The sequence below is a fragment of the Acinonyx jubatus genome, chromosome B3 (assembly GCF_027475565.1).
Source record: "Acinonyx jubatus isolate Ajub_Pintada_27869175 chromosome B3, VMU_Ajub_asm_v1.0, whole genome shotgun sequence".
In the NCBI taxonomy this organism is placed as follows: domain Eukaryota; kingdom Metazoa; phylum Chordata; class Mammalia; order Carnivora; family Felidae; genus Acinonyx; species Acinonyx jubatus.
Window position 1 is genome coordinate 68890032 of NC_069386.1, and position 144179 is coordinate 69034210.

Genomic DNA, 144179 nt, shown 5'->3' on the forward strand with positions numbered 1-144179 from the left:
GTGCAGCCTACAACAGCCTGAACAAACTTGGGGACTCTTCTTAGTGGTCTCAGGAGTCTCCATTCTTGACCTTTGTGTTCTGTATCCTTTGACTTATTGGTAAATTTTGATAGCAGATAATGTTTTTGATTGTCCAACTTTGTTATTTTGGCCAAAAAAAAAAAAAAAGGTGTTTCTTCTTTCTCTCTTCTCAAGAGAACGTTATATAAAAAATATTTCTTTTTTCTTTTTAAAATTTTTATTTTAAATTTCTGTTTTCTTTCTTAAGTGTTTTGAGTATTCACCAGGGAAGCCTACTTTAGGCCTGCACTTTTCTTTGTGAAATGCTGTATCAGTCAGGGATCAGCCATCAAAAAGGACGCACACATGATTTGAACAGAGTTTAATATAAAAATTAACCAGGTACAAAGTTGTTAACTAGGTATCTGAAAGTATATAAAGATAGCTCTCTGCTTTCATGGAGGTAACAGTTGTAAGAAGCAGCTTCTACTCCTAAGGGTGAGGGAGCAGAGACAAGAAATTGGAATTACTGAAATGTAGTTCTTTAGAATAGAGTCCTGTGGAGCTGATGAAAATCCCTTTTTGGAGGGAGTGTATCTTGGCTATTGCTTGTTTCTCTGAACTCAGAAGAGAGGCATGATAAGCCCGGGACCCGGATTTTTTGGAGATAGAGTAGCAGCATGCTAGTGTTATCTCTAAGAAAGCCCAATGAGGCTAGTTCACAAACTGTTGGAGAGACCGCACCCTGGATTCACCTGCTGCCATAGCAAAGAAACATCACTGCAGTAGCTGTGGTGATAATGCTCACACAGGCACAGCAGGCAGAGGGGGGACCCATAAGAAGCAAAGAGGAAGGAATCCCTTCCCCTGTCTCTACCTTTCCAACCTCCCCCTGGCATGGTCTATCACCAGAACATAAAATATAGACAGATGGCAGTACAAGAATGTGGTTTGTAGAGTCCCCATATCAGAAAGCACAATACAAAAGGGTGGGTTTTGAGCTGAGAGATAATCATACAGTTTCAATATGTTTAATAAACATAGGTATATAAGGATATTTTTACTTTAGGAGGTAGTTTCTTATAGGAATTTTCCTATTTTCTGTAAAACTTTAAATTTAGAGGTGTAAGATTGGACATAATATCATCTTATAATATTTTTAAGGATTGCAGCATCTATATTTTTCATACTGGTTATTTGTGCCTTTTTCCCCCTTCTTGATCAGTCTTGCCAATGTATCGTCAATTTTGTTGATCTTCTGAAATAACCAACTTTGGTTTTGTTAAGTGTTGAATGTAACATTTTTTTTAATTTTGATTAATTTTTGGTCTTATTATTTTCCTCCTCTAGTTTCCTTAGGTGAATTATCTTTAGATGGGCACTTAGATCACCTGTATGCGTCATTTCTCTTTTAAAAATATGTGCATATAGAAAAGTGCTTGCAAATGCGGCTATAGCTGCATTCCATATGTGCTTATGTATGTATTGTTTTTTTATTAGTATTTAGTTAAAAATTTTCTTAATTTCCATTGTGTTTCTTTTTGAAATATGGATTACTTAGAGGTGAATTGTGTTGACTTACTAATGAGTTAAATGAAGTTCATATGCTTAGAAAATAGATGGACAGTAGGATCTCATGTTATAGTCTGTCAATTAGAATATTAATTATATTGTCTAGCAAGAACTCAATCCTGATCCAATGTTGTTTTATTCCTCCAGTACAGAGTTGTGAGAAAACGTTATATATAGCCTTCAAATCACTTATGAATAAATGGTGGTTCCTAAAACTAAAGACTTCTATTACTGAGTACAGCTGAGATAATTGCATCTTAAAAATATTCCAAGAAACCATCATATGTCCCCATGAATATCTGAAGGCTGATCTAAGTATTGCTTCCATGATTATTTGGTTTGGGGAAATACAACTTTCTGCAAACATCTCTTTTTTAAAATTTTATTTTTGATGTTTACTTATGTTTAAGAGAGAGAGACAGTGAGGGACAGAGTACGAGCAGGGAAGGGGTAGAGAGAGAAGGAGACACAAAATCTGAAGCAGGCTCCACGCTCTGAGCTGTCAGCCTAGAGTCTGATGCGGGGCTCAACTCACGGACTGTGAGATCATGACTTGAGCCGAAATCGGACACTCAACTGACAGAGCCACCCAGCCGCCCCAAACATCTCTTGATATAGTTGGCACTTCTCTTTTTAAAAATATTTCAGGAAATTAAAAATTCTAACTACCATTATTTATATAGTTTCATTAGATCAGCTATGTCATCATCACTTTATTTTAACGGTATAGAGATTGAGATGTCATTATTAACAGTTTAGGTCTTGGTATACAGATAGTACACAAGAAGTCATGGCTTTCTTCTTTTGTTCATGGGAGTAAACTAGAAATCACAATATTATAAAGGTGTGTCAGTATAATTTTATTTAGCAAATGGCCTGTATCACTCAGTGCTATAATATATGCTCTATTACAATGGCAGTTTCATTCAAAAAGATCATAAGATGTTGACATGACTGTTTTGCCCAATCCAAGACTACTAACACTAACACCCAACTGCTCACATTTTCTTTCTCTATGTTTTACTATTTATGCATGCCATATCATACATTTTGGGGGCTTTCTGTTGCGGGCTTCCCTCGAAAGGAGAAATTGGTTAGGTATATAGCCCAAAAGAACATGGCCTATCTGAAACTTGTAGAAAGAAAGGTTGTGTGGTATGTGGAATTTTGTGGTGGTGGTGGTGTTGTTAGAAGACCAAAAAGAAAGCCTTTCCTTCATTATTTTTTTTTTAATTTGCAATATATAACACGTGAAATACACAAAGCAATATAAGTAGGTCAAAGAAGAGCATGCAAATGAACGATGGGATGGTGGTAGATAGAACATACCAATACCATCTTAGTTGCCTCGGCTCCTTCTGGAGTCCCTCTGTTTCCTGGAGGGAGCATTAGCTCTGCTCCTCTCAATGTGTAGCTTTCATTACTGACTCCAAAGCATCTGCTCCAGTTGTGTGCCAGCCACCAGGACAGAGGAAAGAGAAAATGGAGCTGATGTCTTTAAAGAGATGGCTGAAGTTTCACAAATTGCTTCTCATGTTCTGCTGCCAGAAGTCACTCATATGGCCACATCCGTCTGCAGAGACTAGGAAATGTGCGCTGCAGCTGGGTGGTCATGTGTCCAGCTGAATCTTGAGGGTGTTGTGTTAGTCATGGGAAGAATAGGCATATGGACCCTTAGCAGCCAGGCACTGACTTACGGTGTATTCCCATGTTTGGTTTTACAAGGCAACACAAGATTGTTTTTCAGGATGGTTAAGTCAACTTTCACCCACCATCAGGCTATAAAATTTCCATTAATACACAGCAATACATATTGTCAACAATAACTGTTACTGACAGATGTTTTTCTTTAACATGTATGTCATTATGATCTAAAGTTACATTTTTGTGATTACTAATGAGGTTGAGTGTCTAGTGTCCAGTGGTATTTCTTTTCAGAAATAAACACCTGGTCTAAATTTTTCCCACTGTCCCCCCTTTGGATTATTTCTTTTTTATTAATTTCTAGGAAGTTTTTAGATTTTTGAATAAAATTATTGTGTTGTATGCATTGATGGTTTCATTTTGGCTTTCTTCTCTTTGCTGTAAATTTTTTGCTTCAAAGGAACACATTCTTCCCGTCTACTAGCAATCCTTTCTTATTGCTTTAACATCAGGTAAAATTAGAATCATGAAATTCATTTATTCACATAAGAAAATAAGTAATGTTTCAAGAAGTTGTGAATACTTTTCCTGTTGTATTTAGCAAAAAAATATGTGAAGAGAAATTCAATGTTTGAATCAACATTTAAGACTTGAAAACTTGGGGCTCCTGGGTGGCTCACTCACTTAAGCATCCGACTTTGGCTCTGGTCATGATCTCGCTGTTCGTGGGTTCGAGCTACGCGTTGGGCTCCGTGCTGACAGCTCAGAGCCTGGAGCCTGCTTCGGATTCTGTGTCTCCCCTCTCTCTCTGCCCCTCCTCCGCTTATGCTCTCTCTCTGTCTCTCAAAAACTGAATAAATGTTAAAGACTGAAAAAAAAGACTTGAAAATTTGAACTATAAGGGTTATGCTGTGGAGTACAAGGGCAATAACATTATAATTTGATTCATTTTTTTTCTAGGTAGATGTAGATCACTCAAATATCTTTATTATCCTCTCTAGCTAAGTTAGAATTAAAGTAAGTAAATCATGTATTATTAGAAATGAGAATAATGGTAATTAACTCTGGTTTTGTAACATATGTAAACTAGGTAAAATGCTTAGCATGGTGTAGGGATTATTGGTAAACTAATGGTAGTATTTATTACTCTTATCATTATCATTATCAATGTTGTCATCTGGAAATATTTGAATAAATATAAAGGAATATTTATACAAATTATTATTTTCAATTCTTATCCTCTCCAAGTGGTAAGAATATAAGTGTTGGAGTTTTGAACACATTTTCATAATGGAATAAACACAAACCATACATCTGGGAATACTTAAAGCTATCGGTATGATGAACAGGTCATGTTTCCAGTTCAGTTTATAGGTAAAAATGTGGCCAAATTTGGATGCAAAGGGTGCAATTTCTGATTTAATGAGAAAACTAGAAATTATCCTTTGAATCCATATGCTGACTTATCAGTCTCTTTATGGCATTCCTAATGTCTTTATTTCTCAGTGTGTAAATGGCTGGATTCAGGAGAGGTGTGATTACTGTGTAAAACACAGCAAGAAACTTGTCCACCCAAGTGATGCTAAGTGGCCACAGATAGATGAAGATGCAGGGTCCAAAGAACAGCAGCACCACTGTGATGTGGGCAGTACAGGTAGACAGTGCCTTTGATGCTCCATTCTTAGAGTGAAGGCGCACTGTTACTAGGATATAGGTGTAGGAGATGAGTAGGATAATGAAGCAAGTTGTTGCCAAGACCCCGCTGTCAGCATTTATCAATATTCCCAGAGTATGTGTATCCATGCAGGCCAATTTGATCACCAAAGGGATATCACAGAAAAAACTGTCCACTGTTCTGGGTCCACAGAAGGGCAGATCTAAAATCATAGCTAGTTGGCTCATGGCATGCACAAAGCCAATGGCCCATGATATCAAAACCAGCCAGATGCACTTTTGTCTGTCCATGATGCTGGAATAATGGAGTGGCTTGCAGATGGCCACATAACGGTCATAGGCCATTGTCACGAGTAGCACCATCTCACCCCCTCCAAAAAAATGCACACAGAGGATCTGGCTCATGCAGCCATCGAAGGAGATGGTCTTATTTTCCTTTAGGAAGTCTATGATCAGTTTAGGGGTAGTTACTGAGGAAAGGCAGAAGTCCACAAATGAGAGATTGGCTAAGAGGAAGTACATCGGGGAATGGAGATGAGGGTCCGTGATGAATAAGAACACGACAAGGAGGTTGCCCACAACCGTCATCAGGTAAAGCATGGAAAATGGCAGTAAGAGGAAGTTCTGGACCTCTCTTGAATTACAAAGTCCACGAAAAATAAACTCAGACACCACAGACTGGTTAGCTTCCTCCATTTAGTACGTTGTGTTCTCATGTGACCTAAAGGAAGAACTAAGAACTTCTAGAATGGAAAGAAAAATGTAATTAATGCTCAGGTACTAGAGAGCAGATAAGTAGTACTCATGTCAAAAATTCAAATCATACCATTGTACAAAAGCTCAAAATGGAAAATAAAGTTTTTGTGATTTTATAAGTAGGCACAGTCTGATGGCCCAGAAGGAGAGCTAAGCATAGAAGGGTAGGTCAAAAGCCTTACCTAGCTTAAGTATAGTTGTTATGGGAATAAAAAATGAATATATTCTGGGTAAAAATTTCAGTAGTAATATATTGGGTAAATAATTTCTCCAAGGCTTGAATGTGCCTCTTCTGCAGGAAAATGAGTAGCTTTAAATATATTCAGAAGTTATTTCCCAGAATCCAGGAAATAATCAAATGCTACATTTCTGACACAAAACTTGCTTCCCAGAAAAAAATATTGCTTTGTGAAAATGTGTTAGTAGACTGAACCAATTATTTCACTGACTCTGGGAAAAACCATTCATCAAATGACTTGAGAAAAGATAGTTGTGTTTCCAAAGAGACCCCAGTTACTGACTGTGCGTTCCCAGTATCCAGTATTTCCTGGCATTTGGAATCTCCTCGTGGAAGAATATGACCACAAACTCCTGTTTCCCTTGGCCTGAGTAACATTAACATGCCTTGATGGTCCCCAGTTCTGGGTTCTCATTGGTAACAGAGATTTCTTTTTTGAGGCTGCCCTAAATGAAGGATATATGAAAGCTACTTTTACTCCTGATTGTTCTTCAGGAGAAAATATAAATTCTAAGTTCATTTGTATGTAAACTCTTCATTTCTATTGTTTAACTTGAGCTCTGTGGAAATACATATGTTTACTATTTTCTGTAAGCCAGGAGGCCAAGGTCTTTTTTCATTTTTCCTTCTCTTTTTCCATTTCTTCTTTGGTCTCTCTTCATATCTCCATCTTTCTCATAACCTAATTTTTTTTAAAGTTCAGATTATAAAAGGGATTAATTACCTCTAATTATATAGCACATCTATGTTAAGCACCTTGAAAACAGTTATCTGTCTTCTTTATTCATGTGTTTGTAATCCTTCTGCCGGGCTTAAAGCATTTTGCATTTCCACCAGCAATGTATGAATTACCTGTGTTTTCACAGGCTGTCCAGTGCGATGTTATTGTCATATGATGATGAGAATTGGGAAGTGTATGTGGTTTTAATTTCTTATTGTGATTTTATGCATTTTCTCCATTTTGAAGGATTGACGTTCTTTTTACTCCTTTTTTTTTTTTTTTTTTTACTTTTTCCTATTAGGTTTTGTTCTTTCTCCTTCTAAGTATTTTTCCACAAAAAGTAAGACTTTATTAGAAAAATCAACATGTGCTTATGATGTCCTTGTTAATATCATCTCACTATTGAATTCTAATTATTTATTTTAATTTAATGTCCTTTAATATATTTTTTGGTTAGAATACTTCATATAACCTCACAAACTATATACATACATACCCAAATTATCTATTTTCCAAGTTGTAAATTAAAAAGTAAAAAAAACTAGAATATAAACAGGTCTTTGTGACTCCAAAGCTTCCAATATAATTTTCCTGCTAGAAATGGCACCTGGTTGAAACCTTGATATTGACAGGACTAACAAAATAAATTAAATTTCTTAAAATTTTTTTTTAAGAAAATAAGACAGGGGAGCCTGGTTGGCTCAGTCGGTTAAGTATCCAATTTTAGCTCAGGTCATGATCTCGTGGTCTGGTCCATGGGTTTGAGCCCCACATGGGGCTCTGTGCTGACACCTCAGAGCTTGGAGGCTCCTTCAGATTCTGTGTCTCCCTCTCTCTCTGCCCTCTCTCTCTCTCTCTCAAAAATAAACATAAAAGTCTTCTGAGGTAAGACTTTTTGTTCTATGAAGAGGTAACAGAGACACAAATAAATGTAAATGGCTAGTAACGATAGGAGTGAGATACACAGGTTCACATTAAAATCTATTCAGTTTCATTGTTTTGAATTTTAGGTACTTTGCCCTACAGTTTTTGACTGAAACATTTCTCCATTTGCTGCTTTGATCAGGGGTAAAACAAGTAAAATCCAAATGGAATTAGAAAATGTCAGGATAAGTTGGAGGGTTTTTGAGAACCCATCTTCCCCAACCTGGGCATCTGGCAGCATTTAAGGTCATAGAAAGGCAATGCTGTTGTTAGTATTTGAAATGCTGTTAGGAATTCGGAAGTCCCAGGGATTTGTTGCGAGAGAAAACCCATAATCTTTCCCAGAAGACATGAACCAAATAACACATTCAGAACTCTAAGCTCTATAGATAGGTATGGAAAAAAATGCTTTAGGAAAAACAAAAGAATTTAGTCTTAACCTGTGGGGAAGACATTAAAAGTGTGAGTTCAAACATCAATTATCTGGGATATACTTACACTACACAGATCACCTCTGACACCGGTTTCTTCGCTGCTTACTGAGAGGGCTTACTCCAGAGTCTGCTTTAGGTGAAATGAATTCCAGGTAATTTTCTGCCATGAGCATTATTGGAGGGACTGTGTCCTCCTCGGTGTGCCAAGTGTGCACTATGAAGAGTAGCCTGTGAGCTTGGAGGCTTTCCATCTCTATCTCTGTGTTTTAAGTAGAGCCACGTATTTGGAAAGGTTTTCCCTGTCATGCTCTTGGGGATCCTTAGCTTCCAAGGTTCCCTGAGGAAAAGCTGGGCGTTGAGGGCATCATGCAATAAAAATCCACCCTTTTCAAAGTAGATTCAAGTTAGTCTAGTTAAATACAAGTGAAAGTGTAAGAAAAAGGTGTTTCAAGCCTTTTATTTCTTTGTGTATTTTGAGGATATAACTTTATTTCTTTTGCCCTGTATCTACCATGTTATAAAGGGAACTAAGATATTGGTACCAATCCCAGCAGAAGTTAGATGATTTACATAGATGGGCAGGTGACAGCTAGCTCGTCTTTGGCATGTTGCAACTAGGCTTATGATTTAAGGGCCTACTTGAACCTCGCTTCTTGGATTTCAGAGAAATGTTAGGTCTCAACCTTCATGGTACTTCCTTATGCAGGGTCCTGTATATTAGTAGTTTGAGTGTAAACCATATTATAGGCATTTCTCTAAGTGTTGAAAAGATAAAGAAAGGATAGTTCTTAATTCACTCTTTTATTAAAGAAATAATATAAAAATGCATGTTAAGTTACTAGGATTTAAACTATTAACATTAGATTTATTTAGATCAAATTTTGAAGTATCTCTTCATCTGTCCTTTCCAATGTCATCCAGTCTTGCAGGTAACAGCTACCAATCCTACAGGGCATCCTTGTTACTGTTCCCATCAGTAAAGATGAGTATACCTATCAACTTAATGTCTTTAGAGAATTTAGCACTTTATCTGTCTTTTGTGTTTGTTTGCAATGTTGATTTTAAAGAAATTAGATGTGAAAGGCTATTGATAAAAATTTTTCATTTCTTTCTTCTCTTATCCCTTATTGGCTCTGCTTTTGCTTGTCTTCTTGCTGTCTCATTGTCTCCCTCTAAGATATCATCTGTTTCATGTCTAGATCTCAAAGCCTTTAATATATTTGCTCCATGATCCATTTTATACCCTGAGGCCTAGAATCTAGAACCTCTCAGTCTGAGAACAGAAGGATTCAATGCCTATTCACTTGCTTGTGTGCGATGACTCACTTTCCAGACAGCATCTCGTATCATCATGATAAAACATAGGTCCATTTTTACAGAGGAGAAAACAGGCAAAAAGAGGCTAAGTGACTTTCCCAAGCCTTACAGCTGTGACGTGAAAGACCAACAAGAGATGCCCTCTGAGTAAGGATGCTGGTTCAGAGGTGAGTTTGAGGAAGTACACAATCACCGTGAAACTTAAAAAAAAGTAAAAACACTTGTAATGCAATAAAGTATTTCATTTTATAAATGTTTTTGTAATTTATAGTTTTCACACAAACACAGTTTACATATAGCAAAATTAAATCTTTTAAGTATTCAGTTCTGTAGTTACACATACATGTATATTTTTGAAGTTTTTATTTAAATTCCAGTTATTTAACATACAGTGTAATGCTAGTTTCAGTTGTACAACATACTGATTCAACACTTTCATACAACACTTGGTGGTCTTCGTGACCAGTGCCCTCCTTAATGCCTATCACGTATGTAACCCTTCCCCTCACCCTCCTCCCCTCCAGCAACCCTCACTTTGTTCTCTGTATTTAAGAATCCCTTATATCCTTAGGGATAAAGTTAGGGATAGGATTGGTACAGCAATAAATATGGATATCTATGGTGCTAGTGATTGTGAGAGTTTTTCAATGAATAGCTTCAGAGCATCTGTGATAGATTATAGTAGGTCATGGGGGCCAGTGGTGTTTAGTTCTTTATGAAGTCGTATATAGGTTAATACTTTTCACTTGATTAGTGTGAGGAATGTTTCAGGAAGGAGCATAGGTATAATTAGGCAGAATATTAATTATGAATGTGGTTTAGGAAGAGGAATTAAATCTCTGGTAATAAAGTTTCATTAAATTTTTTTTTTAATGTTTATTTATTTATTTATGTTGAGAGAGAGAAAGCACGAGTTTGGGAGGGCCAGAGAGAGAGAGAGTCCCAAACAGGCTGCACACTATCAGAGCAGAGTCTGATGCAAGGCTCAATTTCACCAACAGTGACATCATAACCTGAACTGAAATGAGTTCGATGCTCAACTGACTATGCCACACAGGCACCCCACGTTTAAGTTTTACACAGTTACTGGGCCATGTTCTTTGGTAGGGATAGGTATAAATTAATTAGATTAATATTATCTCATTTATTAATGTGAAGGCACTTTTGTAATGCAGTCCTTATTTCTCTTGTCTTTTTCTACTGGGGGTAATGTAGAACAGATAGACAGTGACCTGGATTACTCATATCTGAACTCAGATCACATAGAACTTTAATTGTTGAACAAACCAACCATTAATAATGGTTACAGCATTAGGGTGTCCTGACCCAACCTTGAGGTCATAAACCTTATGAAGCTTTGAATAAGATAGTGCTGTTATCCCTAGGTTAAGTTGTTCTGTTGATCAGTGTTTTGCATCAATAAGTGATAAACTGTTTGACTGGTTGGTCTAGATTTTAATTACTTGAAGGTTATTTTTTTTATCCGAGGTCATGTCAAACAAAATTATTAGTCCATTTACAGTTTAATTATCTTTTATTTGGTTAAATTTTTTGTTCATTTTTGGACTGATTAATTAAAGCTCCATAGGGTCTTCTTTTCTTATGTCATTCTTGCCTTTTCACAGGAAAGTCATTTTCATTGATTAAGAGTAAGAGTAAGTAAACCCTTATATGGTCACTCATACGAGTTCCTTTTTTCTGGAACAAAAGATTATGTTGCCTTTACACAGTGAGGATACTGTAGCCATTAAATAGATGTCACTGGGCAAGCAGTGCCTCTAATACTAGAAATGCCAGAGGTAATGTTTTTTCTAAACAAGTGAGGTTTGTGTTTGCTGAGTTTCTTTGACTTTTAAAAATCTTTCCTTAAATGCATACCTGTGTTGGGTTAACAATTAATTTAATAAGTAATGAATTACTGGGTTAAATTTATTTTGTTAACTATCAGTGATTGTCCATTCTAATATAAGCTTATGCAAGGAGAAATAACTCATGTTACTCAAGTGAGTGTTATTGCTTCTATTAATTAATAGATTAATCCAGTATTAGGTTAGTAGTTGGTCCTTAGTGTTGGAATTTTGATAAATATATTGTTGACCTTGGATACTTTAATTGGTGACCACTTCTAGGCCAATTAAGGTGTTGTTCATTCTTACTATCCAAGGAAGGTTGTATCCTATATCTAAAGATTGTACCTTTTAGTTAATTAATTTATTTTTATTTATTTTTTAAAGCTTATGTATTTATTTTGAGGGAGGGAGAGAATGATAATGTATTTATTTTGAGGGGAGGGGCAAGTGGGAGAAGGAGAAAGAGAATCCCAAGCATAGTCTAGATTGTCAGCTCAGAGCCTGATGTGGGGCTTGATCTCATGTAATGTGAGATCATGACTTGAGTAGAAATCAGGAGTCAGATGTTTAACTAACTGAGCCACCCAGGTGCCTGTAGGCTGTACCTGTTTAGAAAAGTATTTAAATTTATGTTGAAATTATTATTTTTTAAGATAAGTTTAAAAATGAACTAAAATTCTGTTCTGGATGACCAGCTATCACTAGACGTGATAGGCTTTTCACCTCTACCTGTAAATCTTCTCACTCTTTGGCTACATAGGTGACTTTGTTCTTTATAATTGTTTATGGGTAGCTTGTCTGGTTTCAGGGTAGTTAAGTTCTTTTTAATTGTTCTAAGTAAATAATTAGGCAAAAATAAAAGTGTAAACTTTGCTATTTAGTGCTTTTAATATTTCTTTTATCATTCTTTAATGGTACCTTTTCTATAGCACCAATTAGAAATTTCATCTCCTATACTCATAATTTAATTTAATTTTTAGATGTCTATTTATTTTTTGAGGAGAGAGAGAGAGTGGGGGAGGGGCAGAGGAATTGGGAGATAGAGAATCTTTAGCAGGCTCCATGGCCTGCTCTCACAAGTGTGAGATCATGACCTGAGCCTAAATCAAGAGATGCTTAACCAACTGAGACACCCAGGTGCCCCAAATATTTTTAATTTTAAATAAGTGTTTTGTTTAATTCATTTATAATTATTGAGTTTGGTAACTTTGGGCTAGCTTTAGTTCAAGTGCTCATATTAAATAAAATCTCCTGGGTGTAAACCAGGTGCTTTATTCAAGGTACACTTTGATCTGTCTAAACACACTTTCCAGGATGTTTACCTTATTACCTCCTCTTATATATATAATAATTATTAATAAGTTATATGTAAGTTTTTATATTTGAGGAAGGTGGTATGTGTTTGCCTCATGACCTATTTAATTAAGCTCTTTCATCATAAGTTTTTACTCAATTCTCCTTTAGTTTTTAATTTTATAAAGACTTCAGTATAAAATTTAATGTTTTTAGAATAGAGGTATAGCCCATTTCTTTCTCTTTTTTTAGAATATAATTTATTGTCAAATTGGCTTCCATACAACACTCATTGCTCAACCCAACAAGTGCCCTCTTCAGTGCCCATCACCCACTTTCCCCTCTCTCCCACCCCTCATCAATCCTCAGTGTTTTCTCTGTATTTAACAGTCTCATGGTTTGCCTCCCTCCCTCTGTTTGTAACTTTTTTTTCCTCCTTCCCTTCCCCCATGTTCTACTGTTAAGTTTCTCAAGATCCACCTATGAGTGAAAACATATGGTATCTGTCTTTCTCTGACTGACTTATTTCATTTAGCATAACACTCTCCAGTTCCATCCATGTTGCTGCAAATGACATGATTTCATTCTTTCTCATTGCCAAGTAGTATTCCATTGTATATATAAACCACATCTTTATCCATTAATCAGTTGATGGACATTTAGGCTCTTTCCATGATTTGGCTATTGATGAAAGTGCTGCTATAAACTTTGGGGGTACATGTGCCCCTATGCATCAGCACTCCTGTATCCCTTGGGTAAATTCCTAGCAGTGCTATTGTTGAGTCATAGGGTAGTTCTATTTTTAATTTTTTGAAGAACTTCCACACTGTTTTCCAGAGTGGCTGTACCAGTTTGCATTCCTGCCAACAAAGCAATATTGAAGAAGACCAAAGCGGGAGGCATCACAATCCCAGACTTTAGCCTCTACTACAAAGCTGTAATCATCAAGACAGGATGGTATTGGCACAAAAACAAACACATAGACCCATGGAATAGAATAGAGAACCCAGAATTGGACCCACAAATGTATGGCCAACTAATCTTTGACAAAGCAGGGAAGAGTATCCAATGGGAAAAAGATGGTCTCTTTAACAAATGGTGCTGGGAGAACTGGACAGCAACATGCAGAAGAATAAAACTAGACCACTTTCTTATACCATATACAAAAATAAAAATGGATGAAATACCTGAATGTGAGACAGGAAACCATCAAAATCGTAGAGGAGAAAGTAGGCAACAATCTCTTTGACCACAGCTGCAGCAATTTTTGCTCGACACATCTCCAAAGGCAAGGGAATTAAAAGCAAAAATGAACTATTGGGACCTCATCAAGATAAAAAGCTTCTGCACTGCAAAGGAGACAGTCAACAAAACTAAAAGGCAACCAACATAATGGGAAAAGATATTTGCAAATGATATATTGGGTAAAGGACTAGTATCCAAAGTCTATAAAGAACTCACCAAACTCCACCCCTCAAAAACATAATCCAATGAAGAAATGGGCAGAGGACATGAATAGACATTTTTAAGAGAAGACCTCCAGAAGGCCAATAGACACATGAAATGACGCTCAGCTTCACTCATCATCAGGGAAATATAAATCATAGCCCATTTCTTTCTGTCCCATAAGCTACAACTTGACCTAAAGTTTTAATGTTTATGCTTATTATAGTTTTAGGGTTTGCTGAAGGTGGTGGTATATAGACTGTATTTGCAAGAGTTGGCAAACTCTTAATGGGTTTATCAATTGTAGAACAGGCTCTTCTGAAGAGATAGAAAGCCCTGCCAAGTCCTTTGACTTTTAGGCTCTTGCTTGTAGTATTTTGGTGAACATTTTTTTTTATAATAATTATTTCAGCTTGGGGCTAATCATAGTGGGGTATTCATTCCCAGTTTGGGTCTTAGCTATCGTTTAGTCAAGAATATTAAAGTCACTGTTGTAGTTTATTTTTATGTTAGCTGTACCTTTTTGTGTCCTAATTAAAATTTAACTTTATTGTGAAAATAGCTTTAATATACTTTATAATGAAATTACATCAGTTTGGGTTAATTGTATGACCATGGTGGCTGGGACAGAATCTACCATCCCTGGTTAATATAACTTTGTCAAATTTTCATTTATGGCTTTTTTTTTTTATCACTGCTATTTCCTGTGGGTATGTGGTAAAGCAAGGCATTGTGAGCTACATTTTAGTGTGCTTGTTTGTCAGCATACAAAAAGGCAGTTGGAAGGATCTCATTTTCTCTAGTAAAGTCAAAAGGATTTATTGACCATGTTCATAGAGCGTAGCCTACTTACTTCTGGACACTTCAGATGAAAGAGATCCTGACTGCTACAGATTACACCAAAGCCCATGCCTGGTTTCTCCCCTTATCACTTTCCTTGAAATGTGTTACTAGTGTTTTGTGCTGATTTAAAAATCACAGGGTGGTGATAATATTATAAAATTAATTTATGTTAATAGCCAGATAAAGAATACTGTGGTAATAAAATTTAAAAACACAGGATGTTTAAGGTGTAGAAGTTTATCTTTAGGTTCCTAGAGTCTATATTTTTATCTTAAAATAGTCAAGATAGAACTTTCATTAAAGAGGGGGTAAACATGTGGAGATCAAAAAAAAGATCAGGAAAAGAGAACCTGAATACAGTTAACATGCTAGGAGCTTGCATTCACATTGTAATACCTAATCTCTATCCATACCTAATGAAATGGATTTTATGTTGAAAAATTACATCTCAGCATTATTTTAATTGAAGTCACAGTGTTGGGAAACAGCGTGATTTGGGTACCATATTAGGTCCTGTGACCTCTACTTCTAAGGTGCCATTCTGATTCTGTTACATTCTAAAAGCTTAATTTTATTTCCATGGAAAATAACTGTTTTCATAGCATTTTGGAGGCTTCCTTCCCTATGATTCATTCAGGTTCTTCCTGACATAAACTTTTAGCAATGAATACCATTAGCAACCAATTTTTTGTTTGGAAATTTCTGGTAACTGACATTCTGTCAGAGCCATCTCTTAATATAGGTGAATTGTGAATCATGAAGTTAGAATATTCCCTCAATATATAGGAAGCTCTCAGACTATACAGAAGGCATCCCTTTGGTACAGGAAGGTCTTTGCTTTAGAGTCCAGATGTTCCAGGAATTACCTGAGAAGAAACCCTTGATATTTCTGGAAACTTTACAAAACTTCCAAAACTGATGGTATATATGGTGGTTGGTTTTGAAGTACTGTTTTAAATGTGAGGGAAGAAGAGAAGTAAGAGAGAAGAGTTTATTATAGAGTATAAGATATATTACATTTGGAACCGTCATTATCTGTGATCGTATTTTTCTTCATGGATATAGAGCTGATTCCAAAATCTAACCAGGGCCTAAATACAGTCAAAACATGATAAAACAAACAATACACTTTGTTTGGGCAAGTTTTATTAGATAGTGTTATCCTCCCAAGGTAGATGTATTTATCATATAAAGTAACTTCTAGAGTAGGAAATGTTAGAGATCTGTGTTGTGGGTAGAGAAAGGCTTATAGACTGATTATCCATGCTATGTTTCTTGGAATGTCTTAATTACTGAGTTTCCCTAAATTGAGAGCATCATCTGATAATGTGCCTTTTCTGAAATTTGGAGCCAAAAATTCAAAGTGAATTTAATTACTGTATAACAGTCCTAGTAAACTGGACTTAAAGTAAGTAAACTTTCAGTTTAAGTTTCTGTAGGTGTGAGAAAAATTTTATTTTCATCAATGTCTACAGTTTTTGTGTGGAACCAAGATTTCACTTCCCATTCTTGAGGAAGTCGGAAGTCTTTTGTGGGTAGCAGATGATGGCCAGTTGTGGGACCTGATCCCATAGGCTGGTCATGACTTGCAAAACCATGCTCCTGGATTCTGAATGGCCCACTTTGAACTGCTGGTTTGATGAGGCACATTGAAAGCAGAGAACTGTTTTCTATCACAGAATTCTCTGTGCTCACTTACCAGTTTGGCTCTGTTAGAGTAAAATGTTTAATTAGCACTTCTTTCAGTTACAAAGCAGTATTAGGAGGCTGCTTTTAGTTTACTTTTTTTTAATGTTAATTTATTTTTGAGAGAGAAAGAGAGTGAGAGAGAGAGAGAGACAGAGTGTGTTGGGGAGGGGCAGAGAGAGAAGGAGACACAGAATCTGAAGCAGGCTCCAGGCTTCGAGCTGACAGCACAGAGCCCCACGTGGGACTTGAACTCATGAGCCATGAGATCATGACCTGAGCCGAAGTCAGACGCTCAACCAATTGAGTCACCCAGGTGCCCCTAGTGTACTTTTATTGCAGACGGTTCTTTACTATCAGCACCAGAAAGGCTATCTCATTGCTTATCTTTTGTTTCTTAAAATAGATGTTCAGTATTTATGGTGGGAAAGACTGGACAGGCCAAGGAGTTAATGCACCTAATACAAATGAAGAAATACTTCGAATACCTTGCCCTTCAATTGGGACAATTCTAAATCACAGAATCTCTACAGTCTCCTGGAGGAATACATTTGGCTTGCACTCCGGTTATAGCAACATAAGCATCTTTCCTTTCTTAGTACCGCTTCCCTGTTCCCTTACTAATGAATCCTAAATTCAGCTTCCAAATAAACTACATGCAATACAATTTTGTCTTAGGGTCTTCTAAGGGAAACCAATCTAAGTAACTATGTAGAGCTACTACTCCTACATATATAACCCTTCAATGTAATGGTTCCTGACATTCCCCAGAGCTGGGTTATACTTTGTTTTCAAACCTTATGGGAAGCAGAAGGGATTTTCTTATATTACTTATTGTCAAAATAATCACAGTTTCAATCATAAAATATTATTTAGTAGATACTACTGCTGTCTGCTAAAATAATAAAATAATACCCTTATATAGTAGATTCACATCTCCCATGCTAACCAAAGTAATGAATAAATGCTCTACAGAGGAGTAGAATTTTGATCAGTGAGGTAGAAAATATATTAAGTTTATGTCTGTTTTAAATGTCAGATGCCTAGGTAGAAATATATAAAAGACAGATGGATGTATAGGTTGAGAGCTCCAATGATAGAACCAGTTAGCAGAGTCTGACATAATGTCCTTATTTGCTCAATCTTTTTATGGCTACCTTTATGTCTTTATTTCTTAACGTATATATGATGGGATTTAAGATGGGTGTGATAGCAAAGTCAGCAATGAACAGGTATTTATCAACTGACGATGTGGGGAAAGGCCATACATAGAGAAACATGCATGGAGTGAAAAATAGAACCACCACAGTGATGTGAGCTGACAGAGTGACAAATGCTTTGGATAAGTCTCCTGAAGAACGTTTCCAGACAGTGACCAAAATGAAGATATAGGAAAGGATTAGCAGGAAGAAGGTGCCCATGCTCATGAAGCCACTGTTGGCAGCAATAATAAACTCAAACTTGGCTCCATCTGTGCATGCAAGTTTTATGATTCTGGGAAAGTCACAGTAAAAGCTGTCTATTTTATTAGGACCGCAAAAGGGCAAGTTTATAATGAAAGCAAACTGGGACATAGCATGGATCACCCCAATGACCCAGCCAGCAATTACAAATGAAACACATATTTTAGGATTCATGATGTTCAGGTAGCGAAGAGGCTTACAGATTGCTGTGTACCTGTCAAATGCCATGGCGATGAGTAACACCATCTCCACTCCTCCCATGATGTGGATGAAGCATATCTGTGTCATACAACTTTGGAAAGAAATTATCTTGTGTTCATTTAAAAGGTCTCTAATCATTTTGGGGACTGTGGTAGAGGCAACCCCCACGTCAATGAAGGACAGATTGGCCAGTAGGAAGTACATAGGAGAATGTAAATGAGAATCAAAAATTACCAAAAAGACAATGAAGAGATTTCCCAGGATGATTCCTAAATAGATCAAGGAAAATATTAATGTAAGAAAAACTTTAGTTTCCCAAGAACTAGAGAGTCCAAGCAACACAAACTCAGAAACCATAGAATTATTTAATCCATCCATTGACTTGGGCAGAAGAGCTGATTTTCAAATCACCTGAGAATAGAAAATGATTAAAAGTCAGAATCAGTGGTACAAGTGTAAATTTCCTATTTCTTGCTAGTTTTTTCTTTGGGGTACATATCCCCAATTAGAAATCCTTTAATTGGATAAGAAAAAAATTAAGGATATGAAAACATTATGGTGATCAAGAGAATGATTACATAAAAAGGGAAGAAAATTATTAATATTTTCGATGGAGGTAAATGGTGTTAATTCCCTTCTATTACATTTTCAGATCCTTTTATTTTACCTCTCAAGGAATTCTAGACCTTTCCCTGATCACTTACTTACGTGTTCTCCCATCTGAATAATCTCGGCTACTACTGTCAGCTTCACATTAATATTCTCACACTAAACTTGCTAATTTTCCTTAACTGAATTTATTTCAGTGGTCAAATAGAGACCTTTAGGCCAAAATTGTTTAATGCCTTTCACCTTGTTTCACCTTGTATATGTATTTTGGTTTTGTTTTTAAATTTGTGTGTGTGTGTAATTTTCCATGGAAATCAGGCGCTCAGATTGTGATTCATAATTTTGATTCATAACTATTATCGTGGGTATATGCCTCTATATTCAATGAAAATGTTAGATACAAAGACTGAATGCTTAGTAAGTAAAAAATGTTAATTAAACAATTATAATATTAATAGATGACATGTTTTTGATGTATCCTCCATGCAAAGCTTTGTACCAAGTACATTATCTCATTTAAACCCCACAGAATTCAATTTGGAAAACTTTTTTTAGACTCATTTTACTAAAGAAGAAACTGAGTCTTAGAGGGATCAAGTGTCAGAGCCAGGACTTTTACCCAGAGCTGTAGGACAATATGATCCATACTTCTGACCATGGCTCTGTGCTCTTGAAGGTTGGCTCTTTCCCATATACCATGGATCTTCCCTAAGGATTGATCAATTAAACTTTCTTCAACTTTTTGCTTCCTTTTACCTATTTACATAGTTAGTTCTTTTTTAAAAAATCAAGTTTCTGAATCTGTGTCTCCTAATTCTCTTTCTCTTCCTAACTCCTCATTGGCGGTCCTCACTTTTTGTTCTCCAGTAGGCCAAAACAATTCAGTTTCCAAAATTCCTTGTTCATAGGAAGAACCCCTGGAATCAGAATACATCATACAGTAATCAATTTTTAGCATCATTTTCCTTGATCTCTCTGCAGGATGTGATAATATGTATCATGCCCTTTATTCTGTAACTCCCTTTGCTCTTGGCTCCTTGGCTTTTTTTTTAATTCTTTTTTTTAAAGTAATGTTTATTATTTATTATTTTTGAGGGTGGGAGGGGCAAAGAGAGAGGGAGACACAGAATCTGAAGCGGGCTCCAGGCTCTGAGCTGTCAGCACAGAACCTGATGTGGGGCTCGAACTCCCAAACCATGAGATCATGACCTGAGCCAAAGTCGGACGCTGAACCCACTGAGCCACCCAGGTGCCCCTCATTGGCTTTTCTAAAGCCAATCTTCTTCCCACTTCTTGCCAACAGAAATTTCATTTTTTTCTGATAGTTGGCTTAAATCTCTAGATTATAGAAGACATTAGCTCTATCTCCAGTTGAGAGCATGATTTTTATACATGATCTATACGTGATTTTTATAAACCACTTGCTATAAACCCATTTTCCTTGGCCATGAATTAATCTAATATAGGGCATGTGACCCAGAACTATTCAATGGTAAACTAATGTTGTCTGAAGAACTTTCCTTTCAAATGAAAAGACAAATCTTCATGTAGAGAAGGTTCTTTTCATGGTCTTGGTTTTGTTTTGTTGTTGTTTTTTGTTTTTGTGGGGTTTTTTTTGCATTTAATGCTAATGATATGTTTAAAGGTGCAGAAACCACAAAGTTGCAAAGCCCATATAATAAAATAATACAGTAAAAATTCAGAGAGGGCCTAGAAACCAAAGACATGTTGAATCATTTAACTCAAGCCTGCAATAATGTCCCTTCAGATTTATTCTTATAATGTGAGAAAAATAAGCTGTAATTTCTTTGATCCACTATAAACCAGGTTTTCTGTTAATTTGTTGAATGCAATTAGATCATTTTTATAACAGCCCTTCCCTAATTATTCCTCTGCCTTTCTGACCTCTCTATACCTTTCACTAACACAGCAATCATTTTTACTCTCCTTCACCTTAATTTCTGGTGTGACTCAGAGTCTGTGTTAAGTATTTTATTTTTAAGTGTGTTGACAACACCTCTTTTAACCATTCTCTCAGGAAAGTCATCTATGCCTGTTTACCTTGGTCTGGTAATAGGGAGGACTTAAAAATGCAAATTCTTCATCACATACCTCTGCCTGTATCTTTTTAAAACCTTCATAAAGATTCTCATTGCTCTGAGGGAAAAAAGATTTTATTCAATACTAGTTTACTTATTTTCACTAGTACCTACATGTTGAATTCTGAATCTGTAGCTTTATCCCTTGCTCCAGAGTAATATATCCAAAGCAGTCTGTGGTATACACAAATGCAAGTTCCATCTCCATCATCAAGTAGATATGTCAGAACTGAAATTATAATATTTTAATTTATTCCAGTGCTTTGATAAATATCACTACCATTCTCTCCAGTGCCTGGTGTAGATACCTGGGTAGCACTCTATTCTTTCATTTCTAGCTCCAGTCGTATAACTTTATTCTCAACTATTTCTCATTTCATTTCCTTCTTCACTTCTATTGTCATTTTGTCCTTTACATCTGGTCTACATATCTTCCCATCTTGAAAAGGCTCCCAATTGAAAAGGCTCATGAATGATCTCTGTTCCATTTTTTCCATGTCCAGTCTGTTCTACAGTCTGTTTCCATATCTGTCTATCCACAGATCAAATGATCACGTGGTTTTCCTATGTGGGTCTATCAAGAGAAAATTTTTGATCCCACAGCATATCACATAAAGACCATGAGAAGAGATGAACAATACTTGATTTCAGAGGCTATTTCCATAAAGATTATAGGGAATGAAGGTACTAAACAATCACTGGATAAATTTCAAAGCTGATCCCTGATAAAAAGTCTTAGTAAAATAGGAAGGATTAAGAAATATTTTAATATGATATTTTAAATATAATTTTTAAACCAGTAGTCAATGTCTGATTATAGATGAAACATTAAAATCAAGAACATGAATAAGGAAGCTTGCAGAATTATGTTTCAATAATTTACTATAGCAGAAAGAGCAAATCAAGTAATGTTCTTGAAAGGATGATATCAAAAATATAATTATTCACAAATCATGTAATTGTCCATCTCAATAACTTGTAATTAAATGAAAAAAATAAATCAGGATTATTTTAATAAACATAATAAATAATAAATAGTAAATAATAACTTAATAAAATAAAACAATTTAGAAAGGTCTCCTTTATAAGTGAAATAATTGTGCAACATATACATTCTATTGAAAAAACAAACTTTTCTGAAACATTTGAAATGCAGATTGAAATGGGAAATGAAACCATGTAAATAGGGAAAAAAGATTCAAAGTTGTAAAAATAGCCATTCTCACTGAACTATTCTGAGCAATAATTGCAGTTCCCATGTTTTCACTCTTATGTGGTTCCTGAGAAACTTAACAGAAGACCATGGGGGAGGGGAAGAAAAAAAAAAGAGGTTAGAGAGGGAGGGAGCCAAAACATAAGAGACTCTTAAAAACTGAGAACAGACTGAGGGTTGATGGGGGGTGGGAGGGAGGGGGAGGGGGAGGGTGGGTAAGGGTGGGTGATGGGCATTGAGGAGGGCACCTGTTGGGATGAGTACTGGGTGTTGTATGGAAGCCAATTTGACAAGAAATTTCATATTAAAAAAAGTAAACAAATGAAAAAAAAAAATAAAATAAAAGCCAAGTGGAAGGGCACCTGAGTGGCTGAGTCGGTTAAGCATCAGACTCTAGGTTTCAGCTCAGGTCATGATCTCACAGTTTCGTGAGTTTGAGCCCAGCGTCAGGCTCAGCACTCTCTCACCCTCTCTCTCTATCCTCCCCCTCACTTGCTCTGTCTCTCCCAAAATAAATAAATAACCTTTTAAAAAAAAAAGCCAAGCAGAAATATTGTGGAGCATTACAGAGTGATCCAAATGTCCATTTCAAAGTCCAGAGATATTGTGAAAAGGAAATGAAGTGGGTGCTAGGGGGTAGATAAGAGAACACTTTCTGTAAAGGAGATTGGGATATATCATAAACCCATACTAATTAAACAATGATTGTTTTAACTGAAGTTGAACAGGTAAATATAACGAAACCCAGTTAAGAATGTGGTACAAATTAGGAAACTTAGTATATGATAAATAAGGCATTGCAATTAAATAGGATAATGGAAGGCTATATACTAAAATTAGAGTATTCGATAGTTATTAAATATGAAGCTCAACATTGGAAACATAAACTTGTAAGTATCTTACCATTCTTCTTACAGCAAAGTAGCTTCCAGATGCTTAGAAGGCTTAAGTGTAAAAATAAAATTGTAAAGTTTTAATAAAATGGGTACGAGTTAATATCTAAAACTGGAGATTGAAGAGGTCTTTCTATGTTTACTTCAAATTCAGAAAGCAGATTCCATTTTTTAAAATTTTCTCCTCAACAGAATAGATAAACCTGTTGCTGCTTTAGGTTTGGGGAAGCAGTGCTTCTCATTCTCAGCTGATGGGAGATGTGAAGTGGTACAGTCATCCCAGAAGGCAGTTGAGTCATAAGAGTAAAAAATATTTTAACTGTAATTCAGAATCCTATGTCTTGGAATTAATTGAAAGAAAATAGACAAAATGCATAATGTTATTTTACTTTAGCATTTCTTATAATAGGAAATGTTTGTTAATAAGGGACTGATTATGTGGATATATCCAGTTTTTTTTTTTTATTTTTTTTCAACGTTTATTTATTTTTGGGACAGAGAGAGACAGAGCATGAACGGGGGAGGGGCAGAGAGAGAAGGAGACACAGAATCGGAAACAGGCTCCAGGCTCTGAGCCATCAGCCCAGAGCCTGACGCGGGGCTCGAACTCCCGGACCGCGAGATCTTGACCTGGCTGAAGTCGGACGCTTAACCGACTGCGCCACCCAGGCTGGATATATCCAGTTTTAAAAGAGTTATTAGGTATCTACATTAGCTAGCATGGGAAGATATCAGTAAGTCCAGAAAACTATAGAGGAAAAAAAATATTTTTACTGGGGGAGGGGAGTACAAATGACATTTGCATGAACGGATGTTTAGAATTTTTCCCCAAATTCTACTTTAATTTGAATATAGTTACCACACAATGTTACATTAGTTTCAGCTGTGCAGCGTAGAGATTCAACATCTCTATAGGTTATGCTATGTTCACCCCAAGTATAGCTACCATCTGTGGCCATATAGGTGGTGGGATTTTAACTAATTTTATGCTTGTTTCTTTATCCCCAACTTGACTTCCTATACTTTTACAGGTAGTATTTTTTAAAATTTAAAATCAAATGTATCAAAATTAGTTGAGAGAATCAGAACACTTATATAGGAGCCATTTCCAATATACAGCATAAGCTCCAACACAGGGGCCAAACTATTTGTGTTTCTAGATGCTCCACTTACCTGCTGTGATTTCTGTGTGAGTTACCAGACTGCCTTATGGGTCAATTTCTTCCTCTGTTAAAGGTAGACACTAAGAGTCGGTACTTCTTATGATTGTTTTGAGGACTAAATGAGTTGAAACAAGAAAACATGAGAAATGCTATGGTATATAATAAGTGCTAGCAAAGCACTTATTTGCTATATAATAAGTGCTAAATAATTTTGATGATTTTCAGGAAACCATGGGAACAGTGGTTTAATTCCTCTGGCAAAGATAAAGCTAGCATGCTTTTCATATTGAATAGTAGGAATAGAATAGTAAAGACATAGATGTTACCTTTTATTTTGTGATACTAATATTTAGGGAGAAAGTAGATGAAAAGGTCAAAGTACTTCACATACCACTTTAACAAAGACCAAGGCATTCTGAAGAAATACATCTTATAATACAATTTTAATTGTGAGAATAAGACCAGAAGGAAATAACCAATGTGAGTGAAAATCAGTCAAATCAGGTGAGTTAACAAAGGAAATGGCAACTGAAAGAGAAGTAAATAGTGGAGAACATAGAAAGAGGAGGTAATTTATGGAACCAGATGCTGGAGAATTAAAGATGGGATTTCCATGTACCTGCGCAGGCTCTCTTTTCATCCTCAGCAGCTTCAAGGGATTGAGAAACACAGAGAGATTCAGTCTGTTTTGGGTTCATCATCATTGCTCTAGACAAATAGTTATAGATTGTACCGTTAGAAATGAAACCAATTAGCCTGACTGAGAATTAATGACTCATAAATGTTCCATATATTCACTGGCCCTTCCCCCTCACTGGCAAGAGGAATTTCCTTTTTGAGATTATCTTATATGACAGACTTCTGAAGGTTCCTGACTCTCCTCGATGGGAGAATATGTAAACTCAGTTCATTTGTTCTTAAACTATTTATCTATATTATATATATTGATTTCAATGGAAATTTTTTTCTTTTAATCCTTCCTTCCTTTCTACCTTTCTTCTTCCTCTCATTCTTTTTTTGCTTTGTCTCTCTTAATTTCTCCATCTTTCTTTTTTTTTTTTTACCTTTTTCAGGCTAGAAACTAGAAGATTAAAAAATTGACTACCTAGTGCTTATTAAGTACCAGTTGCTGTGCTAATACGCACTTTATAAGTATTATCTATTTCAATAATCACAGCACTTATTGCCATTTACTTGATTTTTTTCAAGGTCATAAGTTAGAAAGTTAACAGAACTGGAATATAAACTGAGGTCTTTCTGATTCCCAAACCACCAACATAACTTCCCTCCTAGAGATGCCTTCTGATTTTGACAAGACTATAAAAATAGAAAAGGTTTTTATAAAATAAGACCTTTTATTCTATGAAGAGGTAACCCAGACACAAACATATGTAAGAGTCCAAAAACAATGTTCATATTTATTTTAAAATCATTTTAACTTCATTGTCTGTTTTCATAGGACAGTACTTAGGCCTATTAATGTTAATTACTAAGAGGACTGTTAATGTTAATGACTAAGATTTTTCTGCATTTACCACTACTTACTTACTTACTTATTTAAATTTAAGATTATTAACATGCAGTGTAGTATTGGTTTCAGAAATAGAACACAGTGATTCATCTCTTACATATAAGACCCAGTGCTCATACCAACAAGTGCCCTCCTTAATGCCCATCACCCATTTAGTTTCCCACCCACCTCCCCTCTAGCAACCCTCAGTTTGTTCTCTATATTTAAGAGATATGGTTTGCCTCCATTTCTGTTTTTATCTTATTTTTCCTTCCCTTCCCCTATGTTCATATGTTTTGTATATCAAATGGTGGAATAAGCTAAATCCAGAAAACATCAGGATAAGAAAACATCTTCCCCAACCAGGGCATTCCAGAACCTCTAAGATTGTAGAAAGTCAGTGCTTTTTGTTAGTGTGTCTAATGCTGTTAGGAATTCAGAAGTCCCAGGAATTAGCTGGGAGAGAAAAACCCATAAACTTTCCTGTAAGCATTTAACCAATAAAACATTCAGAACTCTAAGCTCCATAGATAGGTATAAAAAATCTGCAAAATAGTTTTAAAATAGGGGGGAACCAGGGCCCCTGGGTGGGGTGGCTCATTCTGACAGTGCAGAGTGTGCTTGGAATTCTCTTTCACTCCTTCTCACTGCCCTCACCTCTCTCAAAACAAATAGACTTTAAAAAAAAAATAGGGGGGACACATTAAAAGTAACAGTTCAAAGAAAAATAATCTCTTATCTGGGATATACTTACCCTACACTGATCACCTCTGAAACCAGTTCCTTCACTGCTTAATGAGAGGGCTTACCTCCAGAGTCTGCTTTAGGTGAAATGAATTCCAGGTACCGTGAGCAATATTGGAGGGATTGTGTCCTCAGTGTGCCAGGTGTGTGCTGTAAAGAGTAGCCTCTGAGCTTGGAGGCTTTCCATCTCTATCTCTGTGTTTTAAGTGGGTCAAGTATTTGGAAAGGTTTTCCCTATCATGCTCTTGGGGGATCCTTAGCTTCCACCTTTCCCTGAGGAAAAGTTGGGCATTAAGGGCATCATGCAATAATCTACTCTTTTGAAAGCCAGATTCAAGTTAGTCATTTTTTTTTATTAAAATTTTTTTAAATGTTTATTTATTTTTGAGACAGAGACAGAGACAGAGAGAGCATGAGTGGGGGAGAGGCAGAGAGAGAGGGAGACATAGAATCTGAAGCAAGTTCCGGGCACTGAGCTGTCAATGCTTGAGCCCACAAGCTGTGAGATCATGACCTGATCTGAAGTCAGACACTTAACTGACTGAGCCATCCAGGCATCCCTCAAGTTAGTCCTTTTAAATACAAGTGGAAGTATAAAAGAAAGGAGTTTCAAATGTTATATTTCTTTTTTATTAGGAGGATGTAACTTTCTTTCTTTTGCTCTGTATCTACCATGTCATAAAGGGAAGCAAGATGTTGATACCAGTCCCAGCAGAAGTTAGATCATATATGGACAGGTGACAGCTCGTCTTTGGAATGTTGCAACTATTGAACTTTGTTTCCTTGGATTTCAGGGGAATATTAGGTCTCATCCTTCACAGTACTTCCTTGAGCAGGGTCCTGTATATTAATAGTTTGAGTGTAAATCATATTAGAGGCGTTTCTCTAAATGATGAAAAGAGAATGAAAGGATAGTTTCTTAATTCACATATATATATATGTATATATATGTATGTATATATATACATATATATATATACATATATATACATATATATATATTTAAGTTTATTTATTTTGAGAGAGAGCGAGAGAGCATACCTGTGTGCATGCATGCAGGTATGCAAGTTGGGGAGGGGTAGAGAGAATGAGGGAGAGAATCCCAAGCAGGCTCCATGATGTCAGCACTCACAAGGCTCAGTCTCATGAATGCAATATCATGACTTGAGCAAAAATCAAGAGACATGATTAACAAACTAAGCCACCAGGTGCCATTTACTCCTTTATTAAAGAAATAATGATATGAATGCCATATAACTTAATAAGATTTAAACTATTAATAATAGATTTATCTGGAGCAAATATTGGTGACCCCCTTCATCTATCCTCTCCCAATCTTATCTCTTCTTGGAGGTAATCACTACCGTTTTCAATCTTGTGGTACAGACTTCTATTATTGATCCTATCAATAGGGATAAGTGTACATATCAACATATATCATTGTAAATTTTTTTCTTAACTATTTGTTTGCAGTTTTGATTTTAAAAAAATTATATATGAAAGTCTATTAATTTTTTTTATGTTTTATTTATTTTTGTGGCCAAGAGAGACAGAGCATGAGTAAATGGGGAAGGGGCAGAGTGAGAGGGAGACACAGAATCCGAAGCAGGCTCCAGGCTCTAAGCTGTCAGCACAGAGCCCAAGGGGGCTCAAACTTATGAACCACGAGATCATGACCTGAGATGAAATCAGATGCTTAACTGACTGAGCCACCCAGCTGCCCCTGAAAGTCTATTTTTATTAAATCTCTGTTTTCTTTCTTTCATCTTATCCCTTATGGGCCCTGCCCCTTTCCTTCCTCTTTACTATTTCATTTTTCCTTTCTTGGAGTTTCCTTTATTCCTTTCATTTCTAGATCTCAAAACATTTATTTGCTCCATGAACCATTTTGTGCCCTGAGGTCTAGAATCCATACATAGAGATTCAATGCTTATTTACTTGCTTGAATGCTGTAACACACTTCCCAGGCACTATCTTGTATAATCATGATAACATATAGATCCTTTTATAGAGAGGAAAATAGGCAAAAAGAGGCTAAGTGACTTTTCTAAGCCTTACAGCTGTTAAATGAAAGACCAATGAGAGGTACCCTTTGGGGAAGGATGCTGGTTTAGAGAAGAGTTTGAGGAACTATATGCTTACCATGAAACTTGAAAAAATAAAAGCCTTTGTAATACAATAAAGTACTCCTGGAGAGCTCTTGTTGTTCTATATCTTTTCCTGGCTGTTTGCTTGACTGTTTTCATTTTTGGAAACTCATATATAGCTGTGTACTTATGATTTCCTTAGCTTCCTGCTTTTCCAACTCTGCCCTGTCCATTATTTCTAATACTCTTTGGCTTACATATGATGGGCACATTCATGGATGAATAGCAATCAGAAGTGAGCCAATTTGAGACTTATTAAGAACTACAAGCTCAGAAAACAAAAGGAAGTAGTTATCTTGTAATCAGTCATCAGACATGTTTTAAAAGTACAACAGAAACAAAGCATAGGAGACTTCTGGTTTTCCTCTGACAGGTAAAGAGCTTGCAAGTTGTCAGTTGAATTTTTACAAGGGAAAGCTGGATGATGAAAATCATTAACATTTTTTGTACCCGTAAGATAACTGAGGTCATAAGGCAAACTGCCACTTTGGAATCTGGAAAGAGAAGCATATTCAGAAAGACTCAAATGAAGTCTACCTAACTGGAGAGGAATCCGCTGGAACTATGAAGTTGTAGGGACACTTGATTGATAAATTTGGTGATTTGTTGTAGGCTTGAGTGTGGACTAGTGTGAGAACTTTTTGGGTGGCACATTTTTGGGGTCCTTTACATCCAAGAACCCTTCCAGGTTCTCACTGTAACATTTGAGAAGGATCTTTTCCTCATGGTTATGGCTGGGGAAGAACAAAGTAAACATTGTGAACTAAGAGCCTTTCCTACAACAAGGGACAGGTGAAATGACCTTGTCAGAATACAATTTTAAAATCCTTCCCAGCTGGGTAAGGAAATTTTTCCCAGGCTGACTTTGTTTTTTTTTTTCTTTTAAGTCTTCCTGGATCCACCAACATAGTCAAAGAGGTAAGGGCTTCAAGAAAATACATTAAAAATGTTGCATTGAAGAAAGGAAGTAAGAGGCAGAAGAATTAAACAAGCTACATCACTGGAGATACAACCCTAAAACACAGACCCACTAAAGAATGGAAATCTAATCTTAGAAGATTATAGAAGTTCTCCTTCCTCCACAATGTACCACAATATGATCAGGGCTGCAGTATGATAACAAGAGATTACAAGAGACAGAATTGCATGTCACAGACTCTTTTCAAGGAGGAATACTTAGGGAAGCCCAAAGTCAAGAGATGAGGATAAAACAAATGCACTAGAGAGTTTTGGCCTCTATAGAGCCAAGGAAGGAAGTGATAAAGTTGATGATGCCCAAATTAAAATGCGAAAAGAAAGAGAAAGACAAAGAAAGGAGAAGAGAATAGCCAAAAATTGTGGGACAATAAAAAGAGGCTTATTGTATGTTTTGGTGGGTTACCAGGGAGAGAAGGAGAAAAAGAAAAAAAAAACAGCAGAAAAAATATTTGAAGTAACAATGAGTGAGAACAGTCAAAAAATGAGAGAACTGTAGATCGAGGGAGCCAAGAGAAGATCAAAAATGATAAATACAAAGCAAAACAAAATCCTCACATGTAAGCATATCCAATACAAACAGCAGAAATGAAGAGACAAACAGAAAAATCTAGAAAGAAACCAAAGGTGGAAAGGACATCTTACCTGTAGAGGAACAGGGTAAGACGTTACAGTGAGCTCCTTATTAGAGCCATGCAAGCAAAAACAGTGGAGTGAAATATGTAATGAATTAAGAGAAAAAAACCAAACAAACATCAACATAGGCTTCTATGTCTAGTGAAATTTTCCTTCAAAAGTGAAGGAGAGATAACAAGTTTCGCAGACAAAAATTGGAGGATTCCATTATCAGAAAACCTATCGTGCAATAAATGTTTAAAAAAATTCTTCAGGCAGCAAGAAAATGACATAGGCCAGCAACTTGGATTTACATAAAGAAATGAAGGGCACTGGAGAAGGAATAAATGTTAGAGTAAATGTTTTTCCTTAACACAAAGGAACAAAGGAAGGTATTGTGTTATAAGGTACCTGCAAGTACATGTGAAGCAGTATAGTGTTATTTGAAAGTGCATTTAGGTTAGGCAAAAATGTATTTTAAGTTTAGGGCAACTACTAAAGATTTTTTAAAGTATAATTTATATGGTAAGAGGAGATGAAATTCAATCAATAACAAAACCAATATATATTTTTACAACTTTTAATCAAGTAAAATGCAGCTAAAATTTTTAAGTAATCTGTAGAGTAATAATGATAACAGTAGTCATTAGAACCTTTAGATTGTGGGTAAAATCTTGCTCAGAGAAAATTTTATAGCTCTTCAACTTTTAACACAATCAAATAAGAATGAATAAAATATTGTAATTGTTTTTCAACTTTTGAATGTAAGTGATGGCTAATATAGTAAACCCAACTAACATGGCAGGGTATAATATATTGAAAAGTAAATATTAATGGATGTTCACAGTAGGATCAATGAACAAAGCCAAAATAATTTATTTGAAGAAAATATTGTAATTGAAATATTAGATAATGGTTTTAAATAATGAAAATAATTTCATAGTATTTTAATTGAGGATAAAGAAATCACAGGCACAGAAAAAATATAAAAATAATTTTATATTTATTTTTAAAAAATGAACTTGAAATACAAAAATTAAATCGATCAATTTCAAGGTAATGTTTATTCTCAAAATGACCTCTAGAAATTGTTTACAAAGAAGATGAAGCAGATCAGTTATACTAGGAAAAAACATAAGCAAACCAATTCTAAAATAAGCACAACTTCTCTCCAAAGTCAAGACATTTCTATAGTATATTTTTATTTTATTTAATTAATTCATTTATTATTATTTTTAAAAGTTTATTTATTTATTTTGAAAGAGAAAGAGATTGAGCAGGTGAGGAGAAGATAGAATCCCAAGCATGCTCCACGCTGTTAGCACAGAGCCTGATGTGGGGCTTGAACTCACAGACTGTGACATCATGACCTGAGCCAAAATCAAGAGTCAGATGCTTAACCTACTGAACTACCCAGGTGCCCCCAAAGTCAAGACATTTCTATTTTTAATTTTTTATTTTTTTAATATGTATGTATGTATGTATGTATGTATGTATGTATGTATTTATTGTCAAGTTAGCTAACATACAGTGTAGTCTTGAAGTCTTGGAAGACTACTAATCCAAGGCAAACAGTGTGCTTCTTTGATACCGGGGACTAGAGTGAAAGTCTTATGAAAAGATAGATACAGTATAGCTGTATTTCTGTCTTTGATAATTCATATTGCTGCCTTTCCAAGTTTATAGCTGGATTATTAGCAATATTTTTCTCATGCCTTCTACCTCTATTACTATATGGCTACTTAGAATGCTCTTTACTTGGGCTTTAATCTTTCCTCTGCAGTCTTTACATGAAAAATTATTTATATCCATACCACAGTTCCCACTTGATTTGGAGGTCCATCAAACATGCAGTATTTCATGTCATGTTTTGTAGGAATTTTAGAGATTAATGTCTTACTTCCCTGGTTTCCCAATATACAAGGCTTAGCTCTTAGAAAAATTCTTAAAATAATACCACAAAATATATAGTGTGATTCCTCTTGTATGTAAAAATGGGATATAATGTATATGAATAGAAAACTTTTCAAGAGATGCATAAGAACATATTTAACAGTGATTACTTCTGGGAAACTGGGGAAGGTGAGGGGAATTTAACACTCTTACTTTTTGAAAAAATTTTTTTTACCATGTTTTCATTAATATTGAATAAACTGGACATATATATAAAAATATTTCAAAGTAACATATTTGCATTTTAATATGGATTCTGGACATAATGTAAGGAAGCCATTTTTACAATAGACATTTCAGGCATCTTTTCAGTTCAATAGGCAATAGAATTTTGAGTAAGCACAATTGTGAAGACCTTGAATCATGAAAGCACAGGTTTGGCTTCCATGGAGAGTATTCTACACTCAGTATGAGATGTACAACGTGCAAAAACATTTTGTTCTTATGAACAAGCAGAAGATAGTCAATAAACATCAGTGACTAAAAGGCTGCACCCATGTTGCCCCACTCCCACATTGGTCATGTTTAGTTGTAATCATTCCTTTGATATTTCTCACTCTAAAAAGCATAGGCGAGCATGGAGCGTTGTGTAGGGCTGTTTTCACAATCCAACACCAACTACTTCATTTAGTCAAAACATCTGTTTAATATCATGGACATCAAATAATTGGTTTATTGACTAGGTTTTCTACTTTTCCTTTGTTGTCGTATCGAATGAATGGATTATGACTGCATTTAGTTAATCTGATAAAGTAATATTTAAATCAGTGATTATTGAAATGTATTTTCCCAGCTCAGCAATAATGAATAATGAGTAAACTATTTTACTTTCCAACCACTGTTTTACTATCAAATGTATATTACTAATTAGACTTTAAAAGGAGAAGTTATATTAAGGACTCATAAATCCTTCTGTATGAGAAGGCTTTAGAAATTATCTGGTATAATTTTACCCTATGGCAATTCTGTCAGATGATTATTCATTGATGCTGGAATTCTTCCGGTGGCAGAAATCTCACTTCCTAACCATAATAATAATAATCTCATGGAAGCGGATATATGTACACTCAGTTCTTTCATTCATCACAAAGTAATTAATTAATTATTTAATTAAAAATTGTAAATGGATTTCAGTAATTCTTCAGGGACTAGCTTCTATTAATTACTCATCTAGTCATTTACTTTGGATAAGTGTGATTGTAAAAATCATATTCGACTTTATGTCCTGTCTGTGCCTGTGAGATGTTTAAACAATGCACAAAATTTTTCATCTATTTTTAAGCTCCCCCAGGTTAGGCTTTATGAGGAACTTGGTGTAATATTTAATAAACAGAAAAGGATTAATAGCAATTTCATTGACAACAATTAAATTTACGTATTTCAGCTGAAATCGTGTGTTTAAAATTAATTCTTCTACTAACTTTAAATTCCCATGATTAAGATGTGTGAGACTAAATTTTATATTTGTTTAGATTTCTTTTCTGAACAACATTCCAGGCATTTAGTGTGGCTGATGTTAGGGCAGAATCCCAGAGTTATGTGAGTTCTCTGCTACCAGCCTTAAGTGAATGATGTGCTCTAAATTCTTATTTTTAATTTATTAAGTCAAAAGAATATGTGATGAGATATTTGTCATATTGATTACAAAATTCAAAAGGTACCTAAACCTATGAACCCCTGTTGATATGCTATAACAATGACATAAAAGGGAAACGGTACAGTGTAGTGGTTAATTCCTCTATCTCTGATTTGAGTATCAGTTACACAAAATCAGCAGGGTAACCTTGGTCAACTTATTTTGCCTGAAACTTAACTTCATTAAAATGGGAATGCATGTGCAGACTTTCTCACTTAAACCTTTTCATTATGAATATGCTTCACAATAAATTTTGAAGTGTGCTTATTGAATGTGTTAATAGCTATTTCCTGTTCACTGAGATAAGTTTCACAGGTGTCTTGTAACATTCTACTGCCTGGAAATGTTGATTCTCCTTTAAAGGGTTCCCCAGGTGTGTTTGGTTGCACAAATGTTTGTTTTCCTTTAACTTAATTTTACTCTGTACCAAACTTCTATATTCCACCTTTCTTCAGACCATGGGGATTCTAAGGCAGAATTCCCGAGATGAATGGACTGAGGACTATTAGGTCACCAAAGTATAGTTTTGTCATTGAGAGCTGATGTTCCTGCTAGAGCAGCTCTAACTTAGTCTAGTGACATCGCAATAATAACCACAGGACATCACAGTGGAAAGATTTTAAAAATGACACAGGCGTATCTGAAGATATTGCTTTCTAATATCCTTTTCTTATCTTCATTTTTTTTGGGGGGGGTCAGGTAAGTGAGTAAAATAAAATTAAAGTTGGTAGTCTGCTGAAATTCCTGAATCATAAGGATTTTCTCTCTCTTTTTCAATTCAACAAACATTTATTGAATACCTCCTGGGTGCTAACTTTTAGCAGGGGGAAATGAAAACTTTTGTTTCAGGGTGCATATGTTGTTCTATATGTCTGGATTATACCCTGATTTATAGGAAGATATTTTTGTGCCTCTATCATAGCCTATTCCAGGGGGGCCTAGAATGACTTGGACAGTGATTATTAGGTACAGTGCTTTGGACTGTGCCTTGAAGGTTTTTGAAAACTCACTAAGAATAGACCATACTTTTGGGACAGGTAAATTCTGCTGATTGTTTCTATTTATTCAAACTTACTTATTCATACACAGAACTGAATTTTCTACTCCAGGCTTGATGTTATCCTTGAAGCTATAGGGAAATCTAAGTGTCACCAGAGAGGTATTCCAGGTTTCATGCTTGTGATGAGCATGCGTCGGTAGGAGTGGGGAAAGAATGAAGATGGGTAATGTTTTATTGGCCATGTCATGTTTAGCAAACACACCTCTGGAAATGAAAATGTGTTATGTGTGTGAGTCTCACTTGAGAAGACTATACTTTTTAGATGAATTAGTTATAGTTCAGTACCTTAGAAAATTCAAGTGTAGAGAAAGCCATTTGAAGTTTACAAATCATTGGATTCAAAATAATTAGGAGCATATCTACACTTTCACAGAAGGATTGGTTTGTAGAAGGCATCATAACTTGTCTGGTAGGTCACAGAATCTTAGAAGACACAAGTCCGGGCCAGTGAGAAGAGTCAGTTAGGAGGATGCAGAGAAAACAGAAATGAGAGAGGCTTTCGGTGATTCTGCCTTCCCACAGCCAGAATCACACTGTGTTCCTTTGTAATATTATACTTTATTCCTTCCCACAAAATTAATGGGGGAATGCACAGAAGCTTTGTTTCCTCCTGTCAAAAATATAAATTCAATATACAAATTTACTATGTGATTTTCAAGGTTTGATATGTTTTGCACTGGACAGACATTACAAAAATATTTATTTCATACTTGTAACTTCTTCAAGGGCATGAACGAGATATTTGGAGATTATTGCATAGCTCATAGACTTCTCAGTGATAGGGAATGTATTCAAAGGAAATCTCTTTACAAAGACTTCTATAAACATACAAATACTGTCACCAGATAAAATTCCCTAAGAATATATTCTATAATGACTTCAAAGTTTCCAGAAGTGAGGGGGAGATATAGAATAATATAGTAAACCAACATTGAAAAAATAATTTTCCAAGAGACAGTTTCTTTTTTTTAAGTTTTTATTTATATTCCAGTTAGTTAACATACAGTGTGATATTAGTTTCAGGTGTACAATATAGTGATTCAACACTTTATACAATACCAAGTGCTCATCATAAGTGCACTGCTCAATCCCCATCACCTATTTCACCCATCCTCCCACGCTCCTTCCCATTTGGTCAGATTTCATGAGTATCAGTATAAGCATGTCAAAGTTAGTTTTAGAAATTTGGAATTCCTTAGGAATCTAAAGAAATTAGGGTGAAGAATTGAAAAATATCATAAGTGTTTCACTTATTTCTAACCTGTTAAAAAGATGAAGAAGTAATAAAGGGAAGACTCACTTGAGGAATTAGAAGACAAAGTTTGCATATACTCTCATAAACATTTTGATCATTGAACTAATCAAGATGAGTAGGAAAAAAAGGGAGGAATAGTATAACAGCTAGATAGTGGTAATTTTCTATTTACTTTTTGACTATTTTTTTTATTGGGGAGAGGAAATTTTCACATGGCGAAATAGCCAATGATCTAAAGAATTGACAGAAGTGTGCACTGAGATAACTGTAGATGTCAATAGAAGGACATGCAAGATAAATCCACATTTCAGGCTAGAGATAGTTTAAAAAAGGAAGGAAAGTATTTATGTTGATGATGACTGAGGAACATCACCAGGTCATTGTTTGTACATTGCCAACAACACTCATAGCTTCATCTGCCACTGCCGTTTCTAGCTCTTGCTTCATTTAATAGCAATCAAAAGATTCATTAGAAGCAAGAAACTAGCTCTGAGCTACAGTGAGGAGTGCTTTAAGATGTCAGGTTGGGGAATGCCCTGAACTGACAGGATTCAGAGATGAATGGAAAGACAGGAATTAAAGTTGTTAATGGAGAAATCTGAAACTTAATGTTTCATGGAGGGAATGTCAATCAACAACAGTGTTCAGGACCCAGTCTTGCTGCCTGTGCATCCTAAACTCTCAAAGACATGGAGTTAGACAGTGGACCCTGAGGGCAGCCTCCGTAGGATGGCAGGTTTCAACAGGATGGCACCCTTGTTAGGTCTCTTTAGCTTTTCTAAATTATGACTCATGTTATTCTGTGGGAAATGGTGTTAGCTGGACTCTCTCCTGTCAATTCTTTTTGTTAAAATTAAAATAAGATATACATGTGTGCTTCAAAAGTCAATTCGGGATTCACATTACCCTTTGAATGACCCTCCCCTAACTTGTTGGATTCATTTTCTTGGCTTGTGATACAGTGGCAGGCAGGTTATGGGGTTTGTCGATGTGATTAGCCATATTATGGACAGGATCAAAAATATATAAGTAGTATATAATAAGAAACTATTATCAGGTCATCCATCCATTCATCTATGCACACAAACATTTACTGAACACTTGTTAATGGACCAGAATTTGTTACTAACATACTGTGTCTCTTTAGGGAACTCATAGATGTGGTAGGAGTGACATACAGTATAGCCAAAGTAGTATCATAAACATTATGCTTGCACAGCATGGCCTGAGAACATAAAGGAATAAGGTCAGTTGCAGCTGGAAGAGGAAACTGTCCTCTGGAGGCGTTGTATGAATTGTATTCACGTATGAGAAGCAGTCAGCAGAAGTACAGGGTGCACATAGCAGTTCAGCCATAACAGGCAAGCAAGCAAGCAAGCAAACAAACATTAACAAAAACAGGATTATTCAAGTAGTTCAAGAAAATTGGAGAGTATTTTGTGGGAATAGGGGAGAATCAAGATGTGAGTCTGGGAATAGACAGAGGATACCTGGCCTCATATGAAGGAGTCCAAGTGAAGGAATAGAAGTCGCTAAAGGAGTTTAAGCAGGACTATAACCAATCAGAGGACTCTCCCAGAAGCCATCTTCTTTCTTTTCTCTTACTCTCTCAATTGCTTACTTCTATTTCTCTTTTCTCCTCTTCTTCTATCTCTGTAAATTCGCTCCCTTTACCTCTCTTTTTAAAATCATCTCCATACTTAATCAAGAAATGTATCCATTCTCTCTCTCTCTTTCTCATATACATATCTCCAGCAAAAGATAGTATTAAAAATATAAGTATATAAAGGTTGCACCTCAAGATGGACCCCTTGCTGAGAATTTTTGCTATATTGATAGTTTTGATTGTTGATGAGAAAAGAGTTGATCACTTACTAGTGAAGTTTCATGCCATTTTTTTCACTTTGTGTTCTATGTTTCCTTTTAACATACTGTGCATCTTGAATTTTCAGTTTTGTACTTTTTTATTCTAAAATTTTAAAATTTTAACCTACTGTTATACTTGTTTCAGGTGTACAATATAGTGACTCGACAATTCTGTATACTGCTCACTGCTCATCAAGTTAAGTGTCTCCTTAATCCCCATTGCCTCTTTTACCTTCCCCCCACCCCGCCCCACACCACTTTCCTCTGGCAACCAGTCTATTCTCTGTATTTGAGTCTATTTTTCCATTTCTTTCTCTGTTGTTTGTTTTGTTTCTTAAATTCCACATATGAGTGAAATCATATGGTATTTATTTTTCTTTGACTGACTTGTTTCACATAGCACAATACCCTCTAGGTCCATCCATGTTGTTGCAAATGGCAAGGCCTCATTCTTTTTTTATGATTAATATCCCATTGTAAATATATATACACCACATCTTTATTATCTACCTATGATGGACACTTGGGTTGCTTTCCCGATCTTATCTACCTATGATGGACACTTGGGTTGCTTTCCCGATCTTGGCTATTATAAATAATGCTCCAATAAATATAGGGGTGCATGCATGTTTACAAATTAATGTTTTCATTTTCTTTGGGTAAATACCCGGAAATGGAATTATTCCTATGTATTAAAAAAGTCAGCTACATCACCTGGTCTCGAAAGTAGTTGCTTTATGAAGAAGAGATATTGGAGTGCCTTATAACGTAATGCCCCCTATTCACCAGACCCTGTGCTTCATGGGTGTCTCCTATGTGTGTTATATGTGCCCTAGTGTTTTGAGATGAGTAGATAAATCTCCTTCAGTATATTCCAGGGGCACTTTTCAAACTGCTGCTTCTCTGCAGATTTTTGTTATATGCTGGCTCTTTCAGGGCAGGCACTCAGTTTCCTACAGACCTCATGCTCTCCCAGAGCTAAACCATCTGATTTTTAATATACCTGGAGTTAAGTCCCATTGATTGTAAAAACTGGAGAAGGTGAGCTCCACTGGTTTTCACAGCCAACTGTTATGGGGAGTCATCATCTCAGGGCAGGTCCCGCATGCCTAGTGTCTCTGGCAAGGAGTCTGATCCTCCTACATCTCTCTGTGTGTGGTGTCTTCTGTTTGTGGTGAGTCTCCCAGGAGTTTGATTCCAGACCATGTTTCTGCCCCTCATACCCTTTTCCATATGACCTCCTTTCTATGATTAACTGTGGTAAGTCCGTTCTGCCAATCTTTGGATTATTTTCCGTTAGTTGTATTAATGTGGCTGTTATCTTGGTGTGTACATGGGACAAGGAGAGCTCAGGATCTACTCCATCTTCCCAGAGCTCCCCTGATCTAACCTTCACTTTTGTATTTTCAAAAATCAATGTTTTTTTAATCAAATGCCAATTCTTTGTAAAAGGCATCTAAATGGCAGAAATAAGGATTTTAGAAAGTTAAAGTCATGTCTAGTCAATCACATTTTACTATATTAATAATTCTAAAAAGTTAGGCATTTATTTATGTGCATATACACACAAAGATACTATTGATTCTATTATGCAAAAAGTTTCACCTCTGGTAGATCTATACCACTGTGGTTTTTTTTTTTAAGTTTATTTTATTTATTTTGAGAGAGAGGGAAAGCACATGTGAGGAAAGGCAGAGAGAGGGAGAGAGAGAATCCCAAGCAGGCTCCATGCTGCCTCCACACAGAGCCTGACACAGGACTCAGTCCCATAAGCCATGAGATTTTGACCTGAGCCAAAATCAAGAGTTGGATGCTTAACTGACTGAGCCACCTAGGTGCCCCTACATGGTCAACATATAAAAATGCCTGGCAGTCCTTGTATGTCACATCCATTGCCATTTACTTCTGTGATTGTTCCACATCTCTGTTTATTTCTGCTCTATTTTTCTTAGTTATTGGCCATGTTCTCCATAAAGAGCCCTTGTGAGAAGGCCTTTAGCATCACCGCAGTAGTATTTCCTCTTGGCTCCAATACCCATCCCATGCCATGACCCTCAGGATGCCCATTTCTGTCTGACCTGGCAACTCTCAAGACTATTCTTAGCTATATAGTGTCCATGGTGATCCCATCTGCATACACAGTGCAGGGCTGTGCCAGGCTATACCCTGAGCATAATGTGAAGTGGCATAGGAAGAAGTCATGACAAGAGAAAGAATGGTTGTCAGTGATGTGGGGCCTGGAAGAAAGCTTGGTGGTAGCAGTGCAGGTGGGTGGGGAACCTGTGGAAATCAATTCACATGTGGAATAAGCATCAATATGTTTGGTTGTGAAAAGGGAAAGTAGTTTAGAAAATCTTATAAGAGAAAAAATTAATATAATAGTTGGATTCCTGTGAAAGTGATATTTCAGTATTTTTTGATCGATCAAAATACCAATTTTATATGGTTCAAACTTTATATATATATATATATATATATATATATATATATATATAAATACAAATATATATATACACATACACACACATACACACGGAGCTCAACAATCTGTTGTTTTTTTATTTCTATTTTTCTAGGCATAATTAAAAATGTTTTCAATACATTCAATTCAATACAATTCAGTTTCCTTTTGTAAACTGTTCTTTTAAAATAAAGGTTTATTATTAACATTTTCATATTTTTGTACATTTAAGGTTGAATGCCTTTCCCATTTGGGTATACTATTCATAATTTAATTCCTCATTTGAATTTAGGCTATTTTCATTTTTTTTCCTTTTTTCAATAATTGTATGACATTTGCCCAATAGGTACATTTTTTGGCTCATCTGTTCTTATTACCTTAAACAAAATTTCCTGTTTAGGGAATCTTAGTCATAAGGCAATTCAAAGATATTTGATTGAAATTGTAGTTTGAAATTGTATTCTGGAGATGTTATATGAATTTGTAATGGGAATAATAGAGATTGTTTCATCATAGCTTCACTGATGATATATTATTCAGTTATTCATACATAATAGCAACTCCATATTGTTTTATTTACATTTCTTTGATTGCTAGTGACTATGACTATTCTTCATGTGATGACTATTTATATTTATTATTCTGTCCAAGTTTTTATGTGTTTGTTCACTTAAAATTTGGTTTATCATTATATTTAACAAGTATTTCCCACATTTGTTTTTTTTTCATAAAACGTTTATATAGAAGATTAAAATTTTTGAATCTGTAGGTGTCCTTTTTTTTCTGCATGAGTTGCACATGAGGGGATATGTTTAGAAAGACTTTTCTCACACAAAGGATTGCCTAAAAGTAAGCCTATATTTCTTCTATTTCCTGTTTCTTTTGTCATTTAAATATCCATTAAGATGCATTTTATTTACTGTTGTAAGGTAAGGAATTTAATTTTCTTTTGCCAAGTTTGGTAAGCTGTGTCGACACCATTTATTGATAAATTTACCCTTTCTATACTGATTTGAAATGGTCCTTTGATAGACTCTTAATAGATCTCTCTCTTGCTTTGGGATTACTGTGCGACATTCTTTACTTTGTAGCTACTGTAAACTCTTCAAAGTACTAATATTATTATTTCACTGCTGTACCTAGTGGCTTTCTGTCACTTTTAAGATATTGACCAAATTCTTTACACAGGGTAGAGGACTCTACCTTGATCAGACTCTTATTTATTTATTTGTTTGTTTATTCCAAATTGTTCTGTTTCTTCATCCTAAATGAGTATTTCCCAAATCTTTCCTCTGGGTAGATCACTCTTCCTATTTTCCTCACTTATTTAACTCCTATTCATCATTTAGATTTTAGCACAAATGTCTTCTTCCAGGTCATAGCAGATGGCACTGCTGTGAGCTCTTATAATTCTCATAGCCCTTTGTTCTTTTCTTCAAATAACTTATCACCATTATAATCATCCACTTATATGATTAGTTATTTAATGCTTAGCTTCACAACTAGACTATAAACTACATGAAGACAGGGTATATATTATTATATCCCAGAATGTGGCACAGTGCCAGGTACATAGGTCTTCATGGTAGCTGCTCAATGAACATTTGTTAAATCAATAAATCATTGTATGACTTTTTTTCAAAGGACTTTTGTGACCAAGAGTGAAATTTTTTCTGTAATGTCAGAATTTGAAACCCAGTGATATCTGTTTCTTTCAATAGCTCTGGTGCATCCTTTTGTAATTATTTTTATTTGTTCCTTTCAGGTAACACAAGGTCAATGAATAAGTCAAATTACTCTCCAGTGTCTGAATTTGTGTTGCTGGGACTTTCTACCTATAGACCAGTGCAGCATTTTCTCCTTGCTTTCTCTGCAGTGTTTTACGTAACAATTGTTCTGGGAAACCTCTTGGTTGTGTTCGCAGTGACCTTTGACCCATTCTTACATTCCCCCATGTACTTTCTTTTAGCCAATCTCTCATTCATTGATTTGTGTTTTTCTACCTTAACAGTTCCTAAGATGATTCATAACCTATACTCTGGGTACAAAACCATATCCTTTCAGGGCTGTGTCATCCAGATATTTGCCCTTCATGTCCTGGGTGGATCCGAGATGATCCTGCTCATCGCCATGGCCTTGGACAGATATGTGGCCATATGCAAGCCCCTCCACTACCTGACTATCATGAGCCCAGAGATGTGCATTTTGCTTCTGTCCGGTGCTTGGGTTATTGGCCTCATTCATGCAGTGGTCCAGGTAGCTTTTGTTGTCCATTTGCCTTTTTGTGGTCCTAATGAGATAGATAGCTTTTACTGTGACCTTCCTTGGTTTGTCAAACTTGCCTGCACAGACACCTACAGAATGGAATTCATGGTTACTGCCAACAGTGGGTTCATTTCCATGGGCACCTTCTTCTTATTGCTCATCTCCTATATCTTCATTCTGGTCACTGTATGGAAACGTTCCTCAGGTGGTTTGTCTAAAGCCTTTTCTACTCTGTCAGCTCATATCACTGTGGTGGTTTTGTTCTTCGGACCGTGCATCTTTGTTTATGTGTGGCCATTCCCCACAGTGCCAGTGGATAAGTTTCTTGCCATTTTGGACTTTATGATCACACCCATTCTGAATCCCATTATCTACACATTGAGGAACAAGGACATGAAGATGGCAATGAAAAGACTGAGTAGTCAATTCCTGAGTTTGAGAATGATCTCCTAAATAATTCACAAGAGGACAAGTTACTCTATGCATTTCCAGACAACTTCAAGTAATACAAATGCTTAAATAATAATACAAAATTTACAGGGTGCCTGGTGGCTCAGTTGGTTAAGTGTCTGACTTCGGCTCGGGTCGTGATCTCGCGGTTTGTGAGTTCGAGCCCTGTGTGAGGCTCTGTGCTGACAGCTTGGAGCCTGGAGCCTGCTTCAGATTCTGTATCTCCCTGTCTCTCTGCCCCTCCCCTGCTCACACTCTGTCTCTCTCTGTATCTCAATAATAAATAAATGTTAAAAAAATACAAAATTTGGGGTTGTTTTTTCCTAAAGTTACCATTTTATAATATTCAGAATAGATCACTGATTGTGAGGGTACATTGAACTATCAGATTAACTCTCTAGTTAACAAATTGTTTGAAAACTGAATTAAAGCCCTAGGAAAAGTATGGGAAGTTGATGAAAAGCTTAGATTATAGATTTAGAATCTGCTGAAAGCATGGCCTCAGACATTAGACTGTCTGGATTCAAATTAATCAACTTGGAGCTAACATACTCAAACTTTTGAGGGAACTATGAATTATACAACTTTCCTTCAATTTAAACCTGGGATATGAATGATTCCATTTTATTGTTTTCTAAAAAACAAAAAAATATATGAGAGAGTATTTAAATAGATACCCATTTGTTCCTGGAGGAAGAAGGTACAGAAAGGGAGTGTGAGGTTAATAGAATATGGATAAGGTAGTGTAATAAGGAAAGACTGAAATATATGGGTGGGAAAATAAGAGGGAGAGCCTCAGAAACTGCGTGTTTCATATATTTGGCCTGTGGCTGCTACTCTTACCCTTGCTTGCCCAATTCCAATGGACTCATGCCATCTCCAGTTGGCTTAGGGCAGGGAAAAATGTATCTTTATTATAAATATAGAATATATATTATGTTTATATATCTTATTTCACAATTTTTGAAATTCTGACTTAATGTCTGTGACCAGCCAATATTCTTTAAATGTCAAATAGATATTAATGTGATCATTTAATGGCTGATATTATTATTATCCAATAATTATTCTGTCCAAACTGTTTGTTGACAATTTTTCTCTAGTAACTTGTCTTGGGTAACTCTTTTCTTATTCAAGATATTGGTTTCAAGTATACATGAGCTTGTGCATTTGTGTGTATAATCTGTAGAAATTGCAAAACTAATTTAATTTATATTTTGCTTTGATAACAAGAAGACCAAGACAAATTCACTGCTAGAGTATAAAAGGACTCTGTCCTGAGTGTTTGTGATTCTTTCTGGTTGTACAATCAGTAATATTTAATATTTTTCCTGTTCATTATTACTTTGTTGCTTAATATTTATATTTGTAATGGATTCTTATTGGGTACAATACATTGAAAAGGACAAACATAAAGTCAGATTTCTGAGTGAAGAATTTGCCATAATTTTAAGGCGAGCGGGGAAGAGAGAAGACTAAATTTCTAAGCTCAAAAATTCTGAAGAACGGGGAACCTGGCTAGCTCAGTCAGTCATACAGCCAGAATGTGCTGATTCTTGATTTTGGAGTTGTGAGTTTGAGCCCCACATTGGGTATAGAGATTACGTACAAATTAAAAATCTTAAAAAAAATTCTGAAGGGCAAAACTGAATCACCTAAAATCTTTAAGACTGAAGAACAAGAGAACCATTAAAATCATAATTAAAACTTAGAAGGGAGGGGCACCTGGGTGGCTTCCTAGGTTAAGTGTATCACTTAGGCTCAGGTCATGATCTCAGGGTTCAGATCCTCATTGGGCTCTGTGCTGTCAGTTAGGAGCCTGGAGCCTGCTTCAGAGTCTGTGTCTCTCCCTCTCTCTGCTCCTCCCCCACTTGTGCACGTGAGCTCTCAAAAAACAAAACAGAACAACAACAACAAAAAAACCCATTAAAAAAATAAGACTTGGAAGGGATATATCCAAGGAGCAGGCACAAATCAGAAGTATACTGAGACTTGTAAAAATTACAATCCGATTCAAATAAGCTCAGTACTTGATTGGATTGAAGTGATTATAACTTAACATTTTATGCCTCATGGAAGAAACAGTAAATAGTTTCTGGAGGAATATTTTGTCAGATCTGTATGATTTTTTTTATAAAAATGTGCCTAAAATACATAAAATAGGAATATGCAAAGAAGCAGAGATGTATGCCTCATAATTAAGAGGAAAATAGTTAAGAACAAGGGTGGCTCAATTGTTGAAATTAGTAAAGGGGAAAAAAGTATATTTTAAGAAAGAGATTACAAAGCCAAAAAAATGGAGAAAACAATAAAAATTTTAAGAGAAATGGAATATCGAAGAAAGAACCAAATATTTTAGAACTGTAAAAGCAACATGAAATTATGAATTTAAGTGGACTTAAAAACAGAGTGAACACAGCAGAAAGAATCGGTGGATTCAAAGACAAGTCAATAGATACCCATATTGATGTGCAGACATGTAAAAGACAAAAAAAAATCAGAAGGTTATAGGTATATGTGTCCACATACACAGAAATAATAATTATTTTATATAAGGGTTTGTGCCTGAGACCCCATCTTTTGGAATATTACAGAAATACACAGGACCATGTTACCTTTACAAAACAATTTGAAATTTGGAGCCCGGTCCCCTCTCTCGGAGCACAGGAGCCCAGTAGCACTGCTATCTTCCTGGGCCAGCATGAATGCCCCTCAGAGCAGAGGGGTTGGGGGGCGGAGCAGCTCTGGCAGGAGGTGGACACGGGAAGGATCAAGGTCTCAGCAGGTGGCCGCAGAGTTCAATAGTACTGCATGTAGAATGCCTGTAAAGATGCCCTGCTGGTAGGTGTTCCAGCTGGAAGCAACCCCTGGAGCCCAGATTCTAGGCTTTGTTCTAAAGACTGTAGGGAAGAAGTTTGCTGAGGAAGGCTCTTAAGCACAAAGTGATGAATGACTGCGTCTCTGTCTCAAAAAAACACTTTTCTCCAGCCAAATGACTTTTAGATATTTCAGATCTTTCCTGTGGCCTGGTCCTAGAGCCTAAATTCTACAGAAATTGATGAGTGTCTACTCAGATAAAGGAAACTGGGTGAAGGAGTAGACTTTAAATAATAATGGCCTGATTTGTTTTGTAAAGTGCTTTTATACTTAAAAATGTTACCACCAAATACACATCTTTCATAAGTGAATTACTAGTGTTTCTATACCTGGAATATTATGTTTGTTTTATGGATGTTTACATTTTGGGAAGGAAAACATTTTTGTTAAAAATTTGAATATTTGTAATTTTTTTTCCCCAAGATTTTTCTTTAATGATTATTTATTTTTGAGAGAGAGAGAAAGACAGAGTGTGAGCGGGGGAGGTGCAGAGAGAGAGGGAGACACAGATTCAGAAGCAGGCTCTAGGCTCTGAGCTGTCAGCACAGAACCCAAAGTGGGGCTCCAACTCATGAAGTGTGAGATCATGACTTGAGCTGAAGTCAGACACTTAACTGACTGAGCCACCCAGGTGCCCCCCAAGATTTTTATACCATAACAAAACTTGTTCTTTTCTCATGAATTTACAGTTTGTAAATGAATACAAGCAAGTAGAAAATTGGGGGAAGAATAGGCTTTATTAATCAAATGATGTCTTGATTTTTCTAAATCTCTCTCTCTAATCATGAGAGCTGTGTTTTAGCAACCTTGTTTGGAAAGATTCATGTATATTAGATTACTCCATCTTGTGTATGAAGCAGATTTGGTCATTGTCTTCTTAATTTCCTCTATTTTATAGTTTTGGTTGTACCTTAAAAAAACACTACATTATTTCTTGCCTTCAAAATGTTTAAATGTGACCTTCAGAACATTGCAAATGATTAAAAACAAAATAATGTGAAAGTACTACAGCCTAAATGAATTCTTAATGTCACAAGTGTTTTACTTTGATGATGTACCTTTGATTTAATTGGGAACATTTTTAAAAGGATATTTGATTTGTGTTTGTAATCATCTTTGATGAGCTTGGAAACAAAATTTCTGCTCAATTCATCATTAAAAAAAACAATATGAAATTTGAAGTATATCTGGATCCATGGGTTTCAGATAAGGAGATGAAAATTTGCATACCTTTTTGAAACACAGAGTAGGAAGAATTCTTAAGAAAGTTATTGATGTGGAGCTAGGAGCCAATGGCCAAGAAAGAATTCTTGCGATGTTTTCAGGGCAAAAAGTGCTTTTATTATAGGCCTGGGACAGGACCCGAGGACAGAAAGGGCTGCACTTTTGCTGTATGAAGCTGGTGGTTGTATGCTTAGTGTGTAAGGGGGAGGGGCCTTGCAAGGACTATTAGATCATAAATGTATTCTTCAAATTTCTACCCGTAAAATTACTTTTGCAAGATTTCTCTGGTGCTTATTATTCAGCTTGATATTAATTATTGGCGAGATGTACAGGCAGTCACGAGACCCTTTAAGAATGTAGGAACTAGCAGGTATTTGATCCGTATTGGAACTATGCAGGCTACAGATCAGCCTTCTGGGCTAAAGGTGAACATTTCCCTGCTTCTGTCCCTCATCAGTTATATTATATGTAGTAATGAACAATTCACAAACTTTGTATATAATCCAGTTGCTTGCAGGCCATCTGAACCCTGAATAATTGAATGGATACTTTGTTCTAAAATCAGACTTTTTGACCTCACTCTCATAACACTTTTCCCTGCTTTAATCTGATATAGATAATGAACTTTCTAACCCATTTACAAATAAAAAGAGATGAAGCAAAATCCCTAAAGGCTGTTAGTATATCCATCTTTGTATTTAAATTAGCTCATCTTCTGAAGAGAATCATATTGTTTCACAGATGGCTAAAATATGAGGTTGCGGGGACAACATTCTCTTCAGATTATGATTATGATTCTTTTTTTTCTGAGGATGATGAATAATAGTTACTACCTTTCCAACGGTCTCTTCAGATAAGGTAGCTAGAGCTTTAACTAATTGAGAGACTAATTTACCCATTATAAAAATAAAGAGCAGTATTCCATACACTGACCTGTTGATCAAAATTTAGAGATCTATGTCAAGTGCTTTGCTCAAAGAAATGCTTAGCTTAACAGGAAATTTTAAGATAAGGTGCTGAAGTAGCAACACGACTAGTAGTAAATAACATTAACATTGTTATTAATTTTAACTTATTCTGGAGCACAACCAACATCATAGTCATAGACACTGGCCAAATTTTCCAGACAGGAAATCATTTTGTATTCAGTAATTAGCAAGTGATTATGGAATAAAATAGAATTGACATAAAACTGTTATCTGTTTCCATATGTGACTTGGGGAACGCTTCCCAGTACCAAATAATAAGACAGGTATGGCTAATTTAGAGATCTTATAGTACACATTCTGTTAACATGAGGCCCTGAAATACAGAAATCCATATGCTAACATAATCTCTTAATGGCATTTTTGATTTCTTTGTTCCTTAGAGCATAAATGGCCGGATTTAGGAGAGGTGTGATGACTGCATAAAACACAGCCAGAAATTTGTCCACCCAGGTGATGCTGAGTGGCCACAGGTAGTAAAAATGCAAGGCCCAAAGAAGAGCACTACCACTGTGATGTGGGCAGTGCAGGTGGAGAGAGCCTTGAATGTCCCATCCTTAGAGCAAAGACAGATGGTAAACAGAATATGAGTAAGAGATTAGCAATAGAATGAAGGAAATGGTTGCCAGTACCCCACTGTCAGCATTTATCCACATTTCTAGGATATAGGTGTCTATGCAGGCTAGCTTGGTCACCAATGGAATATCACAGAAAAAGCTAGCCAGTTCCCTGGGCCCACAGAAGGGCAGCTTTATAATCATAGTGAGTTGGCTTATTGAATGCACAAAGCCAATGATCCATGATGTCACCACGAACCCAATGTACATTTGTCTGTTCATGATGCTGGAATAATGGAGTGGCTTGCAGATGGCCACATAACGGTCATAGGCCATTGACACAACCAGAAATATCTCACCCTCTCCAAAGAATGTCCAAAGAAAATCTGACACATACAGCCTTCAAAGGAGACAGTTTTGTTTTCCTTGAGAAAGTCTGTGATCATTTTAGGGGTAGTGACTGAGGAAAGGCAGAAGTCAATGAATGAAAGATTGGCTAACAGAAAGTACATGGGAGAGTGGAGATGAGGTCAGCAATAATTAGGAACACGATGAAGATGTTGCCCAAAATGGTGATAAGATAAAGTGAAGAAAATATCACCAGGAGAAAGGCCTGGAGCTCCCATGAATTACAAAGCCCCAAAATAATAAATTCAGGCACCACAGACTGGTTTACTTCTTCAATTTTGTCTAGTTTGTTCTAAATTCACCTGAAGGAAAGACAGGAAATTCATTTTTCTGAATAACAGTATGTGAATCAAGAAGATTTCTTCTACATTGCTGATGGAAGTCTATACTAATATAATCAGTGTGGAAAAAAGTTTATCTTGTAAAGCTCAATATTGATGAATTCTGTGGTTCAGCAATTTCACTCCCATTTCTATACCCAAGATAAACTCTTGTATGTGTATGTAGAGAAATTTATAATAATCCCCATAAGCAAGACAATGGAATATTATTCAGAACTCTAACAAATTACAACTATAAAATGATATAGATGTATCTTAGACATAATACTGAAAGAAAAAAAAGTCCAAAATGGATCCACTCAGTACTATTTATATAAAGTAAAGAGCAATGGAAAAATAATGTATATTTTGCAGAAAAAAATATAAATGATAAAACTATGTACAGAAAGAGAAGATGTAAGACCTAAGTAACCTTAAGTGAAGGGAGGTGAAAGGTAGGCATAAGGATGAACATATAACCAGTTGTATGTTATCAATTATCTAGATCTTGTATTAGGTCATGTTTCCATCAGTGTAATTTTATCATTAAATAAACAAGCAAACACAAAATGGGCATGGAAAAATAGTGAGAGTATGTTATGAATCAAGAATTATGATCAATTTGGGATTCCTGGCTGGCTCAGTTGATAGAGCAGGTGACTCTTGATCTCGAGGTTGTAAGTTCAAGCCCCATGTTGGGTGTAGAGATTACTTAACAATAAAAAATCTTTAGAAAAAAAAGAATTATGATCATTCAATAAATACTGTAGACCTGAGGTAAAGTGACATTTTTTAAAATGACATTGTTTAGAGGCTGTATGTTAGAAAAATAGTTTCTATTTATAAATTTGAAAAACTGACACAATATTTAATATATTATTGAAGGTTAATTTTTTAAAGTTATTTATTTTTGAGAGAGAGAGAGCGGAGGAGGAACAGAGGGAGGAGACAGAATCTCAAGCAGACCCTGCATTATCAGCGTGGAGCCGGACATGGGCCTCAAACTCACAAGCCATGAGATCATGACCTGAGCTGAAATCAAGAGTCATACCCTTAACTGACTGAGCCACCCAGACACCCCTGACTTAATTTTTTTAATGAATAAATAGATGAATCAATCGTTTTTTGAATCAATCATTTTTTAAAAGAGATATTAATACTATTTTGACAAAATGACAAAACTTTTTAACTAATGAACATAGTTAAGTACAAGAGCAGATAAACTAATCAAATACAAGGTAGTTAAAAATCAGTTAAAGAATAAATGTTCTAGGCATAAAGAAAGGATAAATCATGAGCACCAGGAAGAAATATTCTCTGTTCATGAAATTCAAAGCTTATATAACCTGTAAGAAATTACTTGTAGCCTGAAGTGTACCTCGGCCATCGTGAAAGGTTTAGTTTTGAATATCACACTTTAAAATGTGTATTAAAGCCATTTTGCCAGACGTGGTATGGGACCATTGAATATAAAATCTGGTGTTAGGTTTCTGATTCAAAACAAGATGGCTTCTGAGAAACTAAAATCTGGAAATCTCTGGGTGGACTAAAATAATCCAAAGTTTATAATTAACTCTGGGAGAGAGATATGCATCAAGTTACTTGAGGAAAAGATTTTTTTTGTGCGTGTGTTACAAATGGGAGTTTCAGAGTTTGGTAAATTACTTCATTTCCAACATATCCACAGGAAGCTATTTTCATTCAGTCTCATTTGCTTTAGCCTGAGAAACCACGATTTTTGAAATCTGTTCTTTCTAACAACCTTTGGCAGATAGTTCTTTCCAAACTATCTCTTGTAATACCAGAGTAAATGGAAAATATAAATTAATTATATTTCTTATCAACAAGTTAGAGAAACTTTAAGTTTTCCTTTAAACTAGTCATTTTTGCTGCATAAATTATTTTAAAGATCTAATAAACCTATGAAACTGGACAAGAGATTCATATTCTTTCTCTCTCTTTCCCTTTTTACTTTTCTCTCTTCCCAGTTTCCTTTCTCCTTATTTTTTTCCCATATCCTTCTAATTGTTCCCTGACCTTCTCTCTTTCAAACATTTCTTGATCTGAAAGGCTTTGCTACAATGGATCAATTATCTCCAGCAGCCACTACTAGTTTTTGATGACTGGTGTTCACAGTCCTCTATCAAAGCTGGAAACCAGCTATACAGTATTTTTTTTTCATTTTTTCTTTTTCTATATAATTCAGAGCTGTAATAAACACTTTTAACCATTGTTTCATAATCATGATAATAATCGTACTTATTTTACTGCTGAAAAGATGAGTTAAAAGGTAAATGCCCAAAAGGAACACAGTTAATAGTCTATTTGGAGTTAGCTTCTGGAAAGAATGTTGGTTTGGAGAAAAGTTCAGTTTGGCTGAGAACTATGATTTCTATGAATCAAAAATAATAAAATTCTTCATAAGATTGCATGTCCAATGAAGCGGTAATTTACATAAGAAGAAATATAAATGGTCAGTAGATCTATGAAAAGTATTCTCTGTATCTATAATCATTCTATTATTTTTCTTGGCACTAACTTCTTCTGGTTTCCTCTAATTTAGTCTGTTATCCTCACTGTTGTCTATTATAAAATTGTTGATGTTGTTTAAATCCACAAGAGTTACCAGATACCAGCAATAAAAATAAGGACAGAGTTATAAAGTACTAGATATAGGAGGGCCTTTTAATTTTCTAGTGTGGTAAACAAGAATTTATTGAATTTATTTTTACTGTGTACTCTGATCACTTTTGGACACTATAGATGAAAATATAGGTTCTGTACGTTATACTAAAGAAGTAAAAGCCTATGCCTGCTTGCTCACCTAATACTTGCTTTAAAAGTTGTTAACATTATTTTAGTTGAATTACAAAAGACAAAATATTACTACTAAATTAGCTATATTAATAGTCATATTAATAACACTGTTATAATTTATTTTCAATCATGTCCTAGGTGGGAGAATTAAATCTTGATTCCAAGGGTATAATAGTAAAATCAAATGACTTAAAGCAGAACTCCCCAAAGAGAATCAAAACTTAGGATGGGGGTGTGGGGGGGAAGGAAAAAGGAAGAAAGGAAGGAAGGAAAGAAAGAAAAGGAAGAAGAAAGAAAGAAAGAAAAGAAAGGAAGGAACGAGGGAAGGAAGGAAGGAAGGAAATTAGACAATACCTATTTTTTTGTTTTGAACTATGAATTTTAGGGTCATGTAAAAACTAAGTCTCCTTGTTTCTTTCTGTGTCTGCCTGCTCTCTCTCTCTCTCTCTCTCTCTCTCTGAATACCCACTGTATTTTCATCTACATTGTCTAACTTAATCTCTACAATAGCCCCATGAAATAGGTCCTGAGGTTGGTCCCCATTTGTAACCTGTTAGAAGTCTCAGAACAGAGAAAGAGTGTGGCTGGGGTGGGGAGTGGGATGCACACCCAATGTTTGTGACTCCAGTCCTTTCTCCTTCTTTGGTATCATTCCGCATTTCCTACTCTTCATTTCCAAAAGCATAATTCCATTCTCATGGTAACTATTGACTGTTACAACTTTTGAGAGATTTCATTCTATATTTTCTATCAGGATTTTTTCTGATCTAAATTATTAACAGTCCATTTTTCCATGTTTGGAAATTTCTGTTATTTATGCCTACATACCTGTGCCTGGAACATAATCTGGAAAAACTGTAGCCCCTGATGACTGGTGCTGTGAGAACCCAAATACTTCCTCAACCAGGGCATTTAGGGAGCTGTCAGACTGAATAGCAGGTGTTCTTTATGATGCTGTATGGAGTCCAGAAGTCCCAAATGTAGCTAGGAGAAGAAACCCTTGATATTTCTGGAAACTGCAAAAATTCCAAGCCATCCCAATTAGTATTAATGGAAATATAGTGTTAAAACATTGTAAAATTGTCTTAAATGTGATAGAGGAGGGGAATTAAGGGAGTAGTTAAGAAATTTAGAGAGTATAGACTGTACCTTCTTATCAGAGAGACCCCATATTTGACCATATTTTTTCCCATGGATAAAGTATTGTCTATATTCTAACTAGAATCTGAAATAAACTCATATTGCAGCAAAACAAATAATCCATTTTCTGTTGTGACCAGTATCCATGTGAGAGTGTGAGGTATATATTCATTGTAGAGACTACCTTCTGGGGTAGGAAAATTTCACTTACCCAAGCTATCTATGCTCCTTTGGGACCTCTTAATTTCTAAGTTCCTCTGAATTGAGAAAATCACTTGAAAGTGTGCCTTTGCTAAGATCAAAGACAGACCTGGTCAGTGCAATTAATTATAAAAGTTCCACTGATAGAAATTAAGCACAGTTTTAAAACATTTCTTTGGCTAACTTTTTAATTTAATAATTATATTATTTTAAAACAAAATTGCTATTTCTAGTCCCTTCAGGAGCCGATGACTTAGGTAAGTGGTCAGAGAAGACCAGTCAAGACAAATGAGCTGGTTGCCGATATACTCCACCTGTGTATATGACAGAACAGCCAGCCTTGAATTGCTGGTTTTGTGGGGTTTCAATGGAGGGTAGAAAAACATTTTGAAGTCTCGAGAATTTCTGTGGTTACATAAGCAAAGTTCTGGGTTTATATTGGGTGAAAGTCAGCATTATTAATATTCTTTTAGGTAACCAAACAATAATGGAAGCCTACCTTTTTATTTTCACTTACAAAGTATTACGTAAATCAAGTATTCTTGGTCAGAACGCAACGCTTTAGAGGTCTGAGAAGGAAATATGATAATATGTCTCTATCTGCCTTTTCTTATTACTTTTGTTTAACCACACACATGCAAGTCTGTTCACATTTTGGTGGTTGTTTCAGTTTCCTTTTAATTCAATTACACAATTATGTGTACACATATCCACATATTTTTGGGAGGAGTCTTGTTTGTTTTTGAATAGATAAGATATAGAAATGTACTTTATTTAAAATTTATTTAAAATCAATTTATGCTTAAGCATCTTTCTTTCAATGGTGATTACTACTCTTAGAAAAACAAAGAGAAAACTTATTTAAAACATATTTCATTTTTTGTTCAAAAGTAAAGATATATTTATATTTTTTAATTTTAAAAAAATGTTTATTTATTTATTTAGAGAGAGATAGAGAGTAAGCAGGGGAGGGGCAGAGACAGAGAGAGACAGAGAATCCCAAGCAGATTCTGCACTGTCAGCATGGAGGCTGATGCAAGTCTCGAACTCATGAACTGAACTGTGAGATCATGATCTGAGCTGCAGTCAAGAGTCTGACACTTAGCTGAATGAGCCACCCACATGCTCAGGTAAAGGTATATTTTTAAAATGTTCTCTTCACAGTTTAAGGATGGATGCTTGGGGTTTGGAAAGCTAATGTAGAAAAACAATGAGGTATAAGGATGGGATTGCTGGACTTGACATTAACTATGTGGATAGTGTCAGTGATGTGAATCCACTAGTCAGCTTGGCTAAAGATCAGGCAAATGAAGGTGGTATCTCAAGACATAGCCTAGAAACATCACTACGTTAAAATGGTTATGTTTAAGGAATGGAAACCACATGTAAACTAGTAAATAAACCAGTTATTGCGTTGTGTGAACATTCTAGACAGTCTGGAGAACACAAACATTTTAAATTATGGTAACTACACTAAAGTAACATTGAATATGTAGTGAAGCAGAGTTACATACCTTCACCTCAACCCCATGTTAGCTCATCAGGAAGAAGTGGCTGTGATGCAGTGTATTGCAAACATTCTGTTGTTTATTTCCTTCTCTTCTCATGGTTAGAGAACATTTGCTAAATAGGCATTTCACTAGTCCTGACTGGTGGGGGACTCTACACAAGTTCCAAGCATTTACCAAGTATAGACTTCATAGTCACTATCCCTGTGTCTGGTACGTTCTGTGTAGGTATTCTAGGGAGTAAATGAGTCCTAAATTTCAGCTCCACCAAGGAAGAAGAAACCATGGTAGAGAAGTGGGTCAATGTGTTCAACTGAGAGAGGTTTTAAGATTGTTATTCTTTGAGGGAGAAGGGAGTAATTACCTAATTAGATCTTGCTCACTTATCCCTAGGTAAAACTAAAAGAGTGAAAAGTCTCAGAGACTTCACCTAAGATGAGCATTTATGTAGCAAAGGGCACTTAGATATATCATCTTCCTAAAGTGGGTCCAATCAGGCAGAGGGAAGTAATTTTAAAGGGCTGGGAAAAATGTAATTGTGATAGAGGATGAGAGCAATACCTCTTGCTTATATTAATATATTCACTTACCAGGGATTTTTATTTTATTATTTTATTTTATTTTATTTTGAGAGAGAGAGAGAGAGAGAGAGAGAGAGAGGGAGAGAATCTTAATCTCCAAGCTCAGTGTGGAGCTCGACAAGGGGCTTGATGTGGGGCTTGACATAGAGCTCAATCCCATAACCCAGGGATAATGACCTGAGCCAAAATTAAGAGTTGGATGCTCAACTGACTGAGCCACACAGGTGCCCTGATTTACCAGGGATTTTAATCACCTATCAATCAATCATCCTGGACATTAGCAAGTCACTTTGGGGACCATATTATATTGTACATCATAATCCTAAAGCACGTGTCAACATCCACGGCTGACTAAGGTTTTTACTAGAATGTTTGCTGGCCAGTAGATCAGCCACGCTGTATGAGAGTGATTATGAAACCTTGAATAAGTGCCTGGTAGAAGTAAGCAGAGAACCCACAACAGCATAAGCTCAGGTATGAGAGTTAAAACACATACACACAACTCAAAAAGATTCAAAACTTGGAGGCATCTGGGTAGCTCAGTCGGTTAAGCATTTGACTTTGGCTTGGGTCATGATCTCATGGTTTGTGGGTTTGAGCCCCATGTAGGGTTCTGTGCTGAGAGCTCAGAGCTTGAAGTCTACTTCAGACTCTGTCTCCCCCTCTCTCTCTGCCCCTCCCCCACTGTTTCTTTCCCTCCCTCTCTCTCTCTCAAAAAGAAAAGAAAAGAAAAGAAAAGAAAAGAAAAGAAAAGAAAAGAAAAGAAAAGAAAAGAAAAGAAAAGAAAAAAGACTGAGGGCGCCTGGGTGCTCAGTCAAGCCTTTCACTTCGGCTCAGGTCATGATCTCATGGTCCATGGATTTAAGCCCCACATTGGGCTCTGTGCCGGCAATGTGGAGCCTGCATGGAATTCTCCCTCTTTCTCCTTCTCTCTCTGCCCCTCCCCTGCTCATGCTGTCTCTCTGAAAATAAATAAACTTAAAAAAAAAAGACTCAGAACAATTCCTATTGGATTTACACTATTCACTAATGTTTAAGGTGGAGGAAGGAGGTAAAGTTTAAATAACGATGTCTGCAAATGAGTTGTTGTCAACTTAAAAAGGGATACATTTATATAGATCACAGGGGATGTTAGGAAAAAGACATAGGCATTCATTTCTTAATTAGAATTCTTGATTATGTTAGGAAGGGCCATTCTAAGACCACTGACTCAAAAATAATTGTAATTTGGAGTTAAGTAATTATTACACAAAAAGGAATTTACTTACTTAGTAGTAGGTAGACTTATTGAATGTTGGCCTGGATCTTCTCCCAGACTGAGCAATAGATTAGTGTCACTGACGTCTCTGATCAGCAGAATGCTCATAATTTTGTTTGTGTTGACCACCTGAATTCAAATGGGCTTCTATGAAATAATAGGGGGGCAATTAAATGCTGTTCTTTTATTTGACTTTATTATTTTTTACATCAACTGCTTGTTTGAAGAAAAAGTAGTAAATATTAAGGCAACTTAAACTGAGTTGTTTTTCTAAGTTGTTTTCTCACCAATATTTGAAAAAATACCTTTTTTTTTTGTCTTGAGTAGTTTGGATAGACAACTAGATTAAAAATTTCAATGGCTTTTAACTTGTACTTCTGTATTTCTCCAGCTGCTAGGCAATGGGGCTCCTAATCCATTACAATGAAAAAAATACTGAAAGACCCAGACTGATTAATATAATTATAAATAAGACCAAGACATCTATGAGCTAAGAATTGTTGTACGCAGGTAATGAGGGAAGAATTAAGCAGTGTAGTTATGTATGTGTTCCACTTCCTACATTTTTTTTTCAAGTGTCAATCTATTAATCATTCAGATGTTCACCAGCCAGAACACTGGGCCTGGATAAGCCACTTTTCCTTTCTGTCACCTAATGACACAAATGTGACACAAAAGCAGCCACACCTGCAATGTGTCTTGGTGCAGTGTATTTGGAAGATTGAACAATTCAAGTTTTATTTCCCTGTGGATGAAGGATCAACAGGCCCTGACTTAGGATATTGCACAGAAAGGCCTGAATCTGCAAAACATTTATATTTCAGGGTGAACTTATTCTAACACCAATGTGTCAACTTATCTGAGACCCCAGGATGCTCATCCAGGCACTGAGTTTCCACCAGGCAAACTCTCAGCAGGAAGGCCACCTTATTCCTCCTCCCTCTGCCTTTCTAGCATAGGAGGTGCACCTGCAGCATCTTGGGTCAGGCGGGGTCGTGTCCAGCGTGGGGCCAAAAGTGAGGCTTGAAATCACAACCTGAGGTCAAGACCTGAACTGAGATCTTAGATCTTGGATCTCGGAGATCTCAGATGCTCAGCCAACTGAGCCACCTAGGCGCCCCCACTTCCTACATTTTTAACAGTACTATTTTGATGATATCCTCATAAGCCCCTAAGAGATAACATTTTTTGTGTTGTTAAGGATTATTTTACTTCTATCTTCAACTTCTTTCCATCCAGATATAGAAGCCTGGGACATATAAGGTTATGATTTCTCTAACCTACTGTTTTCAAAACAAAGTTTTGTTTGGTGGAATCCCACCTGCTTGGTGCCTATTAGTTTCTAGCGCATCATTTTCTAGCAGTCTACTCAAGGAAGAGACTGAGTTAAGACTGTATCTTATAAGAAGTACTAGATGTAAATATATGTAGTGTAGATCCCTTACCTTAAAGAAGGTGCTATTAGATTGGTAAGTCAACAGTGGTAAGATGCTGAACAGCAGACAGTGGTATACAATTAAAGGACTACAAATTTCAAAGGATTTAAGGTCAATGTGGGCAGCACAGATTGGTGAAAGTACTATGGGATATGGCTAATTTGATTGAATGATAGACTCACCAAAGATACCGAGAGTAAGGAATGTAATTTCAAATAGCGGAGACCCTATTAGCATAATACGTGAAAGAGTACGTGCATGGTATAAACCAGGGAGCCCAGGCTTTAAAGACAGGCAAAAGTAGCCTGAAACTTGGCACTGTCACTTGTGAACTATGCGAACTTAGCCAAGTTACAAACTCTGAGCCTCATATTCTTTTATCTAAAATGGGATTCTTGTATTACCTTAATTTTTTTTTTTTTGTATATTTCTGGACAGTATCCAACCAAACTAGCTCAGGTAAACAAATAAATGCATAATATGTAAAATGGTGATAGTAGTGGACCCGATTTAGTTTATACAACACACCAGTATTCACTCTTGCCTTCCTTGCTTTCTTTCTAGCCCCAGTATCCATAAGAATGATTGTCTTTGCCTCTGCTAACAACCAGGGGCCCAATATGGTTGCTTCTATAGGTCCCTGATATCTCTCAGGCATGATAAGACATTGTTCTGTCTCCTTCTAACACTTCACTTTTGGCCTCCCACCTCTAGGCTCCATCTGCATTTAAGCTTCCGTGTCCCAAAGAAGTGCTTGAACAGAAGACTTCTGTGTAAGCAGTTTATGTGAGGAGGGGATCTCTGGAGGTAGGAGTGACAGAACAAAGGGGATGAGACAGGGAAGGAGGAAAGGCCACTGAGGAGAGCAAATGTTATGTCCTGTGCCCACAATGTGCAAGGCAGTGGTCCTAGCTTTGGGAATATTACGTTGACTAAACTACAGACAAGAACTTAGAGTTTTGAGGGAAAATCAGATAGCAAACAAATACTTATATAAATAAATAAATAAATAAATAAATAAATAAATAAATAAATAACTGAAAGCTGTAAATAACTTCTGTGGAAAAAAGGGTATACACTGCTGTGAGAGAGTGAAAGAGGAAATAATTTTTTATTAGTTAATTTTTTTATTTGACTATAGTTGACACATAATGTTACATTAGTTTCATATGTACAACATAGCGATTCACTTTCTCTTTATATCATGCTATGTTCACCACAAGTGTAGCTGCCATATGTCACCCTACAACATTGTAGTATATACCATTGACTATTTTCCCTAAGCTGTACCTTTATTCCCATTACATTCATTCAATAAGTGGAAGCCTATATCTTCCATACCCCTTCCCCCATTTTGCCTGCCTTCTCCCAGCAACTATCAGTTTGTTCTCTGTATTTATAGGTTCATTCTGCTTTCTGTTTATTTACTTGTTTTGTTTTTTTAGATTTCATGTTATAAGTGAAGTCATATGGTATTTATCTTTCTCAGACTTATTTCACTTAGCAAAATGCCTTCCAGGTCAAACAAAATCAAAGTCATCACAAATGGCAAGATCTCATTCTTTCTTTGGCTGAGTAATATTCCATTATTAGATAGATAGATAGATAGATAGATAGATACAGATATAGATATATACCAAATCATCTTTATCCATTTGTCTATTGATGGACATTTAGGTTGCTCCATATCTGGGCTATTGTAAATAATGCTGTGATAAACATGGGAGTGCAGGGGCACCTAGGTGGCTCAGTCGGTTAAGCGTCCGACTTCAGCTCAGGTCACCCTCTCGCGGTCCGTGAGTTCGAGCCCCACGTTGGGCTCTGGGCTGATGGCTCAGAGCCTGGAGCCTGCTTCTGATTCTGTGTCTCCCTCTCTCTCTGACCCTCCCCCATTCATGCTCTGTCTCTCAAGTAAATAAACGTAAAAAAAAAAAAACACGGAAGTGCATATATCTTTTTGAAAAGGTGTTTTCATTTCTTTGGGTAAATACCCAGTAGTGGAAAAATGGAATCATATGGTGTTTCTATTTTTAATTTTTTGAGGAACCTCCTTAGTGGTTGTACCAATTTACAGTCCTACCAATAGTGTTTGGGGGTTCCTTTTTCTCTTCATCATTGCCAACACGTGTTATTTCTTATCTTTTTATTGTAGCTATTCTGACAGCTATGAGGTAATATCTCATTGAGGTTTTGATTTGCATTTCCCTGATGATTAATGATGTTGAGTATCTTTTCATGTGTCTGTTGTCCATCTTAAGTCTCCTGTGGAGTAATGTCTATTCAGGCCCTCTGCCCATATTTTAAATGGGGTATTTGTTTGTTTGTTTGTGTTTTGGTGTTAAGTTGTATGAGTTCTTTATATATTTTTATATTAATCCTTTACTGGATATATTATTTGCAAATATATTCTCCTATTCAGTAAGTTGTCTTTTGTTTTGTTGATGGTTTCCTACACGGTGCAAAAGCTTTTTATTTTGGTATAGTCCCAATAGTGTATTTTTGCTTTTGTTTCTTTGCCTGTGGAGACATATCTAGAAAAACGTGGCTATGGCTAGTGTCAGGAATTATTGTCTGTGTTCCCTTCCAGGATTTTTATGGCTTCAGATCTCACATTTAGGTCTTTAATCCATGCTGAATTTATTTTTGTACAGGGTGTAATAAAGTGATCCTCAGTTTTATTTTTTGCATGTAGGTGTCTAGTTTTCCCAGTACCATTTATTGAAGAAACTCTCCATTTTTCTTTAATCCATATTAAAAGTAGCTCTTGTGATTGGTATATTGCAGGAGGTGAGGCTTAATGCATAATTTGTGTTGCTCCGGAGATACCACACGTTTGGTTCTTCCTACCCCCACAGAAGCCCCTAGGTATCTCCTCCCTTCAGGGCATCCTGATACATAGCCCCATTTCATATGCCATCAATCCCTTTTTCTTCGCCTGGGTGCCACTCCCGAGCACACAGGACCCACAGTGTATAAGTGCACATGGTTTGGAACATAAGCATCTTCAAAATTCATTTTTTGAGAGGGAATGTTAGGGTCATGAGCCAGCTGGGTCCCCTGCAGTGTGCATCCTTATCCACATGTGAACCTCTGTCGGGACTGTGACCTGGGAGGAGTCTGCTCTTCTGTGTCACCAAGCACTTGGAGCATGTACGTGCCAGTGTAGATGAGCAACTGTCTGGTCACCTGGGTGATGTGGCACAGGACCTGCAGCCGGCTCCTCAGCAGGGCCTTGACTCCTATACACCAGATGTTGTAGGACACCGAATATATCTCATACATGGTGGTCTTGATGTTGCATATTTTTGCCTCCTTTGTCATAGACTGATTGGCCATACAAGTGTGGGTTTGTCCTAGGTTTTCTGTTCTGTTCCAGTGATCTATGTATCTGTTTTTGTATTGTGGCTTTTTAAGGTTTATTTATTTATTTTTAGAGAGAGAGACAGACAAAGAGAAAGAGAGAGAGAGAGTGTGTGCACAAGTTGGGGAGGGGCAGAGAGAGAGGGAGAGAGAGAATCCTAAGCAGGCTCCACACTGTCAGCACAGAGGCCAACACAGGGCTTGATCCCACCAACAGTGAGATCATGACTGAGACCTTGGTGATTAGATCAAGAGTTGGCCTCTTAACTGAACCACGCAGGTGCTCCGGTACCATTCTGTTTTGATTATTACAACTTTGCAATGTATCTTGAAATCTGGGATTATGATACCTCCAGGTATCTTGTATTCTTCAGGATTGCTTTGGCTATTATTTATTTGTTTATTGTATTACTTATTCTAGTTTTGTGAATAATGCTGCTGATATTTTGGTAGAGATTGCCTTGAATCTGTAGATTGCTTTGGGTGATATGAACATTTTAACAATATTAATTTTTCCAATACCTGAGCATGGAATAACTTTCCATTTTTCCATTTGTTTGTGTCATCTTCAGGGTCTTTCATCAATGTTTTATGGTTTTGGGGATAGAGGTCTTTCACCTCACTTAAGTTTACTCCTAGGTATTTTATTTTTCTGGTGCAACTATAAATGGTGTTATTTTAAAAATTTCTGTTTTTCTCTTTCTGCTACATCATTATTAGTATACAGAAACACTACCATATTTTGGCTGTTAATTTTGTACCCTGCCACTTTACTGAATTCATTTATTACTTCTTGTAGTTTTTTGGGTTTTTTTTTGTTTTTTTTTTTGTTTTTTGGTGGAGTCCTTAGGATTTTCTATGTATAGTGTGATGTCTTCTGCATATAGTGACAGTTTAACTTCTTCTTTACCCATATGGATGCTTCTGATTTCTTTTTCTTGTTTGATTATTGTGGCATAACATATTCAGTGCTATGACAGATGAAAGTGGTGAGAGTGGACATTCTTGTCTTGTTCCTGATCTTAAAGGAAAAGCTCTCTGTTTTTCACCATTGAGTATGATGTTAGCTATGGTTTTTCATATATAGCCTTTATTATGTGGAAGTATGTTTTCCCTAACCCCATCTGGTTGAGAGTTTTTATCATGAATGGACATTGAATTTTATCAAATGCTTCCCCCCCCATCTAATGATAAGGCAATTTGATTTTTATCTTTTTTGTTTGTTGATGTCATTTATGACATTGATTGATGCGTGAATATTGAACCACCTTTGCAGCCCAGAATAAATCCCACTGGATCATGGTGAATTATCTTTTTAATGCATTGCTATATACCATTTGCATTTTGTTGGGGATTTTTGCATCTGTGTTTATCAGGGCTATTGGCCTATAGGTTTCTTTTTTGTGTGGTATCTTTTTCTGGTTTTGGTCTCAGGGTAATTCTGGCCTCAATTGTGTCATAGACCTTGGGTCTAGAGTTCTTTCTTGTCCAGCAAGAAAGTGGGATGCAGGATTAAAATGTGAGAGATGTCCAGGAAAAGACAAGAGCCCTGAATAAGGGTCCTTGCTCTGTACTTATTAGGATCAGAAGGCTTACAAGCGTGATGGATGTGCACAAAGAGACAGTGAATCTTTGAACATTAACTCATGGGTGTGAGGGAAAGGGGGTTTTGAAGATATACAGTGTTAGGGGTTTAGGTCAATATAAAAATCCTGGCTCAGGGCAGATGGATGTTAACTGCAGACAAGAGGCTCTGTGTCTGTTTATCTTAGCCAGCCTAGGGGATAAGACAAATAAACCATGCTGCCTCAGGGTTAACAAGGCACCTTTCTTTTGCTAATTAGCTCCTCTCTGGGCACCCCCCACCAGGGTCTATAGCCCTATTTACCTGTTTACCTAATTTGGTCCTTCCTTCCTGTGAAAGCAACTTTCTGCTGTTGTACTAAATTGGGAGGTGTTTTCACCCTGAATACCTAACCTTGTATACTTCATATACATTTGTTTTGGGGCTTTTGCCCCTTGTCTCTATCTTGGGGGCCTTTGCCCCGCCCTCTCTATCCTTATTTGACTAATCTCGTTTACCCAAATTTGGGTGTGAGCATCCTATGGCTTTGTAATTCTTCATGCCTTGTCAACCCATTGGTGCAAGCCCATGGAATTCCTAAACTTATTCCCAACTTCTCATTTTATATATGTATGTGTGTGTGTGTGTATATGTATATGTATATGTATATGTATATGTATATACATATATATGTATATATGTGTGTGTGTGTGTATATGCACACACATGTATGTATGTATATATATGCCACAAGAAATAAAAGTGTTTTAAAATCAGGTTTATTTCAAAGCACAATAAAAAGCAAGAGAAACTACAATCTTGGGAGAAAGCAATTATCAGAAGCTGAGTCAGATATGACATATTTTGGAATTATTGTATAAGGAATTTAAAATAACTATAATTAATACATAAAGCATTCTAATTGGAAAAGTAGACTCTATGCAAAAACAGATTGGTGAGGTAAACAGAGAGATAGAAACTATATGAATCAAAAGGAAATGCTGGAAATCAAAAACATGGTAAGACAAATGAAGGATGCCTTTCATAGGCTCATCACTAGATTGGACATAACAAGGATGGAATCTTTGAGCTTGAAGATACATCAGTAGAAACTTCCCAAATTCAAATACTTGGAAGGAAAAAAATGACAAAAATAATCATATATATTATTCAAGAATGGGGTACAATAATAAAAGGATATATGTATAATTGGAATAACAGAGGAAAAGAAAGGAAAAGGAGAAGAAATATTTGAAATAATAATGGCTTGAGAATTTTCCAAAAATAATGACAAACATGAAAAAAAAAAGAAACAAGAAAAAAATCTATACATAGGCATATTATATTCAAACTGTAGAAAACAAAAGAGAAAATCTTGAAGGAATCCAAGGAGGGTAAACATTATTTATAGAGGAACAAGGATAAGAATTCCATCAGACATCTTGTCACAACCATGTTATGGTTGAAAGAGTGAAGTGAAATATTTACCTTGTTAAAAAAAATAATCTAGATTTCTATGTTCAGCAAAATTATCCTCCAAAAGTGTAGGAGAAAAAAAAAGTTCCCAGAGAGAAATCACTCATTCTTCAAGAAGACATAACATTCCTTAGTATGTATGCACCTAAAAACAGACCATGAAAATACATGAGGCAAAACTTGATATAAGTCCAATGAGAAATAGACAAATCCACTATTATAGTTGGAAACTTCAAGTCTCTGTTTTCAGTAATTGATACATCCAGAAGGCAGAACTTCAGTAAGCTCATAGTTGCTCTCAAAGGAACCATCAATCAGCTTGATCTAATTATATTTATAGATCACTTCATCCAACAATAACAGAATATATGTTCTTTTCCAGTTCACATGGAATGTTCAGCAAGATAGATCGCTTTCTGGGTCATAAAACACACCTCAAAAAGAGTAGAAATCAGACAAAGTATGTTCTCAAACCACATTGGAATGAAACTAAAAATCAATAACAAAGATAGCTGGAACATTCTAATACATTTGGAGATTAAGCCATACAATTCTAAATAGCACATGGATCAAAGAATAAGTCTTAAAAGATATTAAAAATGTTTTTTTTAATTTTTAAAAATCTATCTTTATTTTTGAGAGAGAGACAACAGAATGCAAGCAGGGAAGGAACAGAGAGAGAGGGAGACACAGAATCCAAAGCAGGCTCCAGGCTCTGAGCTGTCAGCACAGAGCCCGAGGCAGGGCTCAAACTCACGAACAGTGAGATCATGACCTGAGCCGAGGTTGGATACTTAACTGAGTGAGCCACCCAGGAGCCCCTAAAAATGTTTTTAACCACATGGAAATTAAACTACAATTTATCGGGGCGCCTGGGTGTCTCAGTTGGTTAAGCGCCCAACTTCGACTCAGGTCATGATCTCGTGGTCTGTGAGTTCGAGCCCCGTGTTAGGCTCTGTGCTGACAGCTCAGAGCCTGGAGCGTGCTTCGGATTCTGTGTCTCTCTCTCTCTCTGACCCTCCCCCGTTCATGCTGTGTTGCCCTCTGCCTCAAAAATAAATAAATGTTAAAAAAATTTTTTTAAACTACAATTTATCAAAATGTGTGGAACACAATGAAAAAAGTACTTAGAGGGAAATTTATACCATTGAATTCATATATTAGAAAAGATAAAAGATCTAAACTCAGTACTTTAAGCTTACATGTTAGGAAACTGAAAAAAAAGAGAAAGAACAAGTTAAGCCTAAAGCGAGTGAAAAAAAGACATAAATATTTGAGCAGAAATCAATAAAATTTAAAACAAAATAGAAAAAACCAACAACATTAAAAAGGTAGTTTTTTGAGCAAATCAATGAAAGTGATAAACTTCCAGCCTGGCAAACAAAAGAAAGAGAGAGAAGACACAAATACCAATATTAGAAATAAAAGAAGGGTCATTACTAATTATTCCATGAATACTAAAAGAATAATAAGGAGATATTTTTTAACAACCTTAAGCCCACAAATTTGATACCTTAGATGAAATGCATCAATTAATTCCTTGAAAGACACAAACTACCAAAACTTACCTAATAGAGAAATAGATAATATGATAGGCTTATCTGTAATAAAAAAATGAATCAATAATTAATAACCTTCAAAAAATGCGACTTGCCCAAAAATTTCACTGGTGAATTTGCCAAACATTTATGGAATAAATGATACTAATTCTCTACAATTTCTTCCAAAAATAAAAAGCAAAGGGAATGCTTTCTAGCATTATTCTTTGTTTTAAGAAAAAAGTTTATTTATTTTGAGAGAGTGAGAGAGAGAGGATGAGTGGGAGAGGGACAGAGAGAGAGGGATAGAGAATTCGAAGCAGGCTTGGCACTGACAGTGCATAGCCCAATGCGGGGCTCGAACTCACGAACGGTGAGATCATGACCTGAGATGAGATGAAGAGTCTGAGACTTAACTGACTGAGCCATCCAAGTGTCCCTTCTAGTATTATTCTTATACCCAAATCAGATGTTGACATTATGAGAAAGAAAAACTGGAGACCAATATCTTTCATGAACATACATGCAAAATCCCTAACAAAATATTAGCAAATCTAAATCAACAATATTTAAAAAGATTATACCCAAGACCGATGGGGAGTTATTCTAGTTACACAAGTCTTGAACATTTGAAAAGCAATTAAATTATAACAGGCTAAAGAACAAAAATCGCATGATCATATGAGGTGATACATTAAAATATTTGGTGCATTTTGTGTTTGATAAAATCCAACACCCATTCATGGTGAAAACTTTCAGCAAACTAACAATAGAGGAGAATTTTCTCAATTTGGTGAAAAAACAGTTATTAAAACCAACAACTAAAACAGCTAACATCTCACTTGAGAGGGAGAATCTGGTTGTTTACCCCCTAATACTGCAACAATATTTCATTTCTCCTATTCAACATTATACTGGAAGCCCTCACTAGTGCAATAAGACTAGAAAAATATTGGGTATGTAGACTCAGAACAAAGAAATAAAACTGCATTTGTTCACAGATAACATAATTTTCTACGTAGAAAATACCAAACAAATGAGAAGAAATCCTCCTGGAACTAATGAGCAATTATAGCAATGTCATAAAAACAAAATTCATATTCCAAAGTAAATTGTTTTCCTATATACGGCCCTACACAATTGGAATCTAAAATTAAACAATACCATTTATATTACCATGAAAAATGAAACATTTAGGTAAAATCCTATGAAATATATATGTGATATATATGCAGAAAGTTATAAAACTCTGTTAAGATACCAAAGACCCAGGGTGTCTGGGTGGCTCAGTCAGTTAAGCATCCAGCTTCATCTCAGGTCATGATCTCATGGTCTGTGAGTTCAAGCCCCATGTGGGGCTCTATGCTGGCAGCTCAGAACCTGGAGCCTGCATTGGATTCTATGTCTCAAGCTCTCTCTGCCCCTCCCCAACTCATGCTCTGTCTCTGTCTCTCAAAAATGAATAAATGTTAAAAAAAAAAGTAAAAAAAAAAGATATCAAAGAATATCTGAATAGTGGAGAATATTGTTAAGATGTGGATTATTCCTAACTTGATCTAGAGAGTTAATGCGATCCCAACCCAAACCTCAGCAAGCTGTTCTGTGAACTTTGACAAATTGATTCTAAACTTTATATGGAAAGAAAAAAATCTGGATACCCAACACAATACGGAAAAAGAGCAAAGTAGGAGATAGCTACTACTTGAATTCAAGGACTGCTATAAAGTTACAGTAACCAAGATAATGTGGCATTAGTGTAAAAATTGACATGTATGGCAATGGAGGAGAGGAGACCATCTATAAATAGACCCATGAAAACGGTCAACTGGTCTTTGACAAAGGAGCAAAGGCAATTCAGTGGAGAGATGATAGTCTTTTCAATGGTTTTGGGATAATATGACATTCATATGCAGAAAAGGAATGAAAACATAGGCCTTTTGTCTTTCACTAAAATAACTAAAAATGGATCATACAATTAAATATAAATTGCAAAACTCCAAAACATCCAGAAGTTAAAGAGGACAAAATCTAAGTGATCTTGGATTTGGAGAGGAGTTTTTTGACACAATTCCAAAAAAAACATGATACATGGAAGAAAAAATTGATAAGTGGAACTTTCTAAAATTTAAAAACTTCTGTGAAAGACCATGGTAAGAGAATTGAAAGACAAACCAAGGATTGGGAGAAAATAGTTGGAAAACACATATTTGATAAAGAAATATATCCAAAATATACAAGGAATTCTTAAAGCTCAACCCTCAGAAAATAAACAGATCGATTACAAAATGGGCAAAAATTCTAAACAGACCAAACCCCACCATAAAAGATATACAGATGGCAAAACAAACAGAGAAACAAACACACCCCCACACACACATACACATGAAAAGACACAACATCATTTGTCATTGAGGAATTTCAACTTTTGACAACAAATGAGATACAACTGTACACCTATTCAATTGGCTTAAAAAACTGACAACATTAAATGGTAGCAAGGATGCAGAGCAAGAGGAACTCTCTTTAACAAAACTGTAAGAAGTTTAAAGTGTGCATCGTGGTGATTTGACATACATATACATTGTAAAAACATTATCCTCATCATGATAAAAACATTAATTAACACATCCATCGCTTTACATATTTATTTAATTTTTTTGTGAGAACACTTAAGTTCTACTCCTTTAGCAACTTTCAATTATACAATACACTGTGATCAACTATAGTAACCTTGTTTTACATTAGATCTTCATACCTTATTCATCTTATAGCTGAAAGTTTGTACTTTTACCAACATTTCCCTATTTCCTCCTCCCCTCCCCTACCCAGCCCCTTGCAACCACTTTGTACTCTCTGTTTCTATGCTTTTTTCTTTTATTTTACATATTGGTGATACCATGTAGTATTTGTCTTTCTTTTATACCTCAATAAAACTGAAAAATTTTTTTCAAAACTCCCATTCACTGCTGGTGGAAATAGGAAATGGGACATACATTTTGGTAGTTTCTTACAAAGCTGATGATAATATTACCATAAGATAAAGTGATAGTATTCCTAGGTATTTACCAGATGGTTAAAAACTTATGTTCCCATAAAAACTGCATGTATATAGGAACTTTATTCATAATTACCAAAAACTATAGAAAGCCAAGATGTCCTTCAATAGGTGAATGGATTAAAAAAACTGTGGTATATCATACAATGGATTATTTAGCAATAAATAAAATAAGGTATCATGTCATGAATGTATATTCAGGAAACTGAAGTGTATATTGCTAAGTGAAAGCAGCAAATCTGAGAAGGCTGCATACTTATTCCATCTATATGACATTATGGAAAATGCAAAACTATGGAGACAGTGAAAAGATGTGTGGTTATCAAGGGTTCACAGGTTCAGTGGGGTGGATGAATAGGTGAGGTACAGGAGATTTCAGTGCAGTGATACTATTCTATATGATAGTATAATTTTCGATATGTGGTTTTATGCATACTGTGTCATCAATGAGAACCTAAAAGGAATGATGCCCTGGCAACAACGAGCATGCGTAGTGCCCAGATTTTTGTTTCTAATATCATCTCCAGTAAAAGGAACCAGACATCCTTGGAGAAGTGGCTGATTATAGAAATAGGGCAGAAATACACAGGATAAGCCTGGAACATTCTGTAATGCTAGAAAATAAGGAAATGTTCAAATATATACACACTCACCCATTTTGATGGAGGATACCAGGGTATATCAGGAACCAAATGAAAGAGCTCCCACTGAGCTAAACTGAAAAAATTTGTACAACAAAATAAAATAATATTTAATCCAAATAAGTATCTTAATCCAAATTATAAAATAAATATCCATGAGCCCCATATTGATATAAATGATTGAATAAATTAATAAGTAGGGTAGAAATTTTCCATACAGAAGAATTACAAGTAAATTATGTAGACACTCTAACCTAAACCTAAACCTGGAGGAACATAACCCCTCATTTCTTAAATACGGGTTCAGCATGATGACTTCTTTCCAAAGTGTACAGTATGGAAAGCAGGGAAAAGTAACTTTACAATGAAGAAAACTGACAAACACTATTTCAGCCTGATAATCAAGGCCACGAGAAATGAATATAACCTTGATAGGAGGTGATTAAAATGGCACTTTATTTGTGGTGTTCCTCCCCCAAACCCATGACTCTGGTCTAATCATGAAAAAAAAATCAAATACATTCCAATAGAAGGGTATCCTACAACATTTATGGCCAGTGCTCCTTAAAACTGTCAAGGTCATTAAATACATAGAAAGTCTAGGTAAGTATTACAGCCAAGAACAGCCTAAGGAGGTATGACATCAAGAAAAAATAAATAAATAATTGTGTATCAAAGTACAATATCAAGACAGTGAAAAGATAGTATGTTAGATAGAATTGGAGAAAATATTTGCAAGTCATATATCTGATAAGGGTCTTCTATTCACAATATTTAAGGAATTCTTATAACTCAACAGTAAAAATAAAAACCAACTCAATAAAAATGGGCAAAAGACCCGAATAGACATTTCTCCAATGAAGATATACAAATGGCCAACAAACACATGAAAAGATACTCCATATTGTTAGTCATTAGGGAATTATAAGTCAAAACCACAATGAAATACCGCCTTTTGACCATTAAGTTGTCTATTAGCAAGAAAAAAAACAAAAAACAAAAATGAGTTTTGGCTAGGATGGGGAGAAATTAGAACTTTTGTGCATCATTAGTATGAATATAAAAAGGGACACCCACTGTGGAAAACAGTATTGCATTTCCTTAAAAAGTTAAACAGGGAATTACCATATAATCCATTAATTCTACACCATATAACCCATTAATTCTACTCCTAGGTATTTATACAAAATATTTGAAAACAGGTAAAAAAAAAATCTTGTGCATGTATATTTTTAGTAGAACTTTTCACAGGAGCCAAAGGTGGAAACAATGCACATGTTTATCATCTGATGAATGGAGAAACAAATGTGGTTTATCCACACAAAGGGATATTAATCATAAAAAGAAATGTACTGATATACACTTCAATATATATAAACTTGAAAATTATAAATGAAAGAAGCCAGACATTAAAGGTCACATATTGTTTTGATTTTATTTATATGAAATATTCAGAATAGGTAAGTGCATGGAGACAGAAAGCAGATTAGTGTTTGTCAGGAGCTGGAAGAGAGGAATGGCCAGTGACTGCTCGATGGATATGGAGTTTTCCTTGGGGTGATGGAAATATTTTGGAACTAGATAGAAGTTGTGGTTGCACAGAATTGTGCCATTGGATTCTACGCTTCAAATGATCTTGTGTTGTGTGAATTTTCCCTCAATAAAATTAAATACCTGAGAAAGATAAATGAGGACATATTATTTTCTATTATGAATTAAGATTTTAGTTGTCTACTTTGTTTTGGCATATTGTTTTTCAGTCATAGTTGGCTTAGGTTTACCTTTCCCTCTGCTAGATATTTAGGTGAAAATTCAGTTTTGATCTTAAAAAGTATGTTAAAATTCACACACTAAGTTTTTGCTCATTTTAAACTCTCCAGGTCAGATATTATGTAGAATTTAGTTAAAAAATTTTTATATAATGAGAATAATTGTTAACAATCAAGTTTATTAGAACAATATGTTGAAATGGAGCTCTTATAATACTGTTACAAGATATGAGAATGTGTGATATTTTTTCTTCTTTGTGTCTTAAAAACAGACATTGCTTTTCTAAGCAGTTAGAGACATTCAGTATGTCTGCATTCAGTTAATGAATAAAAAGATCACTGCACTGAATCCCAAGGAACATGAATTCTAACTATTTTCTGCTATTAACTGGATATAACTGACAACCTGTTTCTTCATTTGATAGGGAAGAATATTGCATTTCCACCTCACCATTTTGTTTGAAAAAATAAATTAGATAACATGTGTAAAAACATTCAGAAAATTTAAAAGACAAATCTGTAAGTTCTTATTTTTATATTACAGCAATCATATAAAAGGATGCAGTAGAGTGTAGGATTAAATCCATGTACTTTGAAATAAAAAAATAACGGTTTTTGAATATAGATCTGACTCTAGCATAGTGACCTTTGCCAACATGTTTAGTCTTTTTCTGGTATATAATACTAGTATCTCTAAAATGGGGATGTTAATTGTATAAATGAGGTAAAAAGCAAGTACAGTGTTTCCAAGGATAGTCCATGGATATGCTTTCAAAAATATCCTCAATAATTCTTAATGAGTTTGTTAATAACTATTCCTTTTTCACTGGTATTTGATCTACATGATAGTTTATAAATAGACATTAAAATTTTAGAAGATGCTAACTTTCCTTAAAGATATTTTGCTGTCACAGTTTATTATACGTAGTTTCCTTTGCTTTCCATTTACTTATTTAACCAAACTTCTAATACTCTTTCCTTCTCTTAATGCCATGACATGAGAACTAAGTAAAACTCCCATGATGAATGGCTTGGGGACTCAGGTCATGGAACCATTAAGTGGTCCCCAAAAGGTGTTGTTAGATTATTGTTAGAGCAGGAGCAGCTGTGAGAAGCACTAATCATATAGCATCAAAGAGGGAAACATTTTTTTGAAAGATCCAGTAACAGTGAAAATATTACTTTCTGGGTTGAAAAATTTTTTGGGGGCCAGGTAAGTGGAGATATTATGTCAATAGCCTGCTAAAATTATTGGCTATTCTTTTTATCCTAACAGTGTATACATTTATGGCACAACATTAGAAAATCTCTCCCTCTTTCCTTTTTTTTCAAATCTCCATTTCTGGGGGCACCTGGGAGGCTCAGTCGGTTAAGCGACCAACTTCGGCTCAGGTCATGATCTCATGGTTTGTGGATTCGAGCCCCGTGTTGGGTTCTGTGCTGACAGCTCAGAGCCTGGAGCCTGCTTCAGATTCTGTGACTCCCTCTCTGCCCCTCCCTTGCTTGTGCTCTCTCTCTCCCAGAAATAAATAAAATAAAATAAAATAATAAAAATAATAAATCTCCATTTCTGTTTTCCAATTCGACAAGCACTTTTTGGACACCCAGTGGTGCTGGTCTCTCCAAGGGAAGTGAGAATTTTCATTTCAGGCTGTATGTATTGCTCCATATGCCTAGATTATGTTTTGATTTACAGGGAAATTTCTGAGTCTTGATTGTATTACATTTGGATAGAGACTAGAAAAGATCTTAGCAACTGGTTTTAATGTGAGTAACCTTATACCTGCCATATATTTGTGGCAATTTCTAGAGTGGCAATTGTTTTCTATTCTACTGGAATCAGTTTTCAATAGGAATAAAGTATAAAATCAAAATTTTTATCACAAAACCATTACCATCAACTATCCATGCATTTATATACATATGCATGCCCACATCCATCCAATCACTCATCTTTTTCCCCAAACTCACAACACTTACATGGGCCAGCATTTATGACTAAGCACAGTCCCTTCTTTCAAGAAGCTCATAGACCTAACAGGGGAGATAGAGAGACTATTTAAGTGTAAATTATATTATCATGAAAAATTTATTATGAAAGGTTTGCAAGTATGATGTGAAAGCATAGAAGGGGAATATCTAATCCAGACTGGAGGAGAGTGAGACATCATTGACTAGTTGTGGAATAGATGGAATGAATTTTTATAATAAGAAATAATCAGCTAAATGAAAAAAGTCAGGGTGCCTTAAGTGCAGAACAAAAGTATGGGTAAAGCTGAGCATTCATGAAGGAGCAAGGTAGTTCATGACATTTGTGAGGTGCAAGAAAGATGGGCTATAGACAGCTCCCAAGAGTTTTATATGCCAAAATGCTGTGATGTTGAGAGAGCAGGAAAAATTACTGCGTAATTTTAAGCAGTAAGTAGGCGACAGAAGAAACAGGAAATATTCTCCTGGTATGTATGTTAACTGCCTCTCTTAAAACCTTTATGGTAATCCTTGCTTCTATTCCTCTCTCTTTCTTTTCTTTCATTGCTCCTGTCCTTTCTCGCTCCTCCCTTCTCCTGCCTTTTCCTACCCTCTCCTTTCTTACTGGTATCCATCAACTAAACAATAGCAATAGACTGCTCACAAGTCACTTTATCATGGCAATGAATCTCTGAGAACATTTTTAAAGTGACGGTTGTGATACTTATATGACTATACAGTTGTTCACACATTTGTAAAATTTTATTTCAATTTTTAAATGCTTATTTGAATATTGATATCACTATAATCTGAATTTGAAAGGGTGCACATCTTGAACCCCTTATTTTGTATTTAAAAATCATACTTTTTAAGTCAAAAACAATATAAGTTGTTTTAGATCATTTCAACAGAACAGAAATACAGGCTTGAGGAAGTGAAAGCCACATGTAATCTTACTTTTCAGGACTTACTATTTATAATATTTTGTATTCATTCTTGGAGAATTTTTTTTATTGAAACACAAAGTTTCATATTAATTTTATGCGCTTTCTTTTCACGTAAAATTTAAATCTTTCCAGATCTGTATGTGTCGCGACCGGCGCGACAAACACCGAGGTCAGGGTTCTGAGGGTAGGGGAATGCAAGAAAAAAGAGAGAAGAGAAAGTTTGGGAACAGGAGGGTCCCCTGGGCTGATGGCCCAAGTGACGGCTTTATTGTTGTTGTACACAATCTTTTATAATATAAGACTTTTATGGATTAGGTCATTTTAAGAATAAACAGGTTTTACATGATTATTGCCAGTCAAAACATGTAGTTTTGTATACCTTGTGAACTTTTTGAACAGGTCACAAGACCTTGTTGATAGATTGCTAGCAAAACACAGTTCCCATGTTTGTGTCTATCTGACTCGGGGTAGAAAAAGGGAGGTAGCATTACTGCCAACACCTGCAGACCACAGTCTTTAGGAATTAACTCTCTTAGCCTTGACAAGTCTTTTGTATGCCCTTGAAAGTGGGGGAATGGGAGGGGGAACCACCAGGTTGGCTTGAGTCAACGGGGAACATTGCTCGACCTGGGCTCAGCCTGGCACCGGGGCCCGGCTCCCCACAGTATGTGTAGAATTATTTAGTTGATTTTAAGAACTTCAGGGTATTCCATTATATCAATATACTAAAATGTGATTAATACCTTTTCTATTGATTGACATGGGCCAACAACATTCTATTATTTGTATACATGTGTGTATCTGTTTGTAAATACATATATATTATATGAACATATGTGCTGCATGTACATAATATTTGCTCTTATGCTAGTACTTCTAGGAATATACTTGTACATTTTAAATTCTAACAAATATCAATTTATAATCCCTTCATCAATGTATAAGAGCACCTTTTTTTTTGAAACCTTGATAATACTGAGAATTCTCTTTCTCTGTTGATCAGTAAAACACAAAACAATGAAGATTGATGATGATCACTGATGATGATGAGACTAAATATCAATAAATATGTTTATTGGCCAGTTGTATGTGTTGTTGCTGTTCCTGGTGTTAGTTACCTGTGCATGCCTTCCCACTTTTTAAAGTTAGACCTTCTCCTTGTAGAGTTAATATATTGATTTTTCTATCAAATATACCACTCTGATTGATGAGAATATTTTTCCTATCTATTGAAATGTGTCAAATTAAGACCACTTGTTTAATAAAGGATTTTTTAACATTTGGAAGATAAAGAAAAAAAAAACAGGGAAAAACACCTAATTTTCCTGCGACTAAGAAAAAAAATAATCTTTTATTTTTACTGACTTTTCTGTTGGTCGTTAAAATATTTTTATTTATTTTATACAGTTGGGAACATACTAAACGTGTGTCTTTTTGTATTCCAGAATATCCTATTTTAAAATATCCACACATTGTGTGTTCAAAATCTTTAGATAGAGTTGATTATAGGTCCTTTGAGATATCATATCCACTGCTATTCAGTTCTGTAATTACCCCATTATTCTTTGCTTAATCTTTATGTATTTTATCTCAGTTATTGGCTATAAAATTCTACATCCATTGCCCTTGTGGTGGGTCCTCTTAGTAGGACCTCTGTAGTGTTTCCTTTTGGCTACAGTAACCCTCAGGATTCCTACTACTGCCTGGCCTGACTCCTCTCAAGTCTATTCTTGGCTATAGTGGGAGCATGGTGCTCCTACCTTCTTATGCTGCTTTCCTGCTGAGGAAGCACAGACTTGTGACATGCAGGAGCCTGGGTATGATGTGGGGTAGTAAAAGGGAGGAATGATGACATAAGAAAGAATGGTTGTTAGTAGTGTGGGGCTGGGGGGAAAATGGGTGGTGGCAGTGCATTGGGGGAACCACGTTACTTAATTCAGGCATGAAATAAGCATCCATAATTTAGTTTGGTTGCTTAATGGTAGTTTAGAAAATTATGTAAGAAACAAATTAGTTAATATATTAGATTGAAATTTATAACATTAAAATTTAATCATCTTTCGACCTACAGAAAGAACAATTCCATATGCTTCAAACTAATAAATACACAGAAGTCCAGAGAGTAACAATTTATTGATAAGCATAGAAGATAAGAATTTCTATTTTTTTTCCTGGAATATAAGTTTAAAAAATGGGTTTCCTATTCATTTGTTTCTCTCAGATCTAGGGTTAGGGTTAGGGTATGTGCCTAATATCCTGCTGTTCAGAGACCTCTCCCAAGGTTATGGATTAGGGGTTAGGATTTCCTATTCATCTTATTTGATAACCATTTCTTTTTATTCAATGAAAATTATTCATATATTTTCATGTTACTGACTTTTATTTCATTATACATGTTTGAATGGCTCCTCAGGTGGAATTATCATTAATAATTTAATTCTCTATTGTAGACATTTAGGTTATTTCTAATATTTTTTAATAAGTATGGTTCTAATATATATGTAGCCCTATAGCTTATTTTTTAACTAATCTATTGTAGCATTAAGCAAATTTTCTTCAAGTGAGATTCTTGATCATAAATGAAGGATAATTGAAACTTTTTGGTGTGTATTATTATTGTCATGTCAAAGAATTCTGGTTTATTTTTTATTGAAGTATAGTTCACATACAATGTTATACTTGCTTCAGGTGTAGAGTATAGTAATTCACCAATTCTATACATTTCACAGCACTCACCATGATAAATGTAGTTACTGTCTGTCACCGAACAATATTATTACAGTATTATTGCCTATATTCTCTAGTGACCTACTTATTTTATAATAGGAAGAGTACCTCTTTGTTTTAAAATTTGTAAATGTTTATTTAGTTTTGAGAGGGAGAGACAGAGCATGAGCAGGGGAGGGCCAGAGAGAGAGAGAGACACAGAATGTGAAGCAGGTTCCAGGCTCCAAGCTGTCAGCACAGAGCCCAACATAGGGCTTGAACCCATGAGCTGTGAAATCATGACCTAAGCTGAAGTTGGACACTTAACTGACTGAGCCACCCAGGTACCCCAGGAAGAGTATCTCTTAATACCCTTCACCTACTTTGCCCATTCTGACACCCCCATCAGTTTCTTCTCTATATTTATGAGTGTGTTCCTGTATTTTTTATTATTGTTTGCCTTGCTTTTTGGATTTCATATATAAGCGAAATAATTTGGTATTCACTTAACATTCTCTAGGTCTATCAAAGTTATCACAAAAGGAAAGATCTCATTCCCTATTTTGTCTGGGTAATATTCCATTGTGTGTGTGTGTGTGTGTGTGTGTGTGTGTGTGTGTGTGTGTATAATATATATTAACCTATATATATATATATTAGTATTAGGTTGCTTCCATATCTTGTAAATAATACTGCAATAAACTTAGGAATGCAGATATCTTTTTGAATAGATGGTTTTGTTTTCTTTGGGTAAATTGCAGTACTGGAATTGTTGGATTATCTAGTATTTCTGTTTTTAATCTTTTGAGGAAACCCCATACTGTTTTCCACAGTGGGTATGCCAATTTACACTCTCACCAATAATACATAGGGAGGGTTATTTTTTCTCCACATCCTTGCCCAAACTTGTTATTTCTTGTTGTTTTGATTCTAGCTATTCCAACAGGTGTGAGTTGATATCTCTAATTTTGATTTGCACTTCCCTGATGATTAGTGAGTGAGCATCTTTTTACTTGTCTTTTGGTCATTTGTAGGTCTTTTTTTGAAAAATGTCTATTTGGGTACTTTGGTGATTTTTTTAAATTATTTGTTTTTTTGGTATGAGTTTTATAAGTTCTTTGATATTTTTTGATATTAACCGCTTGTCAGATATATTATTTACAGATATCTTCTCCCATTCATTAGGTTGCCTTTTTTGTTTTGTTGATGGTTTCCTTCATTGTGCCAAAGCCTTTTAGATTGATGTAGTCCCAATAGTTCATTTTTGCTCTTATTTCCCTTGCCTGAGGAGACATATCCATATGCATGTTGCTAAGGCCAATGTCCAAGAGATTACTGCCTATCTTTTATTTTAGGAATTTTATAGTTTCAGGTCTCACATTTAGGTCTTTAATGCATTTTGGGTTTATTTTTATGTATAGTGTAATAAAATGGTCCAGTTTCATTCTTTTGTATGTAGATGTCCAGTTTTCCCGACACCACTTATCAAAAAGATTGCCTTTTCCTTATTACCTCCTTTGTCAGAGATAAATTGATCATATAATTATGGGGTTATTTCTGGGCTCTTTATTATGTTCCATTGACTTAACATGTCTATTTTTGTTCCAGTTCCATAATATTTGATTATAAATGATAGCTTTGTAGGATATCTTGAAATCAAGGCTTGTGATAATTCCAACTTTGTCCTTTTCTCTAGATTGTTTTGGCTATTTGGAGTCTTTTGTGTTCCATACAAAGATTAGGTTTATTGGTTTTAGATCTGTGAAAAATGCTATTTGTATTTTGATAGCCATTGCCTGAAATCTGTAGGTTCCTTTGGGTAGTATGGACATTTTAGTGATATTAATTCTTCCAGTGCATGAGCATGGTATATCTTTCCATTTCTGCATGTTGTTTTCAATATCTTTCTTCAATGTCTTATAGTTTTCAGAGCACACTTCTTTGATCTTCTTTGTTAAATTTATTCTTAGATATTTTTTCTTTTGGGTGCAATTGTAACTGGTGTTTGTGTCTTAATTTCTCTTTGTTACTTCATTATTAGTGTATACAAATGCAACAGATTTCTGTATATTAATTTTGTTTCCTGTTATCTTACTGAATTGATTTACCAGTTCTAGTAGTTTTTTTTTTTTGAGTCTTGAGGATTGCCAATGTAAAGTATTATGTTTTCTGCAAATAGTGACAGTTTTACTTCTTTCTTATCAATTTGGATGTCTTTAATTTTGTTGTTATTGTTATTGTTGTCTGACTGCTGTGGCCATGACTTCCAGTGCTATGTTGAATAAAGGTAGCACTAAGGGACATCCTTGTCTTGGTCCTGTTGCTAGAGGAAAAGCTCTCATTTTTTTTTTTAATCATGGGATATGATGTTAGCTGTGTGTTTGTCATATGTGGCTTCTATTATGTTGAGGTATATTCTATCTAAACCCACATTGTTGAGAGTTTTTATCAGGAACAGATGTTCAAGTTTTGTCAAATGCTTTTTCTGTATGTTTTTATATGATTATATAGTTTTAATTCATTTTGTTAATATGATGTATTATGTTGATTTACTTGTGAATATAGAACCATCCTTGCTTCTGTGGCATAAATCCCACTTGATTGTGGTGAATGATCCCTTTAATATATTGTTGAACTCAGTTTGCTAATATTTTATTGAGTATTTTTGCATGTCTATTCATAAGGAATATTGGCCTATAGTTTTTCTTTTTAGTAGTGTCTTTGGTTTTGATATTGGGGTAATGCTGGCCTAATAGAATGAATTTGGAAACTTTCCTTCCTCTTGTATTTTTTGAAATAGTTTGAAAGAAATTGGGAATAAATCTTTAATTGTTTGATAGAATTCACCTGTAAATCCTGGTCCTGGACATTTGTTTGTTGAGAGTCCCCCCCGCCACCCCAACTCAGTTTCATTACTAGTAATTTGTCTATTCAGATTTTCTATTTCTTCCTGATTCCATTTTGAAAGGTTGTATGTTTCTAGGAATTTATCCATTTCTTCTAGCTTGTCTAATTTGTTGGCCTTTTTGTATCTATTTTGAACGTACCTTCTGGAGAATTGTATTAGTTTGTACTACCATTATCAGTGTATGAGTGTGTCTGATTCCTCACAGCCTTATCCATGACAATCATCACTTTTTTTAAACTTAGACAATTTGTTAGAACTAAATAGCACTCTAGTGTAATCTTAGTTACATTTATCTGATTAAAGAGTGTTTTATTTTTCATGATTATGATTAATAGGCATTTTGCTTTTGTCAATAGTCTTCATATGTTCTACTCATTTTAAAATTGATATATTACATTTTTGAAATGTATTTGGAAGAGCTAATTTCATATTACAAATATTAATCATCTGGGAGTGCCTGGGTAGCTCAGTCAGTTGAGTGTCTGAGTCTTGATTTCAACTCAGGTCATGATCCCAGGCTAGAGAGACTGAGTCCTGTGTTGGGCTCTGTACTGAGTGTGGAGCCTCCTTAAGATTCTCTGTGTCTCCCTCTACCCCTTACCCTGCTAGCATGCACATACTCTCTCTCTAAACAAACAAACAAACAAACAAACAAACAAATCTATTTCCACAGTGTTTTTACTTTTATTTTATAGCACTTTTATCTTCATGTAAAAATACCTATGTGTATATCTATATATACTGTCCTTCTGTATCTGTGTATATCGACATATAATGTGATTTTGATTTCCATGTCTTGGTTACTGTCAACTATTTCCTCCTTGTTTTGTTAATGAAGGGTGTTAAGAATGAATTTTCCATCTTAGTGTTTGTTTTTAGTACTTATATATTTCTTTTGTTTTTTTCTTAACATTTAAGTATTCATTAAAAATTTCCTTATGTTTATGTTAAAAGGCAAAGATCTCCATTTATCCAAGTTCCATCTGCTGTTCCAATCTTGTTAGTTGAATACTTCACCCTGTCCACACTGATATGATTCTTCAGTAGTTTCGCTAAGTTTACTTTAGGCCTTTCATTCAATTCCTTACATTGAAGCCCTGTGACTGTTTGACAGCAGAAATATATCAAGCTACTCCTTAAAATCCCTAATAATTCTCTATTGCTCATAGGATATAAAGCAAAGTTCAATTTATGGTTACAAACTTTCATCCTATCTGGCCTGTTACTCCAGCCTGATCTCAATTGTTTATCCCTTTGCCCTGCTAACCTTCCTGTTTCATGATCTTTGCACTTGGCATTTCCATAGTGTGGGCTCTACTTTTCAGTAGTAACTCCCTGTTAAGCAGAATCTGATCAATCACCACTTGGATGAGCCACATTGTTCTTATGGTACTCTGTTCTTTAAAGGAAAAAAGGGTTCTATCTGTCTCTAAAGCTATTTAATGTCTAGATCCACCATTAACCTGTAAGCCTCCTAAAGTCAGGGTCAGTGTTTTACCTCAAAACTGGACATATGGTAGCCTTCAATAGGAATATTAGTTATACTATGTGTGTATATTAGCTGAACAGATAAATTAACATGATATTTTAAAAACACCTGTTGGCTGTTACTAAAGATTTCTTCTTAAAACCAGATTTAATGAAAGCTTAAATCTGTTTTAAAATAATAATTTTTGGTAAATTCCTTTTTTATTGTTTTGTTTTTGCTCTTTTAGGTATCACCAGGTAAAGCCAATGTTTGAAACAAATTACTCTGAAGTGTCTCAATTTGTGTTGCTGGGACTTTCTACCTATAGACAAGTGCAGCATTTTCTCCTTGCTTTCTCTACCGTGTTTTATGTAACAATTGTTTTGGGAAACCTTTTTGTTGTGTTTACAGTGACTTTTGACCCATATTTACATTCCCCCATGTACTTCCTTTTAGCCAATCTCTCATTCATTGATTTGTGCCTTTCTACCTTAACAGTTCCTAAGATGATTCATAACCTATGCTCTGGGCACAAAACCATATCCTTTCAGGGCTGTGTCATCCAGATATTTGCCCTTCATGTCCTGGGTGGATCCGAGATGATCCTGCTCATCGCCATGGCCTTGGACAGATATGTGGCCATATGCAAGCCCCTCCACTACCTGACTATCATGAGCCCAGAGATGTGCATTTTGCTTCTGTCCGGTGCTTGGGTTATTGGCCTCATTCATGCAGTGGTCCAGGTAGCTTTTGTTGTCCATTTGCCTTTTTGTGGTCCTAATGAGATAGATAGCTTTTACTGTGACCTTCCTTGGTTTATCAAACTTGCCTGCACAGACACCTACAGAATGGAATTCATGGTTACTGCCAATAGTGGGTTCATTTCCATGGGCACCTTCTTCTTATTGCTCATCTCCTATATCTTCATTCTGGTCACTGTATGGAAACGTTCCTCAGGTGGTTTGTCTAAAGCCTTTTCTACTCTGTCAGCTCACATCACTGTGGTGGTTTTGTTCTTCGCACCATGCATCTTTGTTTATGTGTGGCCATTCCCCACAGTGCCAGTGGATAAATTTCTTGCCATTTTGGACTTTATGATCACACCCATTCTGAATCCCATTATCTACACATTGAGGAACAAGGACATGAAGATGGCAATGAAAAGACTGAGTAGTCAATTCCTGAGTTTGAGAATGATCTCCTAAATAACTCATGGGGAAACAAGTGGTGCCTTCTGCAAGCAATACTGTGTGGATAAGTGTTGAAGGGTTATATACTATCTTAAGACAATTTATTTTTCAGTAGAACAAAAATCTCAGATAGTTTATTCCATGTTAATGGTCAGTGGTGTGATTATATGCATATTTTTTTTATCTAAGACCATTTTGCCTATTTTAAAATTTTAAAATACTGAAAACCTGCATTTTGTGTGGCTCATGAATTTGAAGTCACCGTGCTGTATTTGCAGAGCAATGGTGTAAACAAAGCTTTCTGTGTTACTGGATTGGAATATATTCTCATGTAGACAGAATGATTGATTCTTATAACTTTTTTTTTTTTTTTGGGTGAACAAAGCATTTAAGTTGGTTCAGGTGTGCTGCTCCTTTTTTCTTTTCTTTGTTACTTATGTTAACAGATATACTCCATTACATGAATATAATTTTTGTCATAGATTATATATTGTCTGATATTCACATAAGCAGAAAACAACAAAGTGGGCAAAAAACAACAACAACAAAAAACAGTCAAACAGCTCTTAGTATTTGAGATCATATTAAGATCTGGTTTCCAAGTGGGCAAAGTTATAACTTCTTCCTCTCAACTCTGCTTTTAACTATTCCCTTTAAATGTGTACTGGTGTTAGAAAGATGTGAATTAAAAAATAACATACATTAAAGAGAATAGAACTAGGATGGGGTTTAGAAAATGTTAAAGACAAGGAACTCCTATGTAGTATTGCCACATATCTTTATGTAGCATGGATACAATGCAATACTGAATACCACTCCATGTTCAGGCATTAAGCCTGTGCTGTTTAGAGTTACAGGCCTGACAGTTCACCACCCCACGAAGCAAAACGATGTGTTTTGAAAATGCTTACGTGTTGAAATTTTGTTTCATTTTGTTTTTAAAGTTTATTTATTTTGAAAGAGAGAGAAGGAGGAGCAGAGAGGGAGGGAGAGACAGAATCCCAAGCAGGCTCTGCATTGTTAGCACAGAGCCTGATCCTACAGATAATGAAATCCTGACCTGAGTGGAAATCAAGAGTGGGATGCTTAATTGACTGAGCCACCCAGGCACCCCTGACATTTTATACTGATATTGAGATGGAATTTGCTTCCTTATGTATTTCATATTGTATTTCTTATTTGTAATCTAGAATTGTGCCTAATTAAATATCTTCCATAATGTCTCCTCCTTTTATGTCTGAAAATAAAAATGGCAATATAATATCTTCTACCGTTAAGATAAACATTCCTTCTGAGGCTACACATCTTAAGTCTTTTTAAGCAAAATTCCTCATTTAGAAATTTTCATGAGGGGTATGTATGTATGTATGTATGTATGTATGTATATATTTATGAGGCAGCCTGAAATGTCAACTTAATTTTCTGTTAAAATTTATTTCTTTTGGAATCTGGGCATAAGCTGATACTGATTCTAGCCACAAAACAGAGAAAAATTTTATGATAATATTCTATCATAAATGAAATGTCATTAAACCTGTAACACAAGATATATAAGAACATTTGGATCAGAAATTCAAAATCTCTAACTGAAAATGAATAATTTGGAAATAAAAAGTAAGAGCCAACTTATACTCAGAACAAAATTTGAACAAGACAAAATCATTTCAGAAATGAGAAATAAACTACTAGGTACTCAAAAGAGACCAGAATGGCCAAAATTACAATGAAGGATACAGGAAACAAAGATGAAAAGAACCAAGAAAATAAAACCCAGTTAAAGACAAAAGTAAAAAATTTTCAGAGAGAAAGTTGTATAGAAGTAGGCAAATGATATTCAATATTTGTATAATTTGAAAATGAGACAATATAATAGAATTAACATTTCATACTGTTATTAATGTGTCAGAAATAAAAGACCGGAATCTGTATAATGAAATACTTTATAGTCATCTTGGGAAATCTGATCCAAGATGGTCAATTTCAAGATGTATACTAATAAAATTATTGCTATTTAAAGTATTGTATCTTCTGAGCCTCCTTTCAAAGTAACTGAAGTAACCTAAATAGGACAGAAAATCAGGCTGATGGCAATGTATAGTTGCCCTTAAGGTATAGTTAGTCCATCCTTCAAATCTATCAGTATTAAAGAAAAATGATGTTAAGAAAGTAACATTTTGTACAATGTTGGATGTATAGCAAAACACCAAAATAGGACAGATTTATTGACAGTCGTTGATAAACAGTGTTCAATCTAAGACAGGTCAAGTGGGAAATACAATAATTGAAAATTAAAATTATCAGAAATATGATCACACTAAGCTAGATGTTTTGGGTCTGTGGATATATATCAGATTTTTTAACCTAATTATAATGAATACACTTTTCAGGTGTACATGTAACATGTAACTGGATACACCAGTGAATGGTTATTTAATGTCTAGTTCCTTCACTAAGGAGTATACTTCCTGAAGGCAGGTGAAAGTTTTATGCCAGAACTTGACATAGTATCTGGTGTTTATTGGGTATTTTCAGTAGGTGGTCAGGGATGGAATGAATGAATTCTTAAAAGCAGCTTGTTCCTGGTAATGAAGATTGTTTCCAATTGCCCACATTTGGAAACCAATTGAGATCTTCTTTCAACATTTCTAACATACTATATTTCAGTTTTTTTTTCTTTCATGTGAACATCCATGAATAGAGGAAATTAATTTGTGGTGAGTGAATTTACATTCCTGACCTTTTATAACTTTTGGCCAATGCAACACTTCCTATTTTTCATTTCCTAAAACATGTTCATCACCCAAAATAAACCCCATACCAGTTAGTAGTCAGTCCCAATTCCCTTCTCATCGCATTTCCCCGCAACCATGAAACCACTTTTTGTCTCTATGGATATGACTATTTTGGACATTTCATATAAATGGAATTTTATGTGTTTTTGTGTGTGTCTGGCTTCTTTCACTGGGCATAATGTTCTGAAGGTTCATCTATATTGTAGCATGTATCAGAATTTCATTCATTTCAATGGCTGAATAATATTCCATTGTATGACCATACCACACTTTGCTTTTCCACTCATATGTTGACAAATATTTGGATTGTCTCTACCTTTGGCTATTGTGAGTACTGTTCTACAAACATTTGTGCTATTTTTTTGTTTGCTTGTTTGAACACCTGTTTTCAATTATTTTGAACGGAATTGCTGTCATATAGTAAGTTTATGTTTAGCATTTTGAAGAACTGTTAAACTTTTCCACAGTGGCTGCACCATTTCACAATCACATCAGCAGTGTATGAACATCCTAATTTCCCCATATCCTCAGCAACACTTGTTATTTTATTTTATTATTTTTTATTATGGCCAATCTAATGCATATGAAGTAGGATCACATTGTGGTTTTGATTTGCATTTCTCTAGGTGTTGAGCACCTTTTCATGTGGTTCCTGGTCAGCCACTTGTTCATCTACTTGAGAGAAATGTCATCTCATATTTTTTGTCGTTTGTGTTTTTTTTCCCTTGTGATACATTTATTTCCCAAGCTTCTTTTTTTTTTTAAATTTACATCCAAATTAGTTTTGTCGTTTGTGTTTTTATTATTGAGTTTTAAGAGTTCTTTATATTTAGACCTGTATTAGTTTTCTAGGGCTGTCATAACAAATTAACAGCCTTGGTGGTTTAAAACAGAAATTTGGTCTCTGCAATTTTGGAGGCTAGAAATCTGAAATCAATCTGTTGGCAGGGCTATGTTTCCTCCAAGGCTCCAGGGAAGAATCCTTCCTTGCCACTTCCAGCTCTGGTTGCTCCAGATGTTCCTTGGCTTGTGACTATAAGAGTTCATCCTCTACCTCCGTCTTCACATGGTCTTATCCTCTGTATTCTTGTCTTTTCCGCTTTGTCTTTTATTAGGACAGTTGTTAATTAGATTTAGAGCCAGCCCAGGTTCTCCAAATTAATGTCATCTCAGCACCCTTATTACATTTGCAAAGACCTTTTTTTTTTTCCCCATGGAAGGTCACATCAACAGTTTCAGGAGTTGTGATATAGCATATAGACCTATCTCTTTGAGGGCCACCACTCCACTGGCTACAGGACCCTCATCAGAGGGTCTTACAACTACGTTCTCTCATCTGCAGGTTTTATTTTCACTTTCTTGAGTGGAGTCTTTGACACAAATATTTTTAGTTTGGATGAAGTCCAGTATACCTATTTTTTCTTTTGTTGATTGTGCTTTGGGTGTCCTTGTAAAGAAACCATCGCCTACAATAAACAAACAGCAAATAATAAATATACTATGAATTTCTAGGATTGTATCATCTGTGGTTTTTGTTTTGTTTTCCATTCATGGCCTGGAGAAGCTGAGATGATAATGAGGAGCGTGGTTTTGAGGTGTGTCTGCAGACAGAAACCACATTATGCAGGTATTGAAAACCATCACAGTTTGAACTTTATCCTAACAATAAATGGATGACCTTTGGGAGCTTTCATAGTATGTATGTTTGCTTTGTGAAAGACACTGTTAAGTGTTTTATGTAAGTTATGCATTTTATCCTTAACATGCTATGAGAATGTAGTGCTATTTTACAGAAACTGGTTTAGAGAAGTTATGTTTCTTCTCAAAACTCCTACACTGACCCCCTTTCATAGGTGTGAGTTTCCAGTGTGTGGGGTCCTCTAAGCTTCTGAGTTTTAATAATGCCAAACTCTCCCCTTTATTCCTGTAGCCCTGAAGCTGGTATTTTTTTTTTCCTTCAGCTGCTTTTAAAATGATCCCTTAGTGCTTTAAAAAGTCTATTTTTAGTTCTTCAATACCTAGGTAACCATCTTTAAATGATATTTTTTTATTAAAAGAACAAGTAAGTCTTTTTTTGGTGTGTTCTAATTTTAAATTTGTAACAGAATTGGTCCCAGGAAGCAGCTCCTTAAATATGGGGATTGGGAATTGGCTTGGTCTTGTCCTTGGGAATGAGCACAGCCTGAGATCCTTGCCCATGGGAAATGGCATGCTAGTGACCCATTACCAGTAGGCAGTGGCATTACAAATAATTGTGTTGATTGTATTGAAGGCTAACTGAAGCAAGTGGCTATTGTACTTGACCATTTTGTTACTAATGATGATTTTAAGGAGTGTGGTAAGTGGTGGATTCTTCTGAATACTTATAGAAAGAAATGACAAACTCAGATTTTTAAAAGTTGATTTCAGGTTGTAGTCTGAGAACCAGAAAAACATTATGGCAGCTCTTAAATATCTTACTTCTGTACATATAGATATGATCCTGCTGAAGTTGGCCACAAAATTTATTTTTGTAGTTTGCAGAATAACAATATAGTTTGTGAAATTTAGGGCATTACTTAGGAAGAAGTGGAAATATTTAGAATTAAACATGTAGGGGAACCTGGCTGGCTCAGTTGGTTAAGTGTCCAACTACGACTCGGGTCATGATCTCCTGGTTGGTTCATGAGTTTGAGCCTCCCTTTGGGCTGTCAGCATGGAGCCCTCTTCAGATCCTCTGATCCCCTCTCTCTTTGCCCTTCTCCCACTCATGCTCTCTATCAAAAATAAATAAACATTAAAAAAAACATGTAGGGGCACCTGGATGGTTCAGTTGGTTAAGCTTCTGGCTTCAGCTCGGGTCATGATCTCACGGTTTGTGGGTTCAAGCCCTGCATCAGGCTCTGTGCTACAGTTTGGAGTCTGGAGCCTGCTTGGGAGTCTGTGTCTCCCTCTCTCTCTGCCCCTACCCCCCGCCCACACTCTGTCTCTCTCTCAAAAATAAACATTAAAAAATTTTTTAAAAAAGTGTAAACATTCTTACAAACTTCCAATTATTTCCCTCTTTTGTTCATTAAAATATGCAACATAAAGCGGTAAAGTGTCCAAAGCTTATTGGAGGCAATCTTAGTGACCAGCCAACTATGTTATTTAAGTAAAATACATGGTACTATCTTTAAAAAAAAAAACCAAAAAACTACCTCTTACATTTTCTCCTAGTTAACAAGTGTATTTTTAGCAACCCTATAGGACATACAGATGCAAAAGAAGTTTCAGACATGCTGCTTGCTTTACAGTAGCTTAGCAACTTTTTCACCTTTTACTTCTGGCTTTATCCAAGAGGGGTTATTCAATTTTAAGAATCTCTACAAGAGGCATTAGCACATTCTATTAAAGCATGTTTGAAATTCTTAGCTATAATTCAGAGAATTTTCACAAGAAGTGTAATAATAACTTTGGGAATAGTAAACTTGAAAAAACAGGGAAAGGAGACAAATTGAGTTACTCTTCTAGGAGTATTAAAATATAGCAACACATTTTCCATGCTCTTCTGGATTCAATGTTCATCCACTAACATTTGTTTAGATAATAATTTTTCTAAAACTGTGAGAATCTTATCATTTATGTTTTTTCAAGGAGAGACTTGGACTCAGCGAATTTAATCACTGCCTAAGATACCCCCTTGGTGAGGTGTTCAGGAAGTAAGTCCAAGTTCCTTCTGCTAGCTTAAGGTGCTTTCCTTTTCTCTCAGATTCTGAGTTTTATCTTGTTTCTGTAGTAATTCAGTTTTATATCACTTCTCACCGGATATATATCCGTTTTTACTTCTATCTCTATGTTAAAAGTTGTTTTAAGATAAAATACTCTATCTGATGTGAAAAACTTTATCTTCTTAAATGGAAAAAGCCACTTGAGTCAAGATGGCTGGAATTTGCTAATATCCAGTAGCCATCAAAGAATGGAGATCTTCCAAAAGCTGACCTGAGAACATCTCTGTGGTTCTGCATGATGATGATATGTACACCTTTGTCAAAGAGACCATAGAAGCTCCCATAGGAATAGGATGGGAGGAGAAAAACTATATTACCTTCTTTAAAGGTCAGAAGTTAAACAAGCCACACTCAACTCGAAGCAAGTGGGCATGGGTAATGCAGATACATACAGATATTCTAAAAATTACTTTAAGAAGAGAGTTAGAGAGAACATGAGATAACTTACTAAACACAAATTTTCTCTAAGACCAGATTGCTATTTCCTCTTCTCTTCTGATTTATGCTTGAGACGACATCCGCAGTTGGGTGAAGACAGTATCTGTAGAAGTACTTTCCCTCAGGCTGACACATATTCACCACTAGAAGGAATCCTTTGGGTGAAATTCTCCTATTCTGTATTCTGGGAAGAACAAGAATCATGAAAATAATTTACATTGGACATCTCTTGGGGACTTCTTTGTCAAGAAAAACTTTTTCATATTCTAGAAATCAGAACAAGGAGACAAGACAAATTACACTTTAAGCAGCTATGCGTTAAACATTAGTGAAGTTTTAAAGTATTTTTAATTTAACATATAAGTACTCAGGACATGTCTTTGGCAATATTAATCTCTAACTAGATTTATATAATCAAATTCAATTAAGGTTTTACTTCCAGTTGCAAGAGGAGTCATATCCTGACTGGTATGATGCATAACCAACATCATAGGTGACTTCATGATGAGAAGCTCTCTGTACCCACCTGCCCAATCTTAAAGTTAATATAGAGGCCTTAAGTGGATTCAGCCATGTATAGTGTCCAGACAGTCTCAACACCACATCACTCTCTCAAGGCTGTATCCTTGGGGCAGCTTCTGGGAGGGAGGAAGGTACGTGGAATGCACATTCCAAGTACAGGGGAGGTGGGGGGAGCCTCCCATTGCCCAGTTCTAACTCATGGGTCAAGTGGTGGTCATGTCCTCTCGATGACCTCCCCTTCCAATTCTCTGATTATATTTTTAAAAATTATTTTCTTGCAGCTCTATCAGTTTTTGTTGCATATATTTTAAAACTCTGTTATTTGGAACATAAATAATTAAAATTGTTACCACCTCCTGATTAATTGATTTCTTTCTTAGTATGAAATAACATTCTTTATCCCTGGTAATATTCTTTGCTCTGAAATATACTTTGATACTAAAATAGCCACTGATGATTTCTTTTGATTTGTGTTCATATGGTAAATATATATCTCATCCTTTTATTTAAATTTTTAAATGGACTTTTTCTTTAGAGTAGTTTAAGATTTACAGCAAGATTGAGTGGGATGTACAGAATTCCCATTTACCTCCTGTACTCCTACATACACAACCACCTCCACAGTCAACATTTGATATTACAGTGGAACATTCCTTACAATTAGTAAATCAACACTGACACATCACTATCACTCAAAGTCCATAGTTTACATTAGGGTTCACTTTTTTTTGTTGTACATTCTGTAGGTTTTGGAAAATGTATAATGACATGTATTGACCATTGTAGTATCATACAGAATAGTTTTACCTCCCTGAAATCATCTGTGCTCTGCTTACGTACTTTTCCCTCTTTCCTAACCCCTGGAAACTACAAATTTTACTGATTCCATAGTTTTGCATCTTCCAGAATGGCATATACTTGGAATCATACAAAATATACCCTTTTCACATTGGCTTTTTTTTTTTTAGTAATATGCATGTAAGTTCTTCTGTGTCTTTTTGTGGCTGGATAGTTTATTTACTTTTAGCACTGAGTAATATATCATTGTCTGGATGTAATACAGTTTATATATCCATTCACTGTATGAGGCAGATCTTGGTTGATTCCAAGTTTGGGAAATTTTGAAAAAAACCTCCATGAACTTCAGTATGCAGGGTTTTGTTCCAATGCATTTGGATAAATAGCAACCAGCACAGCTGGATTGAATTTGGTAAGAGTTTGTTTAGTTTTGTAAGAAATTGCCAAATTATCTTCCAAAGTGTCTGTACTGCTTTCCATTCCCAATCAGGATTGGAGTTCCTGTTGCTCCATATGCTTGCCAGCGCTTGATGTTGTCAGTGTAGATAGTAAGTAAGCCTAATAAGTTTATTGTGGATCTTGTTTTCATTTTTAGTTCTCTAATGATACATGATGCTGAACATCATTCACATGCTTATTCGCCATCTATATATTTCTTTAGTGAGATGTTTGATCAGGTCTTTTGCTTATTTTTTAATCAAATTGTTTTCTTATTGTTGTGTTTAAAGAAATCTTTGAGTATACTGGATAATAGTCCTATCTCAGATATATCTTTTGCAAATATTTTCTCCAAGTCTGGCTTGTTTTCTCATTCCCTTGACATTGTCTTTGGCAGAGAAATGGTCTAAATTTCCATGCAATCCAGACTGTCAGTTACGTCTTTCATGGACTGTGCCCTTGGTGTTGTATCTAAAAGATAATTGCCACATAAAAGGTCATCTAGATTTTGTCCTATGTTATCTTCTAGGAGATTTATTTTTTTGCACTTCACAGATCTGTGATCTATTTTGAGTCAAATTCTGTGAAATGTGTAAGGTCTGTGTAGATTCTTTTTTTTTTTTTGCATGTTGATGTCCAGTTACTCAAGTGTTATTTGTTGAAAAAACTATCTTTGTTCCATTGCATTGCCTCTGCTACTTTCAAAGATCTGTTGCCTAAATGTATGTGGGTCTATTTCTGGATTGTATATTTCATTCCACTGATATTTGTCAATACCATATTATCTTGGTTACTGTAGCTGTATAGTAAGTCCTGAAATTGAGTAGTGTCAGTCCTCTGACTTTGTCCTTCTCCTTTTCTTTACATGTTTAACCTATTTGTCTTTATATTTAAAGTCGGTTTCTATGCTGTAGTATATCATTGAGTCTATATTGATGGAAGATTGGTTTATAGTTTTTTTGTTTGTTTTTATTTTGTGCTGTTTTTGTCTGGGTAAAACTGCCCACATAGAGTGAGTGGGCATTCCTCCATTTTCTGGAAGAATTTTTGGAGAATTGGTCTTATTTCTTCTTTAAAAATTTGGAGAATTTATCAGTAAAGCCATCAGGACCTGGAGTTTTCCTTTGAAAAGTTTTAAAATTATGAACAAAATGTCTTTATTTCTTATATGTCTCTTTAGATTTTCTATTTCTTATTGTGTCTTTTAGGCATTTGTTCATTTCATATAAGTTATGTAATTTGTTGGTATATAGTTTTCCATACTATTCCTTTAAAATAGTTTTTATTTTTTTCAGGGTCCCTAGTGGTGTTTCTTCTGTGACCTTGATTGTTTCAAACAATAGGCCTTGGACATAGATTTTCTGCATTTGTCTCCAAATGAAGTCCCCTCCCTCAGGCGGGGCTTCCAGACCCCTCTTGTTTACAATGTTCACCCTGGGCATCTCTCCCTATCATGAGGCCAGAGCCAAGAGGGGAAATGGGAGCCACTAGATATTAAGGCCACAGCATTTGCTTACTTTGTGTCTCTGTGTTATATTTTGGTAATTCTCACAATATTTAAACTTTTGTATATTTGTTAGGGTTATCTGACATCATTGATCTTTGTTGCTTTCATTGTAATTTTTTGGGGTATATGAACCATACCTATATAAGATGGCAAATTTAATTGGTAAATGTTTGTGTTGACTGCTCCAACAACTGTTCCCCCATCTCTCTCCATCTCCACAGGGCTACCTATTCCCAGAGGCAAACAACATTGATATTAGGCCAGTTAACAATCCTACAGTGGCCTTTAGGTGTCCAAATAAAAAGAAGAGTCACACATCTCACCTTAAATTAAAAGCTAGAAATGATTAAGTTTAATGAGGAAGGCATGTTGAAAACTGAGACAGGCCAAAAACTAGGCCTCTTGTGCCAAACAGCCAAGTTGTGAATGCAAAGAAAAAGTTTTTGAAGGAAATTGGAGGTGCTATTCCCAAGAACACATGAAATAGTAAGAATGCAAAACAGCATTTTTGGTGGTAGGCAGAAAGTTTTCGTAGTTTTGGATAGAAGATCCAACCAGTCTCAGCATTCCCTTAAGCCAAAGCCTAAGCTAGCACAAGGCCCTAACGCTCTTCAATTCTAGAAAGGCTGAGAGAGGTGAGGAAGCTGCAGGAGAAAAGTTTGAAGTTAGCAGAAGTTGGTTCATGAAGTTTAAAGCAAGAAACTATCTCTAAAACATAAAAGTGCAAGGTGAAGCTGTGAGTACTGATGTAGAAACTGCAGAAAGTTATCCAGAAGGTCTAGCTAAGACAGCTGATGAAGGTGGCTACACTAAACAACAGAATTTCAATGTAAATGAAACAATCTTATATCTAAAGAAGGTGTCATCTAGGACTTTGACAGCTATAAAGGGAGAGTCAGTGCCTGGCTTCAAAGCTTCACAGACAGGCAGACTTTCTTGTCAGGGGCTAATGCAGTTGGTGACTTTACGTAGAAGCCAATGCTCAGTTACCATTCTGAAAATCCTAGGGCCCTTAAGGATTATGCCAAATCTTCTCTGCTTTGCTCTATAATTGCAACAACAAATCCCGGTAACAGCAAATCTGTTTACAACATTATTTACTGAATACTTTAAGCTCACTTTGAGACAACTCCATAGAAAAAAAAAAGATTCCTTTCAAAATAATACTATTCATTGACAACGTGCCTGGTCACACAAGAGCTCTGGTGGAGATGTACAATGAGAATAATGTTGTTTTCCTGCCTAGCAATGCAACATCCATTCTGTAGCCTGGGGATCAAGGAGTAATTTCAATTTTCAAGTCTTATTATTTAAGAAATACGTTTTATAAGGCTATAACTGCCACAGACAGTGATTCCTCTGATGGACTTAGGAGAAGTCGATTGAAAACCTTCTGGAAAGGATTCACCTTTCTAAATGCCATTAAGAACATTTTTGATTCATGAAAAGGTCAATATAGCAACATGAACAAGAGTTTGAGAGAAGTGTCAACTCTCATGGATAAATCTGAGGAGTCCAAGACTTCAGTGGGGCAAGTAACTATAGATAAAGAGCAAAAGAACTAGAATTGTAAGTGGAGCCTGACAGTGTTACTGAATTGCAACAATCTCACAATAAAACTTTAACATGAGGCTTTGCTTCTTATAGATTAGCAAAGAGGATCTATTCTTGGTAAAGATACTGTGAAGATTGTGGAAATGACAACAAAAGATTTAGAATGTTACATAAACTTAATTGATAAAGCAGCAGAGCTGGGGAGGATTGACTTCAATTTTGAAAGTAGTTTTACTGTTGGTAATATGCTATCGAAACGCATTACATGCTTCAGAGAAATCATCTGTGAAAGGAAAAATCAACCAATATGGAAAACTTCAGTGTTGCATTTTTTTTTTAAAGAAATAAAATTGCCTCACCCGTCCCAACCATCAGCAACTACCACCCTGGTCAGTCAGCAGCCATCCACATGGAGGCAAGACCCTCCATCAGCACAAAGATTACAAGTTGCTGAAAGCTCAGATGCTGGTTAGCAATTTTTAGCAAAAGGTTTTTTTCACCTAAGGTATATACATTATTTTCTTTACATATAATGGATGTTATTACACACTGAACAGACTACAGTATATTGTAAACATAACTTTTATAGGCATTGGGAAGCCAAAATATTCATGTGACTCACTTTATTGCAATGTTTGTTTTATTGTGATGGTCTGCAACCATCTCTCAATGTCTCCAAGGTGTGCTTTTATGTGTTCTGTAGTGTATTATTTTTAAATGCAGGAGCTTAAACTTTATTTCTGAATTCATAGTTTTAGATGGAACTAACACCTGTCAGCTTTCAAGATTCCTCAGTGCTCGAAGACTTCTCCAGTCCCAGTAATTGTTCCCTCCCTGACTCCCCCAAGCACTCCCAACTATAAACATTATGTTGCTCTTTTATTGACTCCCATTCTTTTCCTCATTCCTCAAATGGTAAGGTCCAGTTTGTTGTTTTCTTTACTTTGACCTAGTCAGTCTTTCCAGAGCCCCCTTTCCTTTCTTTGTTTTCTAGCTCAATATACAACGAAAAGAAAGTGGGTGATGAATTTTTGCTCTTCCCACTGAGGATAGGAATTGGACAGGGCTGCTGAGCACATCATACAGAAAAGGGAGCTCAGGCTCAGAGAAGGAGAGGTAATTATGGGTGAGGTCACTGGAATTAAGCTGATCCCAGGTGATCTCATTTTGGTTGTTTATGCAGTTTCTAAGAGTAGTTCAGGGCAGGTCTGTATTGTATAGCATAGTGTTATACTTTCTAAACTCTTTGTTCTTTCTAGCTGCACAGGAACAGTTCCAAGATCAGCAATACATCTCCTATAATTTCTTTATTGGAGCTGGTGTAGTCTAAACAACCACATCAAAAGAAAACCCTAAATAAAGCTATCTGTTTAGGTACAATAATGCTTAAATTTTCTTAAATTAGCATGGGTTATTGATAGCTGGCTACAAGTTTTAATAGCTTAATTTAGAAGCAGCCTCACTCTCTTTGAAAAGGCTTGCAAAAAAGATAGATTCAGGAAATTTAACTCCATATCAAGAAGAGATGCATGGACCTACATAAATGAATCCTTTTGACTTTATCACTCTTTTGCTTTGTCCTTAATGCCTACATAAAATTCTCAGTGGATCTTTTCCTAACAAGTTGAGTCATAATTAATGCTTCTCATCTCTGTGCCCTCATGGTACCTAGTGATATAATTATTTGTATATATATAGAAATATATATCTTTCTTCAAAGACTATAAATTTTTAAAATTTATTTATTGTCATGTTAGTTCCTAGCATGCTGCCTGGCAAAAAAATCTTTCCTCAATGACAAATGCAGTAATTTATTGAGATTCTGCTATTTGCCATATTATGTTTTTAGGAAATTCATGTAAATTATCTCTCTTAATTTTCATAGCTCTGAGTTAAATTTTCTTTCTAGCTCATCCAGAATCTCCGACACATCGTTCCAAACCTGAGTGTGCTTTTCACTACTGATTGTAACAAACTCAGCTAACATTTGCTATTTTGTGTGAGCTTTAACAGGCAAATGGTTTGACTTTATTATCTTTGCAACATCTCTCTTGCTTACCAGTTCAGAGACAGTTACAGACAATGTGTTGAGATGGGAAAATTTCTAGATGGCTGCGAATCTTCTGAATTCATAGTTCTTTTAGAAGGAACAGGTTGATAAGATTTATAAACTCCAACCTAGATTTCTGAATATAGTTTCTATTGGTATCAGGTAGTGTGTACTAGAAAATTCTCAGAATCTTCAGTAGGTGATTCTATTGGGAATTCTGTCTGAGAGAATAACGCTTCACAAAAATGTGTTTTGTGATGGTTTCATCTTTTAGAGCAGTAACAGTTTGAAAGGACAGATGAGGTGAGACCACTAGGGAGATTAGGGATATTTTTAGAGCTGGTGGCTTACTTTTTCTCTTGTCTTCAGGTGGCTATGCAACCATTAAGTTTTAAAAATTTTTTTGGTTGTAAAATAATCAGATTAAGCAAATGTTGTTGCTTCTGGTGCCAGCAAAATGAATGACTATTACTAGCCTTAGTATCTACATGATTCATTTTCATGTAAAACTCTCCCCTGGATAGAGATATGAGATGGATGGAATATAAGTCATGTACTTGCATCTTGGCTGTGAATCTGGTTGAGGAATATAGTTTTTATTTTATTTTATTGTATTTTATTGTATTTTATTTATTTTATTTTTTAAATGACTTTTTAATGTTTATTTGTTTTTGAGAGAGAGAGAAAGAGAGAAAAAGGCAGAGGATTCAAAGAAGGCTCCACTCTGACAGCAGACAGCCCAATGTGGGTCTCAAACTCACAAACCGTAAGATCATGACCTGAACTAACTTAGTCACCCAGGTGCCCCAGGAAATATATCCTTAAAAAATCCCTTATTGGCAAGGCAGTTACACTAATGGGATTACCAAAATGTGAAGGTGTTCAAAGCTTTTAATAGAAGACACAAAACATAGAATTCTCTACATATAAATCATTTGCAATGAACTCGGATATTAATGCAAAAACATGTCACCTCCTTACCCCAGGGAAGATGTGATCGGATTACTTCCCTAGAATTTAAATGTGGTTCAATCCCTCTCTAAGTGTCCTATAGTGGGATAGGAGAGATGGGGAGCAAGTTTTCAGTGTTTGTACTTTGAATCAAACCTCACCAGCAGAGAATATGGAATTCATACAGGATGCTGTTATAATGTAACTATGAAAACAAAATAATGACATCCCTGATATATTGGCATCCAGATATTAGTGAATATAAACTCTTTAATTGAGGTCAAACTCTGGTGACACCGATATGAGAAGAAAGTGAATGATCTGAGAAACTAGAGTAAAATTTATGAGAATATCTTGAAGCATATGGTAGCCCTGATCTGACATGAATACTTTAGTCCCAGGCAGATGAGGGCTTGTGAGGGTTGTGTGACAAGCTGCCACAGAACATTTGATTTGTGCTGCTTTTCTTTTCTTTTTTCATTATATTTAGTAGAATATTTGATACACACAGCTGTGATGAAGAATGGGGAAGATCTTTATGACCTGATACGGAGGTCATGTGACTTGACATTTCTAGGATACAGTGTCAAATGAAATGACCAAAATAATGTCTATGGTACGCAAGCAAAGAGGAAAATAAGGGGGGAAGGAACCATATAGCTTCACATTTGTGCAAAATTAAACATAGGAAACAAACCATTAAACAATGAGATTAGTTACTTACAGGCAGTGAGTGCATGAAAATTAAAGAAAGATTGAGGAATTGTTGAAGATTACTTTAAAAAAAGAGACATGGCATTGGAATACAACTTGTGATCCTGGATTGGTCCTGGACCACATACTTTCTTTTCTAAAAGGACATTATTGCCATAATTGGCAAAAAAAGGAATAAGTTTGATAGATTTGACATCCATATCATATTAATATTCATTTCCAAATTTGAAAATTACATTGTTTTAGAAAATACATACTGAAGTAGCTAGAGGTAAAAGAGCATTATGTCTAGAACTTACTCTCAAAATTCAGAAATAAAAATACATGTGTATACATATAATATACATATATCACATATGTATTACATACATATGAATATATACACATATAATTGTATCTATATACACATATAATTTAATATATGTAAATATCTATTTATCTTATATTTACATAGATTTATATATGCAAATATATTTTTTGTATACCTATACTATATACCTTTATATGTACCTATAAAAGCACTGTTAAATATTATTAATATTACAGCAGAAATGAACTTTACCTATTACCTATACATATTACCTATACCTATACCTATTACCTATAATAGGCAAACTTAAAATTATGTTTGCAAGTTGAAAATATGGATGATACTATGGAAAAAATTAAAACCTCTGTTAGGAGATAAGGATTACAATTTGATTAAATGGAAGGACATATCATGCTCATAAATTGAATGACATAACATAGCAAAGACATTAGTATTGTCCTAAATATATGTATTCTACTGCTAAATACTGTCCTAAATATATGTATTCTTACCTTAAATTTTTTAATTTAAGTTTATTTATGTTGAGAGAGAGAGAGAGAGAGAGAGAGAGAGAGAAAGTATGAGTGGGGGAGAGGCAGAGAGAGGGAGAGGGAGAGAATTCCAAGCAGGCAAAGTCAAGAGTTGGATGCTAAACCTACTGAGCCGCTCATGCCCCAAAATTTAGCTGCACTTTAAATGAGCTTACTGTGAAACCTACATAAAGGTGCATGATTTTCTAAGTGAACTGTGAATAGAATAACAAAGCGGGTGAACATATCAACTAGATATTAAACCATATGTCAAGTGAGAGCACCAAAAATAATAAGGTAATGATAAAATAAAAGACGAATAGATGGAACTGAGTAGAAAACTCAAGTCATGTATCTATATGCATACAAATGTCTTCTGAGATACATATGTGTAAGAGTGTACATATGAGATATACATATACAATGTACATATAAACATATACACACATATATACATATTTACACACACACACACACACACACACACACACACACACGTACTTATGTGATGACCAAGCAGAACAGTAAAGAAAGGACAGACTGATTTGTAGTTGCTTCTGAGACTAGTGGTTAACTAAGAGGAGAAGAATAAATTTGGGTCCCTACCTTTCAAATATACAAAGGTGGTCTGCCGAAATATTTAACCACAAAAATGTGAAAAATATGATCATAATAGAAGAAAATGTTGAGGAATATCTGTGTGGTTTATGGTTGAGGAAGAATTTCTTATAATCATATCTTTTTTAAATGAATAAAAAGACAAACGTTTAATAAGTTCCTGAACACAAATTTTTATCCAGTCAAGGAAACTAGAGACAAGAGTAATGCATGAGAAATTCAAAAGAAATATTTGTAATCTATTAATTAAATTAAAGTGATATTAATATCTAATCACTTTTGCCAAATAGAACTTTCTATGATAATGAAAATGGTTTATACCTACCTGTCTTGTCCCATTTGGTAGCCACTATTTACATATATCTATTAAACACCTGAAGGAGACTAATATGAGTTAGTCTCCAATTTTATTTTAATTTATTTATTTTAATTCATTCAACTTAGAATTTAAACAGATATATAAGGGGTGCCTGGGTGGCTCAGTTGGTTACGTGTCTGATTCTTGATTTTAGCTCAGGTCATTATCTGGTGGTCTGTGAGATCAGCCCCTAGTTGGGCTCTACACTGTGCTGACAGTGGAGCCTGCTTGGAAGGAACTCGCTCCCTCTGCCGCTCCCCCACTCGCACTTTCTCTCTGTCTCAAAATGAATACAAAAACTTAAAAATAAACAGATATATATGTTACCAGCTACTGTATTGAACAGTGCAGAAGTACAGCATGCAAATCAACAAGAAAAGCTCAAAAACTTAAGTCGGCCAGAATCTTAAAAGAATAGCCATAGGAAAACTTGAATAGCTAATAGGTATGAGAGGGGTACCAAATTCACTGATAACCAAAAAAAAAAAAAAAGCAAAAAGAAGGCAAGTTAGAGCAACAAGATATTATTTTACATTTAAACAAAAATTTAGAAAGGCTAATTACAGTAAATTTTTTAGTGGGGACATGAGCAATGGGAATTCTTGCTGTGTAGCTGGAATTAGAGTCACCCTGGAAAGCAGTTTGTAATATTTAGTGAAATTATGTGGGTAAATGCTTTATTATCCAGTTTTGCTTCTTCTGGGTGTTTATCTTAGAGAAATGCTTACACCTACATAGGGCTGTTGGACAAATATTAATCATGAAATCATTTATGGTAATAGGAAATCATAAGCAGTTTAGCTGTCCATCATTTGATGAGTAGGTAGTAACGAGAGTTTACTAATGAATAATAACAATACTTTGAAGTGATGAACTCTCTTTGTATTAAAACAATATGAATTGTATTCAGAGGAAAAGAAAATAGAACGGTATTTTTGTAAATTAATGCACATAGATTTATAAAATAAGGAAATTGTCATATTTAAAGGGAAATAAATATATTTAGAATGAGATAATTTCAGTGAAGAATTAATTTAGGAAGAAAAGATAAAAATAAATAGACTCTTATGTACAATAAACTGCGGCATTGTTTTTATCTCGATGCTACATAAAGGATACTATAGAAAAGGGAAAAACGACTGATAAATGACATCTGGTGTTCTAAATCTTTTCCTCTCTGCATGATATAAAGAAGCAATTAATTAATTAAGTCCTGTTATGAAGAAGAGTGTCTCTCAAATTTTGGCTACAATTTCCCTTAAAAATTACAAGGAAGAATGAGCTTATGTATTTGACGAGGTAAGTCAGTGACACCTGCAATCTAATCAGTCACTCAGTCAAGCAGTGTTTATTAAGTAACTACCGTATGGCAGACATGCGCTAGGGATGTTCCATGAGTACGGTAGACATGGTCCTTGACTTCATGATTCCTTTATGTTCTATTGGGAAATATAGATAGATGTAAGCATTTGATTAAATAATTTACAGTATGACAGACACTAAAAAACAGCAATCTAGGCTGCTTTGGAGTCCTGCAACAGAGTTCTGCTCACGTTTGCAGGATTAGGGAAGGCTTCTCTCAGATGAAGTCGGAGCTCTCCCTGAAAATGAGTAGGTGTGAGTTTAGAGAAGATGGTGGTAGGTGAAAGAGCTTATAGTCCTTTTAAAACTGAGCTATCGTTAATGTATTTTAAACCTTTTCAGAAAATAGAAAGAGAAAGTTACACAATGAACAATTCTAAAACAAACCAAAACAGAAACAACTGGTAAAATAATTCTGATAAGATGAAAAGCAAAATAAAATCCATATTATTACAAACTGGAGCTTCAAGTACAAATTCAAGGACATGTTGACAATATTAAGTCAATCCACTAGTGTAACAGATTAAATGAAGAAAGATACGATTATCTCAAAATGTGCATAAATTTTTCATAAATTCAACAATCATTTATGATTTTAAAAGATTGGAAATTAATAAAAGAGACATATCTTAATTTTAAAATATATAGTCCATGATATTTTGTGAACAAACGCTGTAAATTCAGGGTTAAAAAAATGCCTTCCCTTCAGCATTGTACTGATTGTTTTAGCCAAATTAAATCCAACCTACTAAAATATCACTAAATATATTATAAAATAAAATATAACAAAATGAAAAGATATGCTATACTGATGAACTAGAATAATAAAAATTACAAAGTTGTTAATTTTTTCTAAGTCTATAAATTCTGATTTCAATTGCTATTCTAAATTGTTTCTCTAGAATTTGGTAAGTTATCCTAAAATCATCTGAATGAGTTGATTGACAAGAACAGGGATATATTTAAAGTAGAGCATTTTGAGGGTGCAGATTCCTTATGACAAATAGCAACTATGTTTAAGATTGTGTAGTGTTTTCCTTGAGAAACAAAATGTCCATTGGAAGGGGTGACAGAGGCCAGGAATGGATGCCTGGATACTCGGCATATGGCAAGGGTAACAATCAGTAGGGAGAAACTATTTAGTAGCTGGTATTTGGATGATAATTTATATTCATATAAAAATAAAGTAGATTCCTATCAGATACCAATATAAAATTTAACTTCCAGTTGGATTAAATAATTAAATGTGATGAGAAAAGTTTAAAATTATAAAAAAGAAAAGAATATTTTGGGCTATCAAATGTAAAGATGTATTACATAAAAGACAAAATCATAAACCTAAAGGAAAAGATAATTAAATGTAACAATTTTAAATTTTATAAATTTATAAACATCACAAAGTGTTAATATAATCTGTAGGAGAGAAGATGCTTTCATTTCATGTAATTTGTTTGTTTGTGTGTGTGTGTGTGTGTGTGTGTGTATATATACACACACAGTATATACATATATATTCACTATATATATATGTAGTGAAAAGGCAACCCATAGAATGGAAGAAAATATTTATAAATTATATACAATGTAACATTGTGTATCAACTATATTCAAATAAAAAATTAAAATAAAAAAGTTAATATCCACAATATATAAAGAACTTCTATAATTTAACAACAACAACAACAAACAAACAGTTTAATGGGCAAAGGATTTGAATACATATTTATCCAAGGAAAATACACAAATAGCCAACAAGTATATGAAAAAATGCTCAACATCACTAATTATTAGAAGTACAAATCAAAATCACGCTGAGGTATTACTTCACACCTCTTAGGGTGGTCACTATCAAAATAAAAACAAGAAGACACCAGAAAATAACAAGTGCTGGCAAGGATGTGGAGATGTGGAAAAATTGGAACCTTCTGCACTGTTAGTAAGAAGGTAAATGGTGCAGCCACTCTAGAAAACTATGGGAAGTTTCTCAAAAAATTAAAAGTAGAAATACCATATTATACAACAATCTGGCTTCTGGGTATATATCTAAAAGAATTGAAAACAGGATCTTGAAGACATATTTGCACACCTGTGTTCATTGCAGCATTATTCCCAATAGCTTAGAGGAGGAAACAACTTAAATATCCATCAGTGGAGGAATGGATAGAGAAAATGTGGCATATATACATAATGGCCTAGAATTCAGCTTTACAAAAGAAAAAAAAATCCTTACATGCTACAATATGGTTAACATTCGAAGATGTTATGGTAAGTGAAATAAGCCAAGCACAAAATGACAAATACTGCATGATCCACTTACATAAATCTCTAGTAGTCAAACTCTTGGACACAGAAGGTTGGAATGGTGTTTGCCAGGAGCTAGCAAGATGTGGAAAGGGGAGTTTTGGGTAAATGAGGATAGAGTTTTACTTTTGCAAGATGAAAAAGTTCTAGAAATCTGTTGCACAAAAAGGTACACATAGTAACAATACTTTACACTTAAAAATATATAAAATGTGAAAAAAAAATTTTAATGTTGTATGATTTTTGTCCCAATAAAAAAGAACCAGAGAAGCACATATTTAAACAGATAAATCATCAAAACATTAAACTGAGTAAAAAAATACATTTTAGAATAATAACATTTATATAAATTCCATTTATATCAAGTTAAAAACACACAAAATGTTTTTATGCACAATGTATGAAATATGAGGGAAATGTTTTTAAGAACATACAAAGAAATGATACTTGTGGAGTTGATGATAATGATGACCTTTGCTACAATAAAAGAACTGGGTGTAGATGGTTGCTTGGGGTCTTGATTATCTCTAATAAAATATTTTGGTAGTCAAAGAGAATCTAAAATGTGGCAAAATGTTAGAAGTTTGATAAAACTACATGCTATATCAATGTCTACCCTTAATTCTATGATTGAAATAATTCATAAGAAATAAATACAAATATACCCAAAGAACCCAATGAACTTTAGGGACCTGGTTCCCTTAGGTTTTGAAAATAAAATTTTAGTCTAAAATATGGCATGCACACATGGCTCAAAATACTATCTTTAAAACACTCTTTAATCTATAATTAGTATATTGCACATATTGCTTAAGAGGCAATGAAGAAAGAATTGGGTAAAAGCCTCTAAAAATGTTCCTGGGTGTTCAGAAGAGAGCAGAGCATTTGGATTTGATATCAAAGAGGCTATACAATGTCATTTTATTCTAATATCCATGAACCATAGATGAAACATTAAAATTTAGTACACTTTATACAACTTGGAGAGCTTGCATACTTCCTGTTTTGTTGTAGTGTTATTTCCTGGAACATAAGGGGGCTTCTTCATTTTCCCTTGTCCATGGTGATTAACACAATATTAATGCTCTTACTGGATTCTTGAGAGATACATGAGAACAAATATGTGTATAAACATAAATGAAAGAATAAGGTAAAATGAGCTGTGTGTAACATATATATCAGGTGGAATTTCTATTTTTTAAGAAAGAAATATGTGTCTCTTGTAAGTAGATGACAGATCTATCTTCATAGAAACTAGCCTCTTTGCCTTGTTAAAAAAAGTAATATTTCTTACACATATTAGGATCCACAAAAATCTGAGCTTATGTGTTTGTGCGTGTGTGTGTGTGTGTGTGTGTGTGTGTGTGTGTGTGTGTGTGTTTAAGAGTTTAGAAGAGTTGGGGGGTGCCTGGGTGGCTCAGTCGGTTGAGCCTCTGACTTTGGCTCAGGTCATGATCTCACAGTTCGTGATTTGAGCCCCATGTTGGGCTCTGTGCTGACAGCTCAGAGCCTGGAGCCTGCTTAGGATTCTGTGTCTCACTCTCTCTACTCCTTCCCCACTCATGCTCTGTCTCTCTCTGTCTCTCAAAGATGAATAAATTTTAAAGAGTTTAGAAGAGTTAGGATGAGCATGAGGTGTTGTATGGAAACCAATTTGACAATAAATTTCATGTTTAAAAAAAAACAGGGTTAAAAAAAAGACTTCAGAAGAGTTCATACAATCTTATGCACATTTAGTCAACTAGAGAATTTAGCTGAAAGAGCCCTAATTCTGAATTAAAAATAGATAAATAAATTCCTATTTAATTCCTCTTTATTTAATGAAATTTAGTTTTGGACATTTCTAGGTTTCCGACTATACTTGGTCAGCCAGTTTTTTTCTTTTTAATTCTTTATTACATTGAAAAATGATTAACCCTACCTGGATTGAATTTTAATTAAAACAATTATTCTTCCAAAAAATAAAACATGTTATAGAAATGTTATAATGGAACATTTGATATTTTTAATATACATTATGAATATTTTTTAAATCTACAAACAAAATGAATTAATATCAACTTATTCTGAGATGTACTGTACATGAGTTTTGCATTGAAAAGCTTTATCATCATGATTGTTGCCTAGAAGATCTGTCTGGATCTGACATGTTGGGTCCTCAGCCTATTCATGGCTGCTTTCATCTCCTTATTTCTCAGAGTGTAAATAATGGGGTTCAGTAAAGGTGTAATAATTGAATAAAACACAGAAAGAAATTTATCCACTGAAAAGCTACTGACAGGCCAAGCATAAATGAAGATACATGGCCCAAAGAACAGAGTGACCACAGTAATGTGAGCGGACAGCGTGGACAGAGCCTTGGAGAGTCCACCAGAAGATCGGCGTCGGACAGTTACCAGAATGACAGTGTAGGAAATGAGCAAGAGTATGAAGCAGATGAAAGACAACAGTCCACTGTCAGCAGTTACCAGCAACTCCAGAACATAGGTCTCAGTGCAGGCAAGTTTTAGAACTAGGGGAAGGTCACAAAAAATATCGTCCAATATATTGGGACCACAGAAGGGCAAGTTGATAGTAAAAACCATCTGGCTCATCGTATGCACAAAACCGACAACCCAGGACAGCAGCACAGAGCCGGTGAGGACTCGGCGGCTCATGATGGATGTGTAGTGAAGAGGTTTGCATATTGCAATGTACCGATCAACAGCCATGACTATGAGAAGAGTCATCTCACTGCCCCCTAAAAAGTGGAGGAAGAACATCTGAGCCATACAGCCCCACAAGGAAATAGTTTTGTTCTCCTTGAGAAAATCTGTGACCATCTTAGGGGTTGTGATTGTAGAAATACACATATCCAGAAAGGAGAGATTTCCAAGGAGGAAGTACATTGGTGTGGAGTACAGATGTGAGTCAAAGGTTACGGTGACCACGATGAGAAAGTTTCCTGCCACAATAGCTGCATAGGCCAACAAAAATATGAAAAAAAAGAAAATTTCAAGTTCCCAAATGTTGGTGAGTCCTAACAAAACAAACTCTGATATCATTGAGCTATTCATTGTATCCACCTAGTCTATATAGGGGTTTTCAGAAAGTCATTAAAATGTAGAAAATCTGAAAAAAGTGATGATTTAAACTTTGATAGTTTTGAAGATATGAACATATAGAAAGTAGCATTTGATTCCTATAGAAAGAGAAAAGATTAACATTTCTGAAAAAATACATTCAATTTATTGATTCAAGCAACATTCACATTACCAAATCTATATTCAGCCAGAAAAGCACCAAAGATAAGAAATTTATTGTAAAATTTTGTAAACAGTGTTTGCAGGTATAGAATGCATCTCCACGTTGATTTGTTGTTTCTATCATGAGTTTATGAGTTCATGAACCATGAGTTCAATGTGTCAATGAGTAAAAGAGCCAAATGACCATTAGTCAAATGATTTAATTCAAGTGGGTAGTAATACAGTCGTGTAACTTTATGGTGATGGTGCTTAGTATTTGATCTTTTGCTTCTTTCCCCTTCCCTAATATAAAATATTCAGATATGTGCATGTGAGTTGATATATTTTTTTCAGCAACTTGCTTTAGGGTAATTTATTATATCAGTTATACTATATCATCACCCCTCCCTTTTATCTTAAAGAGGTATAGCAATGATTTCGCTTATTCCTGAAGCTATAATCTGGTTATGAATTATCATATGTTCTTATTGCCCCCCTAAATTATAATAAAACAAGCTTCCTAGGAAGTTTCCATGCAAGACCATAAATGTTTCTCAGTTTCCAGGTTTCTCTCTTTCTCCCTTCTTCCCTCCCTCCCTTCTTTTTAATTTTTTTTTCAACTTTTTTTATTTTATTTTTGGGACAGAGAGAGACAGAGCATGAACGGGGGAGGGGCAGAGAGAGAGGGAGACACAGAATCAGAAACAGGCTCCAGGCTCCGAGCCATCAGCCCAGAGCCTGACGCGGGGCTCGAACTCACTGACCGCGAGATCGTGACCTGACTGAAGTCGGACGCTTAACCGACTGCGCCACCCAGGCGCCCCCCTCCCTCCATTCTTTCCTTCCTCATTCCCTTCCTTCCTTTTTTCTTTCTTCCTTCCTTCCTTCCTTCCTTCCTTCCTTCCTTCCTTCCTTCCGTCTTCATTTCTTCCTTCCCCTCATCCTCCTCCCATCAATGTTGCCCTCCTCTTCCTCCCTCTTCTGAATAACGTTGTGCATTCAGAACAAAACTTGTGTCCTCCACTGCTGAGCCTTTTCGCCTATTTTCCTGAATGTATTATTGCTGGGTTCTTGGCTGGAGTTTTTATTTTTTCCTTGTCCCTTTATATTGTGTATACAGATGGTCTTTACAAGTAGTGTTTATGTTTCCTTGGCTCCTAAATGCTTATCATTATTGTACCCAGTGCTTTCCTCTGACACTGTTTTGCGCTTGTGTGCAGACTGACTCAACTCTTATCTTGGCTCCTACATCCTTGACACTTGTACCCTGTATATGTATCCAGATTGGGCTGACACTGTTGGCTTACTTTTATCTACTTTTAATTTTGATTTAGATCTTTTGGTCCTAGCATGTTTTTCTTTCTTCTTAAAAAAAAAAAAAACTATTAGTGATATACACCGAACACATAGGTGGAGGCTCATACATATACAAACAAAAAGCACGATACTTACAGCACATTCTAGTCCTGGAGCACCAAAACAGAGCATGCAAAACCTACTCTGAATTTCTTTTTTTTCTTTTTTCTTTTGCTTAGTAGTTCAGGAAATATTCAGAAGTTTTTGTTTAGCCTATCAGAATTAAAAAAAGAAACTGAATCAAGAATAAAGATTTAAATTCTGCCCCTGGCCTTAACATTTACTAGAGATGTATACTCTTAACTTTTGAACATTGATTTATTTTTCCATAAAATGAAATAATACCTACTCTACTACCTCATAGATTGTTATGAGACCCCAGGGTAACATATTTGGAATATATTTGTATATTTTGTTAAACAACCATAGATCCTACATAGGTACAATCACATAATTCTATATGTAGCATTATCTCATTTTCTGATGATTTTAAGGATGCTCAAACCAGTAGGAACCACAGAAGAATCTTACCATGTAAGACTTGGTAAAGAAGACAGTGTCAAAGTATTTTTCTCTATAAATATAAATGATGTAATTACCTTAGTTGTCTTCATTATAAAGATTTAACACCATCATTGTTATTCCATTTCATGCAGTACTTGAGTCTGCGTACTAGTTATGTATAGCTTCAAATTATGCATTCTCAGTCTTATGGTACTAACAGGAGAAAATCTTGAGAATTATAAAAGCAATTTTGTAATATTTAATATGTAAAATTGGAAAACTAAAAGAAAAAATGGATATTTATTTAGTTTTTTTAACAATTTGCAAGCCTCTTTATTAAATATATCCATCATATAGATGGATTCCATTCTGTTACGATAGATGAAATCATTCATTATGACAATTTATACACATGACCAAAGATAAAATATCTTTAAAATCTATATTTTTCTGCTCAGACACAGGCAAAAATAAGATAGAGTATGAAAAAGAAAATAATTCTTCCTAACATAAGTCACAGTTAAACCTTAAGTGGAAAGTTTAAACTTTTGCATGGTCTGTATTATACAGACATGATGAGCTGAACAGGAATGAAAAATAATTGGATAAAGTGGATAGGGCCTGGTTTGGTTTCTCTGTAGCAGGAATTTGTCTGAGAATGGGATGCTTGACCTGTGACTGGAGAGCCTGGCTCTTTCTGTGCCTTTTTTGTGACTAAAGTATGGAAACGTACTGCACTCTTTTCCACTGAGGGCACTTGTCTGGGGAAGAAAAGCTGTGGGATGCCCAATACTGAGTCTCTGTATTCAGTAACAAAGTCTTTTCCATACATTTCCACAAATGCACTTAAACAATATATGTGGAAATGTGTAACTGGCAGTTCTTTTAATAAGAATAAAGGCTGTGCACTTTTTAGTGATCTTGAGGGTTTTTTTAAATGAATCATCTTATGAGAGAATTAAGCCATGCATAGATTATCTAACCCAAGGGGAATTCACTTTTATAGGCAAAATTCAAATTCTGCCAAAATAGCCATTATAAATATTTTCCTGATTAAAAAATAAACTTTTACAATTAATAGAAAAAGACAACATTATAAATACACAAAGGACTTTATTCTCATATATTGGTCAAGTTTGAAATATTAAAGTAACTTTTAAATGTAGTTAGGGGGCACTGGGTGGCTCAGTTAGGTTAAGTGAGAGACTCTTAATTTGAGCTCAGGTCATGATCTCATGGTTCTTGAGTTCGAGCCCTGATGTTGGGGGTCTGTGCTGACAGCACAGATTCTGCTTTAGATTCTCTCTCTCTCTGTCCTTCTCTCTGCCTTTCCCCTGCTTGTACACACACTCATTCTCTCTCTCTTTCAATACACACACACACACACACACACACACACACACACACACACACACACGTTGGAAGAAGACCAGTGGATTTACAAAAAATAGAAGATAGTCCTTGGCTTGCACAATTACCAAAAACAAATATATTACCAGTACAATTAGATAATTATATTGAATAGAAAGTTATATAACTTCAGTGAAGAAAATACTTGTAGACTTGAGGGAGAAGATTTTTAAAAAAAATACTGATTGAAATTAATCATTGCTCTCACCTAATGTTCCCTAAGTGTTTTCTGTGTTGAAATACATACTGAATGTATGAAGGTAAAAACATATGTGAGTAACTTAATATGAAAAACATAAGTCAATATTTCCCATTTTATTATTTGAAGTGTTGATAGATTACATTTTAGACTTCTCACAAATGCTAAATTTAGCCAAGTAAGAATCCGATTTTTCCATTATTTTACAACAATCTAAATTCTTTTAGTTTTTTTTATTCCAAACATATTAAACTAACCCAAGTTTGTATTGCAAAAAATAAACTCGCACTGTAAAACTGACCCCTAAAATCGGGAATGTGAGTGCTATTTATCAGTCAGACTAGCTGTTCCTCTTACTGAAATTAGATACATTTGTGCAGTTGCTAGTTGACCCAAATTATCTTTTACTGTTGCCCTCATTATCAGATAATATGGTTATCATTCAGTTCTAAGTTTCTGTAAAATTCAGTTCTGAGTTTTTCTTTTATTAAAGTGTGCAACTGCAGTTTGGTGTTAGCACTGCTATCTAAACCTACCAGTTCTAGCTGAAGAGTGGTCTCTTTAAAGACGTGCAGACACAGTGAGATCCTGAATATATATCTTTTTTACACCATGAATATATATGACCATCATTTGCAGTTTTTTTTAAAAAAAGGGCAAGAATCATATACATAAGGTATAGGCTTGTGATCAACTCCCAAAGGAAATTATTAAAATAAATATGCTAGGGTTCCCTAGAGTTCAGAGCAAGGACCTCTTCTCTCATTATTTAAGTGGATTGTGTATTCATGAAGTATATCAGCCATGTGAACTTTCTCTAGTAAGTGCTTCATACTAACTCAGGTGTTTTGGTTGGGGCAGGATGAGCACATTGATAGAAAATTGATCTATTATAAATTATAGTCTTGAGGAAATAATAATCCTATTAATTTCATTTCCTCAATCTGAATATTTGTGATTAATTTGGTAATTGAATGCATTTATTCAAGTAAAGTTAAAATATTACCCACACTGAACAAAGCATATAAGGAAATTCACAAGTATAGGCCAGTTCTTAGCAGAGAAAAATCTCCTTTTAACATGTAAAGGGAGAGAGAGAAAAAGAGAGCAGAAAGAGCTTGAATGAGCAAGCTGGGGAGGCTTTCACCTTGGTAATCGATAAAGGAATAATGGTAATCAATAAATGATTGGTTACTGGAGTTTTGCAATCAACCATTCTAAAGATAGAGAATTTTGCTAGCTCTTTATAATTATATAGAACTTCATGGTAACTCAAAAGTATTAAAAAAGATCTGTAGCAACACCTTTACAAAACAATGTAATTAAGCAAATAAAATTCTTAAAGCTATCAGTGTAACAATATGATTGCAGATGAGTTCATATGGTACAGAAATTTTTCTGAATACTCTTAAATACAACTCTTCCATGCTTGTCCAATTAAAAGCCTCTTGAAAAGATTACAAGAAAGTGAGGGTAACAAATATATGATACGTGTGGTGCCACATTAATTTCCAAAGGCCACAACAGACATTGTTAATAAATTTTTCACACTTTTTGACTGAAACCAAGAATTCGTTTTTTAATTTAGTTCCTTATACAGCCACAGCGATTAGAATTGCCATGAAAAATAAACCTTTTAAGAATATTTATGGTAAGTGTGTGTCACAGTTCGGTGTGGCATTTGAGATGCTTCAAGAAGAAGACTCTTAAATATAGAAATCAAAAGATAATATTAGAACAGTATTATGTGCTCTGACCTAATAGTCCAAACCAGTTGGTAAGGATGGCATGCATAGAATTTTTCAGAATAAATCTGAACTGTTAGAAGCACACAATCTGGAGCCAAACTAAAGCAGGACAAATATATTTTAAAAGGATGAAGAAGGGGATAAACAGGAAAAACATCTAAGTTTGATATGCAAAGTACATTGTAAAGCTTTTGCACTGCAAAGAAAACCATCAACAATACAGAAAGTTATCGTACTGGCTAGGGGAAGGTTTTTGCAAGTAATATATCCAATAAGGGGTTAATACCCAAAATATGTAAAGAATTCATACAACTGAACACACAAAAAGGAAAAAATCTGACAAAAATGGGCAGAGGACCTGAACAGACATTTTCCAAAGAAGGCATATAGATGGTCAACAGGCTCATGCAAAAGTGCCCAACATGACTAATCATCAGGGAAATGCAAATCAAAACCACAATGACATAATACCTTAAACTTGTCAGAATGGCTAGAATCAAAAAGACAAGACATAACGATTGTTGGTGAGGATGTGGAGAAAAAGGAATCTTGTGCACCTACCTCTGTTGGTGGGATGTAATGTACAGGCACTTTGGAAAACATTATGGAGATTTCTCTAAAAATTAAAAATGGAATTACCATGTTATCTAGTAATTCCACTGTTGGATATTTAACCAAAGAAAATGAAAACGCTAATTTGAAATGATTTATGCACCCCCTGCATTTATTGTAGCATTATTTATAATATCCAAGATATGGAAGCAACCAAAGTGTCCGTTACTAGATGAATGGATAAGGAAGATATTATACATGTGCATGCACACACACACACACACACACACACACACACAGAGAGAGAGAGAGAGAGAGAGAGAGAGAGAGAGAGAAATATTACTCAGCCATAAAAAAGGATGGAGTCTTGCCATTTGCAACAACATAATGATCTACAGGATGTTAAGTGAAATAAATCAGAGAAAGACAAATGCCATATGATTTCACTCATATGTGGAATCTAAAAATAAATGAGTTAAAAAAAAACAACAAAAACCAGAATTCGACATATAAATACCGTGAACAAACTAATGCTTGCCAGAGGTGAGGCAGGTAGGCGGATGGTGATGGTAAGTGGGAGATACAGGTTGCCTGTTATGGAAAGAACAAGTCACAGGAATAAAAGGCACAGTATAAGAAATACAGTCAATGAAATTACAATACTGTTTTATGGTGACAGATGGAGCTACACTTGTGTTGAGCATAGCATAATGTAAAAGTTTGTCAAAACCCAATGTTGTACACCTTAAAGTAATGTAATATGTGTGTCAACTATACTCAAAGAAAAATTTTCAAACAAAAATATTTTTATTTTATTTTATCAAAAACTCAAATAAAAGTATTATTTTTCTAAACTGAGACATTTAGGGGCACCTGGGTGATCAGTCGGTTAAACATCTGACTTTGGCTCGGGTCATGATCTCATGGTTTGTGGGTTCGAGCCCCATGTCGGGCTCTGTGCTGACAGCTCCGAGCCTGGAGCCTGCTTCAGATTCTGTCTCCCCCTCTCTCTGCCCCCCCCCCATTGTGCTCTGTCTCTCTCTCTCAAAAATAAATAAATATTTAAAACAATTTTTAAACTGAGACATTTAAAAATGTTTAAAAAGACTTCAAAAAAGATGTCCCCAAGATGTTCAAATACTTTTAGGTTTTCTATTTGCCTTTGGAAGTCTTTACAGTTTCCACATACTCATTGTTTATGTTTATTTAAGAAATTCAGGTTTACTATCTGAAACAGCCCCAAAACTATTCCCTCTGCTTTCACTTTTGATGCATTATATTCTCTACTTATGAGGACTGAGGTATATACCAAACTGTAATAAATATGGCATCCCCTCCTTCCCTTTCTCAAAACACTTCGATGGCTTACATTGGCAATAAAAAGGAATCCATTAGGCCTGAAAACTCTGGTCTCTTCCCTTCTATAATATCTCAGCACAGGGGTACCTGGGTGGCTCCATGGCTTAAGCATCCAACTTCAGCTTATGATCTCATAGCTTGTGAGTTCGAGGCCTCTGTCAGGCTCTTTGCTAACAGCTCAGAGCCTGGAGCCTGCTTCAGATTTTGTGTCTCCATCTCTCTCTGTTCCTTCCCCCCTCACACACACTCTCTCTTTCTCTCTTTCTCTCTCAAAAATAAATAAACATTAAATTTTTTTTTTTTAAATCTCGGCATAGATCTTTTCCCTTTCATTCATCCGTCTCCTTCACAAGGTTTACTTTTAATACTTACAAACTCTTTCTCACTTCACAATGTCTATGTACACTGGCCTTTTCCTGGAATATTCTTTTCCTTGCACAAATGTCTAATTCTAGGGCTTTCTTAATGTGTTGGTATAAACATCTCTCCTTAAAGTGATCTTCTGAGACAACCACTCCTAACATAGATCTCTCGCTTTGGTATTCTCTCCAGAGCAGGGACCAGGTCTGTGTCTATAACCACAACCATATATCTGTATTGCTTTGGACAGTGTTTGGTACCTAGTAAATATTTTTTTATTGTTTCATAAATGACTGAATTCAGTTGAAAAATCATTGTGTACATGTTTTCTGGTACAGCAAGCTGCACTAAGCAGTTCATGGTTTTAATCTGTAATATTTGTGTTGATATTGATTCTTAGAAAACTATTTGAGTACACAAAGGTATGTTGGAAACATTTATTTTTAGGCATATTTTTTTACATTCTACTAAAGATGATTAGCATATTGAGGCTATATAGTGGGAAAGTACTCTTATCCCCATTCAAATCACAATGCCTCTGTGAAGACTCCATATGGTTAACAAATATTGATGGATGTTTTCACACCTATGAAGTTACTTAATATAACTTTAGAAATAAAAATTGATAATAAACACCATATAGTGTGCTCTCTTACTAAATTTACCCATTTTTACATACTGGGCCATTAAAACTATAAAATTTTTGTAAGAAGACATATGATTGGATATTTTAAACAGTCATCAGGGTCGTTTCCCTGACTTCTAAGGAAAGAAAGTACAAGGAAGTAATGAATGCGCACTAATTTATGTATTAAATTACTGCTATGAACATTTTCCATTAGATTTTTAATAAAACTGACCTTAATATTCCACGAATTTTGAGGGAGGAAATTGAAAGTCTTTAAATTTTTAATTTTGATTGATAAATATTAAATTTGATATTTAATATCAAAACCCCAATAGCAGAGAACACAAAACAGTCAGCTGTTATAAACTTTCTTTAGGAAGTGAGCCAAGAGCCAATATGCTGGCTGCTGAGTCTCTTAATGGCTGCTTTCATTTCTTGATTCCTCAGAGTATAAATAATTGGATTAAGGAGAGGGGTGATTACAGAGTAAAACACAGAAAGAAACTTATCTACAGAGTAACTCTTGAACGGGAAAACATAGATGAAGATAGCAGGACCAAAGAAGAGAGTGACCACAGTGATGTGAGCAGACAGTGTGGACACTGCCTTAGAGGATGCACTGGAGGAGTGCTGCCAGATGGTGACCAGCATGACAATGTAGGATATGAGCAGGAGAATGAAGCAGATCAGGGACAGGAGTCCACTATTTGCAATCACCAAGAGCTCTAGGATATAGGTCTCAGTGCAGGCAAGCTTGATGACCAGGGGAAGGTCACAGAAAATGCTGTCCACAACATTGGGACCACAGAAGGGTAAACCTACCGTGAAAACCATCTGGCTTGTGGTATGTATGGACCCAATTGCCCATGAGAGCAGCAGAAACCCGATGAGCACCCTGTGATTCATGATGGTCTGATACTGCAAGGGCTTGCATATGGCAACATACCTGTCTATGGCCATAGCTATCAGAAGAGACATCTCTCCACCCCCAAAGAAGTGCATAAAAAACATCTGAGCCATGCAGCCCCACAAGGAGATGGTCTTGCATTTTCTAAGGAGGTCTGCAATCATTTTGGGAGTTGCAGCAGAAGAAAGACATAAATCAAAAAATGATAAATTTGCCAGAAAGAAATACATGGGGGAGTGAAGATGCGTATCAACTATCACGGAGATCACAATGAGGAGGTTTCCTACTATGATGGCTACATAGACAAGGAAGAAGACTGCAAAAAAGAATATTTGAATTTCTTGAGAAGTGGAAAGTCCCAGCAAGATGAACTCAGACACACTTGATCTGTTGTTGGGGACATCCATTCATCCTTTCGTATGAGTTTATCAGAGGTTGCCTAGAAGAGGGAAAAACACACAGAATGTCATAGGGACTGACAAGTCCATAAACTTGATCTTTACTCACATACTGTCTCTTATCCAGGCAAACAACCCTGTTGCTACTATGACTACTTCTTTCGTATTTTACAGGAGATATTTCACTGGACCACATAGTATAGAAACTGGAGGGAATGGAGACAACTAAATAAAATGGGTGTATTGGTTGGTAGGGGCAAGGTCAGTTGGACATTAGAGAAAACCTCTCCCTTCTTGTTCAGCTGCAGATCAGACTGTGTGTGAGCATTTAATTTATTAGAATGATATAAAGGAATTTTGGAAGGCAAAAGCAAGATAAATTTTATCTCTTGCAGGAAGTGCATTTACTGACATTTTTTGTGACATTCCAGTATGCAGTAAAAAGTTTGCCATATTAAATATTGCTGAAATCACATAAAGTGCATTATGCTTCTTGAAAAGAACTAATTATAGATCATAAACATATATATTGTTGTTAGAAGATTGAATGTGGAGACAGTTATATCATTAACTGAGATCAAACCCAATTACTGAGGAAAGATTAAGGTTTTTAGACTTGAATGACCCAGATTGACTCTCAAAACTACAGATGCTCATCTAAATATTGCCTAATTCTTCATTTCATATGATCAGACATAAAGTGTCCCATCTGTGCATTCTTATCCAGTTGTTGGAAAATTGGATCAAATAACCATTTTATGTAATATTTTAATCTTTGTTTATTTTTGAGAGAGAGTGTGTGACCAGGGGAGGGGACACAGAATCCAAAGCTAGCTCTAGGCTCTGAGCTGTCAGAACAGAGCCCGATGCAGAGCTTGAACTCACAAGCCGTGAGATCATGACATGAACCAAAGTCAGATGCTTAACCGACTGAGCCACCCAGGCAACCCTCTGATATTTGTTAAGTCATATGTTATAACATATCTGAGTGCATAGAAATACCTAAATCACTACTAGTAAGACTAGTGAAGTTTTCCTTTGTAGTCTTGTTCCTCTTTCCTCCATTAGTGAGGGATAAAGAGTACAGTGAATCATTTATCTTTGTAAACATGACCTAACAAAACTTAAAATGTGATATATTCTTTGAAGAGAGTACTGTCTTGGATTACTTAGCCTACTTGAACTTGTACTTCCTAACAATTATTTTCTTTAAAGTTTCTTTAACTTTTACCTTTGTCAAAGATGGAAAAAAGTCATAGATATGTTGCTTGCTGACTGAAGTGGATTCAGCCAAGCTAAATGAACTTTTAAAAAATACACACAAGTAAAAAGAATATATTGGTCAGTGCTCAATTTAAATTCACCTACTTAAGACCTTCCTTGTTTGGCTGATTTTAGCTCTATTTTTCAAGTCTTATTCCAGGCATGTTGTTGATCTCGAGTCTTTTCCTTGCTTTTATGAAAGCCTAGACCCAGGGCTAATGCAGATTGTCAGAAAAGAAAATAGAATATATGTGATTTGGGGAGTATATTTAACCTTTTAGTCACACAGTTCAAATTTTTAAAAATATAGTATATCTAGATAACCATAATAAACATTTAATCATATTCTTTAGTCTATGCATGGTTACTATCACTAACACACACAGTTCTTGTAAATGGCCCATAATCTTCCATTTTTGACACTATCATTCAGAATAGCATAAAAAGTTCATCTTTCACAAGGTAATAAAACAAAAATGGACATCTTAGTTCTCATTCACAGATGTGAATCTATATTTCTTATTTGTGCTTTGCACTCATCTGTAAGACAATGACCTTATCTAAACTATAGTCCTTGGACCTTCCGTATTTCTCTGAAGTATGAAATAAGTGCAGCTTTAGGTACACAAGGGTCTGGCAAAGACAGAATTCTAGACAAGATGCTATTTCTAATTTTTTCTGGCTTATTAAGTGTTTAACTACTTGGTCATTTCCAGACTGTTACCATAGGAAAGTTGCATTTTCTCATATGCTTTTCTAGCAATTTCTAACAAGTATAATGATACCATCAATATTTTATGAGTGGTGACATTCTATTATTTTCAAAGTCATGAATCGAGCGTTTTATCCTTGCATTTTTAAAAACAACAAAGGAACTTTCTCTATATTTCTGCTATAACTGAAAGAATAAATTCATTCAACCTGATATGTGTAGCCAAAAAATTTGAACATACCTAGATTTCTCTTCTCTAAGAATAATTTATTTGGCCTGGATTGCTGGATCATAATCTTACTTTCCAGTAATTATTGGTATAGTATTTTCTGATTTTTGTATTTTTTTTTCAATTGTAACAAGATCAGGTTGGTTCCAGTTTAATTTTCCCCTTTCAGTCCTCCCCTCAGTTATCATTTTTGGCATATGTATGTATCATTTATGGACACATTTAATGTTACTAATGAAAATAATGCCATCAGTGTGGCATATTGGTAGAGTAGCATGTCAGGATTATGTAACCTACCAGTATGCACTTGGACCTCAGAAGTAACATCAGTATGAAATGGATGCTTAATCTTCATCATTCAGTGACTTTATTTTCTTCTCTGGACTTCAAAAGACAGCAGTATATAAGTGTATCCCTTGGTAGGAGGCACAAAAGAGAGAACTCATTTGATTGTTTTAGATTCCTCAGAGACTGGCAGTAAAATAGTAATTGGGATTATTAAAAAAGACTTTTGACATTACAGAAATGAGATGCATTTTTCATATATAAAATTGAAAATATTTTAAAGGCAACAATCCATGACTCAGGTGGTAGTGGAGAGATAGGAATAGAGTTGAATTATGAGAATTTTGCATGATGTTCATTCTTTTGCTGTAGTTTGCTTTCTCCAAAAAGCATTGATAAATGTGATATTTAGGAAAAATATAAATATTCTAGATTATTTAAATTCTACATTTTATTAAGGCTGAGATTTTCACATTTAAACTTGAATCTCTCTGGACTTTTGAGAAATAATGTGAAATGGTTTTTCATCATTGCAATTAAATAATACTTCATTCCACTAAGAATTTGTTATGCTTTCTTTATAACCTTTTTAAATTTCCTGGTAGATCAGACTCTTCTTCAGGTGCACCCATTTGCTGTTTTGTTTCCCTGATAATTTTTGAGGAGGTACTATATATTTTATTACTCATTAGTTTATAGTATATTTAATGTATGGAAAGGCAAGTGTGATCTCATTGGTTTTTTAATTCAGAGTGATCTTGACTATTTTCATAACTTTTTATTCTAAATTAAATTGGTTTATTTTCTAAGTTTAAATAAGTTCCACTGATGTTTTGATTTCACAGTATTAAACAATATGAAAGGTAGAAAAAAGAAACAGAATTACAAAATTGAGTCTTTCTTCCAGAAGGATTCTATGTCACTGTAAATGTCTACCTACTTGTATGACAACAAAAATTTCCCATGTTGATCATCAACACATTTTTTGGGGGGGTAGTAACACGTGTTTTGTTAAATTAAGTTTGCATATTTCCTACTTTGATGCCCTACTTAATATGATCTTTTCCTTAAACATAATTGATTTTATTGCTATTGTTTCCATTTTTTTACATATTTACATGGTACATGGTTTCTTTTTTTTAATATGAAATTTATTATCAAATTGGATTCCATACAACACCCAGTGCTCATCCCAACAGGTGCCCTCCTCAATGCCCATCACGCACCCTTCCCTCCCTCCCACTCCCCATCAACCCTCAGTTTATTCTCAGTTTTTAAGAATCTCTTATGGTTTGGCTCTCTCCCTCTCTAACTTTTTTTCCCCTTCCCCTTCCCCATGGTCTTCTGTTAAGTTTCTTAGGATCCACATAAGAGTGGTACATGGCTTCTTGTGGAAAGTTCTTTTGTAATTTTTTTCCCCAGTTCATTGTCTTCTTTGTTTTAGGTTACTGGTAAAAGGATCAACAAACATTAATAACATTTTTTCTAATACATTTCTTGTGCCATATTCCATTAACTAGAATTTTAGAGTAACTTGTTAGTTTCTCAAACATGACACTTCCATCTTTCTTGAAAATGAAAGCTCATTTTCTTGGAATCAGGTGTCTGTGCACTTCCATGATGTTTCCAGCACTGGCCGCAAGGCTGCATCTCACTAACCTGTGCACATCTAGCAATGTGTCCAGACCATGTATGCAGTCTGGTGAGTAGATTTCTCCCATCCTTCATTAGTAACAGATGCCTGAATTCATTAAGCGACACTGTGCTACCTTCCTTACAAGTAGAAGTGGCAAAGATGTAGTAAGTGGTAAGATGTAGGTAAACAGTATTATCACGCAGCTACTTGGTGAAAATTTATTGTAAGGTCTCACTCCTGAGAGAGTTATGCCCTTTGTCTCCCAACATCACATTTTCTCAAGTCTAATTAGAAATGTGTTAGTTTTTATAGTAACATTTAGTAATGTAAATATAGTTAAAACGCTGTCAGTTAGACAATATACATATATAAAACAGAAGGATGTTAAGTAATTACTCAAGTGACAAAATATCTGAGTTGTTAACAGTAAATGTTCAGGAAACCAAAGATGATCATCAGCAGGAACCTACAACCAAAACTAAGCTGGAGGGGCAAGAGAAGACGCAGTCTTACCGCACGTAGCCCAAGAGTGTGATCATGTATTCATTTTCTTCTTCTTGCTTAACACATTTCCATAAAGATAGGGACTTCTTCCAACACAAATTTATTATTTTACAGTCATGTAGGTCCAAAATCCAACATTGGTCTTACTAGGATACAATCAAGTTGTTGGTAGGACAATATTCCCTACTGGAGGCCTTGAGAGAGAAACCATTCCCAGACTCATACTGGCTATGGGCCAAATTTAGTTCCACATTGTTGTACAATAACATCTCCATTTCTTTGCTGATTTTTAGTCAGGGGTTATTCTCACCTTCTAGACTTTGCCTATATTCCTTGGTCATGTCTTCTTCCTCTTCAGAGCCAGAAACAGTGAATCAAAGCTTCCTCAAGTCTCATCCTTCCTGGATTCTTTATTCTTTGGATTCATGAAAAGTTCAATGATTTTAAATATTCATGCATTACATTGAGGCCATCCAGACTATCCAGGATAATCTCCCCATCTCAAGGTTTATAACCAATCATATCTTTAAAGTTCTATTTGCCATATTAGTTAACATATTCACACGTTTCCATGATTAGGGTGTGGACTTCTTTAGGAGACAGTTATTCTGTGTATAGCGTCTTGTATACAAAGGTGGGAAATGTAGTGGCCAATTTCACTAGGCGAACTAGAGTCAAAGAAGTGTTGCTGAGTTCCAGAGTGAGCCATAGAACTACTGCAGACATTTGGGCTAAGGCAGTGTGTGTGTGTGTGTGTGTGTGTGTATTCTTTATTCTCCTTTCCTCCCACTCTTTATTAATCTAACATTGATACCCATTTGTAACCATCTGGAGGTCAATTGACTTAGTGTGCTGGAAAAGCCTTCTTCATGGATTAGGGCTTGCAGTAATACAGAGCAAATTTGTAGAAATGAAAAGAATGGATTGGAAGGAAAATGGGTCTGTAATGGCACACATCCTTTTCTTATTCATTCAGTAGGGAATATTAATATGGCGTGTGGAATTTTTACAAATATGTTGTGACAACTATTTTATTTTATTTTATTTCAATATATGAAGTTTATTGTCAAATTGGTTTCCATACAATACCCATTGCTCATCCCAAAAGGTGCCCTCCTCAATACGAATCACCCACCCTCCTCTCCCTCCCACCCCCCATCAACCCTCAGTTTGTTCTCAGTTTTTAATTGTCTCTTATGCTTCGGTTTTCTTCCACTCTAACCTCTTTGTTTTTCCTTCCCTCCCCCATGGGTTTCTGTTAAGTTTCTCAGGATCAACATAAGAGTGAAACCATATGGTATCTGTCTTTCTCTGTATGGCTTATTGCACTTAGTATCACACTGTCCAGTTCATCCACGTTGCTACAAAGGACCAGAGTTCATTCTTTCTCATTGCCATGTAGTACTCCATTGTGTATATAAACCACAATTTCTTTATCCATTCATCAGTTGACGGATATTTAGGCTCCTTCCATAATTTGGCTATTGTTGGGAGTGCTGCTATAAACATTGGGGAACAAGTGCACCTATTCATCAGTACTCCTGTATCCCTTGGGTAAATTCCTAGCAGTGCTACTGCTGGGTCATAGGGTAGGTCTATTTTTAATTTTTTGAGGACCTCCACACTGTTTTCCAGAGTTGTTGCACCAATTTGCATTCCCACCAACAATGCAAGAGGGTTCCCGTTTCTCCACATCCTCGCCAGCATCTATAGTCTCCTGATTTGTTCATTTTGGCCACTCTGACTAGCGTGAGGTGATATCTGAGTGTGGTTTTGATTTGTATTTCCCTGATAAGGAGCGACGCTGAACATCTTTTCATGTGCCTGTTGGCCATTCGGATGTCTTCTTTAGAGAAGTGTCTATTCATGTTTTCTGCCCATTTCTTCACTGGGTTATTTGTTTTTCAGGTGTGGAGTGTGGTGAGGTTTTTATAGATTTTGGATACTAGCCCTTTGTCCGATATGTCATTTGAAATATCTTTTCCCATTCCATTGGTTGCCTTTTAATTTTGTTGGTTGTTTCCTTTGCTGTGCAGAAGCTTTTTATCTTCATAAGGTCCCAGTAGTTCATTTTTGCTTTTAACTCCCATGCCCTTGGGGATGTGTCGAGTAAGAGATTGCTACGGCTGAGGTCAGAGAGGTCTTTTCCTGCTTTCTCCTCTAGGGTTTTGATGGTTTCCTGTCTCACATTCAGGTCCTTTATCCATTTTGAGTTTCTTTTTGTGAATGGTGTGAGAAAGTGGTCTAGTTTCAACCTTCTGCATGTTGCTGTCCAGTTCTCCCAGCACCATTTGTTAAAGAGACTGTCTTTTTTCCATTGGATATTCTTTCCTGCTTTGTCAAAGATTAGTTGGCCATACGTTTGTGGGTCTAGTTCTGGGGTTTCTATTCTATTCCGTTGGTCTATGTGTCTGTTTTTGTGCCAATACCATGCTGTCTTGATGATTACAGCTTTGTAGTAGAGGCTAAAGTCTGGGATTGTGATGGCTCCAGCTTTGGTCTTCTTCTCCAAAATTACTTTGGCTATTCGGGGCCTCTTGTGGTTCCATAGAAATTTTAGGATTGCTTGTTCTAGCTTTGAGAAGAATGCTGGTGCAATTTTGATTGGGATTGCATTGAATGTGTAGATAGCTTCGGGTAGTATTGACATTTTGACAATCTATTCTTCCAATCCATGAGCATGGAATGTTTTTCCATTTCTTTATATCTTCTTCAATTTCCTTCATAAGCTTTCTATACTTTTCAACATACAGATCTTTTACTTCTTTGGTTAGATTTATTCCTAGGTACTTTATGCTTCTTGGTGCAGTTGTGAATGGGATCAGTTTCTTTATTTGTCTTTCTGTTGCTTCATTATTAGTGTATAAGAATGCAACTGATTTCTGTACATTGATTTTGTATCCTGCAACTTTGCTAAATTCATGTATCAGTTCTAGCAGACTTTTGGTGGAGTCTATCGGATTTTCCATGTATAATATCATGTCATCTGCAAAAAAGTGAAAGCTTAACTTCATCTTTGCCAATTTTGATGCCTTTGATTTCCTTTTGTTGTCTGATTGCTGATGCTAGAACTTCCAACACTATGTTAAACAACAGCAGTGAGAGTGGACATCCCTGTCGTGTTCCTGATCTCAGGGAAAAAGCTCTCAGATTTCCCCACTGAGGATGATGTTAGCTGTGGGCTTTTCATAAATGGTTTTTATGATCTTTAAGTATGTTCCTTCTATCCCAACTTTCTCAAGGGTTTTTATTAAGAAAGATTGCTGAATTTTGTCAAATGCCTTTTCTGCATCGATTGACAGGATCATACGGTTCTTATCTTTTCTTTTATTAATATGATGTATCACGTTGATTTGCGACTGTTGAACCAGCCCTGCATCCCAGGAATGAATCCCACTTGATCATGGTGAATAATTCTTTTTATATGCTGTTGAATTCGATTTGCTAGTATCTTCTAGAGAATTTTTGCATCCAAATTTATCAGGGATATTGGCCTGTAGTTCTCTTTTTACTGGATCTCTGTCTGGTTTAGGAATCAAAGTAATACTGGCTTCATAGAGTGAGTCTGGAAGTTTTCCTTCCCTTTCTATTTCTTGGAATAGCTTGAGAAGGATAGGTATTATTTCTGCCTTAAACGTCTGGTAGAACTTCCCTGGGAAGCCATCTGGTCCTGGACTCTTATTTGTTGGGAGATTTTTGATAACCGATTCAATTTCTTCGCTGGTTTGGGTCCGTTCAAACTTTCTATTTCCTTCTGATTGGGTTTTGGAAGCGTGTGGCTGTTTAGGAATTTGTCCATTTCTTCCCAGTGTTCTAGTTTGTTGGCATATAATTTTTCATAGTATTCCCTGATAATTGTTTGTATCTCTGAGGGTTTGGTTGTAATAATTCCATTTTCATGATTTCATGATTTCATGATTTTATCTATTTGGGTCATCTCCCTTTTCCTTTTGAGAAGCCTGGCTAGAGGTTTATCAATTTTGTTTATGTTTTCAAAAAACCAACTCTTGGTTTCGTTGATCTGCTCTATAGTTTTTTTAGATTCTCTATTGTTTATTTCTGCTCTGCTCTTTATTATTTCTATTCTTCTGCTGGGTTTAGGCTGTCTTTGTTGTTCTGCATCTATTTCCTTTAGGTGTGCTGTTAGATTTTGTATTGGGGATTTTTCTTGTTTCTTGAGATAGGCGTGGATTGCAATGTATTTTCCTCTCAGGACTGCCTTCGCTGCATCCCAAAGCTTTTGGATTGTTGTATTTTCATTTTCGTTTGTTTCCATATATTTTTAAATTTCTCTCTAATTGCCTGGTTGCCCCATTCATTCTTTAGTAGGGTGTTCTTTAACCTCTATGCTTTTGGAGGTTTTCCAGACTTTTTCCTGTGGTTGATTTCAAGCTTCATAGCATTGTGGTCTGAAAATATGCATGGTATGATTTTAATTCTTGTATACTTATTAAGGGCTGTTTTGTGACCCAGTATGTGATCTATCTTGGAGAATGTTCCATGTGCACTCGAGAAGAAAGTATATTCTGTTGCTTTGGGATGCAGAGTTCTAAATAGATCTGTCAAGTCCATCTGATACAATGTATCATTCAGGGCCCTTGTTTCTTCATTGATCATGTGTCTAGATGATCTATCCATTTCTGTAAGTGGAGTGTTAAAGTCCCCTGAAATTACCACATTCTTATCAATAAGGTTGCTTATGTTTATGAGTAATTGTTTTATATATTTGGGGGCTCCTGTATTCGGCGCATAGACATTTATAATTGTTAGCTCTTCCTGATGGATAGACCCTGTGATTATTATATAATGCCTTTCTTCATCTCCTGTTACAGCCTTTAATTTAAAGTCTAATTTGTCTCATATCAGTATGGCTACTCCAGCTTTCTTTTGACTTCCAGTGGCATGATAAATAGTTCTCCATCCCCTCACTCTCAATCTGAAGGTGTCCTCAGGCCTAAAATGAGTCTCTTGTAGACAGCAAATAGATGGGTCTTGTTTTTTTTATCCATTTTGATACCCTATGTCTTTTGGTTGGCGCATTTAGTCCATTTACATTCAGTGTTATTATAGAAAGATATGGGTTTAGAGTAATTGTGATGTCCGTAGGTTTCATGCTTGTAGCGATGTCTTTGGTACTTTGTCTCACAGGATTCCCCTTAGGAGCTCTTGTAGGGCTGGTTTATTGGTGATGAATTCCGTCAGTTTTTGTTTGTTTGGGAAGACCTTTATCTCTCCGTCTATCCTAAATGACAGACTTGCTGGATAAAGGATTCTTGGCTGCATATTTTTTCTGTTCATCACAGTGAAGATTTCCTGCCATTCCTTTTGGCCTGCTGTTTCAGTAGAGAGATCAGTCACGAGTCTTATAGGTCTCCCTTTATATGTTAGAGCACGTTTATCTCTAGCTGCTTTCAGAATTTTGTCTTTATCCTTGTATTTTGCCAGTTTCACTATGATATGTTGTGCAGAAGATTGATTCAAGTTACCTCTGAAGGGAGTTCTCTGTGCCTTTTGGATATCGATGCCTTTTTCCTTCCCCAGATCCGGGAAGTTCTCATCTATTATTTCTTCAAGTACACCTTCAGCACCTTTCCCTCTCTCTTCCTCCTCTGGAATACCAATTATGCGTAGATTATTTCTCCTTAGTGCATCAGTTAGTTCTCTAATTTTCCCCTCATACTCCTGGATTTTTTTATCTCTCTTTTTCTCAGCTTCCTCTTTTTCCATAATTTTATCTTCTAGTTCACCTATTCTCTCCTCTGCCTATTCAATCTGAGCCGTAGTTGTCTCCATTTTATTTTGCAACTCATTAATAGCATTTTTTAGCTCCTCCTGGCTGTTCCTTAGTCCCTTGATCTCTGTAGCAATTGATTCTCTGCTGTCCTTTATACTGTTTTCAAGCCCAGCGATTAATTCTATGACTATTATTCTAAATTCATTTTCTCTTGTATTGTTTAAATCATTTTTGAGTAGTTTGTTAGCTGTTGTTATTTCCTGGATGTTTTTCTGAGGGGAATTCTTCCGTTTCATCATTTTGGATAGTCCCTGGAGTGGTGCGGGACTGAGGGGCACTTCCCCCGTGCTCTTGAATAACTTGCGTTGGTGGGCGGGCGCAGTCAGACCTGATGTCTGCCCCCAGCCCACCGCTGGGGCCATAGTCAGACTGGTATGTGCCTTCTCTTCCCCTGTCCTAGGGGCAGGATTCACTGTGGGGTGGCGTGGCCCTTCTGGGCTACTTGCACACTGCCCAGCTTGTGGTGCTGGGGATCTGGCGTATTAGCAGGGGTGGATCGGCAAGGTGCACAGGGGCGGGAGGGGTAGGGTCAGCTAGCTTTTCCTTTGGAGATCGGCTTTGGGAGGGGCCCTGCTGCACTGGGAGGGAGTCAGACCCGCTGGAGGGATGGATCCCCAGAAGCACAGCGTTGGGTGTTTGTGGGGTGCAAGCAAGTTCCCTGGCAGGAACTGGTTCCCTTTGGGATTTTGGCTGGGGGATGGGCGAGGGAGATGGCGCTGGTGAGCGCCTTTGTTCCCCAACAAGCTGCAGCTCTGTAGTCTGGGGCTCAACAACTCTCCCTCCCGTTGTCCTCCAGCCTTCCTGCTCTTGGGCAGAGCTGTTAGCTTATAACCTTCCAGGTGTCAAGTCCCTCTTGCTGTCGGAACACACTCTGGCTGTCCCCTCCGCTTTTGCAAGCCAGACTGGGGGGCTCTGCTTGGAAGGTGGGCCGCCCCTCTGCCCTGGCTCCCTCCCACCAGTCGGTGGAATGCGCACCGCCTCCTGCCTCTTCCTACCCTCTTCCGTGGGCCTGTCGTCTGCGCCTGGCTCCGGAGACTCCGTTCTGCTAGTCTTCTGGTGGTTTTCTGGGTTACTTAGGCAGGTGTAGGTGGAATCTAAGTGATCAGCAGGATGCGCAGTGAGCCCAGCATCCTCCTACGTGCCATCTTCTCTCTCTCTTTTTAAAAATAAATAAATAAATAAATAAATAAATAAATAAATAAATAAAATAAAAATTAAAAAAATGACAAACTATTTTAAAAAAGAACATACATATAGGAAGTTTTGGAGTCTCTGGTGATATTGTGACCCTGCCATGCCAACGTTGGACTAAAATGCTATGATTTCTTTCACCCTAGGGAAAAAAAAACTTCTATTTAATTTCATTGAAACACTATAATCATGGTTGATTACTAGTAAGACCAACAGCTACAAATACAATTCTAGTTATGTGGTACACCGTTACCTAAAAGGAAGTTAAGTGAAATTTTCAATATTCCTATGATAGGGCATAAGAAAAATAACATTTCCTCTCCCCAGATTAAGTGAATGTAAAGAACCAAGTATGAGGATAAAACCTCATTCATTTAAGATGGCAGGTAATGCCACATTTATGAAGTTTTGGAGAGTTTATACAGGGCAAGGATGCTGAGGCATCACTTTAAAAGTTAAAATATTGCATCTTGTACCATCACCATACACTAAGAAGAAAGCTTAATGTCTGGTAGTCCTCTCCAAGTTCGCAGTATATTCCAACTTGTATATATTACTTATTTATTGATTGACATGAGGCTTCCAATTTTGTGAACTTAGTTCAGGAAAGACATCTTTGCAGATCTAGTACAGAGTAAATGCAGTCTTACTACTAAGGCCATATATCCAGGTACATCCAACAGTATTAGAGTTACCTAGCTGGAAATAGACCTTTTATAAGTTATGCCATATCCTAACAGAATCACAATGTAGTTTCATAGGATTATGTAGCATGGCTCTGCCATGTGCAACAGAGAACTATATATGAGTTGGAAATCAGCTCGTGGCATTCTACTATGCCCCAGTAGATATGGACCACCTGATCATGGCACTTCAACTGACTATAGGGATGGAGCTGTCCATCATGCTTTGTGTCATTTTATATTAAGACTGATTAGAGAGCATCACAATTTTTAGATTGTATCCTGCTATCTTGATATGGCATCTTCTAGAACGTAGTGTATGCTCTTACTTAATGGCATTATATGTATTCTTTTTCCCAGTAATAAGATTCTGCAGGCTTGGGAGCAAGGATATTCCTCATATAGCTTCAATCCCTGTAAAACACTTGTACAATTTATGCTTTATTTTCCCACAACTTCATGCTCTCTAGTTCTAGAAGAACTCCTTTCACCAAGGACACAGTAAGATTTCCATTAACTTTAGGCTATTGCTGCTACTCATTCACTTTGCATTTTTCTTTCTAAGAGACGTGAAGGCAAGGAAAGGTGTCACCATCTTGTAAAGGGTAATTTACTGTGATCATCAGAAGAGATAGTACTGCTACTATACAGTAATTAAGAATGGTCATGGAAGATTTTTTTAAATCTGAATTGAAATATGGAATTGAACTATTGTACTTCTCAAGTGAAAAAAATGCATTGGAAGGTATTACAGAGATGATAGTGAAGAGGAAAAAGATTCGTGAACGTGAAGGCATAGCAATAACATTATACAAAATTAAACATGAAGAGGATAAAAATAATTTTTATTATACAACTCTCTTTAAAAGGTAAATGATAGTACACAGTGAATGTAATAACAATATGTTGTTGAATGTACTATCTCAATAGGTAATAATACTCATTAATATAAAACAGCACAAACAGGCAAATGGAAGTACAATGTTATAACTTTCTTATATGATACCTGGAAATATGTAATATTGAATTTAGACTGTGATACATTAAAATGTACAGTATGTATTATCACCCTAAAATAAACACTAAAGTCTTCAAGAAAAGAGATAGCTAAGAGGTCAAGATTATTACTATGAATAAATTGAACTCAATAATAAATATAAACAAAGGAAATATAAATAACACTCAGTGTTCAAGAAAATACATAAATAAGACAAAAGTGGAAAAAACAGATGAAACAAATATAAAATAAAAAGATGGTCAATTTTAACTGAACTGTGTCTATCTATTATCACGATATCTGTAAATGACCTAATAACCTATTTAAAGGCAGAGATTATTGTATTGGTTAAGATTTATGTTACATACAAGAAACTGTATTAAAAATAAAGAGCCATACAATGAGAAAGAATGAAATATGGCCCTTTGTAGCAACGTGGATGGAACTGGAGAGTGTGATGCTAAGTGAAATAAGCCATACAGAGAAAGACAGATACCATATGTTTTCACTCTTATGTGGATTCTGAGAAACTTAACAGAAACCCATGGGGGAGGGGAAGGAAAAAAAAAAGAGGTTAGGGTGGGAGAGAGCCAAAGCATAAGAGACTCTTAAAAACTGAGAACAAACTGAGGGTTGATGGGGGGGGGGGGGTGGGAGGGAGGGGAGGGTGGGTGATGGGGATTGAGGAGGGCACCTTTTGGGATGAGCAGTGGGTGTTGTATGGAAACCAATTTGACAATAAATTTCATATATTGAAAAAAATAAAAAAAATAAAGAGCCATATAGATGAAGAGTAAAAGGATAGTAAAAGAAATACTATGTTACTATATTAATATTTAACCAGACTGTGTTGTCTCTATTTAATATTATATCTTAACAAATTACCCCAAACTTAATGACTTAAAATAGCAAAACTTTATTCTCATACAATTCTTTAAGTCAAAAGTCTGATCCAGCTCTCATTGGGCTATACTCAGAGAGTTGGCAGAGTTCCATTCCTTTCCGGAGACTATAAGAGTATCTGTTTCCTTCCCTTTTTCAATTAAACCAAAATGAAGCAGAGAATGTGAAAAATATAAATAAACATAAAACATGTGACAAGAAAGAAAATTTTAATCCAGTCTATATCAATGATAATCCTATTATGTGTCTATCATTTTTTCATGACTATTGTCATGCATTTACACACACACACACACACACACACACACACACATACACATACAAACCCTAAAAGACGTCATACCATTTTTTGTACAGTGTGCAGTACATATATATTTACATATATCAACATATTTGACAAGCTACCACATTTCTCTTTGTGATATTCCAATGTACCAATTAATAAAATCTCTGTGCCTTTGTACTAGTCATCTTCTCTGTCTAGAATTTTCTGTCCCTGGGAAATTGCACAGGTATTTCTCTCAAGTCACCTGGATATCAGCTAACTACCACCAACAAGACCTTGCTTAACAACCAAAAGCAAAGTAACTTCCATCTCCTGTCAAACTCTATCATGGCAGTATTTTTCACTTGCTTCAGAGCACTATCTCTCTTGGATATTATGGGGTTTTTTTTGGGCCAATTTAATACTTTAATCTGTTTTTATCTATTTCAATATAACCCCAAGAGACCTAGAATCTTACCTGCCTTATTCACATACCTAAAATAGTGCCTGAAAATTGGAATTGCTTAATAAATTCAGTATTTCCTAAAATGAGTGACTCACATAGTACACTAATAAATAAATGATTTAATTAATTCCAACTGAACTTTCTCCTTTGTTGCATGTCTCACTCTTCTATTCCATTCAGCAAACCATGTGACGACTCAGTAACCTCCTCATGGAAGCTTTTACCTCCTGGTTGCGAAGGGTATAAATCACAGGGTTCATCAAAGGAAAGATCACTGTGTGAAAGAGGGAAACCACTTTGTCGGCTGGGAAAGCTCTGAAGGGACGAGTGTAGATGAAGATGGCAGGTCCAAACATGAGAAACACAATGATAATGTGTGTGGTACATGTGGAAAGAGCCTTGTGTTTGCCTTCAGAGGTGTGTCCCTTCACACGATAGAGGATGACAGCATAAGAGGCCAGAAGCCCCAGGAAGCACAGCAGGGTAAGCAGGCCACTGTTGGAGACCATCAGGAGCTCCACCACAAAGGTGTCTGTGCAGGCCAGCTTGATGACCTGTGGCACATCACAGAAGAAGTTATCCAGCTGGTTTGGGCCACAGAAGGGCAAGTGGAGAATAAGGGCTACTTGCACAATGGAATGAGTAAAGCCCCCAAGCCACAGAGCCAACAGCAAGGCATAGCAGATTCTAGGGTTCATAACAGTGGTATAGTGCAAAGGATGACAAATGGCCATGTAGCGGTCAAAGGCCATCACAACAAGAAGGAACATCTCCCCTGCCCCAAGAAAGTGCAAGAAAAAAAGCTGAGTGATGCAGCCCCTGTAGGAGATTATTTTCTTCTCAGAGAGGAAGTCCATCAGCATCCTAGGGGCCACAATGAAGGAGTAGGATGCATCCAGGAAAGCCAAGTTGCCCAGAAAGAAGTAGAGGGGGGCTGTGAGGCCAGCGTCTGATCTGATGGTGAGGATGATGAGTAAATTTCCAGGGAGGATGATGAGGTAGAAAACTAAGACTAGCACAAAGACCAGAAGTTGAGCCTGTTGAGACTGGGTGAGACCAAGGAGGATAAATTCTGTCACCACTGTGTTGTTCTCCCTCTCCATCTCTCCTCTGTCTGCAACATAACAACAAAATATTATCTGGTATAACCACCTTTTCATCTACTCCATAGCTCTTTTCAGATAAAAGCATTTACCACTTCCAACACTTGCCTAGCAGAAAAAAACACATGCCTGTAATTGTCTTATGTCTTGAGTTGACCTTTCTACCCTTCATTTCTTGATTCCCCCCTAAGCCATTGTTCTTATAACCACTCTCATTCCCATTTAACCATGAGCTTCTATGTAATGTGCTCCTCTAGGACTCTGGGCTAGTTTGCTTGAGGTATAGTTGAAATTTCCTCATTAAAAAAACTTTAATCATTATGAAATTTGTCAGGCTTGTTGTTCTTTTGGTTAGTGGTGGTGCACTGTCTCTAATGTTATAATAGTTGCTGGCTTTTGGTCACTTCTCATTCCCACAGACCAAAGTACTTTGGCAAATTCTTCTTTCATTTCTTTCCCGTAGACTCCCTAGTTCTATGCCTTCTTTTCTAAATGTGTTTCTTACTTGTTCTGCTTTGGTGTCCTTGTGCACCTTTATTCCAAAATGGTTTAGGGTCTCAAACAAGAATCCTACATTCTCCTAACTTAGAGGTTTTCCCCTACTTACCCTCTTGGTTGGTCCCCATCCTGAATGTACTACATACCCTGTTCTTAAATCCTAATTAATACTAACCCAGTTTTATTTGCTCACCATGTATCTATAACCTCCTTTTCCCTCAGATCTCAGAATGGTAGGCAAATGACATCCTTCCCACAAATATTTTCATGTAAAACTTATCATAATATATAAAATATTTTCAATATCTCAACTAATAAATCAAAGCATGATAGAGTTGGAATTGTCCATATAGAACATAAAGTATGATGTACTCATTGGACAGATGAGAAAAATAAAGGAATTGTAGTTAAGATTTTAATTTTGCAGCAACTTCTTCATTCTCATTTGCAAGTAGAGTAGAAAAAAAAAGAGGTATGTATTTCTTAGTTTAAACTTATTAGTACATTATTAATCATAGTCTGTAAATTGGTATTACTTAATTGTAATATTGCTTGCATAAATATTTACCCTTTCAGGCTGTAATCTGTTCTAAATAAGAACTCTACTTAGAATTACATTTGTGGTTGTCTTCTAATTTGTATGTTACTATAATAGTAGAAACATACTTTATAAATAAATACTCATATATTTTGATATCTCTAGATGTTTGTTGGCACGAATGACTTAAAAACGGAAGATTGCTAATTGTAACAAAATATTATAATGTGACATATAACAATATTTACCTTGATTTTTTAAATTTTTTTTTAATGTTTATTTATTTTTGAGACAGAGAGAGAGCACAAGTGGTGGAGGGGCAGAGAGAGAGGGAGACACAGAATCTGAAACAGGCGCCAGGCTCTGAGCTGTCAGCACAGAGCCTGATGCAGGGCTCGAACCCACGAGCTGTGAGATCATGACCTGAGCCGAAGTGGGATGCTTAACCGACTGAGCCACCCAGGCACCCCTCCCTTGTTTTTTAATTACATGCAATAGTTGTTTTTAAAAAATACTATGGATACAATGGAATATAGTTTGACAATAAGAAGGAATGATGTATTGCGACATGCAGAAACATGAATGAACTCAAAAGCATTATGCTATGTGAAAGGAACCAGTCACAAAGGACAGCATATGTATAATTCAATTTATGAAAATCTCCAGACAAGGCAAATCGTTAGAGACAGGAAGTAGAAGAGTGGTTGCCTAGGACTACGATGCAATGGGGAGTAACTGCTAATATGAGTTTTCTTTTTGGGGTGGGGAAAATGCTCTAAAATTTATCATGATGATGATGATACTTTCATAACTCTGTAAATACATTTAAAACCATTGAATTATGCTCTTTAAATTTTATGGTATGTTGATTATATTTCAATAAATCATTTTTTAAGTGCCAGTAGATGTGGTGGGAAAAACTGGAGAGAGAAAAATTCCCAATTGAAATTTGTCACGAATTTTTGATAGCATCCCCAAAAGAGAAGGTAGGAAGAGAGGGAGAAAAAGGAGAAAGACTAAAGAAACCTTAAGAAGTCCATAAAGAAACTCATGGGACACTTAGGCAATATACTGGTGTTTTAGGGCACAATTATTAGGAAACATCAGAACCTCTGATGTTCTATGTGATCAGTAACATTTGTAACTAGCTGCCAAATATTATAGAAAAGGAATTTATAACATGTGTACACATATTTGTACATACAGATACATGTTCACATAGGTATCAACACACACATAGTGAATTTGAGAAAGCAAACAAATGAACAAAGGGGAAAAAAGAAGGAGAGAATGAGAGGCAGTCTGAGAAACAGACCCTTAACTATAGAGAACAAACTGATGGTTACCAGAAGGGGATGGGGGTGGGTGGGTTAAGTAGGTGATGGGGATTAAGGAGTCCACTTAGTGTGATGAGCAGCTGGTAGTGTGTGTCAGTGTTGAATCACTATATTGTACACCTGAAACTAATATTACAGTGTATGTTAATTAACTGGTATTTAAATAAAAACTTAAAAGAGGAAAAAAAAATATCTTTGGTGTCCTTGAAATTAACTTAGAAGTTTCCTTCTGTCTTTTACCCATGTGGATGCCTATTGGTCTCCACCTTTATTTCTTACTCTGCCTATACAAACCTGCTCTTAGGAAAGTAAGTCCATAGCACCCTCTGACTATTTAGGTTTTGGGCATTCCAGGTAATCACTTACAGTAATTTCATGCTTTTGGGGGGTTGACATTTCAAGATACAGGGAACACTCTGAGAGTTACAGTCTCCCACTCTTTTTCTGCTTTTATTTTTCCAGTATCCATCTCTAATCCCTGTTACTAATAGATGGACTTGCATATCACTTCATGTCTTTAATCCACTTTCTTCTCCCATTCCCATTTATATACCTTCTATTCCCGTGATTCTCAAATTGTGCTCATCATAGACACTGAGGACAGACATGCATCCAACGGACATTACTCTGCATAAAATGGATTCCTGAAAGAAAAAAAAAAAGCCCCAGACAAGGATTCTCACAGGCGCAAGCTTTTGTTGTAGTCAGATAAGGCAAAGAAGTATTGTCAGTGTAGGCTAAGACACAGACCTGAATGTTTTCATCACCCCTTTCCTTCCTTAATAAAAAAAAACACATCTGGCATTTTAGTGCATCTTTAGATGCACAGATAGAGAGGGTGCTGATACCTGGCCCTCTTCCTCAGAGTGCAGACACACTGCCTCCACAGGTCACACTGAGCATGCCTGGACTCCTCCTGGAGTCAGGTGTTTGGGGACCGGTCACCTTCCTAGCATCTCCTTCATCTCTCCCCATGCATTTTCTCTTGCTCCTTTCTAAACGTTTCATATTTATCCATTCTCTTCCTACTAATTCTCTTTTATAGACCCACTTTCTCGAATATTCTTTTTACATTTGCCTTATTTTATTTTTCCTGTGGTTTCTCTCCACAGAGCCCTTGCTTTTCCTTCTTCATTACTTTCTTGTCCTTCCCTTTCTCTCATTTGCCCACATTCTTTTAGTCTTAATGTATTTTCACTTTGTTTCATGCACACATTCTACATCATTACTTTCAATACCTGTCTTTCCATTAATTCTGAGACAGTAGATTGCTCCAAGGTAGAAGGAGTATGGTAAGTGCTTCCTAAGTGTTCCATTCCAGTGGATTTTTCAACAGATTGAAAATACTTAACTTGCTCTTCACTGCTAAGACTTTCTTCCTGAACATTAAACTTGCTGAAATTTACTTCGTCTCAAACATTCATTAGTTACTTCATGTTGTCTCAAATATTTTGTCTAACTCATTATGATAAAAATAAAGTGATTATCTTTGTGCTTTGAAGTAAATCCCCTTAAAACCACCCCTGCCAATATGAATCCATTTAATGAAAGTTTGAAAATGACATTGTGTTTTCTGATACTATATTCATAACATTTTCAAATTATTAAAATACACTCTTACCCATTTCTATGAGTTTTGAAAACTGTGAATCGAACCGAAGAACATAAAATATATTTAATCAATACTAAAGTTGAGGATTATATAAAACTTTATTCAACTGCACAAGTCTTCACCCAAACAATTGCTTATCAAATCAATGAGATGGCTACATTGGATGATGGAAACCTCTATTGTCCTTTAATATTTTCATGTTTTAGATAGTGTCATGAATGTTACAGATAGAACCCTGTTTGGGAATTATTCTATTTTATTTAAGTTACTATAACTACAATTTGGTAGCTATAAACCTTATGCAAATCATTTAGTCTTTTAAAATCTGATTTTTTTTTAATCTATAAAGGAGAAATAATATATCCACTCTTTCTACTGTGCAAGGTAGATATGAAGATCAAATGAGTTGATTAGTAGGCATATCACATCTACACAAACTGACCTGAGAAAGCACTCAGTAGGTAAACAAATTCTAGTAAAAAATGGTAAGTGGACCCTGTGTTAGTAGATTTTTGTGTCATTGTGCTAGAGTTAATCCCAGAGAGGGTGACTGCTTAAATGAGTCATTTCAAGGTAAACACTTATGTTGTTTCAAGGAAGGGTGCAAAGTTTTCTTACCTAATTCAGCTAGGATTGTGAATCAAGTCTTTCTTGTTTTAAGATCCCTAACTCTGAGCCATATGTAGTATATGCTGGGACCATATGCAGGGAAAGAAATGCATGCCAACTGAGTGTGGGAACCAAGAGGTTTGCAAACTTGTCAAGTCGTGATGTTTGTCTCTGGACTCAGCCTATACCTTCTGACTTTACAATTCCTGATTTTCATTCTCCCCGTATCTCTGATTTACCATGGGGAAAACATATTCATTTGTGTGATACTCAAATGGAAGCCCAGATGATTAATCTTCCTAAGATATTGACATTTTCGCTTCTTTATAATAATGTAATTAAAGATTTTAGCTCCCTTAATATAATACTATTCATGAGGAGGACAGACAGGAGGTATATTTGAGGGACAAGGTAGAAAATCCTGTATGTCTGAATTTAGATCTTACCCTTTTTCTGTTTCTGCAGGATTATTAAAGCTTTTCTTGTTCATTTTAAGGCAGGAGGTGATGACTTTCTTATTCTATTCTTCCTTTCTGTTTCCTTTAAATATGAAGAATGACCAAAAATTTCACCTCCCTAAGGCTCCAGTGCTACTCTTAAATAAGGGGCCATCCTCTTTCTTCTGATGAAAAGGAGATTACCTGATCACTTCTGAATTTTTCCTTTAATATATATCCTCACGGTGGGACATCATAAATTCTGGAATCTGCTCTCTAATTTGTGATGCAATAGGGAATATGCTTTGGAGTTTTTCAGCTACCTTAAGCATGCAGAGTGATTCCAGTGGGTATTATTAGAAGGTCAAGTAGAAATAGAGAACATTTTAAGGATTAAAAATATTCAACAAGTGTGGCAGCTAAGTAAGGCCCTACTGGATCATGTCATCATTTTAAATTGGATGTTTTAACAGTGACAGTGTTAATGGACTGCCACACATGTTTATTAAGCATAATGAAAATAGTGAGCCTGGGAAGGTTATTCTAGATCCTTCTATTTAACTCAGTAAGTGATGAGAAGGCATTGGTGTTTAAAGAGGTTAGTAGTGAGACTAATGGTAAGTATGTTAGTATGTTCATATTTTGGGCACAAAACAGAGACAAAAGATTTTTCAGAAATAATTCTCCTTAAATAAGAGAACTTCCTGATGTCTTATACACTAGTTCTTTTGATCTTAATATTTATAGTTACTCACTTTTTTGAATATGTAGTTCCTATGTTCTGCCACTGCAAAATGAAGGTCTTTCTGTTTTTCAATTAAAGAATATTACATGAAGGAAAAAGTATTTAATCATAAAAAATCCATTTAATATTGTTTCCTTGTTATACATTAAAAGGGAAGATAGGATAAATCTGAGTGATATTAATACTAAGGTAACAGGGGCACCTGGGTGTGTCAGTCAGTTGAGCGTCTGCTTCAACTCAGGTCATGGTCTCACAGTTTGTGAGTTCAGGCCCTGCCCTGGGCTCTGTGCTGACAGCTCAGAGACTGGAGCCTGCTTCAGATTCTGTGTCTCCCTCTCTCTTTGCCCCCTTTTCTGCTTGCACTCTGTCTCTCTCTGTCTCAAAAATAAATAAAAATTTTAAAAAATTAAATTAAGGTAACAAACTTAAATTTTACAAAAGAAATAAAATATACAAATACACTTTCATTCAAATTTATGTCTGGTTCAGTCAGAGGTGGAGTGGGACATCATGAAAATGATGGGATGGAGATAATATTGTTGACCATTTTTTTTCTATTAAATTTGTGCTGCAAATAAATAACTTTGAATATATGTCATTTTGCTTCTTGAAAGGATAAATTTCCAGAAAGACAGATAGCTAGAAATATAACATCAATGGAAGAGAGAGAACAGAAGGAAAAACAAGACAGGACACAAATGGAAAAAATAAGAGAAAAGATAATGGGACAGAGAAACCATGATCACAGAGATAACTGTACCACAAAGCCACATGTACAAATACAGAAAAAGGTTGGGGGGAGAGGGAGGGAAGAAAGGGAGCAGAGGATCAGAGGAGAGAGGAGAGATCTTTGGAAATACAAAGTCTTTTTTGTTTGTTTTTTAATTACAAAACAGCAAGGATAATATAGAGAACTTAACTAGTCTACAGTGGGCCTCTCATCTCAGGTGAGAAAGCATTTTAATCTCAGACAATTTTATAATATTAAAAAGAAAGATGTAGGGGTGCCTGGGTGGCTCAGTCGGTTAGGCGTCCGACTTCGGCTCAGGTCATGATCTTGCGGTCCATGAGTTTGAGCCCCGCGACAGGCTCTGTGCTGACCGTTCAGATCCTGGAGCCTGTTTCGGATTCTGTGTCTCCCTCTCCCTCTCACCCTCCCCCATTCATGCTCTGTCTCAAAAATAAATAAACATTAAAAAAAAAGAAAGAGGGGTGTGTGTGTGTGTGTGTGTGTGTGTGTGTGTGTGTGTGTGTGTGTGTTTGTGTCCGTGTGTGTTTTAAGAGGTGTATCTTAGGATGACCTGAACTAGTTTACTACACAAGGCATCCAGTAGTGATGAAAATATGAGACTGGAATTCAGAGGACAAGATTGTAGTCCTGGCTCCACCCACGATGGTTGTTTCTTTGGGAAACTGTTGCAGATTCCTCAGATATTTCCCAATCAGAAACCGTGGAAAGGAATTTCTTTCTTTTACAAAATGTTGTAAGTATCCATCATTTGGAAGGCTTAGTGTATGGATGGGTCAGCAATTCAGCACTAGTTATGGTACATGAAGTCCTTGCTCTCAGGGAGTTTATATTCCAGTGGAGGGAGTCATTCAAAGAGCAAAGAGGATAGGTTTAAAACTGTCAAAAATGAAGAATATAACAGAGTGATATGTTGGAGAACAAGTGGGGACAAGTAGTGTGTTCTTTTAGGTTGGGTATTAGAAAAGCCCTTTTTGAGGGGGTGACATTTAAGCTGAATAACTAGATAAATCTAGCTGTGGGAGGTCTGAGAGAGGGCAGAACAGGCAATGGGAAGAGCAAGAACAAAGACCATGTCGGTGAAAGAGCTGGTGCATGGAGGAACAGAAAAGAACCCACGTGGTGATTAAGTCATGGGCACATGGAGGAAAAGTATGAGGCCATGTCAGAGAGGTAGGCAGCAGTTGCACAGGATACGGCATGTAGTCATTCTTCTACCTGTGTACTCACAATTACAGTAGGGCTTTTGTAATCTGAAGGCCACTCTGGCTACTGTGGGGAGGAGGGATTTGAAGGAGGCAAGTGTAAAAGCAAGAACAGTTTGAAGGTTTTACAGTACTATGCACAGGTGAATTTGGGGACTTAGCCTGCTGGAGAATGGAGGAAGGAAGTGGGTAGCAGAAAGAATAAAGAGAACTCAACATGTATTTTTATGGTACAGTCATTTGGACTTGGTGATAGACATGATGTCTGAAAAGAGGAATCAGGATAACTCAAGAATTTGGAGGGATTAACGATGAATAATGGCATTGCAATTTAAAAACTTGGAAATGATTCAGACATGAAGATGAGTTTGTAATAGGAAAAACAGGAAATATGTATGCATAGTTACACTTTTTAAGGTAAAAAAAGATAAGTTAAGTGAGAAATCTTCCCACTGCAGTCTATCATCCATACTCATCCTACCAGAAAGGAAACAATTGATTTCTTGTGTAAATTTTCAAAATTGTGACTGTGTAAATAATATTTTATGTATATTTCCCCCTTTTTTAAACATATATTTGAAATATATCACACAATATCTTGTACTTTATTTTTCCCTTACAGGTTCTATTGGGAAAATTTTCATGTTAATGCTTAAACTATTTCCTAACTCTTTATATGGCTGCTTATTATTTAGTTTGTTAATATAAAACTTTATCTTTTTTCTCCTAATGTGGAAAATAAAAGCTATTTACAATTTTTTTGGCTATCCCAATGTGTTCTGCAATAATTAAAGCTAAATGTGTCACTTTTTGAATGCATGAAAGACAAGTCCTCAGAAATATAAGTAGAGGGTCAATATTAGTGTGTGAATGCATGTACTTGGTATTGTTTTCTGAAGTTTACTGAGTAGTAGTTTATGTACAATAGAATGAGCAAATCTTCAGTATACAGCTAGGGGAATTTTTGAGCATGTATATACCTTCTGACCACAACAAAGAACAAAATATGGAGTATTTCCAACATATCAGAAAGTTCCCTTGAAATTCTTTCTGGCCAATTACATCCCTGGAAATAACCACTATTCTTAAATTTATGAACATGGGTTATTTTTGTATTTTTTTGAAAATAATATAAATGGGACCACAGAATATGTATTGTTTTGTGTCTGGCATTTTAAATGTATATATTTTTTGAGATAGATCCATGTTTCTTACTGATAAATATTCCACTTTCTAAATATATAGCAAGTGAAGAGGCTTTTTGCCTTGAATTTAGAGGGAAACATAAAGGCAACCAGAGCATTCTTGTATTAAATCTTTCCATGGACATTTGCTTTCATTTCTCTTGTGCACACACTTACAAGTTGGGTTGCTGAAACATAGGGTCAGGATATTTTTCATGCTTGAGAAATGTCCCTGCTTTTCTATAGTGGCTATGACATTTTACATCCCTACTGTCAATATAGGAGAGAAACAATTGTTTTGTATCTTCACAACAATTTGTATTTTTAGTCTAAATTTAGCAGTTCATTCAAGTTAGTGTGTAGTGGCATCTCGTTGTAGTTTTAATTTACACATCCTGCTGAGGAATGGTAGTGAGCACCTTTTCAAATTTTTGCTATTTGGATATCATTTTCTGTATAGTGTCCTTTCAAGCCTTTTGCCAACACTCTGTATTTTCCACTTTGTCCTTTTTAGTCCAATTTAGCTATTGTGTTGCCAGAATAATTCTCTAAAAATTTTGTACATGTCTTAGGAAACTTTTTTTGTGTGTATACTTCATGCTTCAAAAGCCACATCCATAATTCTGTCTGAGACACATTTGTCTACTTTAAGTGTACTTGGCTAATGTGGACAAAACCTGTAGGATTCTTGATCTTATTTTCCAGCCATGATTCTATGAGGCACTGTATCTAGTGTTTCTGAAGACTTAACAAAGGGGCTTGGAGCCTCATCATTGGTTTATTCTTTATTCTGAAGCTTTTTCTTACATGAAGTTTTTATTTGTTTGTTTCTGCTATTTGGAGAGACTGTCATGGGTTGTCTACATTTCGTCTAAAATATTTTGAAAACTGATCCTAAGTATTTCTTCTTAGGGTCTCTCTGTATTCCTGTACTTTATCCCACACAGTTCAAAATAATCATCTGGCTCTGTTAATATTCTGCCTAGAATACTCTTGAGCTGTATCTTTAAGGAAATTTGTACATTTTCCATTTTTATTCTGAAGACAGTGCATCTTGATTTAGAAAAATAAACTTTCTATTTTTACAAGATATAATAGCAAACAGTCTATCTTTTATATTCAGGTTAGCAAAGAAGGAATGACTAGGTAACAATAAAATTTTTAATATTTTAGATAAATCATAGAGCTCTTTTGATTTCTTTTCCTCTTCTTTTTTTTTTCCCATTGAGAGAGAGCATGAACAGTAAAGAGAGGCAGAGGGAGAAAGAGAGAATCTTAAGCTTGATCTCATGACCCTGGGATCATGATCTGAGCCAAAACTGAGTCAGACTCTGAACAGACTAAGCCACCCAAGCGCCCCATAGAGTTCTTGATAGTGTAACACAGTGTGGCTTAAACTTTTTAAAATTTAATTATAAATTGCTGATATTGAAATCAGGAGACATCAGTATCTAGGAAAAAAGAGAGATGGCTAGAGAAAGAGAGGAAATCAAAAAAGATTTAAAAAGGTGACAACAAAGGAGACAGGTGAGTTGGTTGGTAAGTTTGGTGTTTCACTGGCAGGTTTTGTGGCAGAGGTGGAGGCAACAGAGGAAATCCCAGGAATGGCTGTGAGGTTGTTCTCTGATACCTATTTCGCCTAGGCTACGCTGCCTTAACAGAGCTTCTACTAAGCCCATGTCCTCCATGATTCAGGCTTGCTCACTGCTTTCTAGCATTCAAAAGTTTTCTTCTGTTTCGTCTATTTTAGTTCCTGAATCCATATGTTATTTTGAATGTAGTGATACTTCATTATTCTACAGTTATGTTTGTTCTTGTTTAATCCAGTTGAAAAATTTTAAGAAAGTATCCCTCTGTAATAGCAGTGTACTGGTTTTGAAGATCATATCAGGCAGTGGTCTCTTTCTGGTAACTTTAACTCTCGTCATATGAAATATAGGGTGACAAAATAAGTTGAAGTTGAGCTTGCTTAGATCTGGAGATTTGATGTTAAGGTAACAGGACAAAAATAGACACCATCATTTTATTATTTATGTGTATATGTTTTTTTTTTCTTTCTCTCTCTCTTTTCTTTTTCTTTTCTTATTAGATGGATGTTTGATGTTATGAAGAAGTCAGTTGTTTTATCATTTCTAGGCAAAGAAGAGTCAATTCAAAATTCAGAAATTATAACTCAAAATTAGCCTTCCAAATTCTTAAAATAAAAGCTGTATTACTATTGAAGAAAGAAATAGGTCATAATAGTAGATGATTCAGTATCAAGGAAAGAACCCTTTGCATTCCACATTGCACTTTGACAGGCTAAATTCTCAATTAAAAATTAGAATACTTTTAGATGAATAGAACCTCTAGAATTCTTCTTGTTAGTCGCTCATTTTTATTTATAATGAAATTGTGACAGAAATTTATTTCCCTGAACGGCTTGACACATTACCTTATAAAATAAGAAGACTAAAGCTTGGTTGAGTTGTATGAAATGACCTATGACTTTGATGACTGTGTTCCTCTGTTTGAACTGAGAAGATGATGTGTATGCTTACAGAAACATGTAGACTAAATGTCAAATGTTCTAAACTACATTTTAATTTGTAAAACATGGTCATCCATTCAGGTGTTAGTGCCAGGGAAAAAGAGATTACGTGTTAAATACTTCACTATAAATCAGATTATTTTGCTGAAAGAGACATATAAATTGGAAGACACTATTTATTATAGTGCA

At 35.6% G+C, this 144179-nt stretch overlaps 7 protein-coding genes, 1 long non-coding RNA gene, 1 other non-coding gene and 1 pseudogene across 9 annotated transcripts; 2 read left to right on the top strand and 8 right to left on the bottom strand.

The window, feature by feature from the left end:
- Positions 1 to 4538: 4538 nt before the first annotated feature.
- Positions 4539 to 5586, bottom strand: LOC106969814 (olfactory receptor 4K3-like). Its single transcript, XM_015066350.2, has one exon. The coding sequence runs from the start codon at positions 5584 to 5586 to the stop codon at positions 4648 to 4650; it is 939 nt and encodes a 312-aa protein (XP_014921836.1). The 3' UTR covers positions 4539 to 4647.
- An 11942-nt stretch (positions 5587 to 17528) lies between these two features.
- LOC106969859 (olfactory receptor 4F21-like) lies at positions 17529 to 18490 on the bottom strand. Its single transcript, XM_015066387.3, has one exon. The coding sequence runs from the start codon at positions 18438 to 18440 to the stop codon at positions 17529 to 17531; it is 912 nt and encodes a 303-aa protein (XP_014921873.2). The 5' UTR covers positions 18441 to 18490.
- Positions 18491 to 42040: 23550 nt separating this feature from the next.
- LOC106969860 (olfactory receptor 4F6-like) lies at positions 42041 to 42979 on the top strand. Its single transcript, XM_015066388.3, has one exon. It carries the CDS (start codon positions 42041 to 42043, stop codon positions 42977 to 42979), a length of 939 nt encoding a protein of 312 aa, XP_014921874.3.
- A 5164-nt stretch (positions 42980 to 48143) lies between these two features.
- On the bottom strand, positions 48144 to 50735 carry LOC106969815 (olfactory receptor 4F4-like; annotated as a pseudogene).
- Positions 50736 to 57427: 6692 nt separating this feature from the next.
- Positions 57428 to 57562, bottom strand: LOC113597154 (small nucleolar RNA SNORA17). The gene has a single exon (XR_003418013.2). It is a non-coding gene; the product is annotated as a small nucleolar RNA SNORA17 (small nucleolar RNA).
- Positions 57563 to 66249: 8687 nt separating this feature from the next.
- Positions 66250 to 96889, bottom strand: LOC128315979 (uncharacterized). The gene is made up of 4 exons (XR_008299255.1): positions 96737 to 96889; positions 89869 to 90042; positions 69936 to 69999; positions 66250 to 66290 (listed from the first exon to the last, which is right to left on the bottom strand). It is a non-coding gene; the product is annotated as an uncharacterized LOC128315979 (long non-coding RNA).
- Positions 81956 to 89083, top strand: LOC106969816 (olfactory receptor 4F6-like). Its single transcript, XM_053224221.1, has 2 exons — positions 81956 to 82874; positions 88909 to 89083. Exons 1-2 carry the CDS (start codon positions 81956 to 81958, stop codon positions 88947 to 88949), a joined length of 960 nt encoding a protein of 319 aa, XP_053080196.1. The 3' UTR covers positions 88950 to 89083.
- Positions 96890 to 105994: 9105 nt separating the features above from the next.
- LOC106969817 (olfactory receptor 4L1-like) lies at positions 105995 to 106930 on the bottom strand. Its single transcript, XM_015066353.1, has one exon. The coding sequence runs from the start codon at positions 106925 to 106927 to the stop codon at positions 105995 to 105997; it is 933 nt and encodes a 310-aa protein (XP_014921839.1). The 5' UTR covers positions 106928 to 106930.
- Positions 106931 to 115583: 8653 nt separating this feature from the next.
- LOC128316207 (olfactory receptor 4K13-like) lies at positions 115584 to 116643 on the bottom strand. Its single transcript, XM_053225140.1, has one exon. It carries the CDS (start codon positions 116523 to 116525, stop codon positions 115584 to 115586), a length of 942 nt encoding a protein of 313 aa, XP_053081115.1. The 5' UTR covers positions 116526 to 116643.
- Positions 116644 to 131620: 14977 nt separating this feature from the next.
- On the bottom strand, positions 131621 to 132547 carry LOC106969861 (olfactory receptor 4N5). The gene has a single exon (XM_015066389.1). It carries the CDS (start codon positions 132545 to 132547, stop codon positions 131621 to 131623), a length of 927 nt encoding a protein of 308 aa, XP_014921875.1.
- Positions 132548 to 144179: the final 11632 nt, after the last annotated feature.

Excerpts from the sequence above, each read along its gene's own strand:
- LOC106969814 (XM_015066350.2), bottom strand. The coding sequence starts at position 5,586 with ATGGAGGAAGCTAACCAGTCTGTGGTGTCTGAGTTTATTTTTCGTGGA.
- LOC106969859 (XM_015066387.3), bottom strand. The coding sequence starts at position 18,440 with ATGGATGGATTAAATAATTCTATGGTTTCTGAGTTTGTGTTGCTTGGA.
- LOC106969860 (XM_015066388.3), top strand. The coding sequence starts at position 42,041 with ATGAATAAGTCAAATTACTCTCCAGTGTCTGAATTTGTGTTGCTGGGA.
- LOC106969816 (XM_053224221.1), top strand. The coding sequence starts at position 81,956 with ATGTTTGAAACAAATTACTCTGAAGTGTCTCAATTTGTGTTGCTGGGA. Across the intron at positions 82,875-88,908 it reads ACTGAGTAGTCAATTCCTGA|ATGCAAAAGAAGTTTCAGAC; the intron begins GTTTGAGAATGA and ends TAGGACATACAG.
- LOC106969817 (XM_015066353.1), bottom strand. The coding sequence starts at position 106,927 with ATGAATAGCTCAATGATATCAGAGTTTGTTTTGTTAGGACTCACCAAC.
- LOC128316207 (XM_053225140.1), bottom strand. The coding sequence starts at position 116,525 with ATGGATGTCCCCAACAACAGATCAAGTGTGTCTGAGTTCATCTTGCTG.
- LOC106969861 (XM_015066389.1), bottom strand. The coding sequence starts at position 132,547 with ATGGAGAGGGAGAACAACACAGTGGTGACAGAATTTATCCTCCTTGGT.